General features: G+C 42.0%; 2 protein-coding genes across 2 annotated transcripts; one reads left to right on the plus strand and one right to left on the minus strand.

Moving 5' to 3' along the window:
• Positions 1-26,566: 26,566 nt before the first annotated feature.
• On the plus strand, positions 26,567-44,884 carry MGAT4C (MGAT4 family member C). The gene is made up of 4 exons (XM_063134986.1): positions 26,567-26,668; positions 28,943-29,095; positions 38,456-38,603; positions 43,208-44,884. The coding sequence occupies exons 1-4, from the start codon at positions 26,567-26,569 to the stop codon at positions 44,362-44,364; spliced, it is 1,560 nt and encodes a 519-aa protein (XP_062991056.1). The 3' UTR covers positions 44,365-44,884.
• Positions 44,885-47,416: 2,532 nt separating this feature from the next.
• Positions 47,417-101,546, minus strand: NTS (neurotensin). The gene is made up of 5 exons (XM_063134702.1): positions 101,381-101,546; positions 95,595-95,656; positions 84,888-85,112; positions 82,934-83,758; positions 47,417-47,429 (listed from the first exon to the last, which is right to left on the minus strand). The coding sequence occupies exons 1-4, from the start codon at positions 101,451-101,453 to the stop codon at positions 83,612-83,614; spliced, it is 507 nt and encodes a 168-aa protein (XP_062990772.1). The 5' UTR covers positions 101,454-101,546; the 3' UTR covers positions 47,417-47,429; positions 82,934-83,611.
• Positions 101,547-125,682: the final 24,136 nt, after the last annotated feature.

Consider the following 125,682-nt stretch of genomic DNA (forward strand, 5'->3'; position numbering starts at 1 on the left):
CTTGAAAACATTTCGCCATAGGATTGCATTGCGGCAAATAATCGCGCATAACTAGGTTGTTTTTGAAGCTATCGTTCTAGAAATTCTTGTGCTCAGAGAGTCGTGGATGGGGGTCATTTTGAGACCACTCTCACCTCTCTGCGTTGTCTGGGTCGCGTGCTATATTTTTGTGAAAATCGGGTCAACCGCGCGGCTCAAACGGCGTTTTCGGCTTTTCGCCCATAGGATTGCATTGAGGGAAAGAATCGGGGATAACTGGGGGGGGGTTAAGCTATCATTCTGAAAATTCTTGTGCACAGAGAGTCGTGGATGGGGGTCATTTTGAGACTACTCTCAACTTTCTGCATCGTACGGGTCGCGCGCTAAAAGTTTTTAAAAAATCGGCGGGAAAAATACCTTTTTCAAAGGGCTGAGGGGCAGAGTCAGCTCCCGGTCATGATGATCCCAAAGTTGGAGGAGGGCATAGGCAAAACGGGTAACTTGGGATTCTGGGAAACTTCTCTTTCTTCATCTGAACGGGCTTTTCCCCGTGTTTTTTAACACAGTAGCCCCACCAAATGCACAAACACAACCTGAAATCATATACTAAGCCAAGAATAAGAGATAGAAACACAGCACTGCTCCCCACCCTAACCTTGGGGAACAACTGAATCGATGTGGTGCAAGGGGATGAGCTCCCCTAGGGCATCTCATCGTGGACGTGCCCCCACTCTCTCCTGCACTGGAAGGCCATTAGAGCCTTCCAAAGAGAGTAAAACGGTGGAGCAATGCCTATCATGAGTTGAAGTGAATGCTCACTTTTCAGTGGTGGAGCAATGCCTGTTATGAGTCGAAGTGAGCGTTTTACTTCTTCTCAGAGCTGTTGGTGGCTGTCTTGAACTGGCAGCTACTTCCCCCTCCCCCGGGCACGTCCCCCTATTGCTGGTAAAAGACAGATATAGCCTTTTTAAAAAAATTCTTCTTGCTGTTTATTGAGCAACACTGCTGCTTTTAATTCCACCCCTCCTTTGTTTATTTATTGATTTATTCCATTTTATATGCATTACTGGCTTATCCTTGGCTCACTTCCTTATGCCCCCAGAAATGCCAGCTGCATGCCTGCCTGCCTTCCCTCCCTCCTCCCCTGCCCACCTCGCAGGGATGTTGTGTGTGGGGTGCCCGATTTTCAAAAATTCGCCAAAAATCAGGGGATGATGGGATTGCTTTGAAACTTGGCATGCGTGTGTATATCCCCATGAGGTGTCATGGTGCCAAACATGAGGTTTCTAACTTGAACAGAAAAAAAGTTGTATAATTTTTTAGCTTTCAATGCAAGCCTATGGGGGGGGGGAAACGGAGCTCCGGATCCGGATCCGGAGCTCCGGGCGGAGTGGAAGTGGGCGGAGCGGGGGCGGGGCGGAGCAGCCCGATCCGGAAAATGGCGGATCTGCAAGTGAAGCGGAGCAGGGGGTCTGTGCACACCCCTAATATATTATAAAAGCAAGAACAACTATTCTCCTTTTCTTTTAGGTTCCCTGGAACAAATCTCCATACCATAGATTATCTTTCCATTTAAAACAAATTCAACACAAGATAGCAAACCACCCTTTAAAAAAAATCCGACTTGTAAAGAGAGTTTAGGCAGAGCTTGTTTTTTCTTTCTTTTTGGAAACTACTTTTTCTGATACAATCTTAAATCTGTGGAGTAAAGGACAGTTCCTTACTATTTTCACATACCACTTGTGAAAATGGGCTTTAAAATTGCTCTATTCTATGTAATGTGACTTACACACAGTAGGTACCCTCAGAACTAAGGTGTGCTTGTTATCCATATTGATAGGATATGTATTATGGTGTCCAGTTATGCATTGCCAAAAAAAGAGAGGAAACACATCACCAAAAAAAGAGGGACATAAAAGAGGACAAATAAAATTTGCATATGGTAATTTATATGTATGTGTGTAAATCGAGGAATTACAATAATTTAAATAGAAGTGGAGAAGACTGTGAACAGGTGACCTATGTGCCTGCTCAGTCTGCTCTCCAGGTGCTAACTCTGAATGGGCCATTTCCAGTCCTTATTCTTCTGTCTTAAGTTTCTTTGGCCAGATCTACACCTTGTGTTCAATCATTGCGATCCCATCATGGTAAGGCTATATCCCTCTAGTGCATTTATACCTCGTCATAGGACACACAATGACTTTTGTTGCAGTATTTTGGATAACATGGAATAAAAAGCAGGACATAACACTATGAACACATTATACGGAATGTGTAATTTGCCCCAACAGTTAGCAATACACCTTAATACTGCTATAAAACAGTATTGTAGATTTAGCCTTTGTCTTTAAACCAGACTTAGACTGGATAGCCCTTCAAATAGAGGCCAATTTTCAGGAAAGTGACCACTCTCAGATCAATATATGTTTTGAAATTCTAGAATGGCATCACCTATTCCTACCCTTTCAGAGAATCCTTGAGAAAACTGATACTTGGCCTGGAGATTTCTGAAAAGATTAAAATACTCCATATTCTAAAACAACAAACCATCAATAGTAATGTATTACTCTTTTAGGTAACATCTCCATTACCCCTAAAATGAACACATGAAATCTGTCCACTCTTTCTAAACACTAACTGCTCTTTTGTATATTCCTTGCATTTTGAAACTGTCATAGCTCACTCCCAGTGCTGTGGGAGCTCCTTTACGACAAGAAATGGGAGAATTTCTTCTCCTTTCAGCACTGCAGAGGGAGAAAAGAGAAGAGGCTTGCAAATTTGGGATGGCTCAATGAATGCTTGAAAAGAATTTTCTTTTGATATTCTTTTTAATGCCAATAAATCCAGCATCTAGACAGATTGCTTGAGCTAAGAGTTGTCTTCTTCTGTATTGGGATATGAGATGGGAATTGGTTATTGAAAGACATTGAACTGTGGAGTATAAACTGAGATTTAATAAGAACCAAATACTGCATGAAGCAAGTTTCAGTCTAGTGGCCATTTCAGGCAAACATATTGCACACCATAACACTGTTCAGATGGCCAAGCCTTGCAGAAAAGTCCTGTCACAAATAAGAAGGAGGAAAATGGATTCATTTCTTACTCCTGACATCTTTGCATTTCACCTCCCTCCATCTAGGGAGGAAACCTATTACTTTGCCTTGCATGCTTAAATGGAAGATCAATTTTTTGCTTCTACTTTTGGGTGCATCAGCGAGGGCCATAAAATATTAATGATGAAAGCTTTGAGAATTACATGTATCTCTGGCTTTATGCTTCTTTCATCAGGACTAGAGCTTTTTCATTGTAACCTTTTTTCCTCCCATACATATGATTGCTCACAGAAATGCTATTGAAATAAAATCAAAAGAGAACTTCAGCTATGACACAAAAGAGCTTTTCTTTGTAAAGTGGTGTTTATTTGAAATGGGTGCATTGCGGTCTCAAGAAAAAGGGAGGGAGAGAGGATAGAAACTTCCATGGAAAGGGGTGTGTGTGGGGAGAGTACAGATTCTGGTGAAGGATGTTGATTCAGTCTCTTGCTCAAGGCACCAAAATACTCTGGGTTAACTCTACACAGTCTTAGTTTTCACGATTTGTTGTAGCTACATTCATACTGTTTTTCTTTACCTTTCCGGTCTTATCTTAGGGGCGTGAAGCACACTTGTTCATACTGTGCCACCTTTGGTGGGGATGTCTCCAGTCCTGGCACAATTTCAGTTGGCCATGTGCCTCTTTTACAAAGGACAGTCCTCTATTTGAAGGACTGCCAGAGGATTGTCCTCTATTTTGAAGGTGTCCTCTGTTTGTAAGACTGTCCAGTCCAAGTCCAGGTTAAAGATAAAGATCCATCAGAAGGGTTTCCCTGGACAGAGTCTGAGCAAAGCACACAGCTCACCCAATCACAGTCTTCCATATTATGATGAGATGTTTTGCATTTCTTTTTGAGTTACAATAATTATTTCTAAAGTTTTAGCTATGTATAAATAAGCATATACAAATTGTATGCAAATCAGGCTCCTCTTTTGTCCTAATTTTTGGTGATGCATTTAGTCTTCTCTTTTTGGGTGATTCATAAGAGACTAGCTTCATTGACATCTATAATTCCCTTGCAATAGCAGAGAACATTACTAAGCATGTTCAAGAGTATGCCATCAGCTTTTACAGATGAGAGCTACAAGCCCCCTCTTGTTTCTAGCCATCCATCCATCCATCTTGTAGGCCCCCACCAGTGCAAAGGTCAATCTCCATGGAGTTCCAAGAGCTAAAGATTGGTCTTTCCAAGAGCTAAAGCTTGGTCTTTTCCACAGTGTGGAAGATTTTCTTAGTTCTAAGAAACATCAGAAAAACGGTGACACCACCACCACCAAATAAATATTGTGTGACAGGGTAGAAGTTCCTCCTCCCCATTCTGACCCATTTAGGGAATCATACAGGGCCAATAATACAAATATTTGGAGAAGGGTTGAGCCGCTTTTGCAGTCACCCTCTGTGATCTGCTGACTAGGTGGTAAGGAAGATAGCCTTATAGAATCTTGCCCATTTCATCATTCTTTCACAGTCCGCTCTCTCCACCATTACAATATGGAAGAAGTAATAACTAGCAAATGGAAAGGCATGGCTTTCTGAATAGTCATGCCTATGGCTATTCAGAAATAGTCCCCCAGAAATAATTTGACAAAGCTATGGCATGGGCTGCAGATCAATTATGTAGCTTCCTGTGAATTTGCAAAGATCCTGCTGAGGTTGATTCACTGAGTATGGAGATCACATTACTTGAAATATTGATGGCATACTTACTTATTGTAGGTAACCCATCTTTCTCACTCTTTCTCTCTCTCTCCTCTGGACATACCAAATGAGAAATAACTGTGTTGCTTATTGAAATGTGACATTTTCAGAAAATAGCCGAATGCCTTTAGGCAACAAATTACAAAGATTGTAAGGTAGCAGTTCACGATGCTATATTAACATGACTAAAATAAACCTGAAGACGTTGCCTCACTGGCACATGAAGATAACTCAATGGGCATTAACATGCTCTGTCTTTGCAATGCTAGCAGACAAAAAGGCACTTTTGGGTAGATTTTTGATAGCAACAGAATTTTTTGGGAAACATCTGCAGTTGTAGATGCTGCTTTATTACAGAATCATCAGTAAACAAAGGTCATCTAATAACTGAATAGCTTTATAAAAATGACAGGCACTTCTGCAAGTGCCTTGCCCAAAGATAAAAGGCTAAATATAAGTCTCAGCAATCAATAATTGCACCCTGTAAGTTAATGGTACTGACAAAATGATGGCTCTTACATTTAATATTGGCAGCTCTGCACATTACAGTCACTAAAACTAATCGGTAAACTAGAGTAGGAAGCAATACCTGCAGAGTGCACATGTTGTTGTTGATGATGATGATGTTGTTTTCTTTTGATCTGCACTTAGACATTGAGAGTCAAGATGCTCTTTCCATAAAACCCCACAGCAGGGTTCCAAATGAAAAACAAAACACAAAAGGACAAAAGAAGAATGCTTCCTGTCAGGGATGGGTGAGAAATTTGTTTGGTTTTAACCAGAATTTATTCAATAATCACCTTCTGGAACTGAATGCAGGTCTGAATGTGATCTGCAGTCTGAAGTCATACATTTCTGAGTGTCCGATGTAATTTTGAACACAAAAATGTGTTCAAAAGATGCTTACACTTTAAAAATGAGTAAATTTGAAAAAGGCACACAAACACACTTCAGTCAGTGGGAGAAAAATGTTGTTTATACTGTTTATGTTTTCGTTGGTTTTAAATTTTGAATACATTATAATGTTCACTGTTTTAAACTTTTGTAAACCACCCAGACAGCTTCAGCTATGGGGTGGTATAAAAATGTAATAAATCAAATAAAAAATGCATACATTTCAAAAATGTGCACAACTGATATTCACATTTGGAAAAAGGCACACAAAAATTGGCAGGAATTAGACACTAATCAGAATGAGCTTCAAGATAGAAACTGGAGAATTTTGATGAGCTCAAATTATGTTCAGTTGCACGTTGCTACTTCCTGAATTATGTTGAGCTGCACATGGCTACTGCCGAAGGAACACACCAATGCTGGTGAAAATTCATTGCGCCCACTCCAGTTCAAAGGTTGACAACAAGAATGAGATCACAAATGGAAACAGGTGTTGCAGTCTAGAATAAGTTGTTATCTACACATGAAACAGGCCCCAGGCCTTGTTTCATCATTCTCCAGTTACAGGCTGTGTATTACTTTTGGGTCTGGGCCAAGGAGGATTTTAAAAATTTGCAAAAGCTGCAGCATGCAAGGAAAGATGAGAGAAAAGAAATCTAGAAGTTCTTGTCCTTGAACCTCAACATTGTAACCTCTGCAAGGAGCATTTGCATTTTCCTGTCTTCACAGGGGTTTTCTCGCACCTAGGCCACAGCTAGACCTAAGGTTTATCCTGGGATCATACAGGGTTCGCCCCTGCCTGAGGATCCCCTGTGTGTCACCTAGATGAACAAGTTTGACCCCTGGATGATCCAGGGATAAACCTTAGGTCTAGCTGTGGCCCTACTGTCCTGTCGTTTATGTCTTTACCTTCCAGTTTAATTGCAGAGATGGGTCCTGTAGCAAAATGGACAGATGGTCCATTTTGATTCATTAGTAAGTAATTATTTGGATGAAATGAGTAACAAACTGACACTACCCATATGAAAACAAAAATTCTCTATAATCTGTCTGCAATACGTTCATTTTTCCCTCTCTTCCAAATGCCAAATCATTCATTTACTTGGTAGAATAACACCGCATTTCTCAGATGATTTGGGCCAAACTTTTTCTCCGTATAGATTCTGACATGCAACTTCTGTTTGTTCCTAAATATTTATTCAGTTCAGGAAAAACCTGGTGTGACAGAGAATGCATTAACCTTTATGTATCAGCTAGGGTGACCAACTGTCAGGATTTCTCCGGATTTGTCCTGGTTTTTGTTCTTTCCATAGTGTCAGGGGGGATTTTCTATAATTTTCAATAATGTCCTGGAATGACACACCTTCCCCTTTAAGGCTGCCATTAGCATGGCAGGAGGGAATGACATGCTTTCTTGAGGCACATCATTCCCCCACCCCGAGCTCCAATTGAGGTCTTAAAGGGGAAAGTGGGTCATTCGTGGACATTATAGAAAAGGCCCCAATTGGAGTGGATGGTGGTGGTGCAGAATGAAATCCTTTCCCCTCCTCCACTCCAATTGGGTTCCTTAAGGTGGCGGGGGAATAACGTACTTTTTGCAGGACTCAGAAAGCTGCTTCTCCACACACACACTAGGTGTCCTCTTTTTTGGTTTCCCAAATATGGTCACCCTAGTATCAGCTGTTCTTTGATTTAAGGTTTATTGGACACAACTGTAAAATTTGTAGATTTGAGTGCAAATTTGCCTCAGGGTTAGAGAGCACTTGTATTTCTAGAGGGTAAGAACAAGGTTTTATATGCATCATATCTTCATTGATGACTATGGGATAGAATGTAAGTTATTACTACGAATTTTATGGGACAACTACAGTATAAGATTTGTACAAGCTACAATGAAAGAATGAAAGTAGTATAGGTCATTTCCTGATGAGAACAAGCCATGTTGCTATTTATTTAAATCAAGGGCAGGTAACTTTTATTTTTATTTATTTATTTATTACATATTTATACTGCCCAACAGCCTAGGCTCTCTGGGCAGTTTACAACTAAAGCCACAATCCAATCTAAATCACAATCCAATTTAAAACTTTAAAAATCACATAAAACCAGAATAAGTTACAGTCCAGGGAAGGCTTGACTAAAAAGATATGTTTTCAGGAGGCGTTTCAAAGATATTTCATTTTTCTGCCTCCCGAACCGCATGAGGGAGGGTTTTCCAGAGGGCGGGTGCTGCTACAGAGAAGGCCTGCCATCGAGATTCTTCACGACAGCATTCTGTTCGTCTCGGAATGACGAGTAGGGCCTCCTCTGATGATCGTAAATGTCGCCTGGGTGTATATAAGGGAAGGTGGTCTGCTAGGTATCCTGGTCCCAAGTTGTTTAGGGCTTTATAAGATAATAGCATGACCTTGTATGTGGCTCGGTAGCTAACAGGCAGCCAGTGCAGTTCTTTTAACACTGGTTTTATATGAGCAGAGCTAGGCGTCCCAGTGACCACCCTAGCTGCTGCATTCTGCACAAGCTGCAGCTTCTGAACCACATACATGGGTAGCCTCACATAGAGTACATTACGGTAGTCTAATCGTAGTCTAACTTTCGTTCTTTCAAAAGCCACATTCCCTCTTAACTAATCCATATGGAGCTGTGTGCTGATAATGGGCAGGACTAAAGCCAGCAGGAAGCGGGGCCACCCCTTTTTGCTCTCATTGCCACTCCTTTTCTCACCCCTCCTCTTCCTCCCCAGTAAGCAGATTGCTGGGGGAGGATAGATGGCTCTTGCCAGAGGTCTGAAATGATCACTTGCAGAGGCATTGTAAAATTAGGCTTAGGGCCACACGCAGCCCTAGGGTTGCAGGTTGCTGACCCCCAATTTAAATGAACAACCAACACTTTGTTAGAGTTATGTTTTGTTTGGTAAAGTTTAGGTGTGTAACTTCAGCATGTAATTGGTGTAAGGCAAGGCTATAGAAAGAAACACACTCTCTGCTACTTCTAGTTAAAAGATAGCTTTGTTTAGAGCTTATAGCTCCTGGGAAAACAAAAGTGGTTTCAGAAAGAGTTGAATGCAGCCATTATGGCTGCATGCTGCAGACAAAAAAGGAAGTTAACTGACTGAGAAGAAGGAGGAAGGAAGTGAAGCCTAAGAATTGCTATCTACATCAACAAGTAGTTACAAGAAGGAACTAGCGGAGGAAGAAAAAAGGTTCCCTTTCTGTCCCTTTCGCCCCCCCCCCCCCCACTGGTTCAAATGACTTATCACAAGCATTGTTGCTCCACTCCAACACACTTTACCTCAGAAGCCAACAAAATGGCACCTGAGGGTGTATCCAATGGTTCCCCACACAGCTCTTCACTCCCTGACACCCCCTTCAGCAATGTTCTTTGTTTTGTTTTGTTTTGTTTTGTTTTTAAATAAAATGCTGAAAAATGTTAGGACTCCAGATTCTCCTTCCTGTTCATGAATCTGCTGCTATCAGCAGTTCAGCAGGCAGGAAGGGATAGCAAGGCAAAGGGGGAAGATGGAAGAGTAAGAGTGAGGCTAGAGGCTAGGAGGGGTGGGGAGAAACAGCCTGGTAAAGAGGTGGGGCTAGAGGCTGAGAGTGGGGAGAAACAGGAAGGTAAAGGGGTGAGAGAAAGAAGAAGCTAGGAAGAAGGAAGAAAGAGGAGGAGGAGGATAGGAATGGAGAAGGGAAAGAAACAGCAAGGAATGGGGATGGAGGAGAAAAATTGCAAGGCTAGAGGCTGGGAGTGGAGAGAGAGAGAAAGAACAAATGGGAAAGGTGTATGTGGATGGAAGAAAACTGGACAAGCCAGGGAGCAACTGTTTCCATTTCCCCCTCCCTCCCAGCCTCTAGCTTCACTTTTTCTCTCCCCCACTCCACCTCTTGACTAGCCAGCCTCCCACGGCAGCTATTATGTGACTGTCGATAACCTCCATGGGAGTCATTGTGTTGTGGGGCCCGCAGCAGTTTCTCAAATTCCCAAATGTGCCCATGGGTACAATCAGGGTTGAGGACCCTTGCTCTCCTTTGTTAAGAACAAACCAAATGAGGCATAAAAAAGAAAATGAGTACACTTTATGCTCTTTACCTGAGTCCTCCTCTCTGCCACCAAAAAGACAGCATCTGATAATATTCCAGAAAGTTTGGTTACTTATGACTGCTCAGCCCATCGTCATCCTCCATTCTTAAACATGGACAGGAGGCCATCGGCCCCTGAACTGGGCATAATGCCAGTATAATGCTATTACTTGTAATGTGCTGGCATAACTCTTGGCATGCCCTCTACTCTTTCTTTATGTCAGTGGAGTGAAAACTCTTTCAGCCTAAGGGCCACATTCAGTTTCTGAGAAGCACATAGGGACCACATTCCAGTGCTGAGCAGAGGCAAAGGCAAAAGGGAGCACCTTGTTTATAATGCCAGCAAATTTAAATGCCCCCAAAATACCAGCATATTTTACCTGAATGCTTTTGCTGTGGGTAACTGAGCCTCCTTAGCAGAGGCACTTTGGAATGGGGAAAGATGCAAAAGTTGAGCCACCAAAACCAAACAACAGTCAGGGAAGAAAGTGTGAGCCACCTTGTGACTTGGGGAAGGGAATGGCCGTTTAGGGGAAGTCCAGATGTTCAGATTGACACACACACACACACACACCATGACAGCCTGGATTTGGCCTGAAGGTCTACCCACCCCCCTTTGCCACTTTATGTGCAAATTCTGTAAGATTGGGGATAGGAATTATCATTATTTAAAAATGGTTCTTTTGCTGCCTTTCAAAAAACATGACATGCAGTTGAAAATCTAATATTCGGCCTTATTGGAATAGGGTATTATTGCAATTACACTGCTGCAAATGAAATCCCAATCTGTTCTGCTATGTACAAATTAAAACATCTTGAACATGGTTTTCATTTATCCCCGTAGAGCTTTTGAATTGATGATATATGGAAAGCCCCAACCAGTGGCGTGTGTCTAGGAAATGATACTTCGGATTCTAAAGCAATATTAGATGAGACTGATATTTCTTAGTTGTAGATGGAAGGATTTATCTCTATGTATAATTAATCTGTTTAAAGCACAAATCAGTTCCAGGGATAAGTTATAAATCTTTCAAAAAATTCTGGCACTCTCTGGCACATCAGTCTATTCTGGAGTATATGCATAATGTATGAAGCCAACCATATTCAGCATATGTTCTCTATATGAAGAGGGTTCCGCTTCCCTATGGGGACAAAGACATAGCAGTATTTGGAGAGGGGAATGGGGGGTGGAGATTCATAGCAAAGACATGCTGTTGGATATATCCATTCATTCAAAACAGTGTGTTTTCACATAGGTTGAAAACTGTGAACTGTATGCATTTCTTCCCATCCCTCACAGGGAAGTCCTTGACAAACACTCAAGGGAATGTATGGAACATGCTTCTTCATATAGAGAAGCAGTGAACATTATGGAGCACCAAAAGTGTCCTTCAGCTAAAGTTTGCAGAAGCATTTTAGAGGACGAAAATATTTTTGTAGGAACTTGGTGGGTTTACAAAGACATATAACTACATTCAGGTACTTCTTCCAGCATAATTGATTCTTTGCATAGCAGCATGTATCTATGAAGTCCAGAGCCCTCTTGGGAAATAATGTAAAATAGATTAAGAGATTAAACATGAGAAAATTGGTTTCCACTGGCTTTATTATTAATCTTTTTCTACAATAAGTTTTTCATTCAGACCTCTCATTGAATGCCCTGGCAGAAGCTTCCTGATCAATAAAATAATTCATTCCTCCACCTGCCCCAACACCCCAAAAAGGGCTGAGAAACTGATGTGCATAGACCTGGCAATTGGCTCTAGGTTAATACAGAGATTTAAAAATTAGTTTATTCTCCTATGAAAACCTATTGACAGTGAGTCTTCATGAATTCAAAGCCACGTAATGGAATATAAATCACCTCCAAAGCGCTGACTTGCATACTTGTTTAATACAGGACATATTCAATTCTGTATAAATGCAATGCATACCAAATTTATCCCGGTGGTGTCTCTTTAAAAATAATAGGTTCTATACACTAGACTTATTAAACCAATAAATATTAAACATATTGAACAGATGCCACTTGATCGCCTACCGTACAATCAGATAGAGTACAATAGGATTGTCTCAGTTTCTGCATGGGCAGGGAGTGAGTGCATTGTTATAAAATTGATTTCTTTGCCCCAATTATGATCTTAATTCAGTTTCTCTTTAGAGAAATAAGCCTGTGAAGCGCCTTTAAATGAATTCAAGCCTTTGTCGCATCCCGGACAGCGTTGCCTGCAGTTCTCCGTGGTCTCCATCAGAGGTCTTTTCTGGTCCTGCTACTTAGGATACTTTAACTCAACATGGACAGCCATTATTATGCTCATGATTCCATTGCCTCAGAGGTAATCTACCGTAGGCTGCATCCAGAGCTGAGAGAAGGCAAAACAAAAACTGTGACCATTTTTTTTCTGTGTTTTTTTTTCTTCTAAATGAGGCATTTATTGTGCGCTCATTATTCCTTACTTATGGTTGTTTATGGGCTCTTTAGACCATTTCAATGATCCTCTAGTTTCACTTCTGCTTTCCAAGAGTATTTTCCTGAGGAATGGGTTAGAGCGGGGAAAATAGAGTCTTTTTTCTGAAAGCAAAAGAAAACATATTTTTTCTACTTGTGTATTGCATTATTCTGCTATAACACAGCTAAAGCCAGGAATGTAAATACAGCAGATTATTTGCTTCATATGGAAAAGCTCTGTGTGCCCCTTCCCCTCTTCACTCTCTCTCTCTCTCTCGCTCTTTGTCCTCTCTCTTTTTCTCCCCTTCTCTTATTCCCTCCTTCTCTCCCTTTCCCCTTCCTTCCCCAATAAAAAACTGCCTCCCTGCATGGCAATTAGACTGGGGGTGGGGGGGAGAGACACTGGCACCAATGAAGTTTTTTTTTAAAAAAAAAAAAACACTAATTGCTAGGCAGAGGTGCATGATTTTGTGGGGGAGGGGTGCATATGTGGGGAGGGGAGGGTTAAGTCTTCCAACTCCAGCCATTGTGCCCATCTCTCTTGAGTGCACATCAGCTAGGCATGGAGTGGGGGGGGGACTCCCATTGGTGTCAATAGAAGGTTCTTTTCTAAACCTAATTGTCTCACAGGGGTGGGGTGAAAATTGGCATCATGCATGGAGAGGAGAATCAATCCTTCCCTCCCGAGATGTGACACCCCTCAATTGCCCCATGTGCACCAATGGAAGCATTTCTTTTCTAAGCCTAATTCCTCTTTGAAGGTGAGGAGGGGCAGCTTCAGGCTGGATCCAAAGGCACTCAAGCCTACTTGGTCGCAATTCCTGCTTTATCTGGGAGGTGGCAGAGATTTACATTCACAGCCATGTCCTAAAGACCACTTAATGTTGTTCTAGAGCTCCATCAGGTGGGGGGAAATCACACTTGCCTACAGTCTATTCTCCACCCCCACTTTTATGGCTCGATACTTCCTCTTTCATGGCCCATTCAGGGGCCATCTATACCACGCCGCTTCTCCTGCACACAGCAGGAGGTAGTGGCAACTTCCATCTTTAAAAATAATATGGCCTTACCAGGAGCTGTTTTTGTCACACGAAGAAGGCTAGAAGGGACAGGAGGTACGTAGGAGACAGACAACGTCATCATGAGAGGGACCCGTGAAAATCCGTGAGTGCCCAGTAAAAAGCACGTAATAAAACACTCATCTGATGATGCTCCTAGTTAACCTGTAACATCTTTTTGTATGCACAGTAAGGATAATTACAAGGCTTAATTAAAATGTGAATCTAAAATAACCCCTTCCACTGTATGCATATCAGACATAACTTTTATTGAGCTCTGGGTTACGATGGTTTCCTGTTCTCCCCATGTTTTCTGTGATTATTCCTCAGAAGCTCTAAAATACACTGATCTTTCCCCATTTAATCTCAACTCTATCCAAGAGGAGTCCATAGTACTGTGCTGTGCAGGATGCCTGATAATCCTGCCTTCTGTGAGATGCTTCCCCTGAAGAAAGACACAGATACTGCTGAACCACTGCCAGAGTTTCTCTATATCCTCATCTCTTTTTGATATAATTGTGCCTGCTCACATCAGGAAATGAAAGCAAAAGACCCTGGAGAGAACATTTACATTGTTAAGTAGGAGTTAAAATCCAAGGGTACCATAGGAGCGTTTCCAGAAATGCTTCATGTTCAATAGAGATAAACAGAGCAAACCCTGAGTGCATGGAATAGACAGTGATGTTTGTTGGAAAGACTGATAATTGTTAGGTACTGGACAGCATCCTGGAACAAGAAGAGTTTATAATACATAATTATTTTGCATGGGGGCCAAATCAGTTATTGCTTTTAATATAGCAACTTTGTTTTTGTTTCATTTTGCTTTTTTTGCTTTTTTTCTTTTTCTTTTTTAGTCTAGCTTAGGAGCAGGGCCCCTGATCCAGATTGGGTCCCTAGTGTTAGTTTGGCTAGGGTCCCTAGGGTTAGTGGGGCTTTTAAGATCTGGATCAGGATTCCTGCACCTTTTCTAGTGTAAAAATTGAGGAAAGACATCGACCCTGTTCAGATGACATGCTCAGCCACACTGGTTAAGCACTTGGAGCTAAAAATGTTGTTTGAACTATTCCTAACCATGGTGGCTACATAACCACGGTTTAAACACATTCACTAACCATTTGCTGCAAAGGGTTAGTGTCCTAACCATGGCTTAGTGTGTTGTCTGAACAGGCACATTGCTGCTAGACACACAGGCCATAGCTAGACCTAAGGTTTATCCCTGGATCGTCCAGGGGTCAAACCTGTTCATCTAGGTGACACACAGGGGATCCAGTGCTCAGGCACGGGCGAACCCTGGATGATCCCAGGATAAACCTTAGGTCTAGCTGTGGCCACAGAGTGATGTGGCTGTTCCCCCTAAGAATAGTTACCAAATCTACCTTATACACTTTCACAGTTGAAAAGCTATACCATAGTAATATGTATTAGTGCTGTGCTGAAAATTTTGACCATTCCATTTTTGGCATTTCTTGGGGTTGGGGGAGAACAAAAATTGAGGCAAAAGAGTCTGGGAGAAGTGAGAATTTCAAAGAACATTCTCCTGGGGGAGGGGGGACAGGGTTTCCACATACGTTTTTAAATGTAGACAGTTGTTGAGGGGGTCTTCTTTCTTTCTTTCTTTCTTTCTTTCTTTCTTTCTTTCTTTCTTTCTTTCTTTCTTTCTTTCTTTTTCTTTCCTTTTTTAAACACCCCAGCATTTTCAGGAGCCCAGGATTTCTTCCTGAATGTTTATTGGAGAGTGAGAGTTCACAATAGGCATTCACTAAGAACTGCCGGGCTCCTCCAAACGCCGAGGGAAGGAGTGTGTTGTTGTTTTTAAAAAAAGAAAAAGGAAGAAGGACCCTCAGAAACTGGCTACACTTAAAAAAAGGGTATGTGGAAACCCTCTCTGAATTCCCCCTTCCCTGCAAAAGAAGCAAAACCAAGACAAAACCCACCAACAAATGCCTATTTTTCAGGGATAGATAAAGTTCCCAAAAATAGGGAGCAGGATTCAGCCCAGCGCTAATATATATGCAGAGAAAACTACCATTGTCTATGCTTTTCAGCAAGTGTACATCATTGAAATGGATGGTATCTACTTCAACTGCAATAGTATACATTTGTGATATACATACTTATTGGTTTGGATTCAATGGATTATATTCAATATTAGTCTAACTTAAGTCCCATTCATTTCAATGGATCAACTCTAAGTACAGCTAACACTGGGTACAACCCATTGTTTTGGATGCTACATTTTCATTCTGTTCATGGAAAGAGCTTCCGTTCATACTTATGGCAGCGATCTTTCCTTGAGCAGAATTCATTCAGGGAAGTTGGCAGGTGTTATAAACTTTTATTTTGGAATGACTCATTCCTTAGGGATGATATTATAAATGTCCTATGCCCTTAAAATAAGGATAGAATAGAAGCTGACACATGCACATCACAATCAATGAGAGGCAAATCAATTAAAATGTCAGGTGAAAACATGCACACAAAGGCAATTAAAGGGTGATGCACTAGAGTGGATTCTGCTAATAAAGACAAAGCATCAAAATGAGTAGAGTGGTTTGAAATGAATGAGAGCAGAAACTATCAGAAACATAGCAGAACAGTGATAGTCAATGGGGCATAGATAGTAGGGGCAGGATATGGCATATTGAAATATAGAAATACAGAATATAGAAAAAGCAGAATGTGATACATTGACATATAGAGAAATATAAAAATACAGAATATAGAAAAAGCAGAATGTGGCACATTTTCTGTAATGTTGCACTGTACATCAAAAATCACAGAATAAAATAACTTGGGAATCTTGAAAGAGACATAAAGCATGGACAGAAACCTATTATTTCCAAAGCAAAACCAGGGGAGGAATATGTTATTAGGGAGATCCTGATATTTCAAGACAATATTACCATCTTGGTTACATGGTCCACAGGATATTAACCACCTGAACAAGATGGGAACAATTAACTTGAAGTTAAAGGACTGAAAACTGCATGATGATTTGATCTGTGCTTACAAGTTAGACTATATACATGAAAGCATGACAGGTGCCCTCATGCATAGGCTAGGATTTTATTTCATTCTCACCCCAGAAGCTGCCACAGGTGCTCTAAAGCTAATGTTTTCCCTCTGATTCCAGTGCACTAATGTGATGATGATGATGATGATGATGATGATGATGATAATAATAATAATAATAATTTTATTTCTTACCCGCCTCTTCATTCTGATCGAAGTGGGGAACAACAATAAACGATAAAATACATAAAACTGAATTAAAACATAATATACATTTTTAAAAACATCCTTAAAAAAATCCTAAAAACATCTTACAATTCCACTGGACAGGCCTGCTGGAAGAGATCAGTCTTTATAGCTTTCTTGTATGCTAGTAGACTGTTAAGTTGATGAGTCTCCTCCGGCAGGCTATTCCACAGTCTGGGAGCAACAGAAGAGAAGGTCCTCTGGGTAACAATTGTTAATCTAGTTTTTGCTAGCTGAAGTAGATTTTTCACAGAGGACCTGAGTGTGTGGGGCGGATTGTATTGGAGAAGGTGATCTCACAAGTAGCCTGGACCCAAACCATGTAGGAAAGCTAATTGGCAGCCAGTGAAGAGATTTTAAAACTGGTGTGATATGCTCACACCTAGGTGTACCGGTGACCAGCCTCCCCATCCAAAAGGAAAAAGAAAAACTCATTATGAGCTGAGCCTGAACTCCAACAAAGCTTGGAATGAGCTTGGAATGTCTTTGCCACTACTATTACATCCTTGCTACTTCAGCTGCCTCCTTTCCTTCCCACTTCCCTAGAGGCAGTGGTGATTTGGGCTAGATTTGCACGGCTGCTTTGTAGCAGCATTAAAGTGCACTGATTACTGTTGGGGCACATTTCACAATCCATATACTGCTTTCATAGTGTGATTTCCTGCTTTTTATTCCACATTATCCAAAATATCACAACAAATGTCGGTGTGTGTCCTATGAGGTATAAATGCGCAAGAGGGATATTATGTTACCATGAAAGGATCGTAATGGTTTGACATTTTTGTGGTGGCTGCTTTCCCTCTCCTCAATGCCCTGGAGTGATGCTAGGCAATGTGGAGGGTGCAAGTTGGGAGCCAGGCTGATAACACAGTTGATGGTGTTGCCACTTGAAGTGGCAGTGCAAAAAAACCAAAAACCCTTTGGGGGGAAAAAGAAATAAGTTGTTCCCAAAGATGATGCCTCCCTGTGAGAATTTTTTTGGAGTATTTCTCCTCTCCCTGGAGAAATTCAGTGAAATTGTCCTGTCCCCAAAAATACCCAAAAATAGGGTGGAGAATTTTGAGAGGCCACTTGTGCACAGCTCTAGTTTATACACTGGTCTTCAATTTTACTTTTGTGTAAGTGCATAGGGCCCCCAACTGAGGTCAGGACTATGGTCCTCTAGGAGAGGAGAATTAAACCTTGACTTCAACCTGTTTTTCCCCAGCACCCCTCTTGCAGGGAGTTTTATTAAGCATGGGGGTGGGGGACTTCAATTGACTCAATTTCAAGACATTTCTGCTCATTTCCAGAGCTGCTTGGTCCCATGGGCACAACAGAAGTCACGGAGGTTGGTGCACTGGCAACTGTAGATGTTGCCCTTTGGAAATGTACATGCTATGGAAAAACTAGGACACATGCCAAGACTGATATCTGACACTTTCATGTAGAATTTAATATTATCCCTGCAAAAGATTCTGTGTTTTTAAAAGATCTTTCCTCTGTCTGGAACTCTCAATTGATGAAGGCAATAGTACATAACCCTGAGGGCACCATGTGGACCCTTTTAAGAGCAAAAGCAGAAACATAAATTGGAGCAGCATGAAGACAGGCAATCATATCAGCTGAAAAGTGCAATAGGTTGATGCAATTTCAGGAAGCAGGAACTGCAAAGTACTGTAATCAAATTCACAAGGGATTAAATAGTCTGTTAATTATTTTGTAGGTGGAATATGCCAACCAATGTTGATGGACATAAATTAGGCTTCTGTAATTATGGTGTTTTATGTGTTCTTAATTGTTTTAATATTTAAATAATATTCAATATTGTTTTACAATATTTTAACAAGTTTTACCCCAAATTAGCCCTTATTGAATTACTTCAAACAAACAATTACATTTAGGATTGCAGACCTAGACGTTTTTATGCTGGTAATTAAGCAGGGCTAAAACCAATCATAGTATTTCGTGAAATTATGCTCCTCTTTTGAATACTTTTAGCACTGCCTATGTGACCCAATATACATTGCTAATTTAATGCAGAGCTAGAGCACATTGGGGTCATTCATGACAGGTGACACTGTCACCAATCCTCAGCAACTCCACAGCTTCCCTCTGGAAAAGGCGCATTTTTGCAAAGTCATTTTAGTGTGTTGTTTTCCTTAAACGTGCTTTCCACATTGTTCTGCTGCAGTGTGCCTTGCACATTAAATCCTAGCCATGCCTAGGGGTGTTTCTGTGACCTGGCAGTGACCTAGTCAAGGGGTGGGGGCACATCTCCATCCCCCCCCCCGGCAGAAGGGTACTTTTGGACACAGGCTTCTTTCCCCACCTAGCACTACTTTTCAGTAGCACTGTTTAACCATTCGCCATAGTGCAGTAGCCTACTTTACTGATTCACAATCTGTAGGCTGTTTTAACCATTCACAATAGCACAGTAGCAATGTTTTAACCATTCACAATGGTGCAGTAGCACTGTTTTAACTATTTATAATAGCATAGTACTGTTCTTTTAACCTTTCACAATATTCCAATGGTGGATGAGAGGGGAGAAGAGAGGGGTTAATTCAGTGTGTCCATTATACTTCCCTGAACATGGACAGGGGTAGGGAACAAGCCTCTCTCATTTGCTGAGTAGCACCTACACGGTTCATGACATTAAGTTCTACTCACTGGGCTCTGCCCACCCAACCCCGAAGCATGGCAGTTTCAAGTGCTGGTGACCTACAAAAGTACCCCCCCCCTTTTCTTGCTTCATGTGCCACTGACAGATCAAAGCAATTTCATGAAAATCCACTTCTCATACCATTTCCATGTAGATTGGGCCTTACAATATTGCTTATTCATTTATGCTGTGTTTTTTTCCCCAGTTGGCTTTCTTTGCCATCAATGACATAGTTATAGAGCCAAATACAATTAGCTACATAATGAGCTTCATCACACCAGCGTTATACTGTGCAATCACTGCGAATTGCATGCAAAGGACTCAGAAGTTTTCTACCTTATAATCTGCTTTGATTGTGCATGGGAAGTACTCCCATGTATCCTGCTTTAATTGTGCTTCAAAGGCAAAAGATTCGCCGTATTTAGCCCCTACTTTTTGAGCGTATCTTCTGAGCCACCAATAGGGTGCAGGAGCAGGATTTTAAAGAAATGCTTACATCTGCATAAGCTTTAAAGATAAGGACACCAAAATTGGCACAGTAATAGATATTAGGGAGAGCTTTAAGCATACCAAATTTGAATTGAATTGGGTCATCCATTGATTTGTTATGATTTTTTTACATTCCCCCCCTTAAACTCACTTCCTGGTATGCAAAGGATCGCTGTCGCCCAGTAGCAAAAACAACCACAACCACAAAAGCTTAGTGCTACGGGGATAATCCGAGGGAATCAGGTACATGGGATGAAGCTAAACATTGTGATGATGTTTACTAGTTGATCCTCAACCAGCTGGAATCATGTGTGAGACTGAAATACTGTTCTTCCTCTCATTCAATTAGTTTGTCTTCAGTGACATCATCAGATAGACCATACGTAGGACTCTGTGTCACCTTGTTCACTATGTGATGCTTGATTGGCTGGGATTGCCCATGTGACTGATCCAGGAATTAGAAACAAGTAGTAACTAGAAGGGAAAAGAAGTAACAGGAGATAAGGGAAATAATATCAGTGAATCTTTTCCCAAGTAAGATTCCCCCCTCCCTGAATACATTTCAACCCCACCCCACACACAAACAGAAAGCACTTCTTTCAACCTGAAAAATAAAACAGGAGAATATTTAGTCCATTTAGTTAATTTTAAGCTCTATACAGGACCCCACCAGAATATGAAGTGGAAATAAATAAAATGAAATAAATACAAAATCTGCCTGGTAGTTAAAAATCTGGAGGGTTCTGTTCATGTAGAACTTTGAGGATATTCCTTTAAATTCACTGGTAAAAAGAAGTCATTGTTTCTGTTCACAATGATGTTAAAACAATGCAATGTTTCCAAGGCAACAACATGGGGCAGGACCACCCATGGATGTCAATGTGTTCAAAGTGGCGTTGAACGCTATGCAAGTTGGCAGAGCCTGACAACTCTGCCCCTGTTGCCATTTATACTTCTAAACCATTCGCATTCTCCTTTGATAGCTATATTTCCCTTTCATACAGGGCAATGTAGACAGAGCTCTTTTAATGGCCATAAAGATATGACAAAAGGGACTTCAGTATAAGAAGTTAGAAACAGCTCTGTTGAGATGCACTAGCAGTGGAGTTGCATCCAAGAATTGGAACAAGGAGCAAAGTTGTCCTTTTACGTGAGCAAAGCATCTGCTCCTATAGGCCACTATCTCAGCCAAGTGGAGCATAAGATTCAGCCATAAAATGCAAAGATATGCATCCTGGTTGGCACAAAGGAGTCAAATAGTGCACATCAGTGCCATGTTGTGTTCATTCATGTTTTTCAGTGATTATTTTTTTTACCAACCTGGACATTGTTGTTGTTGTTGTTGTTGTTGTTGTTGTCTCTTTCTCGCTCATGGTGGTTTTTCTAGTTGGACATGATAGGCATTCCCAAGTCATGCTGTCTTTTACAGATTCAGGAATTTCCTGACGATTGAGCATTTTTTAATTATGACTGATTTCTCGATGGTGGTGTGGATGTATTTTGGTAGGCTCAGTTTCTGAAGGTTTTCTGTATAGTTTTTTTTAATGTGATGCCAGTGACTGATGTGGCTAATAGAATAATAGTGACCTTTTCCTGTTGCTATAGTTCTTTGACTTCCATGGCCAGTGGTGTATATTTTTCTCTCTTTTCCTCTCCTTTTCAACAACATTTTTGTCATTCAGTATTGCTATGTCAACGAGGTGTGTTTTTTTCTTTTTTTGTCTATGACTGTTATGTCTGGTCAGTTGCAAGGTATTGTTTTGTCAGTATGAATTGTTCTGTCCCAGTGTATTTTATGATCTGCATTTTCCAAGATTGTTTCAGTTGAGTATGTATAGTATGGTGTAGATTGTTTGATAAGGTTGAATTTGATGGCCAGTTGTTGGTGAATTATTTTTGCAGATGTATTGTGTTTGTTCATATAGTCCATTCCTGCCAGAATCTTACATCCTTCTGTTACATGGTTTATTGTTTCTTGGAATTGATGGCATTTCCTACATAGATCTGTTGTTACATTGATAACTTTTATGGTGTATTTTTGGTAGTTCTTGGTTGCTATAACTTGATCCCGTATAGCTATTAGGAATCCTTCCATTTCTTGAAATAGCTCAACCTTCCTGAGCCATTTTCTTTGTTTATTTGTGGGTTCTGTATTAGGTATTATTATTATTGTTGTTATTATTAGCATTGTTATCATTATTATTATTATTATTTCATCAAGCCAAGACCATTAGGAGACATTTTTTAATATGCATGTTGTTGTATAACTAGTTTGGATTGTGTTGTGCTTATCTGCCTTTGACAGTTTCTGGACTGTCCTGCACAGACTGCTGAGTGTGTAGGAGGAGGGGAGCAATTTTGCTCTGTGTAGGAAAAAAGATGTAAGAAGTGGTGGGAACACACAGGAGGGTTATGAATCGAAGATGTCACCTTCCATGAATGAGGCAGGGTGATTACAGAATAAATGCCTTGTCTGGAAACACCCTAGAAAAGGATCAAATATAAAAATGACAATATCATAATGCCTTTGGACAAATCTATGGTGTGGCCAGACTTGGAATACTGTGTACAGTTCTGGTCACTGCACCTCAGAAAGGATATTAAAGAGCTGGAAAAGGTACAGAAAAAGGCATCCAAAATTTTCAAGGGGGTGGAGCAATTTCCTTATATGGAATGCTTACCTTGTTTGGGATTTTTTAGCTTAAGCAAAATCCAGCCCAGCTCAAGTTGTGTTGTGTTATTATATTGTGATTCACAGCTAACTGTCTTGAAGTAACCTAGGAAAGGGAGCACCTTTGCTGCACATAACTTCATTGACTCCCAGGTGGCTACTAGCTGGAAGGAGGCAGTAAGAATAATTTAAAGATCAGTGGGCAGTCAGGAGAACTTCTCAGGTTAAAGCCAGGATGAAAATACCCAGACAACACAGGCAGCATGAGATGTTTCCCAGCTCTTGCCTTTAGTAGTAGGGAATTCTCATTTATCTCACTGTAGATCTACTAATTCAATTAATAAAGTGGTGCTCCTTCATTTAACCAATTTTCATTGTCTTGTGTCTCCATTTCTGGATGTGGGAGCAAATTAATGTTTCCATTGTGCAAAACCTGCCCATTCTCCTTGCCACTTTTATCTTCTTCTCTTTGTCTGTCTTCTCTACTTTGTTGTACATTGTGAAATAATTCACAATTTCAAAACGGAATAGAATATTTGAAATAAATGTTAATTGAGCCCTAAATTTCACTTTTCTGTTAAATATGTAGGTATTGGATTTGGGTAACAGGTTTTCATGAGCGGAACAAGACAGTTTTTGTCTTATTCTTGCAGTTCTTTCCTGAAGAATCCATTTGGATTTTGGATTCCAATATAACCATATACGTATGTATGTTTTCCCCCTTGGGGGAAAATGTTAGGTCAGATTTGGCCCTAAGTAAGTATGGTAAAGAGGAAATGTGAAGTGAAACACTTAGATAAACAGAAAGGGAAAGCAGTAGAGCAGACTCAGAACCAAGAAAGGACTGTTATGTGTCCATGCTGCCATCTAGTGATGATAAAAGTATGAATATATTTTCTGACATAAGTAGCATCTTGCTGCATCCTAGACATGGCATTAGTGTTTCAGAACATTCTAGGGCCTAAAACAGACTGAAATGGTAATGCCATGGATGCCACGATGATATTTTTTTTAAAAAAGCTCTGAACTTTTCTATTGTTTGTGATAATTAATTCTCTTTTCAGATAATTAATTCTCTTTTGTTATGTTCCCACGTTCCAGTAAATTTCTGAAGGTTTCTAAACCCATCCTTCCTTTGTGTAGCCCTTGACAGTGGCTCATTGGTGAACATGTAGGTCAGCCATCCCCTAGCTGATTCTATCCGGTGGCTGTGGACTACAACTCCCAACACCCCCAGCCAGCATTATGGCTGGGGGTGATGGGAATGGTAGTCCAACACATTTGGATAGCACCAGGTTGGGGAAGGCTAACATAAGTGGTGATACTGACAACACGCTATACAGCTTCAAATCTATAGGTCTCTATGGGCATGACACTAAGCATGTTTAGACAGAGGAAAAAAATCCTACAATTCCCAGCATTCCCCAGCTAGCAATGCTGTCTGGAGAGTGCTGGGAGTTGTAGGACTTTTTTCTGTCCAAACATAGGATCACACTCTAAGTTTTTGCAGGAGCTGCCCTGCTAGGCAGAAAGTAGAAGTGACCTCCTTCAAGTGGCACCATGAGAATAAGAGGGTTATTTTATTCTCATGGGGGAGGGTCCAGGAGGTTGTAAATGCCTCCTTGAGATAGGGAGTGGTGCCGGCCTCTTTAAAAGAGGCGGTAATTAGACCACTCCTGAAGAAGCCTAATCTGGACCGGGAGGACGTTAACATCTACAGGCCAGTGGCTAATATCCCCTTCCTGGGCAATGTGCTTGAGCGAGTGGTTGCAGGACAACTCCAGGCACTCTTGAATGAAACGGATTATCTAGATCCATTTCAATCGGGTTTCAGGCCTGGTTTTGGAATGGAAACTGCCTTGGTCGCCCTGTGGGATGACCTCTGCCGGGAGAGGGACAGGGGGAGTGCGACCCTGTTGGTTCTCCTGGACCTCTCAGCGGCCTTCGATACCATTGACCATGGTATTCTTCTGGATAGGTTGTCTGATCTGGGAGTGGGAGGTACTGCATTGCAGTGGTTCCGCTCCTACTTGGATGGCCGATTCCAGAAGGTGGTGCTGGGGGATTATTGCTCTGTGCCATGGCTCCTAAGCCATGGGGTTCCACAGGGCTCTATCTTATCCCCTATGCTGTTTAACATATACATGAAGCCACTGGGGGAGGTTATCTGGAGATGTGGACTGAGGTATCATCAATATGCGGATGATACCCAGCTCTACCTTTCCTTTTCAACAAACCCAGGTGAGGCAGTGGCTGTTCTGAACCAGTGCCTGGGCATGGTAATGGACTGGATGAGGGCTAACAAACTGAGACTCAATCCAGACAAGACTGAGGTACTGTTAGCGGGTGGTTCATCTGTCCGGTGAGGTGATGTTTGCCCTGGATGGGTTGCACTCTCCCTAAAGGATAGGGTCCGTAGTTTGTGGGTGCTCTTGGATCCAGAACTGTCACTTGTGGCACAGGTGAACTCAATGGCAAAGTGCACATTTTATCAGCTTAGGTTGATATACCAACTACGCCCTTATCTGGACAGAGATAGCCTAGCTCCAGTTATCCATGCTCTGATAACCTCTCGCTTGGATTACTGCAATGCATTATACGTGGGGCTGCCTTTGAAAACGGTCCAGAAGCTTCAGCTGGTACAAAATAGGGCAGCCCGTTCACTAACAGGGACTGGCCAGCGAGATCACATTACGCCAGTCCTTTTACAACTTCATTGGCTGCCAGTCCAGGTCTGGGCCCAATTCAAAGTGCTGGTATTGACATTTAAAGCCCTAAACCGTTTGGGGCCAGGTTATTTGAAGGAACGCCTCCTCTCATATGTACCTACCCGGACCTTAAGATCATCTACAGGGGCCCTTCTCCGTGAGCCCCTGCCAAAGGAAGTGAGGCAGGTGGCTACTAGGAGGAGGGCTTTCTCCGCTGTGGCACCCCGGTTGTAGAATGAGCTCCCCAGAGAGGTCCGCCTGGCGCCTACACTGTACTCCTTTCGTCGCCAGCTGAAGACCTTTTTATTCACTCAGTATTTTAACACTTAATTTTAACTTAAATTTAAATTTTACTGTTCTAACTCTGTATTTTAATCTTATATCAATTTTGCTGTGTGGTTTTATCCTGGTTGTGCTTTTTATACTGTATTTTGTATTTGTGTTTTCACCTGTTGGTTGTTTTATTATGGTTTTAATTTTTGTGAACTGCCCAGAGAGCTTCGGATATTGGGCGGTATAAAAATGTAATAAATAAATAAATAAATAAATAAATAAAAATAGTATTGCTGTTACCATCTCTAATTCTCCATAAACAAAACAGTTTAGTGAACAGCGGGACCAGCTTAACATTTTGCTGTCCAAGGCAAAGAATGAGATGATGCCCCTCCAATTCCATGTACAGAAGCTGACAGGGCTGACACACTGGCAATAGGTCAGCTTCTTCCATTATCCCTAAGAGAAGAAGGCTAGTTTCAGGAGTGCAGAGCAACCCTTAATGGCCCTGTTCAGAAAACTCCGTGGGTGAAAAGCCAGTCCACAGGTCCATGGAATCCATATAACTCAGAAGAAGCCAGTCCACTACAGAATCTGTAGGTCAGACTCATAGGAGTCCAAACTGATTTGAATCCATTGTGAATTTCTCCAACACCCCTAGCAGGAATATATTGTTAAATACAACATGGGTCCCTGTAAAGTAGAGCAATGGTTCTAAGCTCAGCTAATGTCTGAAGCAGATCTCCAGGAAGAGAAAATATATTTTTATTCATGCTCTACATCTCATTCATAATTTTACAGACCTCTATCAAGCCTAGGGATGTTGGAGCAATCTGCAATGGATTCAAATGAGTTTTTATTTCTAGAAATCCGACCTGCAGATTTTACAGCAGACTGGCATTTTCCAAGTCATGTGGATACCATGAATTTGTGAAACAACTTTTCACTTGCAGAGGTGTGTGGGGAGGAAGGATTTACGTAAGTTTGCTACTTGTGCTAATGCCTACTTGCACAAGTTAAACAAAATTCTTGCTCGTCCCTCAAAAATAAATAAATGATTCCATCAATGAGCAGCCGATGCAATGAAAGATGTCTGCAAAACACAGATGGAACAAATAGAACAAAATCCCTGCATCCCTGAACATGCCCCTCCTTCTTTATTACTTCTAACCCTAGAAGTCCCATACAATGCCATCTTTTGTTGTATAAAAAGTAGGGCTGTGCACAGACCCCACCCCCCAATCCACTTCGTGGCCCGATCCAGAAAATCCAGATGGGGTCTGATCCACTTCGCGCCGCTCCACCAGTTCCCCACTCTGCTCTGCAGAGCGAGATCCGGCTTTGCTGCCGTCGCTGCATGAACGGCGGTGCCAGTGTTAGGTAAGCCACCCCCCACCCCCTTACCTGTGTCCATCGTCATGGGCTTCAATTGAGGCCCCAGCTTGAAGCTGGAAGAGGCCTCGGCCTTCACTTCCAGCTTCAGCCGGGGCCTCAATTGAAGCCCGTGACGGACGCAGGTAAGCCTCCCTCCTCCCTGCCTCCTTACCTGGCTCCACCGTTGCTGTTGCCGCATGGATGGCAGAATCGGCGGCACCAGATAGGCCAACCCCCCCCGCCCCCTTACCTGAGTCCATTGTGGGCTTCAATTGAGGTAAGCCTCCCTCCTCCATGCCCCCTTACCTGGCTCCATTGCCGTTGCCGCAGGGACTGCAGCGGCGGTGGCAGCGCCAGATGAGTCCCCCCCCCTTACCTGTGTCCGGAGCTCCAGATTGAGGCGATCCTCTTCGCCTCGATCCGCAGCCCCCCGACTCTCTTCACCTCCACCTTTTCTGGAGGCGAATCAGGCCGCCTCGCTCCTGCTTCTCTGAACCAAAGGGAAGCAGAGCACAGCCCCAATAAAAAGGTGATCTATCACTTTTAAAATCACAGTAGCTTTTTTTGGCATTTTTTTCAATTCTACAATATCCTTTTAGAGATGGGACAACCACAAAGAATATGCAGTATTCCAAATGTTGCTGTAACCATAAATTTAAATATAGCATTATGAGATTTTTCCCCCAGTCCCTTTTCCTCGTAGAACCTAGCATTTGAATTTGAACATATTAAACTGTCTCATGATGAGCCAGACTATTGGTTCATCTAGTGTACAGTCTGTTCTCACTGGCAATGTTTTCCCACCATCTCAGGCAGATGTCTCTCTACAAATTGAGATCTGTTTTGTCTGGAGAGGGTGCGGATGAAACCTGGAACCTCCACCAAGGAGCACAAGTGCTCTGCCACTGAGCTCTTTCCCCCATCCCAATTTTGTATGCCCTGAAATTTGCACTGAGTTTTGCTGCCACTAAAATATACCTATGTGAAATGTATCGCATGTGGCTGATAGTCATCATTTTGTTTAACACAGTGTAAGCAACTGGGCCTTAATCAAGATCAGGGCTACCACACATACGTGTGTTTTGGTGGGGGAAGTTCCCAGCCACTGAAATAAAAATTACCCCCACTCCACCACCACAGTAACTTTACAAAGAGGGGGTAGGGTAGGGATTTTTCTTTTCTTTTTCTTTTTTTAGTCCCCGTGGTGGTATTTGAAGGGGGAAGTGGCTGAATAAAAAGACTTAAAACTTCCCTACACATACACAGTGATCCCAATCTAGATCGGGACTCCACAGGCTTATTAAAGCAAAGAAAATGGAGGAGTTATTTGCATGTTATATAGGGTGACCATTTGAAAAGGACAGGGCTCCTGTATCTTTGACAGTTTCATAGAAAAGGGAATTTCAGCAGGTGTCATTTGTATGCATTCAGCATATTGTGAAATCCCCTCTACATCACAACAGTTAAAGCTGCAGGAGCCCTGCCCTCTTTTGGATTGGGTCACTCTAGTATAGCTCCTGTACCTTTAGCTGATGTGATGAAGAGGGAATTTTACCCGGTGCTGCAGGCATACATATGACACCTGCTGAAATTCCCTTTTCTATGCAACTGTTAAAGACACAGGAGCCCTGTCCTCCTTTCCATATGGTCCCCCTAACGTTTTATATTAAACATAACATGTAATTCTTTGTGACCTTTCCATTGTCACCCTGGGATCGTTTTGGTTAGTTACTACCAACTGAGAATACATTAGCTATATGCAATATTGGAATTCAGCTGAGAATCATGTGTTTTAATATCTGATAAAAGACTTTAGAGATATGAATAAAGTAACCATATGAATAATAAGTAGACTGATAGGGGGTTGTCTCAGTTGGGTCCACACATACCAAGAGACTATTTTTCCCTTAATGTGTTACTTGCATCAAGGGGGTCCATGCCTAGGAAGAAGAAGCAGGACACTGTTTCCTCTGACACACACCCCACCCCCACTAATGTCCAGCTCTTTGGCATGGGCATCTGAGTAGAGAATCCTGCACATGTAAATAGCAATTTTGGTAGATGCCATGTAGAAATGGCTTTGAACCATATATCACATTTCAAACCTTTCCAGGTTTGTGAGCACTAAACAATGGAATTTATGGCAATTCCCAATACTGACATGAAGTACCCAATGATAAACGAGTAAACCTGTTGTAAGAAATGTCAAGGAACAACAGCAAGTCAATCAAGAGCGTTCCTCAACAAATTTCACTGTTTTTTTCTTCTCTTTTAGGAGGTGTCATATGCCTTTCTCCATTTGAGACTCACACTGAAGCATTGGGACAAAATGAGGTGCTTACGAAAGAGATCTGCGGTATCCTTTCTAGGAGTCCTGGTCATTTGCTTGTTGTTCATGAACGTATACATTGAAGATAGCTATGTCTTGGTAAGTTGAATACAGTGGTGCAAAAAAGTAATGTGTAGGCAAATTGGTGCCCTTGGGCACCACTGTCCCCTGGGACACCTTTCTTGTTGCCTGCTGAGTTTCCCTAGCCCTCCATATATATATATATATATATATATATATATATATATATATATGGTTGATATAACATCAGAGTTTCTTACTGGCAGCTATGATGGCTTGAAAGCAAAGCAAGGGCCTCTGGCTTTTCCCATAATCTTTCCCCACAGGACAGACGTGGGGCTCAGAGTTTTTCTTAGGAAATGAAGATGGGGGGCTGCTGTAGGATGACGCAGTGCATCCATTTTGTGATGGTGCCCAAGACAGTTTCTCAAGTTGGGCCAAATATGCCCATGAGCCCAAAAACATTTCCTATCTGTGAACTAGGTAATTTTAGACCAGGACTTACGGGCAGGAGGCGGGATTTAGACAGCCATGCAAATTACTTCAGTTGTGAAGCACACAATTAACATGTCTCTTCTCCTCCGCCTTAGAGACATGTTTCTCCAGGACAAAATGGAGTTGTCTTCCATTGCTTTGATGCTAAACACATGTATTTGAAAATAAGTGCGATTTTCTTGTAGAAACGGATGATATAGTTTTAATAGAAAAAATGAGCATCTATAACCACGTAGCGGCTATCTCCTGATACCACCCTCTTTTTCTCTTTTTTTTTTTTTTGCTGCACGCCATATGCTGTTCTGTGTGCCAGTGGAGGCTGGTGGCTCTGATGTCAGTGGGACAGTGAATCTGCTCTGAGTTTCAGAAACAGTCAGAAATCTAAAAAGACCTATCCAAGGTGCTGATCCCATCTTGGAGATAGGTTTCAGTACTATAGATAGCTCCTTTCAAGTTCTGACTGAAACCTGGAGCAGATTTACCACCCCACTGACATTGGCGACACCAGCCTCCACTGTTTTGTGTAGTCATGACAGGGAGGCCACTCATGGCAGCACCAGTTTAATATATAAAAGAGGCTACACTTTCAAAGAATAGGTAATCAAAAACAAATTAGCAGACTTACACACACACACACACACACACACACACACACACCAAATGCAGGCATGTAAGGATGGGCCTAACATATCCCAAATGAGTCATAACGTTTTTGCAACAGTGTGATAGCTTGCCCAAAGGGAGATCTGGATTGTTTTCAACTGCTTGTGAGCCATGGTAGGGGACTAGGGGGAGTGGACAATTACTTATTGCCTAAGCAAGAGATGGAGAACAAAGATAGCTGTCACTGTTGGGACCGTTCTCTTCACTCCTGCATAATTTATTGAACAGATGGGGAACATTAAAACACATGTGGAGCATTAAAACATCAACCTCATTTGCACATGCTCAGTATTGTAAAAGTTGGCATCTGTCAGAAGCTGTAGCAATGTTGCAATCAGGAGGCTTCTGGCTGCTGGCTGCTGGTGCTGAAAACATACTCGTCTTATTTGTCATAAGCTGGGGTCATTCACAGCTCTGCTGGTCCCTACGTGAGAAAGAAAAGAGCAAAGCACACAAGAACGCAAACAGCCTTGTTGGCTTAGACCAAAGATCCATCCAGTCCACCATTCTCTTTCCAACAGCAACTAGCCAGATTATTCTGGAAGCAACAATATGCATACAAAATGGATGGGCTGCTTTTTGTCCATCTCTCCTGCTCACCCAAGATGACTTCTGTAGCTTCTTCTTCTTCCATCGAAGGCAGATAGCTAAAGTACCAAGTTCCTCAGCTTAGAACAAGGCTGGGCAATTTGTGGCCCACCTGATAATTAGTCCAATAATTCCCATCAGCCCTCACCATTGGCTTTGCTGGCTAGGGTTGATGGGAGAGTTGTAGGTCAAAGCAGCAAGTTGCCCTTCCCTGCCTTAGAAGGACCGAGCAATTTACTCAAATGAAATCACTGTTCAAATTGATTACCCAACCCATTTTTATTTTATTTTTAATATACCACTGGTAGAATTTACTAGGGATGTGCCAAAACCTGCCCCCTATTTTCGGGAACCTTTTTCTCTCCCTGCGAAAGAGGCATTATTTTTTTCTGCTGCTTTCACAAGGAGGGGGAGAATTTTGAAGAATTCTCTCCTTGGGGAGGGGTACAGCATATCCACATACTTTTTAGAAGTGTAGTCAGTTGTTTAGGGGTCTTCTTTCTATTTAAAACATAACAAAATTCCCCTAGCACTTTGAGGAGCCAAGCAATTCTTCATGAATGCCTATTAGAAACCATGTGACCTCCCCCTCTCCAATAAACATTCAGGAAGAACTCCTGGGGATCCAGCAAGTACTGGGGGGGGGGGTGTTTTTAAAAAAAAAATAGAAAGAAGATCCCCTCAAAGCTTCTTATACTTATGTAGAAACCCTGCCCCCTCCCCAAGAAGAAAATTCTCCAAAATGCTCACCTTTGCCAGCCTCTTTTGCCAGAGTTTTCATTTTTCCCCAACCCCCCCCCCCCCGCCCCAAGTTGTGAAAATGGGATCTTCAAAATTTTCAGCATGGCACAAGAAATTGCTTTTGTATAATGCTGTTCAGGCTTCAGTCAACAAGACATTTACTACTAGAGAGTTCCACGCTTGGTAATATTTTAGTATTCTGCTTGACTTTTGATATATAACTTCCTCTAGTGGCTCTGCTTGCATTAAGATGTTGTGTGGGATTTTATTTATTCACAACCCCTCACTTATGATTAAATTGGGCCTGGCTTATAACATATTTTCTGTCACTCTTGCTGATGCCTCCTTAGGTTTGCTAATTGCTTCAAAATCCCCCAGATACATCACAGTGCTTTTTTATTTATTGAAGTTTATGCTGTTTCTTTTTTGCTTGTTTTCAGATCTTTATATGAACTTCCCAGATGGCATGATTATGTCTTAGGCTTAATTTATATATAATAAAAGGTGTTATTTTTCATTGTTTCTTTCAAAACAAACTTAGCATATTTATTTACAGAGCCACAGCTATGTTTGCCTAGTTTTCTTGCCCTATCCAATGGCTAGGTTTAGACATAGAGCCTGTTCAGACAACATGCTAAGCCATGGTTAGACATGCCCTTTTGCAGCCTAACCGTGGTTAGTGAGCATGTTTAAACTGTGGCTATGTAGCCACCACAGTTAGGAATGGTTCACATGACACACTAAGCCGTAACGTTTAGCTCAAAATGCTTAACCATCATGGCTTAATGTGTCATCTTAATAGGATCATTATGGCTTAACATGTCATGTGAGCCATTCCTAGAACCAAAGTGCATGGAAAATGGATGGTTTTCAGAACTCTGCAGTGATTTCATGGATAAGTGAAATCCTCATACCTCTGAATACCCATGTGGTTGGGGAAGTGATAATGATAAGGGTAGATATACACCATCAAGGAAAGTTACAGATCAGGGGTAGGCAATGTATAGCCCATGAGCTCCATGCACCCCTTGCTCCACATGTGCCCCTATCACAACCTCTGTGAATTTAGGTGGGAAGGTTTTTTAAGGACACATTAGTGCTGCAGAATAGGGGTGTGCACAGACCCCCCGCTCCGCTTCACTTCCAGATCCGTGGTTTGTGGATCGGGCCGCTTCGCTCCGCCCCCGCTCTGCCCATGCCCGCTCCGCTCCGCTGCAGAGCTCCGGATCCGGATCGGAGCTCCGTTTCCCCCCCCCCCATAGGCTTGCATTAAGCTTAAAAAGTATACAACTTTTTTTCTGTGAAAGTTAGAAACCTCATGTTTGGCACCATGACACCTCATAGAGGTATACACACGCATGCCAAGACTCAAGGCAATCCCATCATCCCCTGAATTTTGGGGAATTTATGAAAATTGGGCACCCCATTCACACCCCTTTCGATAGCTCCGTCAATGTGCACATTAAAAACCTCAAACTCGCCACCATGATAGCTTATCCAGGGACACACACGCACGCCCAGACTCAAGGCAGTCCCATGATCCCCTGATTTTTTGGGAATTCATGAAAATCCAAAACCCCATTCACACCCCTTTCGATAGCTCCGTCAATTTGCACATTAAAAACCTCAAACTCGCCACCATGATAGCTTATCCAGGGATACACACGCACGCCCAGACTCAAGGCAGTCCCATCATCCCCTGTTTTCTGGTGGGGCTTAAACCTGCAGACATCTCAATGGGGCCATTTCAAAGGAAATCCCAACATGCTATGAATTGGGGAGTAGAGATAAACCTATATGAATCTTCTTCCACACTTGAAAAATGGATTTGGAACTTCCAAAACTCCAAGTGAGCGCAGGAAGGACTTCTCCCCTGAGTCAAAGCCAGACACACACAACATCCCTGCGAGGCGGGCAGGGGAGGAGAGAGGGAAGGCAGGCAGGCAGCAGATATTTCTGGGGGCATAAGGAAGTGAGCCAAGGATAAGCCAGTAATGCATATAAAATGGAATAAATAAATAAATAAACAAAGGAGGGGTGGAATTAAAAGCAGCAGTTGCTGAATAAACAACAAGAAGAACTTTAAAAAAAAGGCTATATCTGTCTTTTACCAGCAATAAAAGTGCTGGTAAGTGCTGGTAACGTGCCCAGGGGAGGGGGAAGAAGCTGCCAGTTCAACTCATGAAAGCCATTGCTTCACCACGAGAGCCGAGGAGTAGAACTGTCACTTCAACTCATGATAGGCATTGCTCCACCGGGTTACTCTCTTTGGAAGGCTCTGATTGCCCTCCAAGTACAGGAGAGAGTGGGGGCACGTCCACATGGGATGCCCTAGGGGAGCTCATCCCCTTGCACCACATCTTTTCAGTTGTTCCCCAAAGTTAGGGTGGGTAGCAGTGCTGTGTTTCTATCTCTTATTATTGGCCTAGTATATGATTTCAGGTTGTGTTTGTGCATTTGGTGGGGCTACTGTTTGAAAAAACACTGGGAAAAGTCCGTTCAGACTAAGAAAGAGAAGTTCCCAGAATCCCAAGTTACCCGTTTTGCCTATCCCCTCCTCCAACTTTGGGATCATGTGATCATGACCGGGAGTTGACTCTGCCCCTCAGCCCTTCGGAAAAGGTATTTTCCCGCCATTTTTTTTAAAAAATTCTAGCACATGAACCGCACCACGCAGAGAGCTGAGAGTAGTCTCAAAATGACCCCCATCCACGACTCTCTAAGCACAAGAATATTCAGAAATATAGCTTCAACAACAACACAGTTATCCCCCTTTCTTTTCCGCAATGCAATCCTATGGGCGAAATGTTTCAAGATGGCGATCGGATCGGACCGTGGAAACTGGAGTGCTCCGAAAATGGGTGCTTCTCTTCGCCTTGCTTCTAGGGGTCCGCGGTCCACTTCTACTCCACCTCTGGGCAAGGCGGAGCAGGCCAATTCACTCCTGCTTCTGCGCTTCTAATCGGAGCGGAGCACATGCCTACTGCAGAACACTAAATAGGTCATTTTGGCTTATTTTAAAGCTAAATTTGACCCGTTTAGCACTCCATAGTGCTAACATGACTTTTTAAATAAATAAATGATTCGTGGTGTGATCCCCTGAGCCCACCCCAGTTGTCCACAACTGATATGCATGCAGGATAGATGTCAAGGCTCAGTACTGTTGGGCAACTGCTGAGGTCCATTGCCCATTGGGGGCCCCACTGAAAATCCAAAGACCCTGGCTGTGCTGCTCAACCCCTTTACTCTTGCTGTCTACTCACCCACTCTTTCTGAATGAGTAAGGCTGTTTGTACATCTGCCTTTTCTCTAGGGATTGTCCTGGGATCATTTATTTATTTATTTATTATTTAATTACATTTATATACCGCCCCACAGCCGAAGCTCTCTGGGCGGTTTACAACATTTAAAAATAGTAAACATTAAAAGTATACAATTTAAAAACACACACACATTCAAATTACACACAGGGGATCCTAGGAGCAGGCAGGGACAATCCCTCTATTTTCCTGGGATAATCCTTAGGTGTAGAAAGTGCCTAAGTAGCTAGGGGAGTGATGAGGAGGAGGAACTTCTGCATATTTTGTCCTCTTCCTCTGGGAGGTGGTGAACACTGGACCCAGAAGGAGACTTAAGCAAATAGGCAGTTGCTGGGGGCGAGGGGGAAAGAGGGTGTGAAAAGGGCTGCAGAAACTTTGACCTGGCCACCTGCTTGTGTAGAACTGAACCTTCTACAAATGTTTCAGACAACATGTGGAAATTAAGGATTGGATCCAATGTTGATCATCTGCTGGCAGAAATGGATTTCCCTACCCCCTAAAGCCCCCTGTGGGCCCCCTAAATCTGCTCCAGAGGGTTGAGGGACATATAGGGATCTCCTCTACCCTGAAGCTCCCTGCACAAGTGGAAGTCCCATTGGAAGAGTGGAAGCCGTATGTGATGTTGGATCCAACCCATTGACGTCTTGGGATTTTCAAGACTTATTGAGAATTTCTTCCATTTATCCAGCTGGGTGCCATCACCAAAGTTGCTTAAGAATGCAGTCTTATCCATGCATACTCAGAAGTAAGCCCAATTGTGTTGAATCGGACTTACTCCCAGGTAAATATGCATAAGATTGCAGCATAAGAGTGTTTGCTACATTGATGTTGCCATGGAAGAATGAACTAAAATCGCCATTTCAATGCAGGGCCTCCTTTGAGACACTACACCAAAGTCGCTTTTGCATTAATATCCCCTGAGAAGGAGACTACAATAAAGGAAGATGAAGCATAGCTTTGAGATGTATCGAAGAAGACACTTGCACAGGAGATACATATGAAACACTCTGCAGCATCTTTCATACAGTTAGAATTTGTATTAGTGGAATCACATCATATACTTGCTTCAAAGGTCTATGAGGCTGAGGCTCTGGTCTTGATCTTGACTGAAGGCTGCTGAAGAAAACTTTTTTCTCCAATAAAAATAAAAATGAATGAAATGAAATGGGGCAGGAAAACATGCTTCACAGAGGAGTTGTTAGATAATTCGTTACATTCTAATAAAAATGGAAAACTCATTAATCTCCAGACATGTTTATTTATTAATTACATATCTGAATAGTCTAAGCTCTCTGGGTAGTTCACAAAAAATAAAACCACAAGGTACAGCATAAAATATAAAATATGGAAGCTTAAAACTACCAAAAAAAAAAAAAGCACAACCAGAATAGAACTGAATTGAAATGCAGAGATTTAAAATATGGATTTAAAATAGTCGAGCTAAAAGACTAGGATGCCAAAATGCTAAAATTCTGGGGAAATAAAAAGGTCTTCACCTGGCACTGTAAGAACCAGGTGACGCTCTCTAGCAATTTCAGTTTTTAATTATCTCCCAGAGGCTCATCTACACGGGCACTTTACCCTGGGGTAGCTTCAGAGTGGCAGCAGTTACATGATGCAGCTGCCACTCTGAAGGGATCTAGGGGCAAAGCCCCAAAGCTCCTCACTAAAAAAGTTGGGTACTTATCCTGACTTTTTTTTAGCTTGAAGCCAGGCTCCGTGCCTCTGTGGAGCCTTTTTAATAAAAATAAAATATAATTTAAAGAGGGTGTTGGAAGGGGGTGGACAGGGAGCTCTGGACTCCACACTGTAAATAAATAAGTATTTTTTAAAAAAAAAAAAAAAGAAAAAAAGCAAGATGGGAGGAGAAAAATGAGGCAGCAGGGAAGCTGCCACCACTGCTGGGACAAGCACCAGGGAGGGGGAGGAAGGAGGCAGCCGGCTCTCCTCTCTCTGAGCTCGCTCTGGCTGCCCCATTCCTCTCTCCTCCTGTTTTTTCCCCCTTATTAATCTGTAGATGTGAACCTTCGCATCTAAAGATGAAAAATTAAAAAAAATGGAGGGGAGAGGAACCGGGCAGCTAGAGCGAGCTCAGAGGGAAGAGAGCGGCTGCCCAGTTCCTCCCCTCTTCTTGGTTATGCCAGCGGCAACTCTGATTTGGTGCTCCTTCCCATGCAGATGCTGGGAAGGAGCACCAATTCGGGAGCCCAGGGTCTCGGGGCCCAGACTCAAGGCTGTCAAGACAGAGGCCAGGATGAAGCAATCTATTCATTTGTCTGTCTTAGTTCAATGGAATTTCAATTAGCATTTACAAAACATTTACCCTCCTCACCCCTGTACTTGATACATTTAAATTCTGTTTATGCAACATAGGGTCTCCCGCCTCCCACCCACCCACCCCCAGGCAAGGGCACAAGCTATTACTTTTTTAATGCAAGGAGGTCCCTGAAGGAGAAAAGGTGGTCACATTAGATTGGAGCCAGACTTCGTTAGTTGACTTTCATTTGCATTGAAATCAATAGGAATTAAGCCAAGGCTAACTCATCCCATTGATTCCAATGGAACTCAACTAACCCTACTGGAGAAGGAGGAAGGAAAGCAATGTGGCAGAAGGCTTAGACAGAGGGATGGGATAAAAATGAGGGTATTTGCAAGAGCAGATGAAGTTGTTCAGATTTCAAATCAAGACCTCCATCACACCAGCATTTTATTGCACTTTTCTCCTGCCTTGTTTACCGTTTTGACCCGTGACCCTCACATGAAGTCGTTCCTGTCCTGCAGTCATCTCACCTCTTTACCTCTGTTTTCTGTGTTTTTCTGGGGTGGGGAAAGTGCAGTATTTTTTCTCCACATGGGATAAAACCACCCTCCTGTCCCTGTGTATTGTTGTCCTCATCCTATGTTGTAGAACATCCCTTCAGGGGTGGGGGGTGCATTGTAGGGTGGTCTTGCTGAAGAAAGAGGTGGGTGGCGGCGGTTCTCCAGCTTGCTGTGTCAGTCAAACAGATTTTCACTGCTCCAACCCCACTCTCATTGCTCTATCATCCACCCGTTTCAACTTCCCTCTCTTTTTTTTGCCTGCTGTAAGAGGAGCCCAGCCGATGGAACACTAAATTGCTAAACTTTAGACAACAAAACTAGAGCAGGAGGGAAGAGGTGCCCATATTCATAAGACTGTCCATCAACCACAAGAACCAATTAACTGAAGGGGGAAGGAGAAGGGGTGGGGTGGGGCAAGGATACCAGGAAGAGCGAGCTGGTGCAGGTGAAAGGTAAACAAGGAGAAATAGTGCAACAACACACACACGTGAAAGTGAATTGTGCTTGATGTGCTAATGAAACAGGTGGAAATCATGGATGCATACCAGGAAAAAAAAGTAGGTGTGATGGAGCTCCAAGTATTGGGGAGATAAAGGCATTTTTGATGCACATGCTAAAATGCATCTCCACCTGGAACCACCTGTTTGATTATATATGGCACAGCTAGATTGGGACTAAAAGACAGCAAGTTCTACACACTTTTACAGGGTAGGATTGTGTTTGCTTCCCTACATTTCCCTGCATTCTTCACATTAGCTACTACTATGTATGTCTTATATATCTATATTTCTGTTTCTCTCCCAACTGCTAGGATGGAGACAAACAGTTAATCAGAGAAACAGCAACACATCAATTAAACTCAGAACGATATGTTCACACTTTTAAAGATCTGTCCAATTTCTCAGGATCAATAAATGTTTCCTATCGCTATCTGGCTGGCACACCTTTGCTCAGAAAAAGTAAGTAACTGAACATGTCGATTTCATTAAAGCAAGATTTTTATCTCATCTAATTGTAACAGTCAGAGTATAGGCTGCCAAGTTGGGTTTGCTGCTTTATAGATTTCTGGGGAAGAAGTTTGAACTTTGTATTAATACATTTTCCTTTTCCACAGAAAGAGGTCTTCATAACTCATGAGTTGAATGACATTCTTATGCTGTTTGTAGAATTGATCCTTAGGTCAGACAGGGTTCTGCAAAATCATGGGCAAAACAACTCTAAATTCAATATGTTATCCCCCTTACTATTGTACCTTACAATGACTTAAGAACAAATTTATTTTAACTCTCAACTTTTCCATCAAGAACTTTAGGGCAATGAAAATACAGCTATCTTATCTTACCCTTGCAAAAAGCCTTTGAGGAAGGTTAGGGAGAGGGGGGGGGGGCTTGGTTCGCATGACATGCCCATGGTTGCCACTTTGCATATCCAAGCCCAACTCAGGGGTTGCTGTATAATGCAAACCTGACAAGTGTGGGTTATGCCAGAGTTAAATAACCCACACATGCCCATGGTCCGTTCTTGTTTAACCTTCACATAACCCATGCTCACTGGGTTCTCATGACATGATAACCACCAAATGGGGTTAGATATACAAAATGTGGCTGTGCGCGCGACATCCTCAACATGTGTTAAATACCCCATGGTGGGCCGATCTATCATGCAAGCCAGGCCAGAAACAGATTTTTCTACAGCCATCCAATGAGATGCGTATCATATGAGTGAGATGAATATGAATTTCCAACATCTAAACCACCTAATCACAGAGTCACGTGCACTGAAATGCACATGCACCTGAAAGTCAAAATTACTGCCTTTAAAACATAGGCGAAATTAACAAAACCTGAGAATTGTTAGACTTTAAGAATGATCCTATGATTTTATAGTGGTTCCCTTGGTTTCACTATCCCAAGAATGTGTGTAAGCTCTTCATTTTCATTTTTTCTTGTTCAGATGAGAAAGTCACCTTTGGAGTACATTTCATTACTCCTGTGGGCACACAAAAGTATTAAAAAGTGTTAAGATGCTATACTGTCCTAGGGATGTAAATTGACATTCTCCTAGGAGATAGGAACATAAGCAGATCACCTGGAAACCTGAAGGTTTATTGATTCGATTCTAGAGTTCCAAAAATTCCTCTCCAATTTTCTCAGGACAGTTTCATTTCAAAATATATCCTTACAGTACAACCCAGCCAAAATGAAGCACATTTAAAATCCATTGATTTCAGTGGAAGAGATTTAAGCACAGTTGAGCTCTCCTACTGAAAATGATATGACCTTTTTTTAACAAAAATGCAGAGGTTCAATTGATTCAGGGTCTTGCTTTTTCTTTTTTGAAGTGTTTTTGTTAAAAAGAAAAAAAGAAAAGAAAAGGAAGCTCATCACTTCATACTTTATTCCCTAATGGGTTGAGTTGTAAACAGTTTTTAAGCCATAAATTTGATTTCCCCGTTCCTTTGTCAGATTGTAGGTTGTTAATATTTTAAATATAGTTTTCTTGCTAGCATCTTTGCACACATTCATCTTGACTTTTAGTCCATTTCACACTACTTCTTGCAACTTATGTTTAATGCAATAGCTTCAATATGCTACTAATACATCTTGCTGGAGAAAAGCTATAAAGCTTGCTCTTTCAGCATACAGGTTATAGATTACTCTTGATGTAATCCAAAGTATCAACCAACTAATTCTGTGCATTCAGGAGAGATTTGATTTAGAACCCAAACAGCCAGCAGCTCTCCACTACCATGATTACCTCCTGTTGAAATACACGAGAACATAAGAAATGGCCTTATATTGAGTCAGACCATTAATCCATCTAGCCCAGTACTGTTGACAATGACTCACAGTGGCTCTCCAGAGTTTCAGGCAGTAGTTTTTCCACCCTTTCCTGGAGATGCCATGGACTGAACCTGGGCCTTCTGTATGCAAAGTCCCCACTGAGCTACACCTTCTCCCTCAGGGTAACCAGCAGGGCAGGCACTACCATGAAGCAGAAGGATGTGGGTGAAGACCGGTGCCTTCCCCTCCAAAGGGTCAGCCACTTATTGGACCTGCCGGGCGCCTACATAGCTGGCCAGCAGGACCAAGAGGCATCCACTCACTTGCCTTATGCCTCCCAACCCACTTGTGCACCTCCTGCCCCACTTGACCAGCCAACCCAGCTGGCCCAGCCTGCCTGGCTTACTTTTCTTGGTGTGCGTACATGCGCCCATCTCATTATCACACTGCCTGTAAGGTGTTCCAACCTTCAGGAGCTGCGCAGTGCTGTGCAAGGTCAGGTGAAGTATCGCAAGAGGTTCCACTACTTCCCAACCTCACACATGAACAGCACGGCTCCTGAAGGTGGAAACACTATGGGGAGCATGCTGGCAAGGTGGTGTGCACACCCACATCAAGAATAGCAAGCCATGTGGCAGACAGATTGGGTGGGAGGAGCAACCCAATCTTCAGGGGTTGACCTGCCTTGAGCCAGGCGTGGTAACCAATAGGGGTGTGCACAGACCCCCCGCTCCGCTTCACTTGCAGATCCGCCATTTTCCGGATCGGGCCGCTCCGCCCCGCCCCCGCTCCGCCCACTTCCGCTCCGCTCCGCCCGGAGCTCCGGATCCGGATCCGGAGCTCCGTTTCCCCCCACCCCATAGGCTTGCATTGAAAGCTAAAAAATTATACAACTTTTTTTCTGTTCAAGTTAGAAACCTCATGTTTGGCACCATGACACCTCATGGGGATATACACACGCATGCGAAGTTTCAAAGCAATCCCATCATCCCCTGATTTTTGGCGAATTTTTGAAAATCGGGCACCCCACACACAACATCCCTGCGAGGTGGGCAGGGGAGGAGGAAGGGAAGGCAGGCAGGCATGCAGCTGGCATTTCTGGGGGCATAAGGAAGTGAGCCAAGGATAAGCCAGTAATGCATATAAAATGGAATAAATAAACAAATAAACAAAGGGGGGTGGAATTAAAAGCAGCAGTTGCTGAATAAACAACAAGAAGAACTTTTTTTAAAAGGCTATATCTGTCTTTTACCAGCAATAGGGGGACGTGCCCGGGGGAGGGGGAAGTAGCTGCCAGGTCAAGACACTGACAGCCACAGCTCTGAGAAGAAGTAAAACGCTCACTTCGACTCAGAACAGGCATTGCTCCACCACTGAAAAGTGACCATTCACTTCAACTCATGATAGGCATTGCTCCACCGTTTTACTCTCTTTGGAAGGCTCTAATGGCCTTCCAGTGCAGGAGAGAGTGGGGGCACGTCCACGATGAGATGCCCTAGGGGAGCTCATCCCCTTGCACCACATCGATTCAGTTGTTCCCCAAGGTTAGGGTGGGGAGCAGTGCTGTGTTTCTATCTCTTATTCTTGGCTTAGTATATGATTTCAGGTTGTGTTTGTGCATTTGGTGGGGCTACTGTGTTAAAAAACACGGGGAAAAGCCTGTTCAGATGAAGAAAGAGAAGTTTCCCAGAATCCCAAGTTACCTGTTTTGCCTATGCCCTCCTCCAACTTTGGGATCATCATGACCGGGAGCTGACTCTGCCCCTCAGCCCTTTGAAAAAGGTATTTTTCCCACCGATTTTTTAAAAACGTCTAGCCCGCGACCCGTACGATGCAGAAAGTTGAGAGTGGTCTCAAAATGACCCCCATCCACGACTCTCTGTGCACAAGAATTTCCAGAACGATAGCTTAACCCCCCCCCCAGTTATCCCCGATTCTTTCCCTCAATGCAATCCTATGGGCGAAAAGCCGAAAACGCAGTTTGAGCCGCGCGGTTGACCCGATTTTCACAAAAATATAGCCCGCGACCCGTACGATGCAGAAAGTTGAGAGTGGTCTCAAAATGACCCCCATCCACGACTCTCTGTGCACAAGAATTTCCAGAACGATAGCTTAACCCCCCCCCCAGTTATCCCCGATTCTTTCCCTCAATGCAATCCTATGGGCGAAAAGCCGAAAACGCAGTTTGAGCCGCGCGGTTGACCCGATTTTCACAAAAATATAGCCCGCGACCCAGACAACGCAGAAAGTTGAGAGTGGTCTCAAAATGACCCCCATCCACGACTCTCTGTGCACAAGAATTTCCAGAATGATAGCTTCAAAAACAACGTAGTTATGCGCGATTATTTGCCGCAATGCAATCCTATGGCGAAATGTTTTCAAGATGGCGACCGGAGTGCTCCGCCTGAACTCGGAGCTCCGAAAAATGGTCGCTTCTCTTCGCCTTGCTTCTAGGGGGTCCGCGGTCCGCTCCTACTCCGCCTCTGGGTAAGGCGGAGCAGGCCAATCCGCTACTGCTTCTACGCTCCTAATCGGAGCGGAGCACATCCCTAGTAACCAAGGTAATTTCAATAACCATTTGTCATATGACATTATAGTGGGAATGGCTACCCAAAGAAAAAAGCCTAAAGTCCTGCTGATTGCATACAAGCTGCAGTTATTATCATTCAGATAATTTATTTTGAATGAACCAAACACTCTGTCTACCCCCACCCCCCAACAACCCCTTCTCAGTGTTATAGAGTTTCTCTTTAAATGGTTAATTCTCTTTATTTATCCAGGGTATCTTACTATTGGACTGTCCTCAGTCAAACGAAAAAAGGGAAATTATTTGCTGGAAACAATCAAGTCCATATTTGAGCAGTCAAGTTATGAAGAGCTGAAGGAAATTGCGGTGGTGGTGCACCTGGCAGAGTTCGACTCAACCTGGTGCCTTGGGATGGTTCAAGATATTTCCCAGAAATTTGCCCATCATGTAATTGCTGGGAGGTTAATGGTGATCCATACTCCTGAAGAATACTATCCAGTATTGGATGGCCTTAAGAGAAATTATAATGATCCAGAAGACAGAGTGAAATTCCGTTCCAAGCAAAATGTAGATTATGCTTTCTTGCTTAACTTTTGTGCTAACCTTTCTGATTATTATGTTATGTTAGAAGATGATGTTCGATGTGCAAAGAACTTCTTGACTGTCATTAAGAAAGTCATAACTTCACGAGAGGGAACCTACTGGGTGACGTTAGAATTTTCTAAGTTGGGCTACATTGGGAAGTTATACCATTCCCATGATCTCCCTCGTCTGGCCCATTTTTTGCTGATGTTCTACCAGGAAATGCCTTGTGATTGGCTGCTCATACATTTCCGTGGGCTGTTGGCTCAAAAGGATGTGATACGTTTCAAACCATCTCTCTTCCAGCATATGGGATATTATTCATCTTACAAAGGAGCTGAGAATAAACTGAAGGATGATGACTTTGAAGAGGATTCATTTGACCTTCCCGATAACCCTCCTGCCAACCTGCACACCAATATGAATGTATTTGAAAATTATGAGGCAAGCAAGGCATATAGTAGTGTTGATGAATACTTCTGGGGCAAAGCACCCTCAACTGGAGATTTCTATGTGATTGTCTTTGAAAAGCCTATTAAAATTAATAGGATTAAAGTTGTCACTGGGACAGAAGACCGTCAAAATGACATCTTGCATCATGGGGCTCTGGAAGTTGGGGGCAAAATTGTTGGGGGCAAAAAAGGGAGGCAATGTACTACTTTCTTGCGAATAGGGGAGTTCAAAAATGGAAACTTGGAAATTACAGATGTGGAGCACAAAGTCCTTTTTGATATTAACTGTATGAGAATACTTGTTACCAAAAGCCAAAAGGAATGGTTGATCATTAGGAGCATTAGCATATGGACTTCACAGCCACCGAGTCAATAAGGCAAATCTACAGCAGCAGATTTCCCCCCTCCTTATTAGGGAAGTGAGCACCATTGCTTGAATCCCAAATGGTGCCATTCCCTAAAATGACTGACTTGTTTTCCGATTTTTTTGCTACTGACATTGGCAATCTGGGAAATCACAAAACTAACAAAAGCAATCTAGTTTTTATGAGTTCAGTCAGGCAATATACAATGACTACTTTGTTGGAATGTTTGAATTTTATAGTAAGTGCAAACAAGTTCTTGTCCATCTCTCAAGCTCCAAAATCCAGTTCTCTGTTGTTTCCGTCTCCCATTTGAGAAGAACCGATGTACTAAACAAAGCAAATGCTGTTTCATAATTTAAAGGTTTTGTAGGCCTCTGCCAGTATATTGTCAAAAGAATTTGACTCCATCGTATCCACGTATAAATTAAAAATGTGATGGTGCTTTGTGTTTGTACAATAGTTGGTGGCTTGTTTTGTTTTGAAGACCGTTTTGATCCAGAAGTCCTATGAATGCAGCTGGTATTCTCTACTGTGAGCACTGTAAGAAAGCTGTGTTGATACTTACTGCAGCTGAAAATACACATTCTGTTATAAATTTGTAATGATCATTCTGAAAGCCTCAATAAGAATATCCACTATTCTTGATCTCTCAACCAACATATATTGTTCTACCAAGAGTCATTATCATGAAATGATGCACTAATTTCATCTGTCTCCAGGTTCATTCCCCAATATTGAACTAGACCGCATTACCTCTAAGGGCGTGCTTATTGATTTGAGAGTACACCTGCAAAGATATGAATAACTAACTCTGTAACATACATGGTGGTGACTGAGTTCCACTAGTGGCATCTGTTGTGCACATGGAGCACTCACTCCAAGTGCTAAAATTCAACACTCTCCGGACCTGTAATATAGATGTGGAATCTGTTGGGAAATGGGCCCTCTATTTTTTGTTATCTGCAGTTCTGGGAACTTTCATACCGTAAGAATATAAGAAGTTGCCTTATGATGAGAAAGGTTCTTGCTCCATCTTACTTTTACTTAGTGAATTATTACATTTGTATTCCACCTTTCTTCCTTGGATTTATTTATTTATTTATTTATTTATTTATTTATTTATTTATTTATAATACTGGTATACCGCTTAAGATATTTAAATCCCTTCTGTGGTGGAACCTAAGGTGGTACGCATAAGATTTCCACTCTTCCATCCAGGCACTGATAAGACCCAGACCTGCTTAACTTCAGCAAGGTGGTTGCATCATGTGCCTTCAGACCGTACCCTGATATTGTTTTCTCTTACTGTCAGTGGCTATCCAAGGATTCAATCAGATTTTTTCCTGGCCCTACTACCCAAGATCATTTGGGGGGGGGGGGAATATAAATTATGGGTTAAACTTTGGGTGGCCTGTATGCAAAGCATGCTCTGCCACTTAACTGTTGCCCCTCCTTCTAGGAAGGAGGAACACCAGAGCTGGAACCATCCACCTCATGCCTTGGGCCTGGGACCTGGTGGAGTGACGTGTGTATAATTTATTTTCTTGTTTCTGTATTTATGTCTGTATGTATCTATTTATTACATTTTTGTACCACTCAACAGCTGAAGCTCTGTGGGCTATTCACAAAATGGATCCCTGAAGAGCTGGGTAGTCTACAAATCCACAATAGAACTATTGTACATTACAGTGGGGCTTACATAGGAAATTGTCATACTGGCTTGTCCCTCCCACCCGCAATTTTTTGGCCAATGGAAGATCTTCCAGTGGAGGGGCTTATAACAGGCAGCTCTTTCCACCACAATATCTTTGTGGTATTGCTCTTGTGACATAGTTCCCATCATTTTCTCAGCCATTCATATCAGTGTTTCTTTTGTTACTGGATTATTTATTTATTCATTTATTTTTAGGAATTGGTCCTTTACTGCTGTCCTCCCAGTGTTACCTTTTTGTTATTATTGTGGCTGATGTAATCATTATGGGTGAATCCACTGAGAAAAAGAAATATTCTACTTGGTGTGTAAAGTATATTAGAAACATTTTATTGTCTGTAATAGTTTTTGTTTTGCTTTTGAAGAAAATCCATAAATTTGTTATACTTTTTAAAATCCTACTTTTGACATCTTCTGTCTTCATAACAATTTGTTATTCTAACTTACCCCTCCCCCCCACATCCCTTAGAAAGGGGTTATGAATATCATGAGAACTCTCCATTCTCCACACCATCATCCATCTTTAATACAGTTAATGTATAACTGACTTTTTTTTACACATAAGGAGTATTGCTATATTGATAAAGATATAAGGTTCATTGAAAATGATTAACAAGGAATATGTTTACACTTTCCAATACTACCTTAAGAATTTGTAATTTTTACTGCACTGTCCTCCTCTCATGGAAAATGCATGTGCTGTTTTATGGATAAATTGGGGTACAGAGACATGTAGACCAAATGGCATATCTAGAATTCCAATAACAAAACCAATGTTATTGCTATAGAAGAATCTCTGGCTGCAGTCTTGTGTACAGTTAGGCTGCTATATATAATTCACTTTAATAGATTTGGAATGCTCACCTGTAACCATTTGAATTTTCCTTTCCTGTCTCCAGCCTTCCCCTAAAAGGAAGCTTCAGATAGGCTGGCCAGTCTTTCGGGTTGTGCCTCCAAGCCAAAAGCTCATCCATTGCCTTTCTCTCCCTTGATTCCCTAAATCTAGCCTGGTCTGTTTGCCTGTTTTCTGTCTGAAACCCTTAGCTTTCCTGTTTCCCATGATCTAGGTATGCTACTCAACTCCTGTCTTTCCTCAATGAAAAACTCTGCATATGCATTCCTATTGCACAGACCAAGGTGTCCCTGCCATTGAACCAATAAACGGGAAAACTCCAGCATTTATAAAAGCTCTGTGTGTGAATGGAAGTCCTGTAGACCTTTGGTTCCAGATAATAGGTTGATGAAGGAATAAGATGCATGGAAGACACTTTTGAAAGCAATCCATTGACCTCTCCCCAACTATTTCTGAGTTATCTTTTGTATATAAGTTCATGCGACATCTTTTAAAAAAAAAACACCAAAAAACTGCAGTGATATTTCATTTTATTGAGCTAGAAGCAGTTGTCATTGTGCATGAACTGTGAAATTGGCATTTCTGAGCCCAGTGCTGGAGGTGGTCTTCATCGTGACAAGTGATGTCAATTGTGACAGTGGCAGTGATAAATCTCTGTGGAAGCAACAGTAAATAACTTCCATTCTAATATTGATTTAACTGACAGAACGGAAGACTGTCTTCATTACTTGAAAGTTAAGTCTTTATTGTTTATATTACGGTGGAACGAGACGCGTGTTCAGTATTTCAACAAGTGGAGCTGTACAGCTAGGTGCATAGACCCTATCTGAGCACTATGAAGGGGAAATGTTTACCCTTCCTTGACTGAAAGAAGAACTCAGAAAGAATAAAAGCTTGTTTCAGAAGTGTCTCTGGAAGTCCATGTGTTCAATAAACATGGGCTGAATTGGGGCATCATGGTAGTGGCAGGTTCTGCCCCACTCTTATTTATTTATTTATTTATTTATTTATTGACAAGCCTTATAGACTGCTCTTTATCTAGCAAGTTTCCTGAGTGGTGTACAAAATTCAGAATAAAAATATTTTAAATCAAGTTATGTCAATAAAACCACAGCTGGGAACTAAGTAAAGCTTTTTTAAATAAAAAAGTCTGTAGCAGGTGCCACAACCAAAACAACAGTGGTGCCTTCGTGATAGCAGATGGCAGGGAATTCCACGCAGGGGGATCCAGTGCACTGAAAGCTCTACTCTAAGTAGACACTCAGTGGAGGCAGCAGGAGTGTCTTGTCTTATAATCACAGTGACTGGGCAAGCTCATATGTAGGGATGGGTGAAATGGGCGAGCACTTGCCTTGCCACTGCTCCCCCCTCCCGCCCCTGTGAGCCAGGCCATGTGAGCCTCTGCCAAGTACTCATGAGGCTCACGAGTGGTCAACAACTGCCCGCCCTGGCTTCCCTCCCCACTTGCATTAGTGGCAGCCGCTATTTACATGGAAGGGGAAACGCGCAATTTCTGGAGCCTCCAGAAATTGTGTGTGAACTACCCCCTATGCCAATCGGGGCCTTAAAGGCCCTATTAATTCAAGGATAAACCTTTCCCAAGGCTCTGAAAATTTCCCAAGGCTCCAGAAATCATGCCTTTCTTCCTTCCACACTAATGGTGGCCATCATTAGGGTGGAAGAGGGAAGTGCACGATTTTGGTAGCAGCTGCGAGTGGCTGCCGAGTGCTTGCACAAGGCTCATGAGAGTTTGGCTGTGGGTCCATGTTTACTCCAAACATGCCTGACTGCAGCTGTCAGGCTGGATGTGGGGGGTTCCAATGTCCTCACAGATCCAGTTGGGTGCTCGTGACAACACTACTTGTTAGGAAGAAGGTGCTCTCTCAAATATCCCGGTCCCAAGTTCCTTAGCGTTTTATACAGCAATAACAAAACCTTAAACCTGGGCCAGTAACAAATAGGCAGCCAGAGCCATTCCCTCAGCAAAGGTGTTGCATGCTGAGAAGGGCAGCCCCAACAACAGTTAAGCTGCTGCGTTCTGCATTATCTGCAGGCTGCTGCTTCCAGACTGACCTTAAGGACAGCTTCACTTAAAGCATGCTGCTTCAGTCTTAAGGGCACTACCACAGCTTTTACTGCTGTGGACAAGTTTCTGGTACACGTTCTGATACACATCTGCAATATGTCTAGTTTTGTACAGTTGTACAGTTGTAGTCACCTCTCCATATGACAGGAGACCCAGGATTTGTGGGGATCTGCTCATAGGGAGAGATGCCTATGTGTGTGTGTATCTGTGAATACATGTGTGTTTATGTGATTTTTATACCACCTTTCTACACCAAAGTGTACTCAAGACAGCAGTTCACAATTTAATAACAACTATGAAATATAAAATCTAACATTAGAACAGTTCCTTTTAAATAAATTGAAATAACAAACCAGCTAAATTTAGAGAATGGTTTGCTAGAATAAAATCCTGCTCTATTTGTGTACAGCAGGCACATCGCATGGCTGGCTGTGACATGCTGGGAGTTCTAGGACTCTTTCTGTCTAAACATGCATAGGATTACACCCTTAGTGATTCTTCTTCCTGGTGTCAGGGAGAGGGAGCTGTTATAGATACATTTCATTAGCTGTAGACAGTCCACTAATTCAGCATAAGATCAACATGACAGTGGCCTAAAACCCAATATCCAGCCTCTAACAAAATATACACCAGACAGGCTCTGGGTCTTTGAAGACTACAACAATTTAATATGTTTTCAAGAAATGACTTTATTATTCCTTTTTGGGAAATGAATCTGACATACATCTGATTGAGTCAGTTTTCTTTCTGGTCCACTTGTGTCATGCCTATATGTCATGTGAGGTGGCTCTAAAGGATACAGCTCATGTCAGAAGGGTCCAATGAATTTGTGGACTTTGCAGTCAGCATTCCTTGGGAAATGAGCAAAACACCTAACCGATGCAATAAACAGTGGTTGTGGAGATAACCACTGCCTCTTGGATTTCTCAGGCGAACCAATTTTACATGAGCATCTCTACTGGTTATTACAAACATCAGTGGGGTGGTAGTGAGAGGTCTGATGACCTGAATCCACTGTAATGGAATTTCTTATTTCTGCATTGAGCAGGGGAGACATCGCAGCTCAATGGAAATTCAGTGTGAGGGGCCATACTCAACATCGTAAAGCACATGGTACCAGGTTCAATCCCCTGCATCTCCAAGTAGGTCAGGAAAATCTCCTGCCTGGAACTCTTGAAAGCTGCTGCCATTCAGTGTCAACAATACAAGGCTAGATGAATCAATGGTATAAGGCAGTATACCAAATCAGTATAAGGCAGCTTCCAAATCTAACATTTTATGATCCTGTTATGATAAGCTATACTTTAAAAATCGTGACACAAAGCCTAAATACCCACATCCCAAGTAATCTACAAGAACATAGGAACTTGCTTTATCTGGAGACTGACCATTGGTCCATCTAGCTCAATATTGTCAACACTAGAGGTGCAGAACCTCAAGCCCACAATCCAAATCTTTTAGGAGAAAGTCATAATAGAGATAAACTTTGTATTGGAACGGTCTTTAATAGTGAATGATATGGATGTCCTCCTAAACTATTTACCAGTTTTTTGGAAGTTAATGTATGGTCAATGCAAATGGATTTTTTGAGCCCTCATGACCATCGAAAGACTGATATTACTACGTTGGAAGGATAAAAGTTCAAATCTCATAATGCAATGGACTGAGGGCTTACCAACACTATCAATATTTGAACAGGTAGTATATAGGAACCACTTGCAAGTGGATAAAACTATGGATACTTGGTCTGCCTTCCTTGAATGTTACACATAATATCACACACACACACACACACACACACACACACACACACACACACACAAAACTTTTTTTAAAAAGAATGTTGTACTTTATGGAATATTATTTCTTGTTCTTTTTCATTTTTCTTTTCACAATTTGTTTTCTGTTCTGTTTTATTAAATCCATAATAAAAAAGATTATTATTATTATTATTATTATTATTATTATTATTATTATTATTATTATAATACCACCAAAACTGGCCAGTCTGGGTTCCCACCCCATCCCTCCAGGGTTCCCCAGATGCCCACTCCCCTTTTCCAATGATCACCAGTCATTTGGTGGTGACCCAGCTTTTCCCCATTTTTCCCCATTCAGAGCTTTAAGTTTAAAATATACTGGTATTGGGGGTATTTGGGTGCTGCCCTCTTCGGCTTTTACCCTACCCCTGGAATGTGGCCTCCATGAGCTTATCCAAAACTGAATTTGGGCTGCAAAGGTTTCAACCACCCTGGTCTACACTGACTGACAGTGACTCTCTTCCAGGGTTTCAGGCAGGGATCTGGAGATGCCAGATACTGAACCAGATAACTTCAGCATGCGAAGCATGTACTCTGCCACTGAGCTGTGGCCCATTCCATTCCATTGTGTTCCATAGGATTGCAGCTGATGTGTGAGATCCACAGTCCAGATGCACCATTCAGCACTGTGGAATGTCATGGTCTCACTGCACCCCACCCTCATCTTGGAAAGCCACATAGCTCAGCTGCCTTACAACAAATGGACAAGACTGCTGTGATTAGTCAGAGCTGCTGCTCCGTTTCTGGCCACAAAACAGGATGCCACAAGCATGTGGCTTCTCACCAGGGGTTGTGAGTGCTTTTCAGGTTTGAACCTGATAAGCAGTATCGGAATAGGTCCCTACACACAATGCAAAAATTACTCTCCAAATCTAGAGATTCATTGCCAAATTTGGAGATGTATTTTTTGGGTAGGGTGTTTTGCTTGGAGTTCTATTCATTTCCCAGTACATAAGCCATTAAAGAAAGCACAATAGATTCTTGTACTGGTACCCTTTGGAATGTTGTGGTCTTCTGTAATTGCAAACATTGGTGCTATTTGCATAAAGTTGGTAAAAGTTACATTGAAAGAATGCCTGTGCTGACCAAACGTGCCAACAGGAAAAGAAGTCAAATATTGTACTGTACGTACCAGCAAGGCTATTTCACAAGGGCAAATTATTCATGTGGCTGCAAGAGGCAGCAACCCAATCACTTTTTTGACTCATAAATCCTGCTAACTTTAGATGGTGGTTTGGCAAAAGCCTATTTAAAGCACAATGTTCCACTAAATAAATGATCCAGTGAGTAGCACTGCAGAATTCATGAAAGGTTCTCCAAAGAGAAGAATCTTTGTTTATTTTTTCCTCCTGCTGCTTTCACAACCACCCATGTCTCTAATTCCCGAGAAAACAAGGTATTTTAAGTACCGACTGGAGGTTCAACTTCAAACGCCACTGTAATTTCTCTAAATTAAAAATACCTATTAAGTTTAAACCAGTACATCTCTAAATATGCATTAAAAACTATTTGTTTGTTTTTAAAATTATCTCTATGCTAACCAGACAATTTTATGGCTAGACATAATTCTTAAGCATACAGTCATTCCTTTTTGTCTCATTGGCTTTTAAGTATTAGTGACAAAGGAATTTGACCAGAAAACACTGAATATCTCAATCTTGTGTGGAAAATAAGGAGAAGGTAGTGTTGAAAAGTTATGTCTCTCTGTGTGGGTGTATTCTGGGATATAAAATATAGGATATGTTGATACAAGCAGTATGCAACATCCCAAGGTTTAATATGCCCATTTAATCAAAGCCATGTGCAATTTAGAGTTTACAGTGAACTAAATATTCTGCTCTTTAAACAATTGTGTTGATATATTTATATCGTAAATGGCAGTTATTTATTAGGTTGTACTGGAAATAATATACTTTATCATCTGGAAACCTGGCTGAAATTTCCTATACTCTACTACCAGTAGAATGCTGGAGTGATCTTCATATCTTTTAAGGACCTAGGAGAGTGGTGATGGTAGTGGTGGTGAAGTGGGTTGGAATGCAACTTGTCATGAAACACTGCCTCTGGATCAATACATCATGTCAACTGACACTGATTGATATTCATTGTCAAAGGATCCTGCACAGAATTTATCTAAATTAGTGATGATTTAATCTACATGTACATCCATTATACAGGATATGGCCAACTGAACAGGAATGATCTCAGACACTTCTCCAGTTAATACCTCAACCCACAACTGCAGTAGTGTTATTTTTACTTGGTAACTATTTCCTTCAGGTTGGGAAATTCCTTACTTTGGTCCATTGTTGGAGAAGATTTTCAAATGTTGAAAATGTTGAAGGCTTAGTAATGATGTAGATCCTGTAGATTCATTCTGTATTTGTTCAGGGTTGCCTTTCATCATTTGGGTGCATGCAAAACACATTTTACAAACAAGGAAGAGGGAATGCAATTTTTCTCCATGGAATCAACAAACAAGTCTGGTTGTAGTGTTTTGTTTTTTCAGGATCAGGATGTTTATCATTTATATGTTGAGGGCTAATATTAAAAGAGAGACTGCAATGTCCCAAATTTCTAAATGTATATTACAATTTGCTGTTATGAGTGTTTAGATCTTCCCCAAACTGAGTATCTTCACACAGCTCTATGCAACCAAGCATTCTATCTTCCTAACACATTCCATTACTCACCCCAATATATATCTGATGTGAACACAAAGCTCCAGTGCCCATGTTTTCCTGTTTTGGAGGGTCCAAATCTTTGTTCACATTGTTGGCAGAAGATGTTTATGAACATATTGGAACTTCTGCACAATCAGCACAGTTGTGTATTTGTTGTATTTCTTTGTAGAACTGAGGAACCATTTTCTGATACCAAGAAAATAAATAAAACAGAACCCATTTCCAAATATTATATGATAACCTGGATACTAGGATTGTTTTATTTATTGAACACATGTACAATTACTGTTGCTATGGGGTTTGTTTGTTTTTTGAAATTAAATATATACATAAACGGTAAACTACCATTAACATCTAGTATTACTTTTCTGAAAGCAAAACCAGCTAAGTGGCTCTAAAAAGTAGATCTAACTCATTGTGGATGAAGAAAAGTGGTTCCCCCCCCCCATTCTTAAGAATGGGCGCTTATTGTGTCATATAACAGGGGAAGCTACTAAGAAATAAGAACATCAGAAGAGCCATGCTGAATCGGACCAAGGGTCCATCTAGTCCAGCACTTTGTTACCATGGTGGCCAACCAGCTGTCAACCAGGGACCCACAAGCAGGACATGGTGCAACAGCACCCTTCCACCCATGTTCCCCAGCAACTGGCATATACAGGCTTACTGAATCTGATACTGGAGGTAGCACATAGCCATCAGGACTATTAGCCATTGATAGTCTTCTCCTCCAGGAATATATCCAACCCCCTTTTAAAGCCATCCAAATTGGTGGCCATCTCTACATCTTGTGGTAGTGAATTCCATTGGCTACACCACATCTGGACTTGCCTAAAGTGGGATATATGGGATTGGATCCAGGATTTGCCTTGTGCAAGAGGAAAGCATCTTCCACAAGAATAAGAGCTTCTCTCATGGAAGGTCCCTCTGACAATTTTTATCCTTCTCCACACCACAGTTCACTCTATTCAACAGAGTTTCCTAACTCAGTAGGATTTGGGGGGTCTAGTGAGGCTGCCATGAGGAAGGGGAGGAAGCTGGGAGATCCACCTCCACCACCATAAATCTAGATTCAACCCATGGGATTTGAGGAAGGAGTTAAATCTAACTGATCAAAAAGTTATATTTTACCATTGGCCCTATGATATTGTTTGGAGTAAATTCACAACATCCTGCTGTTAAAAATACAGTTGGAATTTAGATAAACCTCTTCATCTTGAAATAGGAAGGAAGGCTACATTTTTTAAAACACACACATACACACCATTTGGGTGTTCCTTTGCTGTCAGGAGTTCCTTTGCTGTGGTATTACTTGAAAACCATTCTCCTAAATACAGAATAATGATCTTTCAAATGCATGAGTACCCACACACGAACAAACATATTTGCTGCTTTATAGACAAATGAGGAGTTCTTTTCGAAGTGTTTATTTTCTTGGGCAGAATTCAACAGGGTGCTTATGCACCCTGCTGATCTTCTGATGCCCCACCAATTCCAATGTGCATGCAGCCCACCACCACTTCTGCAACGGTGATTTAGTGCTTCTGGGGCAACCTGAAACAAGCAGAAATTCTCATTTCTGGAAGGAGGAAGGTCAGAGAAGCACACATCAGGGAACACTACAGACCTGCCTCCTTCCAGAAATGAGCATTACCGCTTGCATAAGGGAATGCCGCCTACCTGCATCCTTCCAGAAATGAGCCTTACTGCTCATTTCAGAGCTTCCCCTAGCAAGTGTTAAATCTTCCTTGCATAAGTGGTGGGTCTCACCTGTACAATGGAAATGGAAGCCCCACCACCACCACTTGTGGAAGGGAATCAGTGGGGTTGTAAGCAACCTGTTGAATTTGGCTGCCGTTTCCAATGAAAGCAAATTTCAAGCATAGTTAAAAGAATACCAGTTGAATATATAGATCATCACAACAGACCATGAGCCACATCTATGATTAACGTAACAGTTTTGTATGTGTGAAACTGTTGACATCACAGTGAGATTGGGCAGGTATTTCTGGAAGGGTGGCAGTACAAAGTTCACAAGACCATTGCTGCACCTTCACACCTGTACCCAAAACCAAATTGTTGGCCAGTGAAAACTGTTTTTTGCCTCTACTTTGGCAGGCCGGTCTGACTCTAATTAGGGACCATTGGCCTGGTTCAGACAAGACGCTAAACCCTGCTGCTTAATGGTTAACGGAATGCATTGAATTTTGTTAACCTTTTTATGGTTAAGCAACATGGTTTAGCGTGTTGTCTGAAACAGGCCATTGTCTTCCTTCAATGACCAGGCCCTATCAAAGCCTAAAGGGAGAGCCTGATTCCTTACTATGCACATTATGGTACACAGCAACAGGCAATTCCCATATCTCTCATCATTTGCTTATATTTCATATTTATTCTGTAGTTCAGTTTACTAGAACTGAGACAACAAATTCATTTTTTTAATAAAATATATATCATTGTAGCCAGGGAAAAAGCATGAAGTTATACATTATTTGAAGGACTGAACCAAGCCTTTTGATCTACTGTTTCAGTGCAAGCCATGTAATGCTCCTTTCTGCCAGATGAACTCTTATCCTATTTACCCATCTCAAGAAGGAACAGCTGCCCTCATAGTGCTTGTCTTCACCTTGGCTTCCTCTCTCAATTACAATAACTTGTTCAGCCTTTCAAAGCCTTTGCCCCTGGCAAGCAGCAATGCATGTTCAGGAAGTGAAGAGTCATTCTGATCAATGGAGCTTGTTTTCCTTGTATACCAGTAAACTGGGGGCGAAATGCAGCTTAATGAGAAAAAGTGCATGTGTACAGGTTCACTGTGTGATCTGGTACACTGCAAAATGCAGGGGCCCTGATTGTCCAGAGCAAGCCTGCACAACATGTACATGCATAGCTTCTGAGAACACAATGAGCGCTTGCAAAGTGGCAGCTCGTACCCAGGGTATGAACCCATTCTTCCCCTCCTCCTAATTTCATTGTATACATTTTCCAGATCTATAAATGAATTTGTGTGTATCCACAGAAAAGGGGGTGGGGTTCAAGTTAGCACCCAGAGAGACTGAATGCTATCTGAGTGCTGAGGGCAGACTGAGCAGCTACAAGGACAACCTGGTCACAGTCTTCCCCACCATGCCAGGATGTGTTGTTTTAAAATTATAGTAATCATTTCTAGATTTGCAGCTACACTTCTAAATTAGCATATATAATTGTTCTGCAAATCAGTAGCTACTTTATTCCTGGATTGTGTGTGTGCGCGCGTGTGTTGTGTGTTTTCCTCTGTTTCAGCAGTGTGTTGGACAGTACAGAAATGTAATAAATAAATAAATGAGTGAGTGAATGGCCACCCTTTCGAGATCCTTTTTCTGGCTTAACATTTGTACATATGGCAAGCAGGCTAAGTCAAAATGAAACTTATTACTAATACCGAAAAACAAACAAACAAAAACAGAGGCCACAATCCAAAGTGCTATGAGGTCTCTACAAGAAGGCTGCCCCATCCTCTTCCATTTTGAATAATACTCAGTACTGTGAATTGTGTACACAAAAATATTCCCCACCTTCTGCTCAGATGAAATTACAAATTCACAACTGAACCCCTGTATACAGTGCCAGCTCCAGGTTTTTGAGGGTCCTCCAGGCTTTTGAGGGTTCTTCTTGGGGCCTCTCAGTGGGGTCCCTCTACCATCTCACTGCCATTGGCACCGACTGCTCTTTCTCCTCCTCGTCATTTTCTTCACTGATATGATATTGCTTGCTTGACAGGCAGAGAGCCAGTGAGCCAGTAGGTCATGGCATTGAGAGCTGCTTCTCACCACAACCATTGTGTGGGCCAGAGTGAGAGGCAGGTGAACAAGCAGGTTGCCATGGTGAAGGGGAGAAGCAAGGCCAGGAGGTTCTTTTCAGTGGGTCCCTGCTAGGGATGTGGGCCTTTGGCAGGTGCCAACCATGTCTACCCATAACACTGGCCCTCCTAGCATACTTAGAGGGGGAAAGAAGAAAAATTAGATACAGCTTATATTTTAAAATGGAGGCCTAACTTTACATTTGGTCAGCGTTCAACATAAGCAGCCATTGCATTTCAATGCAAATCCAGACATAGATGCCTGGTCGGTCTCAGTCGTGCAAAAGTGTTCCTACTGGTAATTTTATCTTGGCAGTAAAGAGCCAAAAGTGATTTCCCCCCTTGCCTGAATAGTCCATTTAAAATCGTTCTCTTCAGAAGTTCAGTTCAGTTCCAAAGAGAGGATTTTTACTTTTACTTTCATGAAATATTGGACGTGAGAGCCAACATGTGGTTAATTCCACATTACTGCTGCAGCTTTCATACACAGGCCTGGGTTTTGTTTGTTCTTCAGTCACGAAGCTTGTCTTGGAGCAAAAACTCTCTAGCAGAAGCAAGCAAATGTCACAGAATCCCATTTCCTGTTCAAAATAAATTGTAGAAAGAGCTGAAAAACTAAAGCAAAGCTACCCACCATCCATGATCCAAAACTGGAACTGTTTGTCTCCAAAGAGAGATCCCATTGCATCTTTGATGTTTGTAAAATAATAATAATATGCATACAGGTTTGTGTACTTGGGCATTCAGTTGTAGAACATTATGGACTTTTTCGCATCTAGCCACATTCAGTGGTGGCTTTTGGCTCCAATTTCAACAGAGCAGTGAATCCATTCTGGGTTTCAGTCAGAACCAGCCAGAACGCTATAGGACCTCTCCAATGTGCTGAACCTATTTTGTAAATAAGGTTCAGCACCTTGGATATCTCCTTTAGAGTACTAGCTGTTCTGACTGAAACACAGAATGGATTCACAGCCCTGCCAAAATTGGAACCACCAGCCCCCACTAGTCACATTCCAAAATACATGTCTTAAGGCCTGGGTGGGCAACCAGCAATCCCAGAGCTGCATGTAGCCCTTGGACCAACTTCATGCAGCCCTCAGCTTAAATTTGAAAGTTCTCTGCATGTGATCAGTTGAGACATCAGCCAAAAGTGATTTGCCCTACCCTGGCAAGCTGTTGGGCAGGAAGGAATAGATAGGGGTGTGGAGAGAGAGAGAGAGAGAGAGAGAGAGAGAGAGAGAGAGAGAGAGAGAGAGAGAGAGAAGATGGTTTCAGAAAGAGAGAGAGAGAGAGAGAGAGAGAGAGAGGGAGACAGAAGGAGAAACAGGTGACCTATCATCTTTTGCCTCTGGCCCTCTCTACTTTTGACTTCAGCCCACTTATGAATGATGAGCTTTTCTACATAAGACATTTACTGTATGCTCGTGATTTCTTACTCATGGTTGTCTACAGGATCTTTAGATGATGTTGTGATCCCCCCAGTTTTGCTCTTGTTTTTTTCAGAGCACTTTCTCATTTTGTTTTGTTTTTGTTTTAGATCAGAGAAAATGGGGGTATTATTTTAGAATGGGGAAAATGACACTGTTCCTCCTTGTTTATTTGGGCTGTTCCGCTGTAGCACAGCCCCACCTAGAGGTTATTTAGCAGAAAAGCAGGAAAGGAAAAGGTCAGTGTAGAGCTTGGATCTGAATTCTGCAATGAAACCAAAAGTAGATATAGCAATTAGCAGCCTTGTGTATAAAAGCTCGACATACCCTCCCACCCTGACACAGCCCTAGACAGAAAAATGGTTGCCCACCCTTGTCTTAATGGATTAAAACTTGGCAAAAGGTAGCATATTTGTTTCATTTTAAAAACTGATCATATTAATCACATCCTAATTACGACGACATGGGTACCATATGGATTAGTTGTTTTGCCAATCTGCTATATGACAATTTGCTTGCAGAATCCCTTTGACCAAGTATAACTGATACATATTTTAGAGCACATAAGCACAGAACAATGCAAAGGAAGATGAAGAAAAATAGTAGCCACAGTGTATTAAGTGCATGGCCAAGGCCAGAAGTCTAGCCCTATTAATGTGACACACCTACATATGATTCTTCCAGTCACCCTGACATTCCCATATAAATAAAGATCGGAAGAGAACCGATGCATATACATCAGTGCACACAAATGCACAAAAAGAACCTTCTTGATGTGATTTGTATGATTGGTTGGAAGACATTATGAGCATAATTCTCCAGGATTAATGCTTAACAGACAGTGTTCTCCAATCTCAGAGCCCTTCTGTCCATCCTAAACCCTGCCAGCAAGAGCCAGAAAGGGTAGGAGGAGCAATGGAGGCTTTTACAGCTTCTCTATCCTCTTTCATTGTCATTTGAGCCAGATGGACCTCTGAACTCACTTGTCTGGGCAAGGAATGGAGCCTGAGAGTCTTGTGGATACATTGGATCCATGTCCTCTCCCTACCCCATCCATTGGCATGCCCCCTTCCTTCCCTCCCAGTCCTTTTCTGATATCACAACTGCAACCCCAGGAGAGGGGTGCCCACTGTAGAGCTTTCTGAGGCCTGGATATTAAGCTAGTCTTTCTGTATTCACACTTCTTTTCCTCAGTGCAAACCAGTGTAAATGGAGCAGCCTTTATGGATTTGTATTGCAGGAATGAAGGTGTGCATGCCTGAAAATCATTAGAGGGGGAAATAAAAAGCCCTTGCCAAGGATTCTGTTGCTCGAAAGGTACTTTGCAGGGGGGATTGCCCCCACCCCCAGCTGTTTTCCCTCATGTACCTTTCTTTTATGAATCAAAAACAAAATTGAAAGAGAAATCCACCCCCAAAATGAATTTCAATTCAGAATTAGTTAATTCATGTTCATCTTAATTCATATTTATAAAATCTGAAGTAAATACAAATGTAAATAGACTCTTTCATGTATTTTCTTCTTCTTCTTCTTTCACGTTAAACGAATACACATCTCTGCTGGAAATAGCCTCCGTCATGATGACTTATGCTTTCTGTGGATGTAACAAGTAGCAACAGCCTTCGCATCATTCCAGCATCTGGCATGAAAGATCAGCCAGCATCAATCATATCACAGTGGCTACTTGGCCTCAAGTGTACAGGAATGCGAGCTTACAAAGCCCAGAACAAAAATAAGCTGCCAGATGAGTAACCAAAGATAATATGAATTGGCCCTAAGAGGTCACATTATTCTTTAGTTTGCTTGCTCTATGGGGAACTTCCCCCAGAATACACTTAGTGCTATCAGTGTTTGCTAGGTTATCAGAAAGTAGCTTTGAGAAGTCATGTACCATCAAAAGAATTAGTGCTGGAGAATGCAAATCAAAGAGAATAAACAACTCATCAGCAAATGAACACATTATCCATATTTACAGGTCTGAATTTTAGTTCCATCTTAGCATTTTTATTTTGCCATTTGGTACTTGGAGTTGTAGTAGCATCTAGTGGCCGCTGAGTTCTTTGCTCACTGAAAAAATGATCAAGACTTTCCTTTCACTTTGCTTGCTTTGCTTTCCTCACATTTGGATGTTGCTAAATTAACATTCACTATACACCTCAAGTGCCATGAATTCCCTGAGTTCACACAGCACAAATTCCTATTTAAGCTTCGCTTTGTGTTCTGTTCTTGAATGCAACAGTCATTGAGGTTAACCATGAATACATAATTCATACATTCAGGATTATTTAGCTTGTTTCTAGAGTGTGTTGTGAGCAACATCTGCAGCATCTATATAAAACTATCAAAATGGAATGCTTGCTTCCATTTTAGCTGGCACTATCAAAAGTCACTATTCATTAAACTTCATGGACCGTGGGCTGGTCCATGAAGTCACGAAGAGTCGGAAGCGACTGAACGAATAAACAACAACATCAAAAGTCACTATTCATTAAATAAAAAAATTACGGTTTACAAAACAATGTTAAGACTTTACAGTTTTCAACCAAGCACCAAAAAGCAGGGAAATTGGGAATTAAGGCTCAGAAGCCTTAATGCCACATCCTCCCTAGGGAGGCAGAAAGTGTGAGTGAAATTCTCATTCTCTCAAAGGAGATACAACATGAGAATAGGATGGAGAATATGATATGCATTGGTGACTGTGGGGTTGTGGAAAACTGATGACAAACAACTTAGAACCATCTACAATGGTTAACACATGGCACCATCGATTATCAAAGGAAACAATCACCTTGCTAGGAGTATTTCTGCAGACATCTCTTATCAACCCCCTGAGGAAGGCCTTTGAAAGAACACAGGCTGAAACGTGTTGGGCTTTGAAATAAAGTATTTTAAGCATCCTGAGAACCTGTTTCTCCTTATTTTCCTTGTCCAATACTTTTTTAGAAACACTTCTATGTTTTTTTCGTTTTCTTTTCTCTCTTCCCCACCCCCACCCCAGTTAATTGCACTTTCTCCCTCAATCGTTAACTAATCTTCAGGTTATGTAAAATAGGAATTTCTTTCTGGCACATGTAAATTTCAGGAAGATTGGTGCAAACCCCCCCCCCTCGATTTTATGAATGTTAGAATAACCAACCCCCCAATTACCCCTTTATAATGGTCGAATGTTTTTTTCCCTGTTGAACCTTAACTAAGGATCCACGGCTGTGCATTCTTAAGCTAGACCTAAGGTTTATCCTGGGATCATCCCGGGGTCATCCCTGTTTATGTAAATGACACACAGGGGATCCCAGGAGCAGGCAGGGACAACCCCGGGACGATCCCGGAATAAACCTTAGGTCTAGCTAAGGCCTGTGTGTGTGGTGTGTTCTATGTATCTGAAACTGTAGTGTAGGGATGTTGAACCTCAGGCCTATGAGCCAAATCCAGCCCACCTAGGAACCCAATCCAATCCTGTTGTGTTCCTCAAATGGCCACTAGTGACCCACCACTTTCCCCCAACCACTGATCATTGGGTGGTTTCCCATCTTGGAAAATCTAACAAGGTCATAGAATATAGGGCAGGACAAAATGCCTTCCTGAAAATAAACATTTTCCATCTTGAGAACATGTTTCTCTTCTTTCTGCACTGGATGCTTACCTCCTTCTGTTTTTATATTCTATTCAATATATTTAAGTGATTAACAGCAGACATGGCAGCCTAATGTTGGCATTTGCTTGCAACTGGCAGGCTGACAAAAGCAGAAAAAGAAGGCAACAACCGTTCAATCTCTCCTGAATTGAGACATTAGAGCAGATTCGCCATGCAAACTACACTATATATCTGCACTTGCACAGAAGCAGATATATCTGCATTAGAGCTGTGTGCAAATGGCCACTCAAAATCCTTTGCCCTGCTAGCAGAGGATAATTTTGCCAAATTTCTCCAGGCAGAGGGGAAATTCTCCAACAGTTCCTCACTAGTAGGGGGTAACTATTGGCAGGGGTTGTTGCACAGCTGTTTTCTTTTCCCCCTACATGGTTTTTTTGGGGGGCGGGGGGGGTCGTGTGCTTCTTCCAAGTGGCAACAGCAACAAGTGTGCTGTTAGTCTGGCCCTATTTTACGTCCTCCACAATGCACCATAACGTGTGTCATTCCATGGCCTTATGGGGAAGGGGTGGGGGAGGGTAAGAAAAGAAATCAGAACTTTTCTGGGGAACATGTCTTCTGCCAATTTTGGCTCAACTCTCGTTGCCATTCTTCAGCCTTTTCCACAGGGTTCCACCCAAATTAACGCTGAACCAAACCCAGGAGAAGTTCTCCATAATTTCTTCTCTGCTGAATTTATTTACAAGAGCAATTTCTTTTCTATCAAAGTGACTGATCAAGAAAGGTTTCTGATCAAGAAAGGTTTCCCATCTTGCTGTACCACTAGGATGTGCTTGAGTGAGCGTTCAGTCACTGTGCTTTTATTTTTCAGTTCAAGTATTAGTTTTAGCCAGTTGGTGGCAAGGGCATATTTGCTGCAAGCCTATTATTGTTAAATAAAGTTGCCAGTTTGTTATGCCATCTCTTCACGATGCATGGTTCTTTCTCTCTTTCTTTCTTTCTTTCTTTCTTTCTTTCTTTCTTTCTTTGAATAGTTGTTCCTACAGTAGCCACCAGATGACGCTGTAATATAAAAAATGACACCACTAAAGCTAAATTGTTTCATTTGGTTTCTTAAAACGTGTTTCAGAGGCAAGGACTATTCTCCTAATGTCATTTGCCATTAGAGTGGCAGCTTATTCCCCCCCCCCATACTTGGTTTATTATATTGAAGCAACTGTAAAAGAATATGTGCCAGGTTTTTTTTCTCATTTCTAAATTTTCTGCTGCAATTGTGTGTGTGTTTATTTGTGCTTTTAATGTAGTTGTTTTATTATGCTTTTTAGGGAGATTTTTCTTGTTTTTTTAAAAAAATTGATTGTTAGCCACCTTGAGCACTATTTTCTGGGTGGCAAGGTGGGATATAAATCAAATAAATGAACATAGAGAGGCTGCTTAGTTTCCAAAGTACAACTCATAAAGTATAATCATAATAAGCTTTTAATACTGTTCCCAAGATTTTTCTGTTCACAAGTTTTGTTTCCCCCATTTATGTAAGCACCAGTTGAAAATTTGCTGAAATACAATAACCTCTACTAAAACAAGTAAGAGTTTATAGGGGTGTTTGGAATCTTCCTGTTCCTTGTACATGTTCTACATTTTCTCAGCTCAGCTATTTTATAAACCACCAAAAAAGGGGATATGTATCACCAAGGGGGGGGGGGCAATGATTTATATAAAATTTGCATATGCTAATTTGCACATATAGATAGAAATGTAAAAATGATTTAATCAGAAAAAACATCTCACCATAGTGTGGAAGACAATGACCAGATGCCTGCCTGTTCATCCTGCTGCTGAGGTGCTAACTGCTGATGGGCAAAAGTTCCAATGGTTCTTTATCTTTAAATGAGAATTGGACAGAACTGCTCTTCAAATGCAGGACAGTTCTTTGTAAAAGAGGGCATATGGTCACCCTAAATTCATATGTTACTGTTGTGGCATTGATGGGCCCCAGGGAGAGATGATGATGGTGTTGAAAGGATCTGTATCTATCCTGATGCCGTAGGATTCCTCATTTCAAATGTTTGCAGTGTCTGGCTTGGTACAGGAGCAGCTCCTATGCAGGATCCGTAATATATAAATTGGTCCTGCATTTGAATAATGAAATGGAAGGCTCAGTCCTGCTGCTCACCCATCAGTCAGCCAGTGTTTACTGATGTCACAGCTGTGAATAATTCACCATTTAAAAATGCAAAACTGTGGTTCTGCCATAGAAAATTCCCCCCTAGGAGGTTCTTTGCTAGAGACTTGAAGATCAATGAACAAGATCAATTTTCTCAGGAAAATATTGACCCGCTTCTCATGATCACCATGGCTGAAACAAGCTATAACTCCAGCACTTGATGGGTCCTATTTCCCTAATTACCCACCCAGCTGTGTCTTATCGTGCCATCCAAACCAGGGCAGCATGTTGTTGGATTATTTGAGGCTTGTTTCTCCCTCAAACCAGCCTTGTTGCCCGGCTTTGGGCAACATGACAAGCTGCACCCATGTGGGTAAATTAGGGAAATGGCACCTAGCAAGTGCCAACATGTGCTGTGGCTTGTGTAAGCTGCAATGATCATGCAAACAGTGTCATTGCCTAAAGTTTAAGGCTTGTGGCCACTGTCTGCATCTAAACTGATGTCAGGATAAGTTACTTATCCTGATCATTGCAGGTTAGGAGCATCATTGCAGCATGCTGTCTTGTGCCTTAGAAGTGCATGACGCTGTATTTACAGATCTTCTTCTCTGTTTTCTATCATTCATCTTGTTCTGCTCCACCTTTCTTCCCAAGAGAAATATTAATGACAGGTTGAGATCTGGCTTATGAGAACTGAGCCAGTGATTCACAGGACACATAAAAGCATTTGAGTTCCACATCCAGACAAGTGAGAACATGCTAGACCTTCTCATCAGTACTGTGACCTTAGCACAGACCATGTAATGGTGGAACAGCTGATGATGAAATGACAGATTTTGGTTGAACATTATGAGAAACCTTTTGACAGTAAGAACAGTTCGATGATGGAACCTCTGGGTCTTAAAACAGAGTCTTGGGAGCCATCTGCTTGGGATTTTCTAGCTCTTGTTTTATTTACTTCCTCCATCCATTCATTTTATTTTTACAATTTCTATATCACCCTTTATCCACAGAATCCCAGGGTGGTGTATACAACATCAAAAACAAACAAATCCAATATAAAAAGCACTCACTTACACATTAGAAAATTAAACAACAAACCAAATAACAATTCAGTTTAAAAGTAACTTTCAAAATATATACTCTATAATATCAAAAAGTTAAAGTGTTGGGGGGGTTGGAAAAAAGAAAGTTGGTGTTAACAATGTTTTTTGTGTTAACAAACAAGTTACAATTGGCAAAAGGAAGTAGGGAACATGATACATTTGCTATAGATTGGTATTAATTTATTATGTATATTGGTAACACTCAATTTCATAACACTCTGCCTGTAGCATATCGGTCTCTCTGGTTCATGTGAATAATGTATTTTGTATTTTTCTGCCTTGATTTATTATAATTACTGAATGCTTGGACTATTGCATGTAGGGGATGGGGGGGGAGGAAATAGAGTGTTAATTTCCCAAAATTTCAAAATAAAATAAAAATTGAAAAAACAACAAAAATGTTTTTGAGCTTCTGCTCAATGCTCCTTTGTATTTAACAGGAGCTTGGACAAGATGGCCTAGAAGATGACCCTTCCAACTCCATGGTTCTATGAGATGTCAGTGTTCCCTCTAGGTTTCAGCTGTCCTGTTCAAGAAGGTTTTGCAGGCTGGCTCAAAGCGAAGTTGGAGTGAGAGAGAGGAGCCATAATTGTACATTTTGTTCAGTGCTATTTTAGGGTGACCGTATGAAATGGAAGACAGGACTCCTGTAACTTTATCAGTTGTATAGAAAAGAGAATTTCAGCAGGTATTATTTCATGCAACACTGGGTGAAATTCCCTCTTCATCACAACAGTTAAAGCTCCAGGAGCCCTGCCCTCTTGACCAGATACAGAAGAGGGCAGGGATCTTGCAGCTTTAACTGTGATGAAGAGGGAATTTCACCAAGTGCTGCATGCGTACAAATGACACCCACTGAAATTCTCTTTTCTATGCAACTGTTAAAGATACAGGAGCCCTGTCCTCTTTTCCATATGGTCACCCTATGCTATGTGCCTGTGTCACAAAGAGTGGCACAGTTCTCCATCCTTGTTGTCTTCTAGTTAAGGACAGTTGTGTCCATGCATTTGTCACACACATGATATGGCCTTAGCTCTCCTAGCTATAGCTGATGCCAGTGGAGACAGTTGGCTCTGATGTTATTGGGGCAGTGAAGCACCTTGCATCCTTTTTGTAGAGTTTTGAGATTTTCTGACTGAAACCCAGAGCAGACTCTCTGCCCTACTGACATCAGAGCCACCAGCCTCCACTGGCTGATGCTAAGGGTCAGGCTGTCAAGCGAATATTTCCCAATGTTCCTTGAGAAACACAGAACAGGTTGCATGGAACTATGTGATGCCATCTAAGCACTGGTGAAGTCCACAAGCGCTTATTAATTATTAACAGTGGTACAACTGTACATCATCAGATAATCCCAAACCAATTGCTGGGTTTACTTCCAGAGGAAAGGTTGAGATCTGGGGTTAGTTGGAGCAGTTTCTCTCCTGCCCACCCCCTCCAAAAAATGAGCACACAAAACTCCACTAGGCATAATTCTCCCAGCATTTTAACAGTCTATAAATAAATTTTAACTTGGTGTTTTAAATTTGTAATTTTGCATTGCTGCTGTTTTTATCTGGTTGAGCTTTTATATTGTATTTTGTACTATGGTTTTATACTGTTGTTTTATACTTTGAATGTTTTAAATTTTTGTGAACCGCCCAGAGAGCTCCGGCTATTGGGCGGTATAGAAATGTAATAAATAAATAAATAAACAAAATAATTCATGGCACAAAATGCAAATCAATTATATGGAAGGAAATATCTTTCTTTGTGTCTCTGTGTGTGTGAACTGAACTGATCTGAAAATGCTCATAAAGGATTTTTCCTCAAGGTTCTATAAAACAATAGAGGTTCCCACTAAATATAGCATTGACAGCCATGCCCCAGTATATTGCGAATCACCAAACAATTGTCGACTATATCAGATTTTAGTAGCCTTGCCCAAAAATCTGCTGACTAAACTTCCAAACAAGCGTGCTCTTGCCTTCTCTAAATGCAGTAAAATGTTTTCACTTATTTATTTATTTATTTATTTATTATTTATTTATTACATTTTTATACCGCCCAATAGCCGAAGCTCTCTGGGCGGTTCACAAAAATTAAAACCACAGTAAAACAACCAACAGGTTAAAACACAATTACGAAATACAGTATAAAAAGCGCAACCAGGATAAAACCACACAGCAAAGTTGATATAAGATTAAAATACAGAGTTAAAACAGTAAAATTTAAATTTAAGTTAAAATTAAGTGTTAAAATACTGAGTGAATAAAAAGGTCTTCAGCTGGCGACGAAAGCAGTACAGTGTAGGCGCCAGGCGGACCTCTCTGGGGAGCTCGTTCCACAACCGGGGTGCCACAGCGGAGAAAGCCCTCCTCCTAGTAGCCACCTGCCTCACTTCCTTTGGCAGGGGCTCACAGAGAAGGGCCCCTGTAGATGATCTTAAGGTCCGGGTAGGTACATATGGGAGGAGGCGTTCCTTCAGATAACCTGGCCCCAAACCGTTTAGGGCTTTAAATGTCAATACCAGCACTTTGAATTGGGCCCGGACCTGGACTGGCAGCCAATGAAGTTGTAAAAGGACTGCAAAATGGAATGTTGAGGACTCACGGAATTATATAGGCTATAGAGGTTCCACTGCCAGGTCCTCCTTTAAATCATTTGCTGAGTGAAAACAGCCCTCACTAACTGGAACTTTTAGATGAGCTGAATGATGCAGAGGTATTATTTTGATTCTTCATTCTGTGTGTTTCACTTGGAGAACCTAGTGAAGTCCAACCCTTCTGGGGATTCCCATGGCCAAATGTTTGCTTTCTTATTTGTTTTACTTATATCTTGCCTTTCCACCAAGGAAATGGCATTCAAAGTGGCTAATGATAAGAGGAAATGAAACAACAATAAAGCACATACATTAAAAACACAATTTTACAAAGCAGCAATAAAAGAATAAAAACAGCACCCAACCCAACAGATCAGCTTCCATGCCACAGGCTTCCTTGAAAGAAAAAGTCTTTGCCTGCTGGCAGAAAGGGAGCAAACTTAACTCCTCTCTGCAAGAAGTTCTCAAGCCTTCTTTTTTCTTTTATTCTTGGAGCAGCCACCAGGAAGGTCTTCTCTTGCATCCCCAACAAACACGCCTCTGAGGGTACCAAGAGAAGGACCGCTCCTGCAGATCTGAAAGCCCAAGCAGCCTCATATGGGAGGAGGCAGACTTTCAGGGCAGATTGGTCTCAAATTTTCATGTGACATTCACAGGTCTGAACCATTGTACTCTTATAATAAGGAAAGTTTGAGTAAGTGTGGATCTACACTTCTGCTTATATCGATTTTTTGAGCCTTTGTAACATTGTAACTTGTATTGCTACATTGTATACCGTTGTTCAGTAGCACTTACCTTTTCTTGTAACATTGTTGCAGAGCGCACTGTTGCCCTGTTGTCTGTGCTGTTTCTTCTTCTTGTTTCTGTGATCCTTGCAATTCCCAGACTGTCCTTTCTCTGCGCCTCCCACTTCCTTGTTTTTGTATTTTCTGCACCTCTCTGGCTAACATTCCTTTATGCGCCTGCTCTTAATTTCAAATCTTTGTGGCGGGGGTTCTTCAGAAAGAGTGGTTTGTGGCTTGTCGGAGTTGTCTGTCTCTTGAGGAAAGTGTACGGATGCCTGATGAATGGAACGTGTTAAATCTTTCTCATTTTTAAAACATTATTTCCATGGCATTACATGCAACCTACCTTGGGTAAAAACTTTTTTTAAAAAAAAAATATTTAAAGGATGCGCATATGCACATTTCTAATTTATATTAAAAAAAAAAGTTTTTACCCTAGGTAGGTTGCATGTAATCCCACAGAAATAATGTTTTAAAAATGAGAAAGATTTAACACATTCCATTTACCAGTTCTAACAATGGTTACTGAAGGAAGTTACATCAGACAGGAAGCCCAGTGCAGGATCATGTGACATTAGTTTCGCAATGCGATACAGAAGACTTAACAACGGAGCACATTGAAAGAAGTCTAACAACGCAGAAGTGTTACAACGAAAGGTAAAACGGTACAAAACCTTTCTGTATAACGATATAGGGAACACATCACGTGATCACCAAAGTCATCCAGAGCTATCTATAACGTTACAGCTACAGTAATGTAGATTTGGCCTAAGTGGACGGAATGGGATGATTCTGTCACACTGTCATATACAGAATACTGCTTTACCTTTTTGCTTAACATATGAAAAATGTCCTCTGTTGTGCCAGCTCACAAAAATGGGAATGTTTTTTTAAAAAATAAAAAAATAAGAAATGAGCACAACTGTTAATAGGAAGAGGGGCTCATATGTAACTTATTGCCTGATACATCATCATTTACATTGACGCTATGAATGGACATTGCAGACTCTGTTTAATTCCTCTTGCGTGTGCAAAGTGATTTGTTGCAGTTGGAACAATGGAGTTGCATTTCCCAGTATCTGCTCATTTAAAAAGGGAAAGTGTTCTTGAAAGAATGAGCTATTAACTATCCCTAAACACTGAAGATAGAAACAGAATGCAAACAATGCAATTGTCGGTGCTACATTTTCAGCATGTTTTTAGCGGAGATTACCTACATAAATCTGCATTAGTCATGGACGGTTTGCAAAGCTATATCTATAGAACTGGTAAAGTGCCTGGATCAGACATCTTACTCAAGAAATAGTCTTCAAGACTAAAATAAAATAAAAAGTGCTGATTGGACATTGCAGATTCTAAACATGAACCACCATTGAATAAAGTTGTTGTCCTTAAGAAGTAATGCAGCTGCCACCAGTCTGTAGCCTATATTATAGTCTATATTATGACATTGACTAAACCAGCCCTCCCCAACATGTTGCTTTCCAGATAGTTTGGACTACATCTTCCATCTGGCCCAGGCAGCATGGTCAATTATTAGGGATGATGGGAATTATAGTCCAAAACAACTGGAGGGTACTCCCTCTTCCTTTCTTTCTCTGCTCACCCTATGGCAGCTGGAAATCTGGGAGATGTAGTTTTCACAATGCACCTGGCAACACTATATTTCCCAGCACTTGAGTGGGAGGAGAAAGAAGGGGAAAGAGAGATAAGAGATAGAGGGCCTTGGACTTCCTTCTGTCCATGCTGTTCACACCATCAGAGCTGTGATTGCCGAAACAGCAGCAGCTGATATTGGAGGAGGAGCTAGATGAGTGGGTGGGTCATTGATTCATCAAAGCAGAGCTAAGGGAAGGGAAGTTGGAGTGGAGTAGGAAGCAAGAAATGAGACACAGGCACAGGAGTGTGGGTTAAACTAGGGCCACTTTATTAATATAGGTAGCATCATCCCTCCCTGGATCCGTATGTGAAAGTGCGGGAATCAATGTCCTAACACTCAGGCTGCTTGCCTGTTAATAAGGGCAAGCCACCCTCAAAAGGAAGGAGTCGTGCAAGCCGGTTCCTTCCTTACGCGACACTTTGAAAGTGTGGGGAGACCGACCTGTTCCACCCCCACTTGCTGCCAATAAAGACAGCAAGTAGATGAAGCAAGAGGGTCTCCAAAGGCATACCATATCCTGACATGGGGGCCGCTCAGCCCCCTAGGAGCAGGTCCTCCAGTTATGCCAATCACCCAAAAAGGTGCCAGAGTGCTCACCATCCCTACATAACATGGCAAATTCCCACACATCCTTGGCACTCAACTAGCCAATTAACCTATTTAAACACCCCCCAGTATAGAGTAGGCAAAAACTAGTGGCAAAATTCCTACTCAGCCCCTTCTCCAAAAAAGGCAACTGGCTAATCCCATACTAGAAGAGGGCGGGAGGGTGGGTCAGCGCAACAAAAGAGGCCGAGGCGGTGGCCGCTTTTATAACTGGGCCCCGCCCTGCGATCACATGGCTTGTGATCACGTGTCTTTCCTCTCCTCCCCACTCGCAATGGCCAGCTTCCCGCCCAAGCCGTTAGCTGGGCGGGTGCTGGTTATTTCTTCTCCTGCTCAGTGGTGTGTAAAATGCTTCCTCATTTTAAAGGTGAGCATTACAAATCACTGGGGTTTGTATTCCAAGCCATGCTAAAACTCAGTTACACCTCTAGATCCAAATACTACATGTTTCTGTTTTGGCACCCCGTCCTTGATTGATTGATTGATTGATTGATTGATTGATTGATTGAATTTATAGGCCACTTTTTTCCCCCTCCAAGGAACTCAAGGTTCTCCATTTCTATCCTCCTCTCCATTTCTATCCTCCTCTCCATTTCTATCCTCACAACAACAACCCTTCTTTTGCCTCTTCTTTTGCCTCTTCTAATCTAGTCCCAATCCAATGTCTTCCTTCCTCTCAGTTACCCTTTTCTGTTCTTTATGGAACTGTCGATCTATTGCCCCCCAAGGCTGTTGCCATTCACGATCTATTTCTCTCGCGATCCTTGCATTTTCTTGCTCTTTCTTGCTCTTTCTTGCTCTTTCTTGCTCTCCCTGCCCATGATACTGCTATTACTGCTGCCCTCTCCTTCGGAGGACTCTCCTTCTCTCACACCAGTCATTCCGAGGGGTATGGGGGCGGTGTGGGTCTTCTATTGTCCAGCGTATGCTGGTTTCAGCCTCTTTCTGCTCCTCCTTCTCACTGCTATTCCTCTTTTGAAGCTCATTTGGTGAGACTTTTCACTCCATTACGGCTGCAAGTTGCAGTTATCTATCGTCTTCCTGGTCCAGCGTCAAAATTTATCTCTGACTTTGACTCTTGGTTAACCTTTTTTCTTTCTGATAATTCTCCTACCCTCATCCTGGGTGATTTAAACCGTCCACTCGCTCTTCATTCTTTGTTACTGTTAATAATGTCACACTTTATCCAGTGGAAGAAGCTCGTAGTCTTGGCTTCATTTTTTATTCTTCACTTTCTTTCTCCTCACATATCGAGGCTGCAGCCAAGTCCTGCCGTTTTTTCCTATATAACATTGCTAGGATCCATCCGTTCTTATCTGAATCTTCTGCTAAGACCCTTGTCCATGCTTTGGTTATCTCCCGTTTGGACTGTTGTAATCTTCTTTTGACTGGTCTTCCTTATTCTCATCTCTCCTCTTTGGTCTCTCTTCACCATTCTGCAGCCAAGATTATTTTCTTGGCTCATCGTTTTGACCATGTTTCTCCTTTGATGAAATCTCTTCATTGGCTTCCAATCCCATATAGAATTCAGTATAAGCTTCTTTTGCTGACATTCAAAGCGTGTCATGGTCTTGTACCTTCTTATCTTTCCTCTCTCGTTTCACTTTACCATCCCCCTCGTACTCTCCGTTCTTCAAATGTTATGTTGCTCTCCCGCCCAAGAGTTTCTGTCTCTCTTGCCCGGCTTCGCCCATTCTCTCTGGCTGCCCCGTTTGCTTGGAATGCTCTTCCAGAGCAGCTACGTACCACGAGTTCCATTGTAGATTTTAAAACGTGTTTGAAAACTCATTTGTTTTCAATAGCTTTTGGTATTTTAGCTTGATCTACTGTTCTTATTACTATGATTATTCTCTTATTTCTGCTTTGTGGACCCCTTCCCCCCCTTCATATGTTTTAATGTGATTTTAGATTGTAAGCCTCTAGGCAGGGTATCGCTGTTTTATTTGTATATTTTGTACAGCACCAAGTACATTGTTGGTGATATATAAATAAATAAATAAATAAATAATAACAACCCTGTGAGGTAGGTTGGGCTGAGAGTCTGTGACTAGTCCAAAGTCACCAAGTGAGCTTCCATGGCCAAGTAGGGACTGGGACCTGGAACTGCCAACTCCCAGTCCAACACTCTAGCCTCTGACTCGTATTTCCCAATCCTCCTCGTTTAATCTAGTCCTCACTTCCCCTTACTATTCTCACCAGCTCTTCTAGGTTCAGCCCTAGTTCAAGCAAAGATTTGAGCACCCTACAAAGGCCTAGAGATTTTGATCCTGTAACCTGAAATCTAATCATGATTCATTTTCTGTCTCTCTAAACAGCTTCTTGTATTGTCATTGTCCTGTGGCTACTTCACTGTCATCTTCCACAACTCTGCACTAGTATATGAACTCCAAATTAGTGCTGGGCCTGTTCCTGCCTACTTCCTCCTGGTCCCATTTTTCTGTAAGCACTGTCTCCCTGTCACTCCTTCTAAGGCAGCAAAAAGGCTGCGGTAAGAGTGAGTTGAACTGATGCCTACAGAGATCAACCTTCAGCATCTTACCTCTGGTATCACCACTACCCTGGGCCTTTGACATGCCATCCAGACCAAGCTCCATCGGGCAAGAGGCTGCAGTACTGAGCTGATTGCTGTCAGCAGACCTCACATCTTGAAGGTCTGGACAACCTTGCAAACAAATGGAGAGGCAACATGCCCTATAAAACCCTTCCTTCTGGGCTAGTTTGGAAGTCTCAGCAGCCGTCTCCCGCTTGGCAATAACATAGACTCTCTTTTGTTCTGTCTGCTTCACTGCACTTCAACTCATCTGTCCAATCCAGTATTTGAGCTCCATCTTGTCTGCATCTTAGTCCCTTGTTTCTTCTTTGCCTGACCCAGCACCACACCTCCAGCCATTCATAATCACACCTCTTGCCTCTGGTCCAGGTATCCATCACCCCATGTCAAACCCAGGCCATAGCTAGATGAGGTGATATCCCAGGTCGATCTCTGGGATCATCCATGAGCATCCACATGATGCACAGGGGATCCCTTTCCCTGGGATCTCATCCTACCCTTTGAGCCTGCTTTTTCCATGATCTCGGGTTGATCCCAAGACTGCAGAATGTGTGGGTGGGCATCACAGTTTGTCCCGGCTCCTTGTGGTTACTCTGCGCCCATGGGGGGTGGGGTGGGGTGGGGTGGGGGGAGTGGGAAAATATTTAAAATAAAAAAACTTACCTTTTGCGCACAAGCATTCATGTGCTCTGCTCCTTTAACAACAACAAAAATGGAGGCCATGACGTCCTCTCCCTCTGAGGTCATTGTGCGCCATGTGTGAACAGAGGGGGAGATCTCATGACAAAAATATTGTGAGAACCTTACCCTTCCGTCACACTAGACCCGATAGGTCTAGCTGAGGTCAAAGACTCTGTGACAGCCTGTTGAAACCAAGGCTCCCAGTCCAGACCTGACATCCCCCAAAATCACCAAAACTGAGAAAATAACAACAACAATAACAACAACAAAAACCCATAGTACAGTATTTTAACTATTCCTTATATCTGGATATATTGGTGGCCTACACATTAATGGAACCTAAAAATGCACAACTCTGACTGTGGTGTGTCCTTAATTTCTAGAAATTCTCAAAACTTCCACTGTCAGTATTACTTCTGTGGGCTTCTTTAAATGAGCAATTTATGGCACATTCATGACTGCCCACTCATGGAAGTTTGTAGGACATTTGGACACCATGAGCCTCCTGCACATCTCCCACTCCTTCCCCTGGTAATTCTGTTGAAAAAAGAAACAAACAAACCTTGGATATCCCAAGTCTTCTAAAATATCTCAGGATTTCCTGCCATGTGCAGCTGAAGTTGCACTACTAAACACCTACTTGAGGGCACTGTTCCCATCCATTGCTATGAGCACCAAGAAGAGGGGGAAATTTTCAATTATAGACCACCTGGATGACCCACTCCTCCTGTGCAATAGAGAGCTCATTACAATTGCGCAAGAGAAGCAGGAAGCAAGTGCCAGTAAGCTAACGACATTTCCCTTTAATCTAAAGAAGCCCTGTAGATACTACCAAGTATTCATTCTGTTCTGAGCAGCACAGCACAATTATGGGTTGAATTCACCATACTGTACTGAATGTGATTGGGTAATACATTACAGATTACTGTTTAGAAAAGAATGCATTTTTATCAGGAGATCATACAGTGTGGCCTGTAATATACTGGCAATGCCACAAGGCTGCATCACCTCTTAATGAACATAAAAATATAAGAAGAGTCCTTCTGGATCAGACCCAAAGCTTATGTAGTCCTCCAGTCTGTTTCTAACCATGGTGCTTGCCAGCTGCCTCTGGGGAGATTTATATTATTTCTGAGATTTTTATCCCATTTCTCAACTAAAGTTCTCAAATAAACTCACAATTCAAAGGATAATTTAAACAAAACACAGTAAAAATGGCTTGATATGTTAAATCAGTCCATAAAACTCTCTCTCTCTCTCTCTCTCTCTCTCTCTCTCTCTCTCACACACACACACACACACACACACACACACACACACACCTTCCTTGCTCTTTATCAGTACCAGTATCTAGTACTTTGATGTCCATGCCAGCACATTTACTCAGATGTAAGCAGGACAGCCTGTGGACCTTTGCCGGGGAAGGGGGTTTAGGGCTTGGAAATAAAGATTGGGCAGTTTAACATCCAGTGAACTATGGTTATGTCTTCCATTCAGTTCTATTGTGCAAATTATGCATTATATGGAGAAAGGGGAGAAAGATTTTAGTTTTCTACCTCTCCCATAACACTAGAACTTGGGTCATCCAGTAGAACTGTCAGACAGTAGATGAAGAACAGACAAAAAGAGGACATCGTCACACAATGCTACATTAACTTATGGAACTCATGAATGCACATAGTCCCTTGGGAACAAATCTGGCAAAAGACACAGTTTGTCAGTGTTAATGTAGTGGGAAACTAGGGGCCACTGTCAGCTCTCCCAGCACACACGTTCCCCTTCCCTTCCCTTCCCTTCCCTTCCTAGTGGCAATGCAATGGCAGCAGAAGCAAGTGGGGAGAGAAGAGGTGAAGAAGGAGGTTTTGTGGGAGGTTTTCCCCGCTAGATCTAGTTTTAGATTATCATATGATATGACAAAAGTGGCTTTCTCCTTTATGGGAGAGAGTGACATGCGTGCAGTGCTTATTTCCCAGACTGTTCCAGCTATGTAACACACAGGCCGTAGCTAGACCTAAGGTTTATCCCAGGATCATCCTGGGTTCGTCCTTTGTGGCACTTAGATGATAAACCTAAGGTTTATCCCAGGATGCCCTTTGTGGCACTTAGATGAACAGGTTTGACCCCAGGACAATCCTGGGATAAACCTTAGGTCTAGCTAATGGCCACAGACTCCTCATTTCAATCTTTCCCCAACCTGGTATCCTCCAGATGGTTGGATTTCAGTTCCCAACCAGCATGACCTACTTGTGGTTTTCCCAGAGGCAGCTTGTTGGCTACTGGGTGAAGAGAATGCTGGATGAGATGGACCCTTGGTCTGATCCAGCATGGCTCTTCTTATGGCTGGGAATTATGGGAGTTGCAGTCCAACATATCTGAATTGCTCCAGGCCGAAGAAGACTTCCATTCTTCATTATACTTCACAGTTCTGAATTAGTGATTCCACGGAGAATGATGCAATGCCAAGTTCAAATAGCTCTCTAGCAACGCTGTTGAAAACTTATTTTCTGTCTTCATAAAACTTTAAGGAGGATGAGTCAGAGATACTCTCAAGCTTGATTCTACTAGAGAAGCATTAGACTGTTTAAATGCAGAGTTTTACAAGTTTTCTGTTGTGGCTATTTTAACCTTCACTGGATTTTATAGCTAGCACATTAAAAAAGAGCTTTGGATATAGTACATTAGGGTGTGATTATTAAGGTTGTACACACTGAAAGACACTGAAAAACAACAGACAGGCAGAATATTTTGAATACAGAGCCTACAAGAGTAAATGCTGAAAAGGAGGATTAATATATAAACAGTTCTTAAGATAAAAAAAAATGGCCAGGTTCAGACGTAATGACAAACTACTCTGGGAGGAGATTTTAAGATTCCACTTTTGGTTTTGAATAAACTAGTTTCCCATTATATCTGGACTTGGAAAATGGTGGGTCATTCTAATTGTGCCTGGTGCGAGCAAACCAGGATCTGAAACAAAGGCTTGAACCTGGTTTGTGAACCTGAATCCTGGAGTGCACTGAGGCTTGCCATGCTGGAGTTCTATTATTTCTGTATTATTACATTTATATCCCACCTTTTTTTCCTCTTTCATGAGATCCAAGGTGGCTTACATGGTCCTCTTCATCTTCTCCATTTGATCCTCACAACAACAAGTTGTGAGGCAGGTTAAGCTGAGAGTCAGTGACTGGCCCAAAGTCATCCCAGCGATCTTCACAGCCTAAGTGGGAACTAAAACCCAGATTCCCAAGTCCCAGTCCAACACTTTACTATACCACACTGGCTCTCATTATATCTGAATTAGGTCACCTTGACATACTTTGCAAATGTGTCAAGCTAAGAAAATGGATTTATTCTTTCATAATCTATATTGGTAAGAAAATCTTTTTATTGACAGCTTTGTTTGTTTGACAGCAACAACTTTCCACTCCATATTTCATAGAGGTGATTTAAACATGTATGAATATTGACCATATGTTACACTTTTACTACTAACACTTCCTTAAAGGTCAATTTAGACCAAACTGAATCCTTGGCAAATGATCTTTTTGCAATGAGATTTCCACCAATGGTTACCTAAATCACAGTGGCAACTCCTAAAGAGTGTTAACATTTCCAGCAATCAATATTATTTTCTGTTAGCAAAGGGATTGTTAATGTTGGTTTAGTTTCACTATTTAATATTAGGCATGTGCTCCGCTCCGATTAGAAGCGCAGAAGCAGGAGCGAATTGGCCTGCTCCACCTTGCCCAGAGGTGGAGTGGAAGCGGACCGCGGACCCCTAGAAGCAAGGCGAAGAGAAGCGCCCATTTTTCGGAGCTTCTCTTTCACGCGGAGCGCTCCGATCGCCATCTTGAAACATTTCGCCCATAGATAACTGGGTTGTTTTTTATGCTATCGTTCTGAAAATTCTTGTGCTTAGACAGTCGTAGATGGGGGTCATTTTGAGACTACTCTCACCTCTCTGCATTGTGCGGGTCACGTGCTATATTTTTTTAAAAATCGGGTAAACGAACATTACAAACAGGGACAGTGCGGGTCAAACGGCGGTTTTTGCCCATAGGATTGCATTGCGGAAAAGAATCGGGGATAACTGGGTTGTTTTTTAAGCTATCGTTCTGAAAATTCTTGTGCTTAGACAGTCGTGGATGGGGGTCATTTTGAGACTACTCTCAGCTCTCTGTGTGGTGCGGGTCGCGCACTCGAATTTTTTAAAAAGTAGGGTAAAGGCGGGAAAAAGATTACCTTTTCGATTGCTGAGGGGCAGAGTCAACTCCCGGTCATGATCACATGATCCCAAAGTTGGAGGAGGGGATAGGCAAAACGGGTAACTTGGGATTCTGGGAACTTCTCTTTCTTAGTCTGAATGGACTTTTCCCAGTGTTTTTTAAAACAGTAGCACCACCAAATGCACAAACACAACCTGTGAAATCATATACTAAGCCAATAATAAGAGAAAGAAACACAGCACTGCTATCCACCCTAACTTTGGGGAACAACTGAAAAGATGTGGTGCAAGGGGATGAGCTCCCCTAGGGCATCTCATTGTGGACATGCCCCCACTCTCTCCTGTACTTGGAAGGCTATCAGAGCCTTCCAAAGAGAGTAACCCGGTGGAGCAATGCCTATCATGAGTTGAAGTGACCGGTCTACTTCTCTTAGTGGTGGAGCGATGCCTATCATGAGTTGAAGTGACAGTTCCACTTTTCAGAGCTCTCGTGGTGGAGCAATGGCTTTCATGAGTTGAACTGACAGCCTTGCTTCTTAAAAGACTGGTTGACCACCAGTCAAATTGGCAGCTGCTGCTTCCCCCTCCCCTGGGCACGTCCCCCTATTGCTGGTAAAAGACAGATGTAGCCTTTTTAAAAAAGTTCTTCTTGCTGTTTATTCAGCAACACTGCTGCTTTTAATTCCACCCCTCCTTTGTTTATTTATTTATTTATTCCATTTTATATGCATTACTGGCTTATCCTTGGCTCACTTCCTTATGACCCCAGAAATGTCTGCTGCCTGCCTGCCTGCCTTCCCTCTCTCCTCCCCTGCCCGCCTTGCAGGGATGTTGTGTGTGTCTGGCTTTGACTCAGGGGAGAAGTCCTTCCTGTGCTCACTTGGAGTTTTGGAAGTTCCAAATCCATTTTTCAAGTGTGGAAGAAGATTCATATAGGTTGATCTCTACTCCCCAATTCATGGCATGTTGGGATTTCCTTTGAAATGGCCCCATTGAGAGGTCTGCAGGTTTAAGCCCCGCCAAAAAACAGGGGATGATGGGACTGCCTTGAGTCTCGGCGTGCGGCGTATGTATCCCTGGATAAGCTGTCATGGTGGTGAGTTTGAGGGTTTTTTTTAACGTGCAAATTGACGGAGCTATTGGAAAGGGGTGTGAATGGGTGTTGGATTTTCATAAATTCCCCAAAAATCAGGGGATGATGGGACTGCCTTGAGTCTCAGCGTGCGTATGTATCCCTGGATAAGCTTTCATGGTGGCGAGTTTGAGGTTTCTAACATGCAAATTGACGGAGCTATCGAAAGGGGTCTGAATGGGGAGCGGAAATGGGCGGAGCGGGGGCGGGGCGAAGTGGCCCGATCCAAAAATCGCGGATCTGGAAGTGAAGCGGAGCGGGGGGTCCATGCACACCCCTATTGTCCTCTTGCAGTATTTAATTTACTTTTGTCAGGAAAGTAAATTCAATACCTACATGCTAACTAGCACTAAGCCTCTCTCTTGCTATGGTGACTACTGTAAGGATAAAATGCTAATAACCATAAAGTACTTTGTGTAGTGATGAATACTATGGAAACAATATCAGTAATAACGAATAGCATATGCACTTGTCAAAGAAGCGGTGTAAAAGACAGTGGTTTTTTTTTTTAGCTAACTTTAAAAAAAAACCTGAAAGCTGTTTTGTATTCTGCTTGTTGTACAACAAGGTTTATTCAGATTGACAGGGACAAGAAGTGTGTTGTTTTCTCACTTGCCCAACATCATTGAACATGGCCCATGGACACTGAAGAATCCTGAAGCAATATCTTCTCTATTGCAATTGTACCATCAACACCTTTTAGAAACTCAGTGGTAAAAGAACCTGCTTTGCACAGAGAAGGTCTCAGGTTCCATTCCCAGCATCTCCAGGTGGGCTAGGAAGTTATCCTGCCTGAAACACTGCAGAGATGCTGACAGTCAACGTCGAAAATAATGGGTTAGATGGACCAAGGGCGAGACGGACCAAGCCCAGTCAGTATAGGGAAGCTTCTTGTGTTGCTATCTTCCTAACACCTTGCTATTACTTTGAGCCAAATTATTAAGTGAGTTGCCATACACTAATTCTGGGCTCTTCAGTTTCCTGTCTTAAATTAAACACAATTTACTAGGGCTGTGCACGGACCCCCTGATCTGCTTCGGATCCTGAAGCTTTCGGATTGGGTCCGCTCCATGCCGATCCGCCAGTGGTCCGCTTCACTTCACTGCAGAGCTCCGGATCCGAATCGGAACTCTGCAGTGGTGGCAGCACCACCAGGTAAGGCCTCCCTCCCTCCTCCCCCCTTACCTGCGTCAGTCCGCAGTCCTGGCGGCGGCTTCAACTGAGCCCGAGGACTCAAACTGGAAGACTGGTCTTCCGGTTTGAGTCCTCGGGCTCAGTTGAAGCCGCTGCTGGACCGCAGACGGACGCAGGTAAGACCTTTCCCCCCTGCCCCCTTACCTGGCTCCGCCACCATCGCCACATGGGCGGTGGCAGTGGCAGGGCCAGGTAAACCCCCCCTCGTGCACACCACTTACCTGGTCCATCATGGCCCATTGCCGGCTTCACTAGAGCCCACGGCTCAACCCAGAACTGTAGGCCCCAGTTCTGGGTTGAGCCGTGGGCTCTAGTGAAGCTGGCAATGGGCCACAATGGACCAGGTAAGACACACACCCCCGCCCCCTTAACTGGCTCTGCCGCCGTCACTGCACGGGCGGCGGCAGCACCAAGTAAAACCCCCTTACCTTTTTTGCGGAGCTCCGGATCGAGGGGAAGGATCCGCCTTCATCTCGATCCGCTCCGCGATGCTCCGCTGCCCCCGATCCTCTTCACCTCTGACTTAAGGGGAGGCGAAGCACCCCAATCCGCTTCTGCTTCTCCGATTCGAATTTACTACTTTGTTACTCTTGTTATTTTTAATAGATTGTCCTCCTTTTGAATTGGAAACATGCAGGTTGTGAAAAGTCGAGGGCTGTGGTCTCAAAATGCATAGGGGCAGCAGCATGGAAAATGCCAGACATATATACCAACACACAAATATGACAAATTCCAACTCCTTCTAATTTCAGCCCAAATGCTTGGCTTCTTGACATATTCGTTTGTATGGCACAATTCTTAGTATCTCTGAAACCTGATGTGGCATTTCAGCCATGCATTTGCTAGCTTATTTAGGGTTGGATCCAGATTTAGGTGCATGCAAGTGGATCTCTCCTACCCCTCATTCCCTGGCAGCTCCTCCAGCCCACTAACAATGCTATACAGAGGGTTGGGGGATCCTGCTGAATGAGGAGTGCTGTGGTACAAGGAACGGGGATCCCTGAGAATCTGACATAGGCACCATCTATGAGTGAAGCGCTTCCTGTTATGTAAGGCAGATCCTAGATCTAGCCCAGAGCTGGAGATATAATGAAATTCTGGAAAGGATCAGTAAGTATTCTTTTTATAGCTGGAATATATTGACATAAGAGTTGATTGTTGAGTGTCTTCAAACTTTCAAAGATTTACTATGGGCTGTTAATCATGAACAACCCAGAGTTCACAACCTAACAACAAACCATGGATTCTCTTCCAGGGTTGTTTATGGCTAATAACCCACAGTTAAACCATAGTGCAAGGTTCACATGTAATGACAAACCACAATTCAACAACAACCCATACCCAACACATACTCTGCGTTGTCATTATTACATGTGAAGCAGCCCTTAGGGTTGTATCCAGCAGTTGCATGAGTGAATGGTAACTCATGCAACTGATCTTTCTCTTCCCCCTCCTCCTCCTCCTCCAGCCTGTACTCCCTGAACACCCCTCTTAAAAAAAAACACCTCTCCAAAGGGTCTGGGCCCCACCTGAATAGTGGAGACTATGTTGTATGGGGCTGGAGTGGAAGAGGGGAATTGTCCAAATAGTTATAACTAAGAACTGAAGCCCAGCTCTAATAACAACCATAATGATTACTCTAAAAACCAGTTGAAAATGTTTCCATTATCTTCAATGGACTTTGAAATGAGCTTTAATCTGTTCCATTTATGAACTGTATCCATTTGACATCCATTTCATCACATCTGAAATATGATGTGAAGTATGAATTTACAGTGCAATCCTACAGAAGTAACTCCCACTGCTTTCAATGGGGCTTACTCCTGGGCAAGTGTGCATAACAATGGAGCTTCTTGATAAGTGTGCATAGTAAAACAAAAACAAAAAAACCCACACCTTAATCATGGCGTTGAGGCTGCAATCCTATGCACACTTATCTAGAAGTCACTCCTACTGTACAGAATGGGATTTCTGTTTTTCAGGCACAGGTTCATATTGTAAATCCCGGAGATTTGACTAGGGTTTAAGGTGTACCTCTCTTTTTCTGGATTGTGCCCATCATCTTCTGAGTCAGTTTGAACTAGAATATAGAGATAAGTGCATTTTTAATGTTATGAATTTATGAATATGGCTTCTACACTATTCAATATAATTAATGTTGAAAGCTTTTAAATTGCCATTTACTTGCTTAGTAGGTTTGGATAATTCATCACACCTTGAATTATGAAACATCCTCATGAGGTTTTGTACAGCAATATTTTTTTCTACTTGATGAGAAAGGTTTGCTCTATAGAGTAAGCAATGTTGCCAATGCTTTAGAATTCTCAGTGGTGTACAATCCATAATGCTTAGAAACTAGATTTATTTGTAAATGTTTTAGAACAGTTAATTTTAAGTAGGAAAAAATTACAATCAAGAAACAATAGTGGCAAAAAAGACACAATTATGCTACCATCTTGATCACTTTTCATAATATATTTTCCACACAAATAATATTTAAGGTTGAAATAAGGTAACCATAAAGCACAGTTACATATAAACTAAATAAACACTACTTTAATTGCTGAGTCAGTAATACGAACTCCTCTTCAGTATGTATGGTCGTCGGGCTTTGTTAACGTGTACTTGCCGTTTCAGAATGTAAGGGGTTTTTCTCTTCATCATATCTTTCTCTTGGTTTGAGTTTTCTGGATCATAAATATCTTGCTGAAGGAACTGTTGGCAATAAAAAAGACTATGAAATCATTCTTTTCCTATACAATCACTTTTGGTGAGGGAAGGGCATTTCCAAGTATCTATACTGCTACTTAATTCTATGAAACATGAATGAATCAATATATAATATTATTGTATTTATATCCCACTTTTTTCCACCTTAAGGAACGCAAGGTTGTGTACATAATACTCCTTCTCTCCATTTTATCCTCACAACAACAACCCTGTGAGACTAGAACCTGGATCTCCTGACTCCCAGTCCAACACTTTAGCCACTACACCACACTGGCTCTCAATATAGTATGATTAACTTGAATGAATCTTGGCACAGTCACCCTGTGCATACCCCTAGCTAATATGGAATTACACTTGGAAGTGGCTGACTCCAGGCAACTTCCTAAGTATGAATGGATTTGTTTAATCCAGTCTGTCTGTGTTTTGCAGATCATAAGGTATTGTCTGCTCCATTGTCTGCTCATTGATGGATATGGATATTTCCCCCACCCACTTCAGAAAATTATGCAAAACCATTTGCAAGCAAAAAACAAAAAACTCATTTTGTGTATTTATCTTTTTTGTTGTTTATTCGTTCAGTCGCTTCCGACTCTTCGTGACTTCATGGACCAGCCCACGCCAGAGCTTTCTGTCGGCTGTCGACACCCCCAGCATCCCCAAGGTCAAGTCTGTCACCTCCAGAATATCATCCATCCATCTTGCCCTTGGTCGGCCCCTCTTCCTTTTGCCTTCCACTTTCCCTAGCATCAGCCTCTTCTCCAGGGTATCCTGTCTTCTCATTATGTGGCCAAAGTACTTCAGTTTTGCCTTTAATACCATTCCCTCAAGTGAGCAGTCTGGCTTAAAATCAATGAGCACAGTGCGCACACACAGAACTATTGCTAAAAAGATGAGACTGAAGATTGATCAGAGATGTTAACAGTCATGTTAAAATGCAATATGTATCAGTGTATGATATAGTTTCATAATTCTGTACAAACAAATTTGTGTACAATTCTGGAAAGTTTTTTTTTTTTTTAAGGTCCACAATTCCACAGAATCTGCATGACCAGCAGAAAAGCTGGTCTGTTGCAGATTCCATGAGAGAGATTCATAGAAACACAATGCCACTTACCTCCCACTGCTGAAAAGTTCTGCTGTGGCAGACTTTTTGAAGCTGGTATAGCGTCAATATTGCTTCCAAAGTGAAGCCATCAAGAGTACCAGGGAATTGTCTTCTCATCATGGGATCTTCTTGATCAACGTCATCTACTTCCTCTTCTTGATTGTTCAGATTGCTTACAAGGTCACAAATATTTAGAAGAGTCATTTTCCACTGAGGAAGCTTTGCCTTGTTTATCTGAAAGATCCAAAATCCACAGTGTACAAAATGGTGCTCCCTGTTATCACTAGTTTTAGTTGAATACCAGAATGAGGTGTCGCAGTGAGGTTGTTTACTAAATGCTGATTCTCTGGAGCATTTTACCTTCTATATTTATTTTCAAAGTGGAGCCACTTTGAGAATGGCATACCATGGAAAAGCAGCATACAAATCATCTGATGATGATGTTACAGAACAGTGAGCCCAAGAATAGTTCACTCTAAAAGAATAAGAACCAGGCTATGCATTGGAGTCTAATAATTAAATTTGTTCTTTGCAAAGCGGCTATGCTCTGCTTGTTCAAAATCATGAAGACTCTCTCTTTACAGTCAATATAAGCAGGAAAGGATTGATGGTGTTAAAATCCAGAACTATTTTGGTGGTCTGGGGGTGGGGTCTTCTGTACCTAGTTTGGATTGGATCTGGACTTACTTGAGTATGTGTGTGGGGGCGGGTGTCCCAAAATTGATCTGGGAAAGGGCCTGGAATGCTTTAGAGCAGCTTACCCAAACCTGGTGTCCTCCAGCTGTATTGGGTTACACTTTCCATCATAGCCAGCCAGCATGATGGGAGTTGCAGTTGGGAAGGCTGCTTTCAAATCTACAGGCTCTGGCACATGCCAATGATGTCATCAACATGCCAAAGGCATAGGGATGCCCAAAAAGTCTCTGACCTAAATGGCAGACAATTGTCCCTCCCAGTCACATCCTTCTGCACAGATGTCTCCTTTTCATAGGAGAAGTGAAAATGTAGCAGGAATGGTCATGCAGTCAATGTGGGAAGTGTAGTTCTAGATGAATGAGGCATCCCAGGACTGGAAAGGTCCACCTTACTATCTCTCTCCACAGCACAGGATGAATCCATGAGAGCAGTAAGTATACAGCAAGGAAAACCAGACCCCGCCATTCACTAGAGTGGGCTCTCAGGCTTTATGTATCATGAGCCCATGCATCCTAAGAGTATCCCATGTATCAGAAAACATTGCCACCTGAACTGTGGGCATCAGGCTCTGTCTGCTATCCCACACCCATGACTCTCTTATTGCTCATTAGAGAGAAAGCAAAATAAGTTAAAAACCCAGCCAGTGATTCATCGTTCCATGTGTTTAGCTGAGGACAAGGTGGCAGATGGGTGAGCCAGGTTCCCCTAGCTTTCTTTGGGCAGAATCCAACAGGACACTTATGTCTCTGCTGATTCCTTTCTGATCCATAGATTCCCTTCTGAAAGCAGTAAGTTTCCAATTCTAGTGCACAAGTGAGACCCACTGCTTACATAAGGGAGATTTAGCGCTTCCTAGGGGAAGCCCCAAAACAAACAGAAATGCTTGTTTCTGGACGGAGACAGGTCAGTGAGCTCCACTGACCTGCCTCCTTCCAGAAACAAGTGATTCTACTCATTTCCAGTTGCCCCAGAAGTGCTCGATTGCAACTGTGCAAGCAGTGGGGGTGGCTTGTGCAACAAAATTGGTGGGATGGAAGAGAATCCACAGGAATTCTGCCCTTGGATTCTACCCTTTGTCTCTAGGATACCTTTAGAACCATAAAAAGGGGGAGCAGAAATAGTAAATAATAACTGTAATTATAATAAAAAAGTGTTCCATCTTCCTAACCAAAGAATAAGATGCCAATCAAAAAGGCAATCCTCACTCACCTCTTCCAATTGTCATCTTGAGAATTCATCTTATTTTTTCCTTTTCTTCTTTTTGAACCTTAAGGAAGGCAGCCCCACCCTTAACAGAGTATACTGGGATGCACATGGATGATCTCATGGCAATCCCTGGGATATCCCATTGTCCAAACATGCCCATAGACATTTTTAAAACTAGGATAGCTCTTATCTCCCAAGCTTTTGCCCTGTCAAGGGATGAGCCCAGAAATTGTGTTGGGGAAATACTCCAGGGATTGGCCAGCCACGCTGGTGATTCTTTGGGAATAAGAATTGTGAACTGTATTTACAAACAAAGAGTAAAATCTAACATGTCCTGCTTAGAGTAAATCCACTGAAATGATTGGGACTTAAATTAGTCATTTCAATGGGACTACTCTAAGTAGAGCTTATGTTGGATTTTATCCCAAAGGATGCCCTGGGCAGGATCTATACTACTGCTTTAAAACAGTTTATAACAGTAGTGACAAGTGTTGAGGCCCAGGACACACTCCATATACTGTTTCAAAGTCTCATATCCTGCTTGGTGTAGATCTAACCCAAGTAATATACAAGTAATTCATTCTTTCAGAAAATGTTTATCAAAATTAGTAATGGAACCAATATATATCCACCCCATCCCACCCACCACCATCAAAGGATGAATTTAAAGATATGCTTAAAAATGTGAAAGCAGTCTCTTATATGTGCCTACTCAAAAGTAAGCCCAGTTGAGTTCAGGGAGGCTTAATTCCAAGTAAGTGAATATAGGATCACAGTGATATTGCTGTTTCACATGCTAAGCTCACACAATAAACACTACAAGGTTATCACCTCCCCTGATATTGTTCTCTCTTTGTCTCCCACACCGAAGATTCAGGCATGGAAACACTGATTGTTTCTCCATCACCTAAAACTGATCCTGGGAAATTGAATAGAAGCTGTGGTCAGATCATCTACATCTGAGCTATTGCCAATAATGGCCTCAATACTATATGTACTCTGCAAATCTCTGGACTCTGACTGAAGACACAGGATAAATTTACAAATGCCACTTACTTAGAGGTCTTACAGCACAATCCAATGCATATCTACTCAGAAGGAAGACCCACTGAGTTCAATGAAACTTACTCCCAGGTAACGATGTACTGGATTGCAACGTTATTAATATGATAATGATTCTGGTGTCGTAATAGTCATTCATAGGTCATCTCTAGGTTCCACCAAGAATAGACACAGATTCTGATGAAAAACTTAAATGGTTTATTTCAGTATCCTTTTATACATCAGGTTGCCATCATATTGCCAAAATTATTTCAAGTTTAAATCAGGGCAACACTGGCATTCAAGGCCTCTTGAGAGCACATTATGTTTAAAATATATCCTACTAGACCTATGAATCCCATACCTCCTTCTATTATAAAGACACCAATAGTTAGGCCTTGGATTGAAGCTCTGTCTCCTGGAACAACTAATATTCTTGAGCTTCCACAATCTAAAGAGTTGAAGGGCAGGAGGCAGGGAATTTTGCAGAGCGTCCTGTTCTCCTGCAGAACCCAATGGAGGTGTAACTAGTGGATAAATGGGGGCCGTCAACCACTTGGACATGTGTGACGATACGGATGGGGCTCCAAAACAAAGCTAGATGGCATGTGGGAGCTGGTGGTGGTGGGGAGCAGGGAGGACAGAAAATGTTCCTTCTGTGAACTTTGTTATCTTAGGATCCAAGCCTGATTTGGGGCAAGGAAGCTAGCACACTGTATCTCACATTGTTCATCAAGGCCCTTCCCAATATTATCTTTGAGCTCCTTCAGAAGGGGGAAAATCACATTCCCTTATCTCTGGCTCTGAAGCTGCATCTCTTCCACTTCTGCAACAAGCTGTAATTACATGGAAAGACGAGCGCAGGAAGAGAAGCAACCACCTGGGCCATTCAGTGTACTGGGACAGCAACCTCTAGTGGGAGTTTTATAGAGAAATCTCTCCTGCACATGGCAGGAAATCATGTTTTAGCCCAGAAGAGTTGCGTTTAATGAAGATTATTTTATAACAACAACAAAACAAAAAAAATGGCGGAAGGAGTGGGAGATAAGTGGGAGATGAGCAGGAGGATCATGCGTTGTTAAAATGACCCATGAAGTTCCGTGAACAGACAGTCACAAGCGTGCTTTAAAACACTCCTCTGAAGAAGCTCTTCATATCACTTCTGCTCTCACCCCACTGGTTTTTCAAAGATGAAATAAGAAACTGCAGAAGTACAAAACTGGATTCTCTCTCTCTCTCTCTCTCTCTCTCTCTGGAAAGGTGTATTTGCTGGTTACTATTAACAATATCCAATTTGAGATTAAGGCTTCTGGCCAACCATTTTCTTTTTTAGGCAGATGGCTTGAAATAGCCCAGGATGGCCAACTCATGGGACAATGGTTAGGAGATTATTGGAAATCCTTCGATATTTGAATGAGATACTGATCAGACCTTGATCCTTCCACTTTAATTTAAGGATCTGATCTAGGTATCGCTTGAAACGTCTGTAGTTCAATACCACAGATGCAGCAAGGTTTATTTTAATTGGTATTTTAGATAACATTTTCTAAAGCATTCTGCTTTTGCATCCAATAACTCAACGTCTGCACTTCAAGGTCTGAAAACTACTAGATAAAACGAAAGTGCTTTACAAAGTGCATTGCACAGAAGCTCAAGTCTATCTTTCTTTCTTTTTCCTTTTTGGCAGACTCGCAAATAATGCTTTAATGATATGTGAATAAGTTGTCAAAAATCCTTACCGGTGTAGTACAGTGTTTTGCTTTGATGTTAAGAAGTGCACCTCCTCTACATCCTTAAGTGCCAATCGCATTGTTTAAGTAATCAGTGAAGATGAAATTGGTGATAAAGGCCAGAGATCAGAAATAAAAGCCTTAAAAAATGTGAGTCTCTTGCTCCAAGTTGTAGAAGTTCTCCAGGGGGCAGAGGGGGGGATGCTTCCACTTTAAATAGCCAAACAATTTTTCACTCAAGATATTTATTTTATTTTATTTATTTATTTATTTATTTATTATATTTCTATACCGCCCAATAGCCGGAGCTCTTTGGGGCTTTAGGAAATTTAGGGCTTTCTTCTCTATTTACATGGCATGAAGATTCACTAATAATGTCCAAACCAAGCACAGAGCTAACATGATCCTGTTACATTTTTAATAAGGGTCACCAGAAATACAGATATTCAAGATCTGATGAAAAGTTAGGGACACAAGCTCATATCACCCAAAGGTCAAGAGATATGAAGGATCAAAGAGCCTTGGGGCAACACTGATGAAACACTGATGACTGCAATGTGAGCAATTTATGCAAAGATGTTGCATCTCCGCCTTCATTTCTTCAGATTATTATAGCTTGCATGTAGTGTGATGAATCAACGCAGTGTCAGGCTTGACCTTGTTTTCCTTAGGAGGACAATCTGGTAGTTTTACCTCAAAACATCAGGTTATGTGGCCCCATTGAGTTTGGAATGCCCTTGAGAGCTGAGAGTTAAAAGAATATTGCCTTAGTTTCCCTTCACTCTCCCTGTCCCAGCAATATTTTGCTTCTCACGAGTTTTAAGTACAAATCCTGGAACTAGTTTGTAGCAATGATTCAGATCATGTTGCCTTTTTGTGGGGGAGGAGGATAGGTTTGTATCAATCATTTGCTTACATTTCATTTTGTTTTGACTGTTTTTACACATCAATTTTTTTCTCAGTAATTAAAGATGGCTTCTTTTTATAAAACATTAATTAAAAAAACTCAACCCGCAAGTACTCTAACAGGAGTAACATAATATTTCTGACATTGTACATAACTGAGTGATTTAAGTGACTGGATGCCCTATTGTTCCATCTTCTTTCATGTCTTATTTTATATATCCAACAATCACTTCCTTGTAATACAGTCCTTAGAGGCAGTCGGATAGTCTGTTATAGCAAACAAAAGTCTTGTTGAAGACTAAAGCCCATGACAACTTATGCCATGATAACTATGGCCAGATCTACACAGTGTATGAAATCATTATGAATGTGGAATAAAAAGCAGGATATAACACTATGAAAGCAGTATATGGAATGTGTCCTGTGCCAGAACAGTTAACAGTGCATTTAAATACTGCTATAAAGCACTAGTGTAGATCTAGCCTAGATTAGTCTTTAAACATATGCTGGCAATTGTAGGACTTTTTTTTTTATCTAAGCGTGCATAGATTTTTATTATTATTCTTTTGGTTTGCATTTGTAACAAAATCAATTTTCTGTTCCTTCTCCCTCCCTCCCTCTCTCTCTCTCTCTCTCTCTCTCTCTCTCTCTCTCTCTCTCTCTCTCTCTGTGTGTGTCATATACATTTCCTAATTTTGTTCTAAGCTTTTGCATTTTTTCCTTGTAATTTATAAAAGCTATAAATGCCTGAGTAACTACTTGTAAAACCTATACTTATTTTCAAGGTAAACTCTCTTCTGGTCACAACTCAAAGTGTGAGTTTCCTTTCTGTGGCTTTGACCATTTTCTTGAACAAGGGTTAGTCCAAAGGAAGCCTCAAGACATCAGTACAGTTTAATTAGGAAGGGAAGGCAACCTGGGAGACTGCAGAGCAATTGAGAGATGTGTAATAGATAGGGCTGGGGGGAAATCAAACAGCACCTTTGGCTGCTTTGTATTGACCAGGTAAGCTCAAAAACATCACCAAAATAGATTCAAAATAATGTATAGTATGTCCTGAGAATGAGGAAGGGAAATGGAAGCCCATTCACGCAGGATGAAGGACCCTCCATTTCCCAGTCCTGCAAGTACCCTTCTGTGGTTTGCTTTCCAACTTCATAACACAGGTAATTAATGATAAGAGAAATATACACCAGTCACATAAATGAACAGGTGCAAAATATCTCTCTCTAGAGAGAATGCTTCTTACTCTATAACAAGCCAATATATGGCACCCAGCTATGCTCACCTAACATCTGTGTTAAAAGAACTTCAATGGTGGTCTATTAGCTTCCGAGCCATGTTCAAGGTTATGTTATTGTCATACCAATCCCTAAGCAACTTAGCCAACCTTTAAGATCATCAGAAGAGCTCCTCCTGGTCATTTCGAAATTAATGAAATGTCACCATGTAATACCTCTACAGTGAGTCTTCTTGGTAGCAGCACCCATCCTCTGGAAAATCCTCCCCCTCATAGTTCAGGAAGCAGAAAATGTGGCATCATTCAAAAGCCTCCTGAAATCGCTCTTGCTCACTGAGATTTTCTCTGGCTTGTAATTAAATTAATCATTCTGCTCCATCTTACTGCTCCTTCTATTGCTCTTATTGAAAATTGGGACTATTTTTAGTTGTGGGTGGCCTGACTGGTTATGATTGGGAATACCATTTTGTGCATTTTTCTTATAGGGGCAAAAAGTCAAGTTTGGGGGCATAGTGAAGCTCTCTCTTGTCTGATTTGACCCAAATATTGCATGTAGAGAGCTGTGGTAATTTGATAGTGGATTAGCCATATTTGGTGCATAACAAATCTTATTATGGGATGTTATAGGGGAAAAGGATTAGTCCCCCATGAAGGGCCTCATGGACAGAATTTAGCATTGCTCTGTGAGATGTAAGTGCATAGGCTATGATTGAAAGGGGGGAAAGGGGTGTGAAAATTCAAGAAAAAAGAGTGATTAATGCATGCCCAACTGCCTGTCACTTAAAATATGGATGGAATACTGCCAGATTTGCCAGGCTGAGAAAGAATGGGCCAACCAGCAAGGGCTAGCTATGTCCCATCTCTGCAGAAGTGTGGTTGATTCACATTTTTTGTTTACTGAAATAGTGGGGGTTTTTTAAGGGTGCAATAGAAGCACAGGAGGTGCAGAAGTCAGGGGTCTCTTACAATGGGTGGGGGTGGGCACTAGGCTGGGAAGGGGGTATAGGCGTTCATGCCTGGGTCTGCAGGGTGGGGTCTTAGTAGGTGATGTAGGCTCAGGGGGTGGGATCATGCAGGGTGGTGCAGCCTTGAGTGTAATGGTGGGAGACTATATCAGATGTTGGTGTCTGGACGTTGTTGTCTGGGGTGGTGAATCAGTGGGAATGAGTGTCTGCTGATGGGGGCTCCAGGTTGAACCATGTCAGAAGCAGTTCAGAGGGCTTATGCCTGGGTCTGTGTGGTGAGCACTCAGGGAGATGATGCCTGGGGCCCCAGGGCCAGGAGCCAGGAGCCAGGAGCCCTCTCCCCACCACCATCACCACCAAATGCCATGAACTATCATGCCTATACTGGAGCACTTGCCCCATACCCTTGACCTCTGACTTGGCATACATAATATCTCATACGTCCAAGCACTCAGGCCATTGACTTAAAGGTTCCAGAGCCCTGTGGTTCAACATCACGTGTGCATCCCAATTGGCTCCTGCCCCTTTGTCACTTGCCACCCATGTGCTGGTCCCTTTGCCCAAGGTGCATTGTGGTTTGAAAGTGGGTGCTGTTATTTATTATTTATTTATTTAAAACATTTGTACCCCGCCCTATATCATTAAGATCTCAGGGCAGCATACGGATAAAAGCATACAATATAAAACAATAAATATGCACAGTTAAAAACAAATTAAACCATGAACCAAGTTAAAACAATATATAATTTAAAAGCAGTTAAAACTGCTCTTAAAACTGCCAACTTAGTGATTTAACCATCAAAGGCTTTGTTAAAAAGGCATGTTTTTACTTGGCGTTGAAATTAAATCAGTGTTGGTGCCAGTCGGGCCTCCAAGGAGAGGGCATTCCACAGTCTGGGTGCCACAACAAAAAAAAGCCCTCTTCCTTGTCCCATCATAGCGTATAAGTTGTATTGGTGGGATGCGGAGAAGGGCTCCTCCAACAGATCTCAAGTCTCGGGCAGGCATATATAAAGAGAGGCGCTACCTCAAGTACCGAGGTCCCAAGCCATTTAGGGCTTTTACCAACACCTTGAATTCCAACCGGAAGCGTATAGGCAGCCAGTGCAAGTCCACCGGTGTTATGTGGTCTCTGTAAAATGTACCTGCCAGCAGTCTAGCTGCTGCATTTTGCACTAGCTGCAACTTCCTAGTCATCTTCAAGGGCAGCATCACGTACAGGGAATTGCAGTAGTCTAATCGGGGAGTTACCAGTGCATGCACCACTGTAGCTAGGTTGTCCTGGTTGGAAAAATGATCTCCCAGCTTTTTTGGGATTAGTTCAACCATAAGTCATGAGCCACCATATATTTTCACACTGGTACTGTATTTTAAATGTAATTTTAATATTTATATGTAAACCTTTTGGGGGATTTTATTATATTATATATTTATTTTATAGTTAAGAGAAACAACAGGGGATGCTATGGCCATTATTGAATTTAGAGTGCTAGAATCCATAGACTTCTGGTTTGAATGAAATAAATAAATAAATAAATAAATAATTTCAGGTAGCTGTCATGTCTAGCCCTGCTCCCCCTGGGTTGGAAGAAGGTGTTTGAAGTGATCAATCAGGATCAGACTCTGAAGTAGAGGAGTCGGCGCCAGAAACAGGACAGCCTGTACTAGTGGGGGAGAAAGCTCTCACAGGCTCTTTACCAGCTGGGAGTGAACCCTCTCCAGAGCTTATCTTGTCAAGGGCAAATAATACACAGTCAGTAGGAAGCCAGCATTCTTCTGAGGGGGAGAGCATGGAGAGGTTAGCCGATCCTAGAGCATGCCGCAAACTAAAACAGACAGAGCTAAAGGAAGGTGAGAGAAAGTCAGCCCAGCTGGAGTCCCGTCAGAAGCTGCCTCAGAATTAGTCTTTCTGAAGTTAATGCATATTGGGAAAGGGGTTTCCATTCTTCTTGTAAGGACAATTGTCTCACTTAGTTTACATAGTTTTGCCTAGGGGAAAGTTCCTAGAGATTAGACTCTCTTCATGTGGGAAGAGATGTTTATTGCTTAAATAAAGCTTTGTAGGTTACTTAGCAAGCCTCATTATTTTCTCCCAAGAAGGCAGGAGGTTTTGAGAAACATGACAGTAATGGCTTGAAAAATGTTACTATTATTGGCTTCAGCCTTCCAAAATTTTATTTCATTCTTGTATCTAAAATAAAAATATGACAGCTGTATATCAAGGATCCCTGTACAATAAATCTTTTGACTGCAAAGTATTAGATGTTTGCTTACATTCCCAAAGTCACATATGAAGGAGATATGTAGGTGCCTTTTTTGGCTACCTGCCTGACAAAGCAGGTGTTATGCATTTTAATATGTCATCTGTGGATTCAGTGACTGCATATCTGTGACAAAATGTAAAGGATACCATTTTTCCAGAATGGAGAAGCCATAATTCACTGGTTTCATACTGGAAGCATTTTTTTTATCGTTTCAATGCTCATTAAACGTACATAATTACATGGATAAAGATAGCAGTTCTTGCTATGGATTTTTACTGCTTGGACATGTTAATTTTACGTCTCTAAAAATAGGTTCCAATGTTGTTATGTGACTTGAGGTTAACTTTGCTTTCATAAGGTATAGTCTGACTAAAAATATATATTTCCTTTAATGAATGTACAACATCCAATAATTCTGTACAAGCTGCTCAGTGAGTATATCAATGGCACAGGTGAGAAAGCATTATTTTTCATCATCTCTACACCCATTTTTATTTTTAAAAATATATCTGAACTGAAAGGCCATTTTTGCACAGCTGAGAATATCTTCTACTGAATGTTCAGCTTTCAACTGATAGGCTTATTACTGTATGCTAAAACGTCTATGTTTGCAATGGGAATTCATGTTTTCTGTGGCTAAAGACGGGGGAGGGGAGAAAAAACATTACCTTTGATGTATACATATTGGTCAATAAATCAGCTTCTAAGGCTTTCATTTCCTCTTCTGAATCTGCAAGTTAATCAGAAACATATGTTTACTATTTCATTATAAATCACTAGCATTTGGGTTTCAACATGTAGGATTTAGGAATATCCTTTAAAGAGATTTTAGGGTTAAGCGCTGGCTAAAATAAATGCTTGGCAAGTGTTTTGTTCCTTGATTTATGTTCCTTGATTTATATAGTCTCTTTGGGAAAACATCGTTTATCCATGAAAACAGCTTATTATTGGTCAAGCTGCAACATTTTAGGGCTCGATCGCTAATATGGAAGGCAAGCGGGAACCCACCGATTTTGTGGAATGGGATTAGGTTTAGTGTCTTCATTATTTTAAGTTCCTTTATTTTAATTGCATTTAACAAGTGTTTAAATATTAAAAAGCAGCACTTGCAATTTTTTAAATCCTAGAGGTTGAATAGTTTTAAACATCTTTTCAGGGGATGCAGTTAATGGGCATCCTTCACAGTGAACATTTGGAGTTATTCAAAAAATATTTAGACCATTTATACAAATCTCAAATTGCTTTTTGACTAACAGATATGAATAAAATGGGAATTAAGATTTTCTGCCAATGTAGGTGACCCTGATTGTTAGCATATTAGCAAACCTCGAAGTATATTTCCCAAAGAAAGAATCAACCTGGAGGAGTGAAGCATAATTCAGAAGCAATTTATCTCCTTCAGAAGAACATTGTATTGTATTTCACCCCCACTGCCCCACCCCCAATTGATGCAGCAAAGGATAATTGTGACTAAGCCTGAAATCCTATGCAGGACACTAATTCCACTGGAACTAGTAAGACTTACTTCTAAATAAATAGATAAATAGATAGTGTCAAGCTCCTTGTCCCATTGAAAATTATGGACTGGATCCAGATTTAGTCATTCATAGAGTAGGCCCACTGAAACCAATAGGACTAAAGTTACTTACCCAATGATTTGAATGGATCTACTCTAAGCATAACCTGATCTGAATCCAACTCAATGGGATTTAACTTAGTTGTGACTAACTTGATCCATTAGTTTCAAGTCATAACTAACTTTGGGGATAAAATGAACAAATGTAATGAAAATGCTTAATGTATAATATGTTGCTAACTGAAAAACAGCAACAAATAATATTAGCATAGTAGGGTAAATGTATGATCAATGTGTTGATCATATCTACTTATGTTCTCAACTTCATACAACCAATACAGTACCTTCTAAAAAGTGTTATTTGCATGATGAGAATAAATTAAGTGCAGTATATAGATATTTAAATATAGGTGTATACCACATTTCCTTGAAGTGAGTCCAGCATGTTTGTTGACTCTAATGGAGTTAGACAGCAGTCCAGAGAAGACACAAATAGCATTATATGTAGTATGCTGCTCAGAATCGGCAATTATTTTGTAGTGAATGAAGCCAGAAAAATTGGTTTAGAATTACAGAAATTAATTACAGAAATTAGAGGGGAGAGCTCTTGGATATATTGACATGGGAGTGATTTTTTAAAAAAATACTACCAGTATGCACCTGCTTGTAAGGGGAGAAATCCTTCCAAAAATGTAATTGAGAACTGTTTACGAGCATATGTAAATAGACATACATTGAAATAATGCAGAGCAGGAGAATACAGGAAGAACTGGAGGAGGGGTTATGTTGAAAATCCAAAAATCATATATTCAGAGGAAGTAAACTCTACTCAGGACTGTACACATGATGATAATGCTCTTAATAACACCTAAAAACAGATGGCTATAGTTTGGAATTGCCTTTGGGAATCTGTATGGATGATATTTTAACCAATTCAAAGAAATCACAAAGATATGTTTGAACCTTCATTCTCATGCTTGATGGATCATTCCCTAGGATTTACTGAAAGGAATGGTCGTAGTTTATATCATACTAACTGCCAGTTCAGTAATTACCTCCAGTTCTAACTATAAATATAAATCTAAGAAAACAGATACAAACCTCAGTGAGTTCAATGGCAATTGTTCAATGTTCCACAGACTCTCCACATATGTTCCAGTCAAAGTCAAAGTTTCACAAATGCTTAATCTGCTCATTTATTTATTTATTTATTGCATTTCTATACCACCCAATAGCCGAAGCTCAATTGGAATCAACTGAATTTTAAAATGTTCATAACTAAATTATGCCCGAGATATCAGGCATGAGGAATAATCATGCACTCAGTTCTTCCAATATTTATGCCATTGCAGTTATAACAGTCAAGCGTTATTTCAATGAAGGGAACAAATTCTGTCATTTTAACTGGATCCCACTACTTCTTTTCTTATACAATGTACTAATACTTCTAACAGAAAAATTGGTAACACAGATAACTTAAAAGATAAAAAGTTGGGATAGTTTATTTCCATCAGAGGGATAGAAACAGTTCAAATCCAAGTACTTCTGCTTATGGAAGATGTGAATTGGGTTGTTATGATGCCCAAATATTTGAAACTGTATAGAAGTTTAACTATGGTTCACAGTTTTTAAAATATATATATTTAAGGTAGGATAGATTGATTCAATTTGTTTGTTTTTAAAAAATTATGTTTGATACAATCCCCCCCCCCAAAAAAACATTTTGGAAGTAAGATTCATCTTCAAAGCTAAGCATAGAATTATACTTGTTTAAGCCCCACTGATTTGAAAGGGACTTTAATGAATCTATTCTAACAGTGCCCTGGATTGTAGACTTCAGGGAGTCTACATGGCAGGTTTAGTGTTTAACTATTGCATAACCATTTGAATTTGAGATTGCACACACTTTTGCTCTATTCTTGAATCATGCATTATGAAGTTTTGAATTCAACATGGAAAAAGTTGAATCTCAAATGTGAACATTTTGGCTTTTCTCTAAATTGCTCTTTGAATTATTTCATCTAAAATGATAAAGTGCTATATACACAAATTTGATACATCATACTTCTATTTCTCCCTGTGTATAGTAATGTGTACCATAAGAGTAACAGACGCCTTGTAGCTTTTTTAAAAAAGGGTGATTTATATTATGAGTAACAGTTGCTACAACATAATTTTAGGGAGAGAAGTTTATATATATATATATGCATTAAATATCCCCTTCACATATCTTTTTGTAGGATGATGTGCTGCACCACTGATGCAAAACCTAGAGATTTTCCTCTACATTCCAGTTCTTTCCTGGTCCTTTAGCATTGTATGAAATAAAGTCCATAGATAGGTTTCTAGTTTCACCTATAGACTGATGGGAAAGATGCAATTTATCCATTCAGTAAATTTTGCCCATACTTTTAGAACAGTTATTCTCTTTCAGTTTTGCAGTCTTCCCTTTCCTTATGAATCAAGGCAGAGGGGTCGCCACATGAGTCTGATGCAGCAAAAACGACAAAGTATCTTGTGGCACCTGAAAAGACTTCCACGTTTATTATGGTATAAGCTTTTGTGGACTATATTCCACTTGCATTTTATCCTATCCATTCTCACAACACCCTCTGGGACAGATCGCTATCATTACTTTATTTTAGCAATTGGAAACTTCTGGTTCTTCCAAACAGGGCATTTATTGTGCCATTAACAGAATTTTACATGGCAGCCAAAGACTGTTGTCTTCTATTCATAACCCCACTGTGTTTTCCCACCAGCTCTTTTGCCTTTTTTCTTGCCATGGAAAACCCATTAAGGAAAACAAATAGAATATCTGCATGCTGCCTTTGGATTGTAAGCACCAACACTCCTCTGTCTGGAAGCACTGTGAGTTCCAGGGAGAATGACTTCCCCTAAAACAAGCTAGCAAAAGCACTGCTGATCTGAGACTAGAACCAAGTTTCCCTATTTCAGGTCTAATATCATGTGGTCTTTCAACTATGATCTAATAGAGGACTGGGCAGGAGGAAGGTCAGGAGGATCTACCGGTAGATCTCTGGGAGATTTGCAATAGATCAGCATGGGTTTAATGATAGCAAATAAAACTGGAGGTTTTTACGCAAAATTTTAGCAATAGCTGGCCTTTGGCTAATTGCCCCTGTGCCCATCATTTGTACCAGGTCTACTGGCCACTTTGAGAGTTTTATGTTAGGATCCTTCATCTGTAGTAAGTCAGTTGTAGGTTTGTATTTGTATATACAGGGCATGGCTCATGGGTGTGCAGTAAATAAGTGACTCCATTGCTTCCTCCTACTGCTATTTTGCATCTGGCTCTGATTAGTGGAACTTGAGGTTCTAGTAAAAACACAAAGTAGATCACACAAGCCCCAAATGTGCCCAACTTCTTTCTGAATATGTGAAGATCGGTAACACTATGAACCCACCATCTGGAATTGTTCTGCCTCTGGGTGCATTCATGACTACCTAGATCTGGATGATATATACTAATTCAGCCTTCCCAAATTGGTGACCTCCAGATGGTTTGAACTACAGCTACTAGCAGCCCCAGCCCATATGGCCAATGCTGAAGAATGCTGGGACTTGCAGTACAAAACACCTGAAGGACACCAGTTTGGGGAAGTCTGTGCTAACCTAGGGGATCTTTCCTATGTGGTCCATCTGTTTGCGAGGTCTTAGAACATAAGAAGAGCCATGTTGGATCAGACCATCTAGACCAGCATTCTGTTTACAAAGGGGTCACCAGCTGCCCACTAGAAACCCACAAACTGACAGGAGTGCAACAGCACACACACCTGGCCATGTTCTCCAGCAGCTGGTGTAAATAGGCATGCTGCCTCTGAGACTGGAAGTGGCATATAGCCATCAGGATATGTGGCCATTGATAGCCTTCTCCTTCAGGAATTCATCTATCTTAGTGTGAACATATGAAAAAGAGGACAGGGCTCCTGCATCTTTAACAGTTGTATAGAAAAGGGAATTTCAGGAGGTGTCGTTTGTATGCATGCAGCACCTGGTGAAATCCCCTCTTCATCACAATAGTTAAAGCTGCAGAAATCCTGCCCTCTTGTGTATGTTAGAGGACAGGGCTCCTGCAGTTTAAACTGTTGTGATGAAGAGGGGATTTCACCAGCTGCTTCATGCATACAAATGACACCACCTGAAATTCCCTCTTCATTGCAATTGTTAAAGACACAGGAGCCCTGTTTCCCCCCCCCCCCCTATGATCACCATAATCTTACCACCTTTTAAAGCCATCCAAATTGGTGGCCATCACCACATCTTGTGGTAGTGAATTCCATAGTTTAGCTATGTGCTGTGTGAAGAAGTACTTCCTTTTATCTGTCCTAAATCTCCCACCGATCAGATTTATGGGATGACCTCTCTGGGTTCTAACATTATGACATAAGGATCTTCCTTGATGGAGTTATTGTGATGACAATGAGATAGCCTACAGTCGCTACAACTGATCCGTTCTTAAGAGATGCAGGGAACCCATTCAGAAAACAGAGGAAAGGAGAAGGTGTTTTTTTTTTTTTTAACAGTTTCTCGAAACTTGTGGGTTAAGAAAAACCTTGAGTTTAAAACAAGAGCATCAGCAATAGCAACGGCAACAACCCAACTCTGAACTCAAATCCCTCCTTGAGAGCGGCTGCACGGAAGAGCCGCCACTTTTGAGCGCCTGAAAACTCTTGAAATTGACCCGACGGGTCTCCTGCCTTCCCAGCTCCTCCCATCCGTGCATCGCTGGCTGCTGAGCCCAAAGCGCTCTGCAGCAGCGTCCTCCTCCTCCTCGGGACAGGAGGGAAGCTCGGGAGAGCCGCTTCTTCTACTCGCTCGCCAGAGACAAGGGCTGCCTGCCCGAGGGGGGCTTACCTGTGCACAGGCTCCAGGAGGTGAACGCGAGCAGCATCGCGCACGCCAGCTGCATCCTCGCCATTCTTGACATCTTGTAGCTGTTCCCCTAGAAAGTAAAGTCCATACAAAGGACAAGATGCGCGCGTGTGAGAGCGAGCGAGAGGAAGAGATCTATGTACACACGCACAGAGGGAGAGGTACGCGCGCAGAAAGAGAGGGGAAAGTAGACGGTCTTGAGCGGATTTCTGGAGATCTGGACTATAAAGGGAGCTCTGGGCTCTTCCCGAAGTATATAAGGAAAAGGGGGCTGATGTCACGAACGCACAGCAGCCACCGTCTTTTAATGAAACGCCCGCCCGGCTGCACGTCCCCCCTCCACCTTCCCCCCCCCCCCCGGCGCGCGCTTTCTTCGGAGTGAAATTGACGCGATTCGCTAATTGAGCTGCGCTGCTCCACACTTCCTGACGCAGAGAAAAGGGCGGCGCGTACGTGAGGAGACGGAGCGAAAAAGTAATAAGAAAGAGATTTAAAATAAAATAAAATCTCACCATTGCAACCCAGTTCTAAACACCGATTTAGTACGGAGATCAGGAGAAAGACAGCATTTGATTTCTAATATTATCATCATCATCATCATCATCATCCAAGATTTTATTATTACATCTGTATTCCCTTCTTCCTTCAAGGCGATGGTGGCCCCCTCACCCATTTTGTCTTTGCAAATCTGCGAAGCAGGCCAGGCTGAGATAGAGCGACTGGCCCAAAGACACCCACTGACCTTCATTGCTGAGCAGGATTTGAAACCGGGTCTTCCTGGTTCTAACTGTACTGCATTTCCACTCTCACTAGTCCAGCTACAACATTCTACACCACATGTAATGTCTAACAACCCCTACTCACCCCACCCCTAACATAGGTTTGTTAATTCAGTGTCAATGACATATACTCTCTGAATATACTCAGGAAACTCTTGTTTTCATAACTTAGTAGATTCCAGATTCCAGTGAGCAGTCACTAACATCAGCTGTAACCACTACAGTGTATAAGTCATCTCAATTTAGAAAAGAAAACATTTTAAATGGTGAATGAACGGCGCTTGAAGAGCTTGAGGTCCATGCCAGAACTGTAGCATATTTTGGGAGACATATCTCCAAAGTTTATTTGTGTGTTAGCTGCCTGTTGGTAAGAGTTTTACTGGTTTTGCTCCAACAGACTTACACAGCTACCTCTCTTGTAATTGATAAGAGGAATGCACTCTGCTCATTCTCAGAAGCATTCACATATCCATTCTCTTGCTCTAGGTGCCAGTGCTGAACTATTACATTCAAAATGTCAATTACATTCTATAGTCCAGTCCCAGAAAGTGGACAACAATATTCCAATGTGACTGGGTGCACTTCACCAAAGGTTTCACCCAAGAACTCCTCTGAATGTGGAGCCACGCCAATAGTTGTTGCTGTTAAATTATTTGATGGAAGGAGGGCAGGAATACAAAGAACGCAGTGCAATCCCAATGTATGTCTACTCAGAAGCAAGTGCCATTGAGTTCAACAAGACTAACTCCTAGGTAAGGTTGGAGTTTTAACCGTCATTTAATAAAGCCTTAAATTTGGTTCATAAAAGTATCTTGTATGGCTTTGCAAAGGAATTAGAACCTGCACAAAAGAAAGCAAACTTCATAGTTAAGAACAACCCCCTCCCAAAACACACACACACAAATGATTTAATATATTGGGTAACTGAACATTACACAGGAATTATCTTTTCGTCAGATCTAGGACCTAAATGGTGAATGAACACTTTTCATAAACATAGTAGTGGAGTATGTTTTTAAAGGAAATGTGAAATTCCTCCAGCTTTCTACCTTTCTTCCATTAGGGGGCATAATGGAAGTATGAGAAAAACTCTAACCTCCATGTGCTAGAAATGCAGGTTGCTCAGTTGAACTTATTGTACAAAAAGAGATGTGGTGACTTCAGTTTGTAGTGGATCATATACTGCATAACGTGTGCTGGAGAAATATTTCTCACTTTGGTTTGCATTTCCCTGTAACTTCTTTTAGGATCCACATTGCAATGAAACAAAGAAGTGAAATGTTAATTGTTTTAAAGCTAAGGAGGAGGATGTCCAGAATGGGAAAAGACCCTCCAGTTTAAAAGATGAACATGTTATTCAGGGAGCTAGGCTTGTGCCTACAACTCCCAACATGCCTTGGGTGGGAGGGAAGATTTACCGGGCTTTGGTGGCCATCATCTAGAAGTGGCTTGCCAGCCTGAGCCTGAAGCGAGAGTGACTGGGGCCAGTTGCCTCAGTTGCTAGGCTCCAGTGGGAGGAAAGGAGGGCACAGCTCTGAGCCCATCGCTGATGGCAATGACCAAGCTAACCATCAGTCAGTCAGCCGGCCGGCTCCCTCACAGTCTATGTACGGACACCAATTGCACAGTGCAATGTGGACTGGCTCAGCCAGACTTCAATTCCTGTGAGTCTCAGTGGCAGGGTTCCCACTGGGCAAGTTGGACACCACAGAAAAAGGCATGCTGGGAGTTGTCGTTTTAATTTTCTGTGGGGACAAGGAAAACCACGGCAGTGGCTTCAAAGCAGCCCTGGCAATGTGTTATGGAGAGAGAGAGAGAGAGAGAGAGAGAGTGTCAACACAAAACAAAACACTGTAGGGATGTGCTCTGCTTCTAATCGGACTGGAGAAGCAGGAGCGGAGCGGGGGGCTTCGCCTGCCTTTAAGGCGGAGGCGAAGAGGATTGGGGGGCTGGCGGAGCGTGGCGAAGAGGATCGAGGTGAAGGCGGATCCTTCGCCTCAATCTGGAGCTCCGCCGGAAAGGTAAGTGGGGTTTACCGGGCCCTGCCGCTTTCGCCGTCGCCCATGCGGTGACGGTGGCAGGGCCCGGTAACCCCCCACCCCGCCTTCCTCTCCCTTACCTGCCTCCGTCCGTGGTCCGTCGGCGTCTTCAATTGAGCCCGCGGTTCCACCAGGAAGTCTGGGCCGGTCCCCCTCTCCCTTGGTCCTTTACTGGGCTCTGCCGCTGGGACTGCCTTGAGTCTTGGCGTGCGTATGTATCCCTGGACAAGCTATCATGGTGGCGAGTTTGAGGTTTCTAAAGTGCAAATTGACAGAGCTATGGAAAGGGGTGTGAATGGGGTGCCCGGTTTTCATAAATTCCCCAAAAATCAGGGGATGATGGGACTGCCTTGAGTCTTGGCGTGCGTATGTATCCCTGGACAAGCTATCATGGTGGCGAGTTTGAGGTTTCTAAAGTGCAAATTGACAGAGCTATGGAAAGGGGTGTGAATGGGGTGCCCGGTTTTCATAAATTCCCCAAAAATCAGGGGATGATGGGACTGCCTTGAGTCTCGGCGTGCATGTGCACCCCTGGATAAGCTTTCATGGTGGCGAGTTTGAGATTTTTAACGTGCAAATTGACGGAGCTATGGAAAGGGGTGTGTATGGGGTGCCCGGTTTTCATAAATTCCCCAAAAATAAGGGGATGATGGGATTGCCTTGAGTCCTGGCGTGCATGTGTATACCTCCATGTGGTGTCATGGTGCCAAACTTGAGGTTTCTAACTTTAACAGAAAAAAAGTTGTATACTTTTTTAGCTTAATGCAAGCCTATGGGTGGGAAAAAACGGAGCTCCGATCCGGATCTGGAGCTCCGAGCAGAGCGGAGTGGACATAGGCGGAGCGGGGGCGGGGCGGAGCGGCCCGATCCGCAAATCGCAGATCTGGAAGTGAAGCAGAGCGGGGGGGTCCGTGCACACCCCTAAAACACTGAATTCATTTTAAAGTTACCTCACAGGCCTAGCATTGGCCTACCTTGCAGGGTTGTCATGATGGTGAGAGAGAGAAAAAAGGAAATGAATATAATTCTATTAAGAGTTAGCTCACAGGCCTAGCACATATATCTTAGGGGGCCTGAGCAAAGCCAGGAATATCAGCTAGTTATATCAATAAAAGGCAGAAAGGAAATGGGGGGTGGGCATCATCATAAAATATTGCAGAAAGAAGGGGTCTATGATGTGGTTCCTCAGAACATATGGAGTAAAGAGTGGAACTGTCTGTGCTGGCAATGCCCTATTATATGTTCAGATGAAAAAGATGCAATGCAAGTATACAGGTGCCCTCACATAAGGGCTTCCCTGAGATCAGAAAGTGAAAAGAGAGATTAATTCTACAACTGAGATGCTGCACTAAAGAAGAGAAAGGAAGGATGTTATGGAAGAAATATGACCTGATTTGCCAAAAGGGTTGTTAATAATTGACAACATGAAGAAGAAATGACATTGCACCATCATAACAAATCCATAGCCCTTTTTATGTTTGGGCCTAATCGTCAGGAGCTCAGTCCAATCATATCCATGCCTATTCAGAAGCAAGTAAACACATATTCCCAAGTAAGTAGATGAAGGACTAGTCTTAGTTCTGAGTTCTATGTTGCTTTAAAAAGTCCCCCCTCCCCCCGGCCACACACACATGTTTTTCCCCCTTTTGGAAGAACAAATTTTTTTTCATCAGGATGACGAGGTTGATCTAGAATTTAAATGAAATGAAAATCAAATGCCCTGTGGCCTAGGATGGCCATATGGAAAGGAGGACAGGGCTCCTGCATCTTTAACAGTTGTATAGAAAAGGGAATTTCAGCTGGTGTCATTTGTATGCATGCAGCACCAAGTCAAATTCCTTCTTCATCACAACAGTTAAAACTACTGGAGCCTTGCCCTCTTTTGTATCTAGTCTAGAGAGGGCTCCTGTTGGAGCCCTATCCTCCTTTCCATATGGTCACCCTACTGTGGCCTATTCCAAAAAGGCAATCTACTCTATTTACTAACTTTGCATATATTCTCTGACAGCACTTTTAATAACGACAGTATGACTTCCTCTTTTTCTTTTTGTTCCATTGGGACAATGGCGGCCATTTTTATTGGGTATCTAGAAGGGACACTCATGCTTCTGAGGCTTCCTCCCAGAACAAATAATGATTGTCTATTACACATATCCTTTCCCAAAATAATCCTTTGACTTTTTCCTCTATTTTTAGCAAATCAGGAGACAAGGATATTAACACTACGCGAAGTCTTCCACACCTTCACAGAATCCTAACAAAATCCTCTGCAGTACATCCTTGACATATTTTCAAGAGGCTGGGTGATCCATCACTACTGATTTAAGTGGAAGGGCTTCGAAAATGCTATTCCTCTCAGTCGCCAATGGTTACCATAGGAGACAATCATCGTGCCAGAAGTATTGCTGCAGATGTCTTCTAACAAGTAAAGATATACCATACTGTTGTTGAAAATGATTTTATATGCTTTTATTATTACACATGTGTACAGGTCCTATTGCCTTGATGCAATATTGAAAGTTTTAAGATTTATGTAAGGACACAGGACCCTGAGGCAATTTGCCTAATTAACCTAAAAAAACTATAAATATATTTCAATGTTATGTGTTTTCCCATATAAGTAATTCATTTTTTAAAAATATATATGTTACAGCCCACTGAGGAAGGCTTTTGAAAGAATTTAGGCCAAAACACATTGGGCTTTGAAATAAAACTTTTTTGCATCCTAAGAATTTATTTTTTATTTTTTTCTGACCTTGTAGAGCAGGAATGGGCAACGATCCCTCCGTCCTACCTCCTCCTCTACCAAAGTCGTTTTTTTAAAAAAATGGTGGCTGGGAAATTTAGTGACAACCCACTCCAGGGTCTTAATGAGGACAAATTTAGCTTGAAAACAAGCTAAATGTGTCCTCTGTAACCCCATAGTGGTTAAGCCAGTGTGTTGTTGTTGTTTTAAAAAGCATTGCCACCACTGGGTGTGTGTGTGGAGCCTATGAGGCTGTGGATTCTTTCGAGGAATTGGTCCTTGGACTGCCTGAAGTTGCTCAGCCCTGCTGTAGAGACACATGGTGAGAATACTATGCACCCCAACAGCTCTTTCTACTCAACATGTGGAGAAGAAGTGGTAGACATGGTTGCATTAATATGGACACAGGAGTGTTCCATATGGAAATAGTTCTGATGCTACCAGACACATGAATAAGGGGACCTAGAAAGAGAGGAGCTCTGGCGCTAAAATCTCTGTAAGTATAAAGTGGATCAGCCTGATATTAAGTATGCTAAGACTGCAAAGCTATGCACACTTCTCTGGGAGTGAGCCTTGTTAATTTTGTCCTCTTTAGCTTCAGAACCTAGACTATGGACTCCTTAGTGATATATTGCACACTCAAGATTGGCCACTCACAGGAGTTTGCAGGCCCATTTCATGACGCCGTTAATGACCAAGACGTCTCCCACGCTATCGCCTGGAAATCCTGCTATTAAAAGAACCACTTTTAATGTGGTAATATCTGGAAAAAAGCAGGATCTTCCACCACTAGGAGGCATTGTGTCAATAGAGGTGAAGTATTCAATTCAAACCACATGGTTGCCCCTCTCCACCCATGAATGCAGCCCATAACAATCACATCAAAGAAGCAGGAAGTGCCAAGTAAGCAATGCAATTTCTCCTTAATGTAGAGACACTTTGTTTAGGTTTGGGACTTCCTGGTGGGTAACCATGCCAAGTCTGAATTCATACTGAATGCTTTATCTTATATAAGAATATGATAGTGTATTTATTTATTTATTATTTATTACATTTCTATACCGCCCAATAGCCGGAGCTCTCTGGGCGGTTCACAAAAATTAAAAACATTCAAAGTATAAAACAACAGTATAAAACCATAATATAAAATACAATATAAAAGCTCAACCAGATAAAAACAGGCTTATTTCTTGAGATCTACCATACTGAATTTGTTCAATTTTGTTTTAAAATGAAACTTGAACTGTGTAGACATGTAGAAAATTTGTGCGGTAGAAAATTTTGAAACTTTAAACAGTTCAAAGCTCAATCTTTCGGATCCTTCCAGTGTTCGGCTATTTCTAAACGAGCTGCCGTAAGGAGGATAAATACCAATTCTTTATGGGTAAGGGAGGGGTTTAGAGCGTTGGGCAGGGACAGCAGCGCCAGGCTTGGTTCTGGGAAGATTATCTGATCAGTGGCCTTAGAAATTATATTGAAGATAGTTTCCCAGAACTGATCCGAAGGGCCCTACACTCACTGGATGGAAAGGGAAAGTGTGGGATATAGCCTGCTCTGAAAAATTAACCTACCACCGCAGAGTCTCGTCGGGTCAACTTAGCTATGACCCATTCAATGAAATATGGTCTCCTTTTCTCAATTACATCAATGGTATAGATGTGGCATCCAACTCTGGTTTAACAGATCTTCCTCTGAACACAGTAAATTGAAGGAAACAAGCTCGGTTCGGCAACTACAGAAATCGTGTTTGTGTATTTATTAGAAATGCTGTCTGACTTGTAAGTTTTTATATATATTTTTAACTTTTTTAAAAACTGCTTTGTTAAATGGAGTTTAATAAATAAAAAAAATAAATAAAAAAAAAAGCTCAATCTTTAATTAGGGATGGAGAGACTCACCTCCATCTGGTTTCTCCAGACACTCAGCAAGCTGCCACCCCGGCTCACTCACCGCCGGATCCGCTTGCTGGTACCCAGCCCTTACCAGACCCATCTGTGAACACCTGGCAGCATCCACCCCTTCAGCATATCATCATTTTGGGTAAAAATAGCGACTCACATTTTTCCGTAAATCAAATCTTGCTGAAATGGCCGTAAAGCAGCCATTTACACAACATGAGCAGGAGTGCCAGCTAGCTGAGCGGGGTCTGGGAGGCCGGGCATGGTAGAGTCCACTGGACTCCTGGACCCAGTGGGGCACTCGTGCCATCCCCAGCTTTAATAGCAATTAATTTGCTCTGCACCAAACAGGCAGGCATCCCCTCCACCAGCAGCACGAAGGACAGCCCTGCTCAACCAATCAGTGTCAAGTAAAGGTGGGCCCCAACCCCAGCTGTGCAGTTAAGTGATGCCAGCAGCAGGGAGGAGGAAGGGGATGGAGGGGGCCAATTGGGGCACACAAAGGTTGGGCATGCAAATTTCAGAGGGAAAATTCACTATGTCTGGGCCACATTTGCACTATTCATGAGCCCTTTTGTGGTGAGAGGACTGAATGGCAAAAAAGTAGGAAAGGAGCAGGACTGCTAGCGCCCGTGGTGAAATGGGCTTTACACTCATTTAAGAGGATTACGCATTCTAATAGAATAGTGGTTGAAGGAGCGTAATTCAGAAGCATTGCTGTGGTTATATTATCCATGGTGAGAGAGAAAATGTAACATCAACTTGCGAGTAATAAAAATAAATGCAGTTGTCAAAGCCAACACTATAAATATTGCAATTAAAATAGCTAATTGGACTACTAGCCTTGTTCTTTGAATAAAACCTCTTACACTCTGTTTGTGTTTCAAAACCTAAACTAAAACATGCTAATGACCTGTCTACTTAAAACTTTCACTTGCATACTACTTAAACATGGAGAAGCTAAGCTAAAGCATTAGTACATTTCTCTAGGTATGTAAAAGAAACTTAAATAGTTAAGGATATGAGCTGAAGTGAGAATCTAAAGTTCCTGGCACTGAAAGACTTGATCTAGTTTGATTCCACGATAGCTCTAAGTTCCATCTTGCAGACAATTTAAGTATTCTAGGTTCTAACTTCAGAAAATATAGGATTCAAATTAAATGTTGAAGTATTAAAAATCAAACTAGAATGTCAAAGATATCCATAGTTACCCAGATCCCTGGGTCCATTGGTCCAGCAAAGTTCGGTGGTAGAGAAATGAAAGCAAAACCATAGTGAAGACAAAATACAACATGAGAGTGAGATACCAAAGATAACAAAGAAAGAAGGGGAAAGAGGAAGGACAAGATCTCTAAACACACAAACTTTTATACTCTTGTTCAGATCAGAGGTAGGGTCACAATGATAGTGGAGTTACTTATCTGCCAATCAGAAGTGAGGTGCTCACGTGTTTCTAATAGCCTCTCCTATTACCCCCATGTATCAGGGGCTTTTCCTGGTACATTCTCTATTGGGGGCTGTTGAAACTTACATAATTTTGTAGTATGGCCTCTTGAAACTTCTCTGAAGCTCCCTTATCTGTGTATCTTATCTTGTTGACAGCACAAGGTGTACAATACACTGAGGCCCTGCACTGTAGAACTTATGGTGATGTGCTGACTTTCCCATTATTCACACTATTGTGATGATTTCTCAATAGGCATTAAAGAAGTGGCCATTCGGATAAGCCCCAGAAAACTCTGCAATAGCAATAAGATCTTGGCATGGTGTTGCTAGGTGGTTAGAGGACAAAAGCAGCCAAATAGCAGAGAAGTTCTGCTGAGTCCCATGTGTTTATTTGGTGGGAAAGGAGTGAGCAAACATTAAGCAAAGCACTGAGTTAGGATTGGTGTTCCAAAGTGCAGACAAAATACCTAGTTGAGGAAGGAGGAGGCTGGAGCAGCCAGAAATTCCTTTGCCCAGGGACCCAAAATATCTGGCACTGCCAGAAATAGAAAGGTTTGCTTTGGCAGATCAGCTTGAAGATCAGTGTCTTCGGCCGTAGCTAGACCTAAGGTTTATCCCAGGATTGTCCTGGGGTCAAACCTGTTTATCTAAGTGCCACACAGGGCATCCAGCGCTCAGGCAGGGACGAACCCGGGATGATCCTGGGATAAACCTTAGGTCTAGCTATGGCCTTAGTTTCACCAAGCGGGTTTTTCAAAATTGCATGACACAGATCCCAAATGACTCATCCAGCAACTGATAATACTTGCTTAGAAGTGGGTGAAAAATCTAGGCTTGTTTGCAAAGTAATGTTTTTGCAAAATTATGATTTACTATTTCATTACTCATTAGTCTGGAAGGGTGATTAGTCATGGAATCCACATGCCATTTCTTGAACATTTTTGATTAGATCTATTAATTTGGCTGTGTTTATCATATGCAATACAATCCTATGCATGTTTACTCAGAAGTAAGTCCTACTGTGTTCAATGGGGCTTACTCTCAGGTAAGTATGTACAATATATCTACAGACTTAAAAATAGATAATGTCAATTAAGTACATATTGTCAATTAAGTATAATGGATTTGATTTGAACTGAGTCCTTGTCATGTGCTCTGGTTTAAATAACCTACCTAAGCCAAGTTGGGGGAGATTTTGATCTTTCAAATATCAATCACTGGCTATATTACACCATATCCGATGGAATGGGGTGATGTTCCAGCATGTATGAAGCAGAGTAGTAGGTTGGATGGATCATGCATTGCCACCTGTGACCACAGCCTGTTACAGCTGGTTTGTCAGCTACATTATGGTACATTGGAAACTGATTATTCTGCATATTTCACATACTGTTTGATAAACAGACATGGCAATATTTTGCCTCTGCTAGTTATACAAGACATAATTATAAAGAATAACCATCATAAAAATAACTCAATTTCTCTTTTTATTTTGCATACAAAATAATTGGTGTATGGTGATCTTAAGCACACTGAGGGTAATTGAATGTATTTGTTTATTTAAAACAATTCTTGGCTGTCGTTCAGGACAGAGGCCCTCAGAAGGCGGCTTACAACAATAAAATACAGAAAATATTAAAAGCAATAAAACATTAAAAGCAATAAAACATGACCACAATAAAACAAACAATAAAACCAGCAGGAATTCCTCACAATATTGTTTGTATTCTTGTATCCTGATCCACATAAGTGGTATTTGGGGGAGGATGGATGCCCTGCTTGTATGTGTTTTAACTTGCATTTGAAACAGGTATGCAGGCACCCTTCATAACCACTAGGCTGGCCCAAGCCATTGTGCTGCCTAAGCGAAGGACAAGATGATGCCCTCCCCCATTCCCTGTTCAAAACCAACTGGATTGGTAGTTGAATCTTACTGCAACACCAATGAGGGGACCAGAGGATAGCAGGCAAATTCTGTGGGTCTGCCCTTCAATACCTTGCTACTCCTTCTGATCCCCCAACATCTGCTGCTAAGGCAATTACCTCATATTACCTAATGGTAGGGCTGGCCCTGCATAACTGACATGATAAGTATTAGTGATTGGTGAACTTACTCCACCAGTACTTGTAATTTGCTTGTCCTCGATCCAATCTTCGATGAATATTCTCCATTCTTTTGAGATCTTGTGTATATCTCATAGAATCATAGAATAGTAGAGTTGGAAGGGGCCTATAAGACCATTGAGTCCAACCCCCTGCTCAATGCAGGAATCCACCCTAAAGCATACCTGACAGATGGTTGTCCAGCTGCCTCCTGAATGCCTCTAGTGTGGGAGAGCCCACAACCTCCCTAGATAACTGGTTCCATTGTCATACTGCTCTAACAGTCGGGAAGTTTTTCCTGATGTCCAGCCGGAATCTGGCTTCCTGTAACTTGAGCCCATTATTCCGTGTCCTGCACTCTGAGATTATCGAGAAGAGATCCTGGCCCTCCTCTGTGTGACAACCTTTCAAGTATTTGAAGAGTGCTATCATGTCTCTCCTCAATCTTCTCTTATCCAGGCTAAACATGTCCAGTTGTTCCAGTCTCTCTTCATAGGGCTTTGTTTCCAGACCCCTGATCATCCTGGTTGCCCTCCTCTGAACACGTTCCAGCTTGTCTGCATCCTTCTTGAAGTGAGGTGCCCAGAACTGGATGCAATACTCTGGATGAGGCCTAACGAGGGCTGAATATAGAGAGGAACCAGTACCTCACGTGATTTGGAAGCTATACTTCTATTAATGCAGCCCAAAATAGCATTTGCTTTTTTTGCAGCCACATCACACTGTTGGCTCATCTGAATTGTTGTGCAAGTGTGTCAACAAAGTATACCTTTTGGGGACTATAGTATGGCATCACACTATGCATCATGAGTCACTACATTATATTCCTCTCTCTGATTGCCTCTTTTCACGTTCCCTACTGCTGTTCCAATGGAGCTGCTGGACCCAGAAGGATCAAGTACCGCACAAGCATCTGCAGCACGAGTGACTGTAGCAACAGCAACAAGAGTAGGAACTATGGGAGAGTATGAGCTGTGGAAGAGATCTCCTCCTCACCTGCCATCAACCCCATGCTATATCATACAGACACCCCCCTCTCGACCTACTCCTCCTTGGATTCCCTTCCCAATATCCCCTCACAGTGTCACCCACCAGCACCTTGGTCAAAAATAAACTTTCTTACTAAGTTAGAAAAAAAATTGGTGCAATACTACAGAGAAATGGCCTCAGTTAACTGGCTGGATACAGAGAGAAAACGAAGCCATGGGTAATAAACAAAAAAATGAATAATGGGTGAATACCAATCTATGTGGCCATTTCTACAAATGTGGTTGGTTTGTTGAAGGATGTCAAATCCAAACTTTTACATTTCTTAGTTTGGCAAATAGTAATTAAAGTGTTAAGTGGCATAATTCCATGAGCATTGCAAATGGGACACTTACATTTCCTTCAGAAAGTAAAGGGTAAACCAACCAATATCCTATGATGATGATCATGATATTTATTTGTATCCCACCTCTTTCCCAATACTGGGACTCAAGGTGGCTTTACAAAATTAAAACATATACAATTAAACATAGAAATATACAAGAGTTAAAATATAATTAAACCTGCTGCAATATTAAAACATTTAAAATACAAATAACATTTTTTAAAAAATCCAGTGCAGACTCTTCCCCAAAGGCCTGCTGGAACAATTTTTTTTTTTTGCTGCCTCTGGAAGCATAGCAAAGAGGGAGCCAGTCTAGGTTCCCTGGGAAGGGAGTTCCAGAGCCCTGGACCAGCCACTGAGAAGGCCAAGAAGATGTGCATATATGGCAATGTCTAGATGCATAGTTATGCAGACCACACAGACACAGGACATTGCAATAAACTCATAATCAACCTTGGTATGAATAAGAAAAATACTAACTTTTGTTAGCCATCCAGCTTGGTACACATATAAGAACATAATAAATTTACCAACAAGCCACATAATTTCAAGTTTCAGTGCCATTCCTAATAATCATATATTCTGAGGGATGCTAGGAGATGTAGGACTTATATTTCTGTCTATACATGCATAGGATGTCTCATTGAACTAACAAGCAAATCCACCTAAAATGAGTTGTTTGGGCCACACGGTGTGAATGTGCATCTCTTCCCCAGATCATCCTGCCCAGGCTCCGAGATCATCAACCAACGCCCTCTTCTTACTGGCAAAGCAGATGACAACCAGAGACAGGGCCTCTTCGGTTGGGGCACTCCAGCTATGGAATGTCCTGTCCTGCCCTGCCAAGTTCACCATTATTAAGTTTGCTTTCTTTTTACCACCTGGCAAAAAACTTTCTTGTCTCCCAAGCATTTGAAGCATTTTGGGCGTGTTAAAATCTCTCTGAGTGCTCTGCTTTTATTTGGTGGTTGTTTATGTTATGTAGGGTTGTTGTTGTCGTCTCAAATTTGTAAACTGCCCTTGAGCCAACTTTGGTGAAGGGTGGTAAATAAGTAGTTTAGTGAACAAACAAGCAAATGAAAAATAGAACATCCTGCCCTGGAGACAGTTAGATACTACAACTTTTAAAAGGAAGCACAATAATAGTACGTGCTTAGGTTGTCAACACCTGGCCTTGAAGGGCATTCTATAATAGCTACATGGAAGAGATGTGTACAGCAGATACTGGAGCACTGTAATGGCAGAATATACACCTGGTGAACATCCTTCTGCCAGGGAGGGTCCATAGCTTAGTGGTAGAGCACTTACTATTAATGTTGAAGCTCCCAGTTTCAATCCTTTGCATTTCAACACAGGGCTGGAAAAATTCCATCCTAAAACCCTTGAAAGCTCTCACCAGTCATGTTGGCAGTACTGGACTAGATGAACCAATGGTCTGATGAGGTATAAGGCAGTATTTTTATTATCCTAGCGGCACTTGCCTTTTCTTTGAGTCAGACAATGACACCTTATAGCCAGTTAAGTAATAAATTTGGCTCACAGAAAACTCCTCTTTTACCTACAAGATTTGGTGGCTGATTTATGTACAGATACATATCAAATCAAGTTTCAGACATTTCACTGAAGTACAACTTTGTACAATTCAATTAGTAAGCATGGTGGTTTGCCATTTTATTTTAAACATTTGCAGAGGAGAGCTGTGTGGCAGCAAAGGACAAAGTTTTGTAGCACTTTAAAGACTTAACTAATTTAATATGGTATGAACTTTTGTGGATAGTGTTACATATGGCACAATAAATGAGTTAGTCTTTAAGGTTCCACAAGACTTGTATATATTCAAAATATTGCTCAAACCTTCAACCATAAGGCACAGGACATGACTTCAGAAACTTTTCTCTAGAGCTTAACTATTCAAGGGGTGGGGGCATAAAACTCTCCCATGATGCTTTACTCTGCTTGCTCAGGAGGACTGAAAAGAAGGGGAAGTGAACTTTGCATATGCTTTATGTTTGATAACTGGCATCAAAACCTGATTTTTAGGATTCAGCCATGTTTCAAAGAAAGACTTTGGTATCACAGGTGCAAAACAATCATCAGGTATTACTAATATTAGAGTGGTGGCCATATGCCCTCTTTGAAGGTGTCTTCTATTCAAAGTGCTGTCATTTTGAATTCCAATTTAAAGATAAAGAACCATAATTGGATATTGTCTGTTTTTGTTTGTATTTTATGCTTTTTATGGTTTTAATTTATATATATATATATATATATATATATATATATATATATATATATATATATAATGTTCACTGTTTTTAACTTCTGTAAACCGCCCAGAGAGCTTTGGTTATGGGGCAGTATATAAATGTAATAAATAATAATAATAATAATAATAATAATAATAATAATAATTGTCCATCAACAGTTAGCACCCTGACAGCAGACATCTTCTGCATTGTGACAGGACTTACTGTATTTCTGTCTCAATTATAATAATTATTTCTAGATTTGAATCTATACATATACATTAGCACATGCAATTTTTATGCAAATGTGTGTCCTCTTTTGCCCTCTTTTTTGGTGATTCAAAAGTGGGCACCCTATTCAGGAGTGCTTAAAGGACATCAGTGGTGCCCCACGTCTTTTATCACTAACTGATATTGCTGTGTACACTCCAAACCCCAGAGAATGCAGAAGTTGTTAAACATTACCTTAGAATTTCACTTTCTTTATGCATGTAATGAATGGAGTGGGGAGAGAGCAAAGCAGCAGTGGGACACACACAGTTTTGTTCATTAGGAATTGTCAGGTACATGTCTATTACTTGGAATGTATGGACCTGAATTGGAAGGGGAATACAACTGCTTTAGATTTTATCATTACAGAGAACAAATTATTACACTTCTGGACAGCTTGCACTGCATATGTGTATGAAGGGTACAGATTTTGTAAAATCTGTTCTATCTGTGTTTCACCAATTATCAGGTGCCTTTTGTTCCATCGTCCACTCATTGATAGAATCACATTATCTTCCAAACTCCCAGCTTTGCACAAATTCACATTTGCGCAAATTCGCCTTTCCAAAAATGTGCAAATTTGCCCTTGTAAAAATGTGCAAAAGCTCCCCAAATGCACAATTCCGCCCCTTGTGTAAATCTCCACCCCCAATGTACGTTTTCATACTTTATCCTATTGGGGAAATTTTTGGCTGGTGGTGTTTTGTTTTGATTTTAATTTTACATATTTCTCTATGATTAAATTTGCATAAAAGTCCAGAAAGCAAAAAAAAAAAAAAAAAAAAAAAAAAAATCAGTCTGCAGACTCAGGAAAAGCTGGTCTATTGTGTAATCCATACACTGGATCCATAGAAATCTGAACTTATTTGCTTCTGTTGTGGATTTCTGTGACATCCCTAATGAAAGGAAGAAAGTATGAATGGAAGGGATCCTGTATCCAGAGCTGTTAGAATGATCACTGAGTGAGCATTTCCCCAACAGACGTGGACCAGGGTGATATCCCCAACCCTATTTTCAAATAGAACATGGAAATACTACTTGACACAAATGAATGAACGTGATTGTGCCAACAGACATTCTGTTTGACGAAAGGTGACACCACTTATATGTCACACAATATTTTGAAAACAGGAATGTTTCATGTTTGAGGGCAAGGAACATTTGATTATTTATTTATTTGTTGATTTATGTATTACATTTCTATACTGTCCAATAGCCAAAGCTAGTTCACCAAATTAGAATCATAAAATGCAACTTGATAAAACATAATATAATACTTTTAGAAGTTTAAAACTACAATATGAAACCAAAGTGGAAGCTAGCAGCAGTATCTCTCCTTAGACGCTACCTACTTCACCTCATTTGGTGGAGGCACCTGAAGGAGGCCTCTGAAGATGATCTTATGGTCCAGGTGGGCATATACAGTATGTGAGAAACTATCCTTCAGGTAACCTGGCCCCAAACCATTTAAGGCTTTGGAAGCACTTTGAATTGGGTCTGAAAATGGACATTTACCAAGAAAAATATGTCTTCAGTACAAAAGCCCTTAACACATAAAGACTTAAAGTGGGTAGATGGGTGGGGTCATGCATGCTGGGCCCACCCCAACCTTGCTCTCTCATTTCATCCTTTGCCATGTTTAATAGGCATGGTCTGCAAGGGTGTTCTACTCGTCTTCACTAGAATGCAAATAGAATGCACCATCACAGGCCTTGTCATGTCAGGGTTCCCAATGTCACAAGCCACAGGCTCATTTGCCCCTTTTCCTTTCCTCCTCTGGAGTGGCTGTGAAGAGGAGGGTTCAGATGCCGTAGTGTGGTTTGGTAATTTTAATCTCTGGACTTAATAGTTTTATGTACTCCCTCTTTAGATGGCAATGTATATTACTTCACTTATTTCAAAATGTGGTAAGCAAACCCAGCTACATTTGGAGGCCTTCCTGCTCAATCTTCTGAGTGAGGGCCTCGATGCCTGCCCCAAAGTCCTACCTCAGCAGCACCACTGTTTGTATAACTGAATACTCTTCATTACAAAGGAAAAGGCTAGAACCCTCCCCCTGAACATCTACTTTTCTGTGTAGATGTTTTCTTTTGTTTGCTTTTGTAGGAAGAACATTCAGTATTATGAGCCTCTGGTATGGCCTTGATACAGATTTACCATCTCAGTTGGGCCACATGGAGAGTGATTTGGTTAACACTACTTTGTGTCTTTAATCTTTGTGGATTCAAACCATAGATTTCTTAATTTGTAGCTCAGCTTCTCAGACACTATTAGGGTGACCATATGAAAAGGAAGACAGGGCTCCTGTATCTTTAACAGTTGTATTGAAAAGGAAATTTCAGCAGGTGTCATTTGTATATATGGGGAATCTGGGGAAATTTCCTCTTCATCACAGCAGTTAAAGCTGCAGGTGCCCTGCCCTCTTTTAAATCTGGCCACTCTAGTATAGCTCCTGCAGCTTTAACTGTTGAGATGAAGAGGGAATTTCACCAGGTTCTCCACATATACAAATGACACCTGCTGAAATTCCCTTTTCTATGCAACTGTTAAAAATAAAGGAGCCCTGTCCTCCTTTTCATATGGACACCCTAGTATGTTGTACTACCTCTTTTAATTCATCTTCTCCTGTAGTATTTGGCTAATTGTAAAAAAAGTAAGCTAAGCCATAGCTGTTGTAGCATTATCTCATCTTTGAAATAAGATTAATGAAGTGCCATAATGTAAACCTGCCTGCTGAAACAATTTGCTTATAATATTTTTAAAGTCAGACAAATAAAGAGGAAAGGGGGGAGTTAATGTGTATAGGAAAAATTCCCAGCTGTGGAATGAACTTTCTGTGCCAAGAGAGACTAGCAGGCATTTCAGGTGGTTGGAAAATATTTGTCACCATTGAATGGTGCGGAAATCTCCTCCCCTCCCCCCAGCCCAGCTGAATTAAGTCCCAGTTCTGAGATACTGATAGAAAGCTTTTCATGGAGATATGAAGCATGACCATCTGAGCAATTGCCAAGCTTAGTGACTGTATTTGCTTCTAATTTTCCCTCCCTCCTCCTCTCTTTGTAGTTTAATCACCCAGCTGTCACTTCTTCTTCTTTTTCTGTAGTCACACCTCAAAGAGTTTAGTGGCATGGGATTAACTGAAAGTATGTAGGGTATTCCCAAGGCTGCTACTAATAGGTAACCCATGGAATGAGTTATAACATTGCTCCATGCAGGTTAATGTAGATACAGCTGTGGGCGCTATTCTTTGGTGGGGGTTGTCAACCTTTTCATACTTAACAACAGATCCCTACTTCCCATTTCACTGAGCTCTTTGTTTATTAACATTAAAACATATTAATTTCCTTTTGATTCAGTTCACAAATTAGTATTCTGTTCACAGTGAAGGGCTTTCCATGTTCACTCAAACTCGCAAATGCATATGTTATTTAGAATATGTTATTGTATCCTATACTGTGGCTAGTTCCCACTTCAGCACTGTCTTAGAGCTGGATGGCTGCCAGTGGCAGAGTGGTGGACCAAAGTAGGGACAGATTTTGTCTGTGTTTCATGGATTATGAGGCATCTTTCATTCTGTCATCCACTCAATGACAGAATCAGTCAGGGTTGTTGTTGTTTTTTTACCAGAATGTAGTTCTACCAGATTTTGAAGACTGGGCGTCAAATCTCTTTCCAGGTTAGGTGAATTAGAGAAAATCAACCACAGTTTAGGTGAATTAAAGACAATCAAAAAGTGGCACTGGGAAGGTTCTCTCTCTCTCTCTGCCTGCCTCTGCCTCTGGTGTGTGTGTGTGTGTGTGTGTGTGTGTGTCTGTGTGTGAGAGAGAGAGAGAGAGAATGGTAGTAGCTTGCCTCCTATGATTATTATGAGGACAAATGTGTGTATTCCAATACAACAATCTCAAATGCATGATTACATTGTGGATGCAGCACAGGAAAACTGTTAGGGGGTTGAATCCAATGGTAAATCCTACTTAGAGTAGACCCATTGATGTAAATGTTGTTGTTTTTACTCATGACTAACCAAAACCATATTCATTTCAATGGGCCTACTCAAAGACCATCATCAGATGAGCATTTTATCGCTCGTTCGCTACTGGCCACTCATGATTTTCCACGAGTCCTTTTGCGCATCTTCCACACCTTATGCTTATTTTCCCATCACAAAAAAAGACCCGGAAAATCCAAGGGTTTTGGCTGTACAAAATGTGCTGCCATTTCCTGCTGTGTGCAAGAGAAGCAGGGGTATAAAAACGCCCACTAAATGGGCCACGTAGACATTGTTTACTTCCTCTTTCTTCCCCATGCAAAGAAAGATGAAGTATTGTGGGAAAGAAGCAGGGTGGGAAAGCGATGATAGAAAAAATACTTTCCCCCCATCTAAGACTAACACTGTATTCAACTCATTGTTTTTGGATAATGACACACCCCACCCTCTCCAGTTAAAGGGAGACAGACTTGTGTGTGTGTATGTGTATATGGACAAAAGCAGCTTTGTGTCACCAGACAAAGGCACAAAGAAAGAGAGATCTGTGAGTTAGCTGAAATGTGAAAGCATCTTTGGGTGCATGGTACCTCTTTCTCTGAGGATCTGGTGTGGGGTAGTGAATCTGTTGCCTGCTGGGAGAACATGCTGTTTGCTTCCACCTTTGTTCTGCTTGTATGTTTGTAAATTATTTTTCGCTGTTTTAAATTTTGTTATGTTTTAATTTGGTTGTAAATCACCCTGAACAAAACCAAAACCTGGACAGCACTGCCCTTTGGAAGTTCTCACTGCTCGGGGATGTGAGTCATGCTCACAAGAACATGCCCTCAGATCCGCAGGAGAGACCACTGTAAGAAGCCTTTGTGGCCGGGCTAGGAATGGTGTTGGCTACAATTTCTGAAATAGTTCATTGCTGTTTTACATGGTACCATAAACATTCTACAAGGAAAAGGTGGTGGTGGAGAATGTATGGTTTGTCGTTAGATCAACACAATTAGCTACATATAGCTATCTTCCTACAAATTACATTATTTCTCTACATGGACACTTAATGTGTGAAGCCACCCTCTGTGCTAAAGAGACAGAATGCACCTCATTCCCCCAGTCCCCAGTTTATTAAATCAGTGAGGCAAAAATGGGAGAAGAGAATCAGGATTCCAATTTAAGGCATTTTGCACAATTTATGCATGATATCTCTATTAAAGTGACAAACAATAATAGGCATACAACTAAAATAATATACATACCAGCAAAGAAAAAATATTATCAAAGTGGGGCCATTTGCTTTGCAATTTTGTATGATGCACAGAGATGATTTAAATACACATATGTACCTCACTCATTTTATGGGTATTTCACCCATTTGTAATTCTGTAGATCTGGGCCATGGCTAGACCTACAGGTCTAGCGCAACGGAGGAGGGAGGATCTTGTGATATGGTTCTTGTGAGATCTCCCCTTCTGTCTACATGTGGTGCGCAACGTCCTAGAAGGAAGAGGACATTGTGCCCACCATTTTGGGTTTTTTTTCCTTAAAGGAGAAGGAGCGCACGAGCACTCGATCACAAAATGTAAGTTGTTGGGGTTTTTTTTAAAAAAAATCCTGCTCTCCCCACCCCATCCCTGATGGGCACAGTTCCCGAGGAGCTCTGTGCCCCATACCTGGCTCCTCGTGGTTATTTACGAGTAGCTGGGACAACCTGCGACACACACACACACGTTCCGCACTCTCAGGCTCATCCCAAGAACATGGAAAAAGCAGGGGGAAGGCTATGCCGATATCCCAGGGCAAGGGAGGGATCATTCCTCCCTGCTCCCAGGATCCCCTGTGCATCATGTGAACACATAGGGATGATTCCAGGGTGATCCCTGGGATATCGGCAGGTCTAGCCATTGCCCTGATTTCCATAATTGCTCTGCAGTGAAATTTCAGTTTGATGTAAGTCTCTTGCCATCTTTTCACAGGTGATGGGGACAACAGTGAGTTCTGTGTGGTTCTCTGCTCATACTGCACATCTGATTTCCTACTTTTGAGCAAAGGGCTGTCCTAGAGGAAAAGACCCTTGTCTTATTCAGGGATAGTTAAATTCCTGCCATAGACCTGGCCTGGAATGTGATGTGAACTGTTGTGTGGGCATACTCTTGCGTGCTATAAATATGTGCATTCTGTTATACCAACCTAACCTCCAGATGTTTTGAACTTCAACTCCAATCAGCCCCAGCCAGCATGGAAAGCAATAAGAAATGCTGGGAGTTTTAGTCCAAAATGTCTGGAAGCCACCAGATTGGGGAAGGCTGCAGTATAGCATCATTTCTTACACTCCAGGTTGGTGGGGAAGCAAGACAGGGCCTTCTTGGTGGCTGCTCCAAGGCTCTAGAACTCCCTGTCAAGGGAGGCTAGGTTGGCCCCCTCTTTGCTCTCCTTTTCCTGAAGGCATTTAGCATTTAAGCTGGGTTGCTGCTGAAGGGTTGTTGTTTTGTTTTTTTAACTAGCTGTCTGCTGTTACTGCTAGATGTGTTTTCATTGTATTTTTAATTTGTTTTTTGGTTTTTTTATGTTTGAACTCTATTTCTGTTTATATTGGAGATTTCCTGTCATTGGCTGCCTTGAGTGTCATTTTGGGCTGTAAGGTATGAGATGCATTTAATAAATACATTTTTTTAAAATTAGGAAGTCAGAAATTCAGGCTGTGCTTAAGGCTTCAGGCAGGGCTGGCTGGGGTAATGCTGGGAGTTATAGGACTTTTCTTTTCTTTACTTTGTCTAAGCATGCATAGGATTGCACCCTTAGGGACATGAGAGAGGGTTCTTCCCTCCAGCCTCATCACATTGGACTCACCAGGGCATGGGAAAAGATCCAGCCATGTGTCTCCCTCCCACACTAGCTCCGGAAATGCTAGGGTGGGGTGGGGTGGGATCTCCTCACACAGAACCTGGGCTTCCTATGTTGGTGGAGCAGCAAAGGACACACACTAGCTCCCATGTCTTCCAGTAAGTCTAGAAGGGGCTCTTGGAGCAGACTTGCGCTTTAATAACATGTGTAAATAAATACAGGAAGGGTGAACGTGTTATGTTTCCTGTCTATCATTAACATCCAAAGTCAGGATTCTTCTTATACGCCTTCCCCAGGGGGGAGATACATGTGCTGAAGCATGCTTCAGGCACAAACACCATTTCTCCACTCACACTTCCTGCATTTGTATTAGTGTCTGAAATTATTCTAAGCTGAGAGAGTTTTACCAGAGCTCTGTGTTCACAGAGCTCTGCATTTGGCCCTTAATTAGCCCCACATCCAAGGAGATACAGATGTTTTCCAAAATACAAGTTTTGCTTTTCTCTCTCTCTCTCTCTCATTGGAAAATCTGCACCTGCTTAATTTCTAGGGATGTGCTCCTCTTCTCCTCGGACCGGAGAAGCAGGAGTGGATCGGGGGGCTTCGCCTCCGCTTAAGGCGAAGAGGATCAGGGGAGCCGCGGAGCGGATCGAGGTGAAGGTGGATCCTTCGCCTCGATCCGGAGCTCCGCAAAAAAGGTAAGGAGGTTTTACTTTGCCCTGCCGCTGTCGCTGCCACCCATGCGGCGACGGTGGCAGAGCCAGGTAAGGGGGCAAGGGGGAGGGGGGTCTTACCTGCATCCGTCCGCAGTCCCGCAGCTGCTTCAATGGAGCCTGAGGACTCAAACAAGAAGACTAGTCTTCCTGTTTGAGTCCTCAGGCTCCGTTGAAGCAGCCGTGGGTCCGTGGCCGGATGCAGGTAAGGGAGAGGAGGGGGGTTTACCTGGCCCTGCCACCACCACCGCCCATGTGGTGACTGCGGCAAAGCCAGGTAAGGGGGCAAGGGGGAGGGGGGTCTTACCTGCATCCATCTGCGGTCCCGTGGCTGCTTCAATGGAGCCCGAGGACTCAAACAGGAAGACTAGGCCGGCCTGATCTTCCTGGTTGAGGCCTCGGGCTCTGTTGAAGCAGCCGTGGGTCCGCAGATGGATGGAGGTAAGGGAGAGGAGGGAGGGGGGGTTACCTGGCCCTGCTGCCGCCCATGCGGCGACGGTGGCAGAGCCATGTTAGGGGGAGGGGGGTCTTACCTGCGTCCGTCGCGGCCTATCCCAGCTTCACTAGAGCTCGCGGTTCAACCAGGAAGTGTAGGCCGCAATCAAGGCCTACAGTTCCTGGTTGAGCTGCGGGCTCTAGTGAAGCTGGGATGGGCCGCGACGGACACTGTTAAGGGAGAGGAGGGAGGGGGGCCTTACCTGGCGCCACTCCCCGCCACTGCGGAGCTCCGATTCGGAAGCGGAGCTCTGCAGCGGAGCGGAGCGGCCCCTAGGCGGATCGAGGCGGGGCGGAGTGGGCCCAATCCACAATTTGCGGATTGGGGGCGAAGAGGATCGGGGGGTACGTGCACACCCCTATTAATTTCTTCTGGTCATACAGCTGCACAAAAGGGGAGCATGTTACAACTCTCCATGAAAGAGAGGTGTGATGTGGAGCAGGATGCTTGGCACCAGCAGATCCAGAGTCCAGACAAAGCCAGAGCTTTTTCATTTATCCCTGCCTTTTCCACAATACTGGGACTCAAGGCAATTTTACAAATTAATACATGGACAGTTAAAACATATTAAAGACATAGATTGTGCCAAATGTGTACCCTAGACATGTCAATTCCCACATCAGATAACCAGCCATGCCTACATTAAAAATCCCATCCCCATTAAAGTGATACAGCTGGGGAGGAGGCTTTCCTGACCTCCTGGTCTCAGCTTCTCACTGCCTACTCCACTATTTCTCCTAGAACTAGAAAAAGAATATTTTCTTTGCCTATTGGGAGGAACTAGATTTCTCCTTATGTGCTCTGCACTTTACAAGGCACCTGTAGGTTCCTATAAGTGCAAGAGACCAATCTGAATACAGCTTCACTTTCATATACATTGTACATATACATGTACATTGATGGTGCTATATAAATAAATAATAATAATAATAATAATATATAGGGGAAACAGCCATTGCTTCCTTGTTATACCAGTTTCTGGTGCAACTTCCAATCCCCCCTTTTTTGCGCTATACATGGTCTCACTTAAGACTGCAGTCCTATGCATACTTACTTGGAAGTAAAAGCCCTATTGAACTAATTCCAAGTAGATATAACCAAGTAGATTAGGCTGCACACTAACACCACCTCCACTCAGTTTTTTTATGCCAAAAACCCTAAGCCCCCTGAACTCAGAGGGACTTACTTCTAAGTAAGCACTCTTACACACTGCAGTGGAGCCAGGGCCTAATGCCCAAGGAGCAGAAGTGCCGCAACATCTTGATTACTTATATTTATTTTATTTATTTTTTATTGCATTTATATTCCACCTTTTTTCCTCCAAGGAACCCAAGGCACATACATAATCCTCCTCCTCTC

Source organism: Elgaria multicarinata, chromosome 9 (genome assembly GCF_023053635.1).
Source record: "Elgaria multicarinata webbii isolate HBS135686 ecotype San Diego chromosome 9, rElgMul1.1.pri, whole genome shotgun sequence".
In the NCBI taxonomy this organism is placed as follows: Eukaryota; Metazoa; Chordata; class Lepidosauria; order Squamata; family Anguidae; genus Elgaria; species Elgaria multicarinata.

Excerpts from the sequence above, each read along its gene's own strand:
- NTS (XM_063134702.1), bottom strand. The coding sequence starts at position 101,453 with ATGTCAAGAATGGCGAGGATGCAGCTGGCGTGCGCGATGCTGCTCGCG. Across the intron at positions 95,657-101,380 it reads CTCCTGGAGCCTGTGCACAG|ATTCAGAAGAGGAAATGAAA; the intron begins GTAAGCCCCCCT and ends ATTAACTTGCAG. Across the intron at positions 85,113-95,594 it reads CCAATATGTATACATCAAAG|ATAAACAAGGCAAAGCTTCC; the intron begins GTAATGTTTTTT and ends TGGATCTTTCAG.
- MGAT4C (XM_063134986.1), top strand. The coding sequence starts at position 26,567 with ATGGGGTCTGATCCACTTCGCGCCGCTCCACCAGTTCCCCACTCTGCT. Across the intron at positions 29,096-38,455 it reads TTGAAGATAGCTATGTCTTG|GATGGAGACAAACAGTTAAT; the intron begins GTAAGTTGAATA and ends CCCAACTGCTAG. Across the intron at positions 38,604-43,207 it reads CACACCTTTGCTCAGAAAAA|GGTATCTTACTATTGGACTG; the intron begins GTAAGTAACTGA and ends TTATTTATCCAG.